The sequence below is a fragment of the Diadema antillarum genome, unplaced genomic scaffold (genome assembly GCF_040938485.1).
Source record: "Diadema antillarum isolate AM-2024a unplaced genomic scaffold, OU_Dant_1.0 seq00001089_RagTag, whole genome shotgun sequence".
NCBI classification, from domain to species: Eukaryota; Metazoa; Echinodermata; class Echinoidea; order Diadematoida; family Diadematidae; genus Diadema; species Diadema antillarum.
Window position 1 is genome coordinate 142402 of NW_027271908.1, and position 139684 is coordinate 282085.

Consider the following 139684-nt stretch of genomic DNA (forward strand, 5'->3'; position numbering starts at 1 on the left):
TTATTGGTTTTGCGAGATCTGAAACCATCATTTAAATGTATATATGGGACTAGGGATGCTGAAATTCACTTAACTGTAAATTACAGTGGGTTCCTTACATTTCTTTTCTCAAAGTTTTGCTAAAGGGTAAAAGATAAATACATTTAGATACTCCAGAAGTCATGTGATATTTCTTCAATTACAAAAGGGTGAAATGACCTGCGGAATTACTACGGACAAATGTAACGTACGGTTATTACTAACCATTGTTTTTGGGGTCTAGCTAATAAATTATCGGTCGAACTGCTAAAAATATTTGCGTGAACATTTGTCATGATGCAATAATTGAAACTAATGCAACACTTTGTTTGAAGTACCTTGAATTTTTGAACACTTTTTGTTACAAGACACTGATTTTTTTGTCATGTCTTTTTTTTAGGTAACGTTACTAACCTGCCCTTTTAGTTGCCATAGCAATTCTGATATTTATTGGATTGTATTCATTCTTTTCTATATCATAAACATGGGAAGGATGAACATGTTTTTAACAAGTTTTTGACTAGAAAGGAATAAATGGGGATTTAGTAGTAAAAATAAATATCTAAATTTGTTTAAATGTAACGTTACTAACCGCGGAATTGCACATATGCTACCCACAATAAGGCACCGCGCACGTTTGGGAAGGGAACTATCTCTCGCACTATATGCATATGTATATATAATATATATATATATTATAGATGTATATATATATATATATATATATATATATACATTTATATACATATACATCCAAAAATTAGTTTTGAGAAAATCCCTCTCACCCACAACCAGTCAGAGTGAAAGATTAACAAAATTTGGCTAAATATTGCATTTCAATTTTAACTTCAATTATCAGCAACTTTATTTAACAAGAATCTACAAGTTTTGCCTTTTATTTCTTATTTTTCGTTTTTCCTTATTTTGTTGATCAGATAAGAAAAAAAATGTCCTTTTTTCATAAATCATATGAAATATACATTATTTACGTCACAAAATAAACATTTAATAGCATTCAATGATAGCAATAATAACCGGCCGTCTGATCCCTTTTCGGACTATATTCTCTAGCACACGTTAACATCAATAACTGTAGAATCGTATACACAGAAAACGAGTTTTTAGGTAAAAAAAATATCCCTTATATTATTCTGCACTCAATGTTTTACCCTTTCAATTCTTACCTATAGTACAGTGTACCCTGTTTTTTTGGTACTACTATTGTCAGTATGTTTGGATCTCTTTCCTTTCATTCAAATTGTATGTATGTGCTATTTATAATGTTTGAGATGAAGTAAAAGTAAACGAACTTTCACTTTAACGTAAATTGCATTGGAATCTATAATACAATGAGAAGAGAAAAGTGAATATAGGTAGACAAGAAATTATAGTGTGAAGGGGTATATAGGAATCAGCGTGATGTTGGTCGGGCGGTCGGTCGGGCGGTCGGTTGCAAAATCTTGCGTCGCGAACTCCTACAGTTTTGAAGCAATTTAATTAAAATTTGAAGTTAATGATGATATTGAGGTATAGATATGCAAGACTTTTTTTGTGTGTTTGTCGGACAATGCGTTGCCATGGCAACCATAATTTAACCAAAACCTTGTGGATTGAATAACTTCCAAAGTATTTGAGCAATCAATTTCCAAATTGGTATCTATGATGATCTATAGGTGTAGTTATGCAAGACACTTTTTGTGTTTGTACTTGACAAAGCGTTGCCATGGTAACCGCATGTTTTTTTTTCGAAATCTTGTGGAGTGAACAACTTCCAAAGTTTTGAAGCAATTGAAATCAAATTTGATTAGGCATTATGACCTTGAGGCATAGATGTGAAACACATAATTTTTGTGTTTGTCGGACAAAGCGTTGCCATGGTAACCATAATTTTACCAAAACCTTGTGGATTGAATAACTTCCCCATCATTCAAGCAATTAAGGTCAAATTTAGTATGTCTGATGATCGGGAGGTGTAGTTATGCAAGACACCAATGTGTTAATATAAGAAAAATGTGTTGCCATGGTAACCACTCATTTTTGTATGAAATTGAACCGTTTAGTCTATGAAAGTGAAATTTTGTGTGTATGATGCTCTTTAAGTGTAGTTTTGCAAAATGTCCTTTGTATTTGTATCGGACAATGCGTTGCCATGGTAACCGCGTGTTTTTTTTAATCCTGTGAAGTGAACTTCTTCCACAGTTTTCAAATGAAACCAAATATGGTAGGCATTATGGCCCTATTCACAATGAATATTCACAATATTCGCACTGTCATCCCTGAAGAAGAGGAAGGTTCCTCGAAAATTCGGATTATTCATTAAATCAAGATTGGCTATCAATGCATTCCCTGCATTCCTCTGTTGTGACTTATTTCTAGTACTGCCAATACGCGGAACAACTACAATATATATATATATATATATATATATATATATATATATATATATATACATAAAACAACAACAACAACCAACAGGACGAACCTTACACACTACCTCTTGAAGCTGCATATTGCTTAGGCCCTAGTTGAGTTGGTCTGTTGGTCCTCAGTGATCAGTGATACTGGGCACTGGTTTGATTATGTACTTGCTGAGAGCACCAATGAATACCAAATTAAACGTAAGTGTACTTGTTTTAAGTAGAATAAAGCCAGCTCGATCAGTCTCACTCAGATGATGTCATCCTGAAAAATGTGAATCTGGAAGATTTTACTTTTTTAAGGGGGGGGGGGCAGGTGGAGCTTGGCAGGGTTTACAAAATTGACAGATTTTTCAAAATGCGTTATTCTTAATAATCGTATCCATTTTAATGACTAAAATAATAAAATGTAATTTTTATTGACAGGGTTCAACTCGTGCATTATAGGTCCTCTATAATATGATTGTTGTCCTTTTGTCACTTCTGGATGAATCTGACCAAAAAAAAAAAAAATGAATTTTGCTGTCATTATCTAAAATTAGCCAACAGTTATTGCTAGCTATCTAACATAGAGAAGCAGAGCAATCCTTTGATCACTTTTACATTTAAAGGACAAGTTCACCTTCATAAACATAAGGATTGAGAAAATGCAACAATATTAGTAAAACACATCAGTGAAAGTTTGAGGAAAATTGGACAATCGATGCAAAAGTTATGAATTTTTTTAATTTTTGTGTTAGAACAGCTGGATGAGGAGACTACTACAGCTTGTGAGTCATATGCGTACAACAGTATAAAGAAAATGTAAAAGAAAATTCAACATATTTTCACTTTTTTCGCATAATAAAAGAGCACTTGACTTGCTTTCTAAAGGCAGGGGGAATAATATTACCCATAACATTTGTCGGTAACGAGTCAGGGGAATGTGTACTTTTTTCAAAAGATGGAATTTTGTGAAATTCTCTTTATATTTTCCTTATATTGTTGTACGCATGTGACATCTAAGTTATTCATACACTGCAGTAGTCTTCTCATCCAGCGGGTACTACACAAAAACGTCAAAAATTCATAACTTTTGAACGGATTGTCTGATTTTCCTCAAACTTTCAATGATGTGTTCTACTAATATTGCTACATTCTCTCAATCCTTATGTTTATGAAGGTGAACTTGTCCTTTAAATTTTATACAATTGATTGGATATTATTATGTAAGCTTGGTCAAAATACCTCTTCACGTCGGATGAAACTCCTTGCTGTTTCGTTCAGTCTTGCCCGCTGTATGTGGACTTCTGTTACCCTCTTTCATCCAGGGGAGACATGAGGCAACGCCTGCAGTGCTAAATATAGCTCTTCGTTGTGTCTGAACCACATTTAAAAAAGACGAGAAACTAATTCAGGGTTTAAAAAGAGACCTCCAGATGATTTTCAGATTTTTACATTTGAACAACTATAAAAAAATCGGAGCTTAGGTATTTGTTCCATGTTCATCGTGTCACTGCCGGCCAGCAGGGACAGCCTGGTGGTAGTGTCTGCCCGGAAAGCAGTAGATGACAGGTTCGAGTCCCACTATAGTTCCTTTTTTCCGACATGTTTGTTAATTTATACAGATCAGCAGTTGCGATCTAAACAGATTTAATTTGTAGAGGGAGACAAAGTGAAGAAATTCGCATCTGAACCTTCACCACTGGCGTAGCCGGGGGGGGGGGGGGGGGGGCGATGGGGCGATCGCCCCCCCCCCCTAAGATTTGGACCGGGGATTTGGGAGGCGGAAAAAAAATGCGTGTATACTGTATGCATGCACATGAAGCGGGTCTCCTTTGCAACCTTTCATCAAATAAGATATTTTTTTTTAATATTTCACTCAAAGTGTGCACCAGATCGTTGAATTTCAATTCAAAATATGCAAAAATTATGAATAATTCTGAGTGCACAAGACTTATCACTTATATTCCGAAAACTCAGGGTTTCCTCATGTATAAGGGGAATTTCCCCTTTTAATTGACCCTTTCCTCCCTCAGCCCCCCCCCCCATCAGTCTTTTTTGTGTGTGTGTGTGTGTGTGTGATTTCCCAAATGTTGATTCCATCAAATATGCGTAGACGAGATATCTCAATTTCAACCTTAAAAAGGCAAAAGCTCCAAGGGTGGGGAAAGGTGGGGATAACACTCGCCCACGCCTTCTCCCTGCTCGCCCGCCCCTCCCCCCCCCCCCCCTTCTGCCATGCATAGAAGTAGACTGTGGCTATACCCAGATCGCTTTATTTCAATTCTAAAAACGCAAAAGCTCCGGGAGCGGGAGGAGGAATCCCCCTTCCCCTATAAGCTCTACCTCACTAGACTTTATACATACACACAGATGGTGCACATTCGGAATAAGAGCTTAATTCCGTGATTTTATCACTTCGATGAAAAAGTATTGCACCAAAAATTTGCGACAGATCGCTGAATGTCAGGTCTGAAAACGCAAAATCACCTTCGTGTGGGAGGGGATATGCCCCTATCTACACCCTCGTGTGCATGCTTTTTCTGTTTGACTGCTGAACAGACAGTGTTCATGATATTCAGTGTAAGAATTAATACAAGAAGATTATTTAAATGATACCATTTTATAGGCAAATTGTTCAATAATAATGTACACTAAAATATACTGCAACTTTAATTAAGTGGGACTGTTTCAACTCGTTAAAACACGCAAAAACATGCATCAAATTGCACAATTGCAACATCAAAATACAAAAAGTTCTCACCGTGGGAGGGTGGACATCCCCTACCACACCCTCCCCTCCCCCTCGCTCGCTCCGCTCGCTCGGGTTCAGTCGCGTTCATGATATTCAGTGAAAAGAAAATACAAGAAGTGTATTTAAATTGTACCATACTATAGGCAAATTGTTCAATGATAATCTACATCAAAATATACTGCTACCTTAAACAAGGGGGACTGTTTCACGTCGATAAAACGCGCAAAAACATGCATCAAATTGCACCATTTGCAGCATCAAAATGCAAAAAGTTCTCATCGTGGGAGGGGGGACACCCCCCTCCCACACCCTCCCCTCCCCCTTCACTCGTTCCGCTCGCTCGGGTTCAGTGGCGTTCATGATATTCAGTGAAAAGAATTAATACAAGAAGTGTATTTTACTTATACCGTTTTATAGGCAAATTGTTCAATAATAATCTACATCAAAATAAACTGCTACCTTAAACAAGTGGGACTGTTTCACGTCGATAAAACGCGCAAAAAAATGCATCAAATTGCACCATTTGCAACATCAAAATGCAAAAAGTTCTTACGTGGGAGGGGGGACACCCCCTCCCACACCCTCCCCTCCCCCTTCGCTCGCTCCGCTCTCTCGGGTTCAGTCGCGTTCATGATATTCAGTGAAAAGAATTAATACAAGAAGCATATAACATTTTATAGGCAAATTGTTCAATGATAATCTACATCAAAATATACTGCTACCTTAAACAGGTGGGACTGTTTCACGTCGATAAAACGCGCAAAAACATGCATCAAATTGCACCATTTACAACATCAAAATGCAAAAAGTTCTCCCCCCCCCCTCGCTCGTTCCGCTCGCTCGGGCTCGGTCGCTTCGCTCCCTCGCAGACTAACCGCCCCCCCCTAAGATGAAATCCTGGCTACGCCGTTGACCTTCACCCCTCTGAATAATATCTTTCTTTCTTTCTTTCCACTGTAAATTAGTTACACTAAGGACAGAGTTTCAGAATTAGTGATGATTGAGGTAAAGGATATAAGAATATTTTTAAAATGTAGAACAAATTGCAATGAACAAGGATGATGAAATGACAGAGGGTGCGTTTATCAACTCCTTTTCTCGGCAGAAACAGGTTATCCAAACAGCTTTCAAGGAATTTTTAGGAGTTGATAAACGCAAAGCTGTTTTGAAAGCCCTTTAGGAAAGCCTTTACGAAAGGGTGCGTTTATCAACTCTCCTTTCTCGGCAGAAACAGGTTATCCAAACAGCTTTCAAGGAAATTTTACGAGTTGATAAACGAAAAGCTGTTTTGAAAGCAGTTTCGGAAAGCCTTTTCGAAAGCCTCAAATTTGTGGCTATCCGAATAGGTTTCCTAAACAGGTTTTCAGAAACCTGTTTGTAAAAGCCTTTTGGAAGTTGATAAACGCAAAGCTGTTTTAAAACGGCTTTGTAGTCTTGTACTTCAGTACTTGTACTTCTCCTCGGGTCGAATAGCGCAATGCAGCTTTGCAGTGACAGGCCAGTTAAAAAATCGTGTTCGCGAAGAGAGTTGATAAACGCAACTATTTTGAAAGCAGTTTCTAAGGGGCTATGGAAAGGGCTATCGAAAGCCGTTTAAACAGGGGAAAGTTGATAAACGCAGCCAAAGTCTCATGCCGCCACTCAGAAATATTTGAAGTATGTGCTAAACTGGAGCAACCTCACAGATGGGAAGACAATTTATTCATGTGGCATTGCATCATGACTCGTCACTCTCAAAGGAAGATATGTCTTTATGATGGTAATTGCTTTTCGCCGTCCCTTCTTAGAAAACAAGCGGCACATTAATAGTACAGGCAGTCAGGGCTTTGAAAAAGGGCTGTGGAAAGGGCTGTGGAAAGGGCTTTCGAAAGGGCTATAGAAAGGGCTATCGAAAGCCGTTTAAACAGGGGAAAGTTGATAAACGCATCCAATGTGAGCCAGGCGACCAGATGATTGGCATGCTGTCCACAAAAATGTGAACCCAAATTGGCGAATGTCCCTCACTGAAAATCTCTGAAGGGATATTCCCTCATCTGACAATTAGCACGGCATGATACTTTATTTGCATGATTATTTTACGCACTGACGCGCCATTCTGGAATCGAGTCAGCACAGTGAAATGCCCACAAATCCTAAAAAGACCCAAAAAGAAAAACAACCTTCCTGGTGTTTGTGTCGATTTATAAGAGCTATTATTCTGTACATTTGCCAACCAGTATTATTTGTGAAATTATTATTTTATTATTTTAATCTTTGGATTAGAAGTATATTAAAAGAGGATAGACAGTAAATATGTAAGAATCTGAACGAAGATCAAAGACCACACGTCTCTGAGCAAAATTGAAAAGGTCTTTGAAAATTACTGTTTCATGAAATAAAGACATCCACTATACAAATTATGAGAACATTAAAATAAAATTAGCTCTATATGGGCGTGGTTAGTTTAATAGAAACAAGTTTTAGTAGAGCAAAGTTTGCACGGGCGTATTATAGTATTAAGAAAAGTTAAGCTTCCTGAACGATGTAGAAAATATGTATAAGAGCTTCAAATTTAAGGTTTACTGTTGATAAGAGCAAGTGTAAATGCATTACCAGGACAGAGCTTTGTTTTATAACTCGAAATAGGTCAACAGTCTATGATTATGATTCAGAAGTCACTTTAGTTTACATCTTTTTATTTTTTGTGAGAGAAGCGGAAATGTAAGAAAAACAGGTTTAGATCAGGGACATTCTCTGTACAAATAGGATCTGTTCTCAAACCAATACTAATAACTCATCATGGCGAATTGGTGCCTACGTTTGTAGCACATACGTTCCTCAATCCAAATATTAAATTATAATGCCAATATCTTGTGAAACCAAACCCATTAAGTACTGATGAGCAAAGATGTTTACGTCAGAGGCGTTATACGGGACGTTTTACATACTAGGTGTTTCAAAAAACATTTTCCACTTTTGACTCTTAATAATTCATAAACTATATATCAAATAACACTGTCATTGATATGAGTGATAGCTGAATAGTGTAAAATTTTGTTGAAGGTAGTTTAAATATGAAAGCATAAATCAGTTTCATGAAATCCATGATTAATTTCAGTTAGGTTTCAGATTTTGCTCTATTTTCAACCCTCTGTACAAAACTTTCACTTTGCACAGGGGTCAATGGGTGTGTATGGGAGTGTGTGGGTGTGTGGTTAACACCCTCACATTGGTCCTGAACAATGGCCAGGGTTTGAATGCTTCATTATTTATTCATGAGAAATTCCACCATTACGACTAGTCTTTATTCAGCCTATGGCAGTATCTGTAAAGTCAAACGCCTGCAGATACTGTCGTTGAGTGGCGAAAGTGCTCTCCCTACTTCTGAAAAAACGAAACTACAATGAATACCTTCTGTTCTAACGTAAACATGGTGACAGGAAGAAAAGAAAATCAATATAGAGTATACACTTGTGTATATATATGGAGCCTTAAATAGATATACTGTGAAACAAATCGCCCAATGAAAAATGCTGCTGAGCTCTTTACCAAAAACGATCTCATTTTATCAAAAAAGGGACAAATTTGTCAGATTATTAGTAGACAGTTGTATTAAAATAAAGAACTCTAGATTATTTATGCTTATTTATATCCCAGATTTAGTGATATGGTGAAGCAATATTTGAAAATGATTGCCAGCTGGAATGAAATGTGATTGCGAGCACATGGAAGCATGTGCTTACTTTTTCCATGTGCATGCATTTAACCCGTTACCGTGAATGAATTCAGACTAGCAGTGCCCAGGGCAATCCACATGAATTATTGATTAAGCATTCATGTGCCTGGGGCGCGAGACTGACGCCTGGTCAACAGGTGGTTCAGGCATGTCCATTGTTTAGGGCCATTGTCAGCACACACTCACATACACATCATTGGTTCCTGTGCAAAGTTCATTTTTGTGCAGAGGGTTAAAATTTGACCAAAATCTGGAACCTTACTTCAAAATCAATGTTAGATTTCATGAAACTGATTCATGTTTTCACATCCACATTACCTTCAACAATATTGTACACTATTCAGCTGTTACTCTTGTCATTTACAGTTTTATCGGATGAATAGTTTTTGCACTATTAATGATCAAAAGTGGAAAATGTTTTTTGAAACACCCAGTATTTTCAAGTACTACAATTAGGAGTAGATCTTTCATTATTACTGACATCCTTGGAGGTGTCATCTGTTTATGTAATAATGATTATCCCAACCCCGGTTCCAGCTAGCAAGCGACGCTGTCGGTACCATGCACTGGACATTGAATTGAGGACATCGAATACCAAGTGGAGAAGAAATTGAGTGTTTTTAATGCACATCACTACGTTTGCTTTGAACATGTGAAATTTGAGGCTTACACGATAAGAAATAGAGATTCAAATGTGCGCACAACTTGAAACAGCAGCACACCTTCAGTGCACACTTGCACCTTTAATTGTGCTTAATTGCACCTTTAATTAACTGCCTTTTCGAAGTTTTGCTAATTTCTGCAAACAAGTTCTCGTACAGTGGATAAGATTAGGCCTATGCAAATGAGTGAGCTAACCATGTCATAATCTCACAATTTTCCATTGATCGTGTGCAAAAAATAACGAAAATTCAATGTCTCTGCAGTTAAAATCTGAAACATGATGCTATTCCCGGTTGATTTCCTTCAAAATAGTGATCAGCTAGGCATGCCCTGATTTAAGCCTCGGGCATAATTATGTTTCAATGAAAAACTGGAAATTTCAAAATGTTTATGTACAAACGTTATGGCAAGTTGTGAGGGGATGACATTCTCACTTTGCCATTTGTAGATTCATAATGACCATTCAAAAACTCTTTCCTTAAAAGTTAGCTAAATCACAGAATTTTATAACTTTCTTACAGTTTGTTGAGCCTGTAAGATTTAATTCTTTCTTACTAACTTATATTTCGGCTGAATTTCCCCTTTAATGAAGCTTTTTCCATAAGAAGTAAGGTGAGATATTCTAGTGATATTTCTGAGGTTTGTAAGCCAAATACATGAGACAAGGAAGAATACTAACGTATGTGATGAGTTTGCTGTACTCTACTCATGTATCGCCTTTTCGTAGAAGGATTAATAATCCCCTATAATGTGACAGGTAAAATGTGATATTGTAATGTTATCATTGTCAACCTCTTGAAACAGGTTTTCAGTTCATTTTTGGTCAACAAGCAGTTGCTATACTACACCGTTGATATTCTTTTGAGCATGGTGCTGTGGCAACTGCATTACATTGTTTACCATTCATATCTGCCATATAGTATACAAAAAAAAAGAGCAGCGGAATTTGATGCTTCTAGGATGAGTAAAGGTTAATTACAGCTTTCTGAGACGACATCATAACAGTGGCCCGGGTACGGTTCCTAATAAAAATCCGGACTGGCCTGACATACACATGCAATCACAATTTTAGGCATAGTGGTCAAATCAAATTAGTATTAGTAAATTCGTGTTTACCTTTGTTTTAGATTTGGACTACATTTGAAACCAAAAATATAGCGTGTGGGCACACCTGCGTATACATCGGAAGGTAAAATACAAAGTAGTGGCCATCATAACCAAACACAATTCTTGACATATAGGCCTAGGTAAATGATTTCTCAATGAATGTGGAATGTTGAGTTACGAGCATATCTAAAAAAAAGGGAGTGTGATGTTTAATTCTAGTGATGACTTACAGCCGAACCGTCCCTAATGGAAAAGCAAATGTCTCTGATATAAACGAGGAATTCCGTAAAGTAGTCAAAATTGCAAGTATTTCATGTGATTTTGTTGTCTGTCATTCAGAAGTGTTGTAAGATCTAAATCATATAACAAGAACAGGTTTGTTGTTGATTTCTGGCGTAGAAATCGAAATTCCTCTTACAATTTGGAGGTCTGTAGTTACACTCGATTAGTATGAAAAACAATTCAAGTTAGAATTATCATTCTCAATTGGTGACAAAGATTAACATGTGTTTAATAAAAGAGTAATGTTGTTTGTTCACAAAACTCTTAATTATAGATCAAAGGACATCGTTTTAATTGCCTAAGTCTGAGGAACGCCTGAGTGAAACCTGAACGTCTGATCAAAACATGGCTTACTTTCAGCATCTGTATAGGGCTTTTGTGGTGATTTGATCAATGCAATGTAATAAATTCATTATTAGTATCTACTGGACATTAACATTTAAATAAATGAGACCCCTGTTATATGTTTTGTTCAAACGAGGTGAAAGCGCAGATAAGAATACGAAAAACTCCACTTTTTCTTTAACTTCCGTGTGTATTAGCTTTTGTAAACTTCACAGGAGGTAAACAATATTTTAGGAACAAATTAACACAGTATTCGAAAGGATGAACAAGATCAAAATATCTTCATTCGAATGTTTTTACCCTTCATTTGAATTTTCACTATATCAATGTTCATTTTATTCGGAGACACTCGCCAATATGTCACAGTTCCATTTAACCTTGAATAAAAACAACACCCTTGGAGATATCCTAGTATAATCGGGTTTGCAAGAAAGCTAACATCAATGATATTTCACTGAGATAAATTTATATCAGTGAGTCACATGTTTTGATTTTGACCCCTGATTTGTCAATTGTTCATCGTTCAACGTTTTCACCCTTGTACTATAAAAAAGTCACCAGTTTTCTTATGCCTATTTATAATTGATAGAGTCTAGGCCTACACAAGTAAAGTCCCAAGTGTTCAGGGAAATTGAAATCACCCATGATAATATGCACTGCATTACGGTACTATCTAACAAGTACAACTCAAGGCCCTAAGCCTCTAGTCTGCGTGTAGGACCTAACAGCGTGCTAAAGTAGAGTAGAAATTTCTAACGTTCGTAGCAGCCATGCATAAAAGCATTGCATTCACCAATGGTACGATCATATGGCAAGCCTTTTTTACAATTAAAGTTAATTTCTGATATCACAAATTCCATTTTGTGATATCAAAAAATCAAATTTTTGATATCAAGAATTCAATTTGTGATATCAAGAATTAAATTTGTGATATCACAAATTCCCGTAAGTGTAGCACATGAACTTAATTTGTGATATCAAGAAATCGAATTTGTGATATCACAAAATCCATTCTTGATATCACAAATTCAATTTGTGATATCAGAAATTCGAATTCTTGATATCAAAAATAGGTTTCACGTGAAAAACCAATGGTAATTCATGATATCACAAAATGATTTTTTGATATCACAAATTCGAATTTGTGATATCACGAAATAAATTTGTGATATCACTAATTTGAATTTGTGATATCAAGAATTCTTATTTGTGATATCACAAATGCGAATTTCTGATATCACAAATTCCATTTTGTGATATCACAAATTGAATTATTGATATCACAAAATCGAATTTGTGATATCAGTAATTCACAGGGAATTCGAGCGTTAGTTTTGCGCTGAAATTCAACTGTGAATTCGAGCGTTAGTTGAGCGCAAAAATACACGGGGAATTCGAGTGTTAGTTCAGTCAGTAAATCCCTGTGATTTCGAACGTTAGTTGAGCGCAGAAATACAAAGTGAATTCGAGCATTAGTTTTGCGCTGAAATTCAACTGTGAATTCGAGCGTTAGTTGAGCGCAGAAATACACAGGGATTTCGAGCGTTAGTTCAGCGCAGAAAATCGCTGTGAATTCGAGCATTAGTTTAGCGCAGAAATACAAAGTGAATTCGAGCGTTAGTTTTGCGCTGAAATTCACCTGTGAATTCGAGCGTTAGTTGAGCGCTGAAATACACAGGGATTTCGAGCGTCAGTTTAGTGCAGAAAATCGCTGTGAATTCGAGCATTAGTTTAGCGCAGAAATACAAAGGGAATTCGAGCGTTAGTTTTGCCCTGGAATTCAACTTTGAATTCGAGCGGTTTTGTTTGTTTTTATTTTAACGCAGAAATACACAGGGAATTGGAACATTACTTTTGAGCTGATGTTCAGATGGACGGTAGGCCTATACTACTGCTAGCTTTTTTTAGAACAATGTTCAAAATACCAATAACTATATATGAAAGATTTACACATCCATCATTCCCTAAATGATCGTCAAGGTATATTCGATGAATTATTGATACAAATCAATTATTTTGCAACATGTTATCATGAATTCAGTGATACTATGTTCACTTAGGGCCTACATTTAATTCATCGTTTTGGTCCTCAAATTGTCATCTATTACTACATTATTGTTAATTATGATACATTTTTCATGTGGTAATCCCCTTTACAGTAAGACTCTTCCACCAAATCGATGATAATTATGTGTGGTTGTATGTGTATGTGTGTTATAAAAGCATATACCATGTGTTTGTATTGCGGAGGACCGACCGAGGGCAATCAACCCTCTGGTCTGTGTATGCAGGGAGGTTCACCTCCCTGGTATATGTCAGCAGCGGAGAATAAGAGAGAGAGACTGTGATTCATGCGGGGTGCGTGAGGGAGTCGTAAACTGGTGTCGGCTGGTGGTCACATAAAGCAACGTGCTTTTCCTAAAGACATTTTCTCACTCCTCAAAATCAGTCCTCCAGAACAAAGGGGTGTATCCATTAAGACCAATAGTGTTGGGTATACAGTTTGCCTGCCCCAATATGTTTATGATTTTGTAAAATGATTTAAAGTGTAATCATATAAGCAAGTTTATTCAAGAACCAAAATCGGGGAGAACAAAACTGGAATGCACAAGCCCAAAAGTCTTCAGACCAGATCAAGAAGAGTGAAGATATCCAGATCTTATGAGGAGTTTATGCAGCAGTATGCATGGCAAACAAACAGTTAGAATTTGTAGTAAGAAAAAGCAGTGGTACGAAGGACTTTAGTTTTGTTAATCTGCGCAATGAGAAATCTCTCTTATTAACTCGGAGGAGTAACAGGGGGGGGGGGGGTCGGGAGAGAGTATCTTTCACATGACAGAGTAAACCTAAAGAGAAACGCAAACAAAAGTTGTAAGTCAACCAGTCTCTGCCATATCAGTGGCGAGAAATGGAGAAAAAAAAAAGAATATAATAATGACTTTGAAGTAATTGACAACATATCAATAATAGCATTTTAGATATGTTGCTAAATGATTTATTTTCATCGATTCTTTTAAAACCAATTCCTAATCACTTTAAATGAAGACGAGTTGGCAAAACTCTTCATTTAGGTTTTTTTTGTAACTATCGTTATACCTGAAATTCCATAGGAATATCTGCGCTAAACTAATGCTCAAATTCCCTGTGTATTTCTGCGCTCAACTAACGCTCGAATTCACAGTTGGATTTCAGCGCAAAACTAATGCTCGAATTCCCTGTGTATTTCTGCGCTCAACTAACGCTCGAATTCACAGTTGAATTTCAGCGCAAAACTAATGCTCGAATTCCCTGTGTATTTCTGCGCTCAACTAACGCTCGAATTCACAGTTGAATTTCAGCGCAAAACTAATGCTCGAATTCCCTGTGTATTTCTGCGCTCAACTAACGCTCGAATTCACAGTTGAATTTCAGCGCTAAACTAATGCTCGAAATCCTTGTGTATTTCTGCTCTCAACTAACGCTCGAATTCACAGCTGAATTTCAGCGCAAAACTGATGCTCGAATTCCGTGTGTATTTCTGCGCTCAACTAACGCTCAAATTCCCGTTGGTTTTCTGCACTGAACTAAAGCTCGAATTCCCTGTGTATTTCTGCCCTCAACAAACGCTAGAATTTACGGTTGAATTTCAGCGCAAAACTAATGCTCGAAATCAAATTATTTCTTTGCGAAAGATATGTGCTGAAATTCCATGTAAATTAATGATATCACAAATTCGAATTAGTGATATCACAAAATGTATTTCTTGATATCAAGAATGTGAATTCGTGATATCTCGAATTGAATTCGTGATATCACGAATTGAATTTGTGATATCACTAATTCGATTTCGTGATATCAAAAATTGGTTTTACGTGATAAACCAATGGGTATTTGTGATATCAAAAATTGAATTTGTGATATCAGAAATTCGAATTTTTGATATCACGAAAGGGAATTCGTGATATCAGAAAATCTTTTTTAAAAGTAATATGGCTTGCCACACGATCATAGACTTAACGGTTTGACGGGGAAGCCAAGGGGGGGGGGGGGGGAGCGTGGTTCCACCGTTTTTCAATTCAATTCAGTTCAATTTTATTTATTTTCATATTTCTCAATGGAGGAATGTAACATCAAAATTAAACGAAGGTAATCATAACATCTAGTTTGGATGCACAATAAATTAATGTAAACATATAAATCATGGCGGTCAATCTTTGTAGGTTTGACGCTTGGTTTATACAACATATTATTTACCTAAAATTTCATCTAAAAATTAACCATAATAAGGAAATACCCCAAGCAGGCCCTACCGTTAATTGGCCTTCTTGATATCAGCAATGAAAGGTTGTCCCATAATACGTGGAGGTTTGATAGGCCTATGTCATCTGCGCTAGGCCATTTAAATTTGCATTGGCCATTGCACACTGCAGACTGCACAGGAGAGCTTTGCTCCCCTAATAATAATGTTCCCGATGCTATCCGATCTATAATCAGGGGCGGATCCAGAAATTTTGTGTAAAAAAAAAAAGGGGGGGGCAACTAATATTTCTGGTGCTACTTCCGGGTTTCATTTCAATTTTTCTTTTTATTTCTTTTGTTTTTAACGATCCGCCACTGATAATGTACGCCGCATTTTAACGATCTATAACCAAATATCACCCTGTTCCCCCGTCCAGAAGCCTTAAAAATTCCCCGTTGTGTCCAGAAATACCCCGATACGACTGCGATTCTTAATCAGTTATATATTATTGGCAGAACACCTCGGAGAGACTCCTCAGCTGACGGGTCTTCTGCAGCAATTTATTATTTACTAAAAATGTGTTGATCTTTCCAAAGATTTTTCTTGTGTTGTCCTTGCTTTTATTGTCAGCCTTCTTCCTGTTGGACGTATCTAGATGATTTAATCTATTCTAAAAAATTATACCATTCCCATTTCCCTGGTTAGCCACATACTCCATTAAACACTTTTCACTTATATTCATTTTTGTTCAGTTTTGAGTATTATATTATTACACAAAATGCACAGAACAAGAATCATCCAAATCGCATTATCGTGTACAGTAAAAGATGGCAGATCACATCGAATATGATACTAAGGTATAATAAAAAGATTTTCATTGCATTGACAAGCAAAACATTTTTCAATGTGGAAACTAAGTGTTAACATTGGTATGTGCTTTAACTTCAATAGATTGTCCAGCTGGTCGCTACGATGTACTCGGTGGATGCCTTCAGGCCTGTAAGTCATGCTACAATGGAGGCATCTGTCACAGTAAAACTGGAGAGTGTGTTTGTCCCCCTGGTTTCATGGGAGATCAGTGTGAGCAGAGTAAGTAAAACTGCTAATATGTACTTTTTAAAACAATTATTTCGCTCATTTCATGTGTCTTCTGTCGCAAATGATTTGCTTATATAAACTCATATCATGTGGTTCGGTCTAAAGTTCAAGTGATGGACAATGACTTGGACATCGCGATCATGATAATTCAATCATTCATAGGATATTGCACTGTCATGCTTTCTACAAATTTGTGGGTTTATGTGTATATTAGCACTATTGAATAGAATGTTTCTTAACCGCTTTTTTATTCACTTATGTCGATTTTGTTTTCCGCTTGAGGTATGTTGGCTTTAATGGTGAATTGTAAGGGTACAATTAGGAACTTGTGACAAAAATATTTGGCATTTCGTAACTTTGTAATATCTCGTTACTAGATCACCTTGGTTATCACTGCTAAGTCATTACACCGTGGAATAATGAAATGTTCAGGACAAAATTTCTTTCTGTATGATTAATCTTCAAGAATCATGATCACTGCTACCATGTTTACATGCAACTTTAAGAACCTGTTACCTCCATGACAGCATGTGACTGTAAGATGTATTCATTGTTTTGTTTGTTGGTTCTGTATTGTTTCTGTAAGTCGACTAGGGTATGGAGTAGCTTATATATCTGTTAGTTAGAAAAATAGTACAGGTTTGGCAATTCTTGTCTTGTTAAAGGACAAGTTAACCTTCACATACGTGCAGATTGAGAGAATGCAGCAATATTAGTAGAACATATCTGTGAAAGTTTGAGGAAAATCAAACAATTCGTTCAAAAGTTATGAATGTTTAAGCTTCTTCACAGTCACTGCTGGATTAGAAGACTACTACAATCGAGATGTCACATTCAATTCAATTCAAATTCAATTCAAATTCAAATGTATCTATTTGGAACTTTCTGTATTTAATATACATATTACAATGAAATACAGTCATTTCTTTTTATTTTCATGAAAAGAAAACATACAGTGTGTACATCCGAACATTAATTACTGAGATATACTTGTACGTGTACCTATTGAAGAAGAGAGTAAGAGAACACGTCAATTGAGAACCACTCGGGATTTATAAGTGAATCAAATGATCTGACAGAATTACAGCGAATGTATTGGGAGTGTGGATGCAGAAGACTGTCGTCAATTAAGCATATCATCTCCATATAGCGGATTGATGAATATGAAAATCATTTACTTTTCATATTTTCAGTTTAAACAAGAGGATTGGTACGAGCTAAATAAGGTGAATGTGTACAAATTCGGACGGCTTTTTTTTCTGCAATGAAATAACAAATCAATTTGGGATCTATTACAGTTGCCCCATACAATATTACAATAATTGATATGCGGTAAAGCTAAAGAATGGTACAAAATTAATGAACGTTCTTTGTAAAATTTGGTTTCAACCTATAAAGTATACCAATCGTCTTTGAAATCGTAGAACGATATGAGGAAAACATAAAGGGAATTCCACAAGATGTAATTTTTGAGAAAAAAAAAACACATTCCCTCTACTTATCACTGACGTATGTTAAATGTAGTATTATTCCCCCTGTCTTCTGAAATAGACAAGTGAAATACTCTTTCATTATGTAAGAAAAATTAAGTATGTTGAAGTTTCTTTGTAATTTCTCGCCACATATGTGACATCACAAGCTGTAGCAGTTTCTCATCCGGCGATTAAACTTCAAAAATTCATAACTTTTGAACGGATTGTCCGATTTTCCTCACGCTCTCACTGATGTGTTCTACTAATATTCATGGGCGTCACCAGGGGGGGGTGCGTTGGGTGCGAACGCACCCCCCTTCAGATCCTTAAAAAAAAAAAAAAAAATCAGTCTGCGAGCGACCTCAACGCCGGACGCTAAATAATTATTCTTTTCTATTTTTTTTTTATATTTTGCACCAGGGACACACACACACACACACACACAAAATCGTCGGCAAAAACAGTTCGCACCCCTGGTTCTGGCAGCACTGATTTTTTACATATCTATTAGTATTCTACAGTGTTTACTATTTATCGACCGTACTGTACATCCGTACGATACGGAGCACTTATACACGTTTGCATGTACGTGTGCTACTTACAAGTATGTAGGGACTATGTACGTTACTTCTGACCAATCAATATTGCCAGCCCAAGAGCGAGCCTTAGCCTCATTAAAAAAAGAAATGAAAAAAAAAATGGAGGGGCAAGCATATCATTTTGCCCACCCCCCCTCTCCATAATTCCAGAGACGAGAAGATTGTCTTATCTTTTTTTTTGACAGAAAAACAAAAAGTTACCACCATAAAAATATTGGAGGGGCAAGCATATTTTAATTTTGCCCCCCCATAATTAATAATTCCCGAAATGAGAAGATTTTCTTGCTTTTGAAAGAAAACAAAAATGTTGCCCCCATTAAAATATTGGAGGGCAAGCGCACCATTTACCCCACCCCACATAATCATAATTCCCGCGATGAAAAGATTGTCTTGCTTTTTTGTTAGAATTCAAGAAATCTGTCCAATCATTTCACCCAAAAGCAGTGGGGTAACTACGGAGGGGGGTGCGCCCCCTCCCAATCCGCTGGTAAAAAAAAAAAAGAAGAAGACTTACCGAAATAGTAGTTCAAGTGTTAGTAAACTGCTTTTGAATGAATTTCCAAAATTTCCAAAGCGGAAAAAAAAAATAATATAGCTTCAAACGGCAGTTTTTGGACAGTAAAATGTCAAAATTTTCAAGCTCGCTCGCTCCTCTCGCTCGCATTTAGTCGTAATGTCATTTTCCTGAAGTTGCAGCCAGTAATTGCCGGCAGATGCGCCTGGTGCGCCCCCCCCCCTTGATTTCCAAAGCGAAAAAATATAGCTACAAACGGCAGTTTGGGGACTGTAAAATGTCAAAATTTTCAAGCTCGCTCGCTCCGTTCCCTTGCATCTAATCTTTATGCCATTCTTCTGATGTTGCTGCCAGTAATTGCCTGCAGTTGCGCCCGGTGCGCCCCCCCCCCTTACTTTTCCAAAGCGAAAAAATATGGCTAAGAACGGCAGTTTTGGGACTGTAAAATGTAAAATTTTCAAGCTCGCTCTCTTCGCTCGCTCGCATTTAATCGTTATGCAATTCACCTGATGTTGCTGCCAGTAATTGCCAGCAGTTCCGCCTGGTGCCCCTCCCCCCTTAATTTCCAAAGCGAAAAAATATGGCTAAGAACGGCAGTTTTGGGACTGTAAAATGTAAAATTTTCAAGCTCGCTCTCTTCGCTCGCTCGCATTTAATCGTTATGCAATTCACCTGATGTTGCTGCCAGTAATCGCCAGCAGTTCCGCCCGGTGCCCCTCCCCCCTTAATTTCCAAAGCGAAAAAATATGGCTAAGAACAGCAATTTTTGGACTGTAAAATGTAAAATTTACAAGCTCGCTCGTTCCGCTCGCTCGAATGTAATCATTATGCTCTCCTGATATTGCTGCCAGTATTTGCCCGCAGTTGCGCCCGATGCGCCATCTTAAATTCCAAAGCGAAGAAACATAGCTACAAACGGCAGTTTGTTTTTTTACTGTAAAATGTCAATATTTTCAAGCTCGCTCGCTCGCTCGCTCGCATTTAATTGTTACGCAATTCTCCTGATGTTGCTGCCAGTAATTGCTGGCAGTTGCGTCCAGTGCGCCCCCCCCCCCTCCTTTATTTCCAAAGCGAAAAGATATGGCCCCAAATGGCAGTTTTGGGACTGTAAAATGTCAAAATTTTCAAGCTTGCTCGCTCGCTCGCTCGCATTTGATTGTTATGCCATTCACCTGATGTTGCTGCCAGTAATTGCCGGCAGTTGCGCCCGGTGCCCCCCCCTTAATTTCCAAACCAAAAAAAAAAAAAAAATATGGCTACAAACGGCAGTTTTGTGACTGTAAAATGTCAAATTTTTCAAGCTCGCTTGCTCGCTCGCTCCCATTGTAATTGTTGTGCAATTCTCCTGATGTTGCTGCCAGTAATTACCGGCAGTTGCGCCCGTTGCACCCCCACCCCTCCTTTATTTCCAAAGCGAAAAAATATGGCTCCAAATGGCAGTTTTTGGACTGTAAAATGTCAAAATTTTCAAGCTCGCTCGCTCGCTCGCTCGCATTTAATTGTTATGCCATTCACCTGATGTTGCTGCCAGTAATTGCCAGCAGTTGCGCTCGGTGCGCCCCCTTTAATTTCCAAAGCAAAAAGATATGGCTACAAACGGCAGTTTTGGGACTGTAAAATGTCAAAATTTTCAAGCTCGCTCGCTCGCTCGCTCACATTTAATTGTTATGCAATTCTCCTGATGTTGCTGCCAGTAATTACCGGCAGTTGCGCCCGTTGCGCCCCCCATCCGTCCTTTATTTCCAAAGCGAAAAAATATGGCTCCAAATGGCAGTTTTTGGACTGTAAAATGTCAAAATTTCCAAGCTCGCTCTCTTCGCTCGCACGCCTTTAATTATCATGCCATTCACCTGATGTTGCTGCCAGTAATTGCCAGCAGTTGCTTCCGGTGCGCCCCCCCCCTTAATTTACAAAGCAAAAAAATATGGCTGCAAACGGCAGTTTTCGGACTGTAAAATGTCAAAATTTTCAAGCTCGCTAGCTCCGCTCGCTCGCATGTAGTCGTTATGCCATTCTCCTGATATCGCTGCCAGTAATTTGTCGTTTCACACCGTCATTCCATAATCCATTTATAGGGGGTACAACCCCCTCCGGCACTTCCACACCCTTGCTCGCTCCCTCGCATACTAACCCCCCCCCCCCCCCCACCTCACCCACCCCCACCCCCACCCACCCCCAAGATGAAATCCTAGCTACGCCGGTGCCCTTTCCCCGCTTGGTTTCCCTCAAAAACAGTAAAAGTCTAGGGATTGAGAGCTTCCTATATTCCAAATGTCTGTCCAAAAAATCTCGTAAACATTAAGTGTCAAAACGCACCCCCCTTGAAAAAAAGCTGGTGACGCCCCTGATATTGCTGCATTCTCTCAATCCACATGTGAGGTGAACTTGTCCTTTAATATACAGTGTGTGGAGGTAATCGTTTTGGGCGTAATTGTGAGTATCGCTGCAAAGATAACATCGACGACCAGACAGCATGCAGTGGTCTTCAGGTGTGTGTTCCAGACCCCTATGGGTGCTCGTGTACGCCTGGATACAAAGGCATTCATTGTACAGAAGGTGAGGCTAATTCTAACTACACGAAATGAGTGGCTTTGCAGATGTCAGCAATGATTTCTCACACATAGGTCAAGCGACTATAGTCAATCAAAGCCTTAAAAAGAAATTGGTGGTGATAATCCATATTTGTACTGCTTAGAATATATAGCTGATCAATTCAGTGCTTATTTATGTCGATGTAGGGTATTTTGTCAATCAGTTGCAATGAAAACATCTCGACGAAAGAACTTCATAATTTGAATTAGAATATATAGCTCTTAAAAAAATTGTTCCACGTTGCTTTCATTTCTAAACCACAATAGAATGTTTTTCGATTGGTCAGTGTGGATATTTTCCAGTTTCGCATTACATTAAGGGGAAGCTAAAATTCAATCAACATGAATTCAATACAACCGTCGTCTGACTTTAGAGAGACAGGACCTATATCTCTTCCACACTGTTAGGCAACAAAGCTTAGTAGTTTGTACGCAGTCTCTTGTGCACAAAGAATATCATGACATGTTCAGAGTATATTAAATTAAATTAAGTCTTTCCAGGAAGAAATGAAAACATATACAAAAACTACCACTTACATCCTACCACTGCCATTTGGTGTAGTTCAAAATAACAATCACACTGAATATTATAGTACTAATATGTGAACAAATGCACATAAACTTTTCTTTTAAAAAACTGGTATATTTTCACCTGGTCATGATGATTCGGTACTATGAATGATGACTTATTTCCCTGCTTCCAATTGAATGAATGTGATGGATTTCCAATGCTCTACACTGGCAGCGCAAGAAGTTGGGAGAGCTATATTTCTTCGCGGAGTTATCACGTGATTGTTTTGTGGAGTAAAGAAGCTGACTCTTCATTTTTACGTCCTGTCTTTTCGTAACTTCAGTTATTTGTTTGATATCACAATTAAGAACCGCACACTGATACAAAGATGTACAGATTTTTGTAGTTTACCTCTGAGGAAGGAATATTAATCAAGAAAGGAGTTAAATTCAATGCCCTGCATTATACGTAAAGCATGTCATTGGAAGCAGTTGCGGGGGTGCTTGAAGATAACATAAGTTTAAATGTGTGTTTTCTGCAAATGTATGTGTGGCATGATATCGACACATGGTTAAGGGGTGTGATGTAAAATATCTCTTTGATAATTATCCTTTGAACTGGGTGCACCTTGTCGTAAAATTAGAGTGTGGTACCAATGAGTTTGGAGCCAGCTGTACCCAAACCTGTCACTGCGTGTCGGGCGAATGTGATCCATATACTGGAGCTTGCACAGGGAGTTCAACTGAGTGTCGGCCAGGCTGGACAGGCTCAAACTGTCAGGGTGAGGATTGCTGTTTATGTAGAAGTCCATTTCCTAAAAAGGATATCAGGATATGATGCCTTGTAGTAATGGGTGATCGACTTACCATCATAAAATATAATTGCTCCCTCTCAAAAGAAGACATCCAGGTTAATGTACGATATCAGTAGTTTACTGACGGAGAGTTGATTGCATAAACACACCCTTTACTCAGTAATATGATGTTTAATGTCCATGTGTGCCAGTGTAAGACCTAATCTAGTATCAAAGGTACTCTTACGTTAGTTTTAGGTTTGTGCCCTACCCATTTTTTTAATGTTCCTATTTTTTTTTTTTGGGGGGGGGGGGAGGGAGGAGAGCAAGAATTGTGACACCAACAATGCCCCTAAATTTGTGTCATTCTTACACAGCCATAACTTCTGTTTCATTTAGTTAATGATGAAATTAATTTTGATATGCGTCACATAAAACAAGGCTTATGTGTTGCTTGAAGTTTTGCATGGTGAAGTAAATGAGACAGAAAGGTTTGCGATGACACCATGTGTATAGAGTCCTAGAAAGAGGAGAATTGAAGAGGGAAGCGACATATGGGGGGTTGTAAGGAGGGCAAAAAGTGAAGAGTGGGGGACAGTAATGGGCTGGAAGTTGAAGGTGCACTCTTGAAGACGGTAGAGAAGGGAACAGGGAGAGTGGTAAGGAAGAGTAGAGTGAGAATCAAGTAAGATGTTCGGACATCGTTTAGGAGGAGAAATGTGAAATAGAAGGGAAGAGGAAGAGGGAGGAGTTGAAGATTGGAATATCATGGAGATATGAGAGAGAAGTGAAGATTCATTACCACTCTCTCTGTTCCCTTCTCTAGCGTCTCCACTAATGCAACTTCAACTTTCAGCCCACTACTGTCCTCAACACTTTACTTTTCGCCCTCCTTAGAACCCCCATTGTATATCGCCTCCCTCTTCAATTCTCCTCTTTCTAGGCTCTTCTTCTGCGAAGCAACGATCTGGTTAGGGACTACATACACATGGTGTCAAACTTTATAACAGATACGTAAGACACTACCAAGGACCCACCGGTATAAATGCATACAAATATGTATATACATAAACATGTTTATTTATCTATTTATTTTTTAATCTATATATCTACTTATCTATTCATCTATCTATCTATCTATCTATCTATCTATCTATTATAGCTAGTATAATTATTATAGCTAGTATTGAGTATAGCTTGTATGTTTCCTAACCAATCTACCTCCTTCCGTTCTTTTTTAACTCCTGATTTTTCCCATTGTTTCTCTTCTTCACCAACATGAAGAATGCACCGTGGGAAAATACGGCACGTACTGTGCAGGTAGACTGTTGCATTGTGCATTTTCCAGCTTCATGAATTTTCCATCTGCTTTCTACTCAAATGATGACTGATTACACAAGCTTTATGACTCATTCCAAGCAACGTGTGGGCATTGCTATAATTGCTAAGTTTAAAGAACTAGAAAACAAGGATATTGATAGATTCAAGACGGTTTACTATACACCATGTCTTTTCATAGTCCATTTTCTACTCCTGTACAGAGGATTTCTCAATTGACTATTTTCCAGTTTATTGTGTCATAGAGTAAGAATAACTTCTGACAGCTTAGTAAAGTTAAAGGTATAATAGCCTGAAAAAGGCCTCCCGGGTATATTGGCAATGAAATCATAATTGGGCATTCTCATTGAGTTGAATCGTTGTTGATGATAAAACTAGATTTGAACTCGTTCCGAATTTGAGACAGCATTGTGCGAATCTGTTGCTTTTCAGCTACATCCATTGAATAGTGAGCCATATTTAACAGTTGACACCACGGCTCGTTTAACTATAGAGCATTTCCGTGTGTGATAGGTATTTCAAGCTCTATTGAGATAAAGGCCCATATTTTAGCTTAAGAGGAAATCTTTAAAAAATCATCTAGCAAACGTACGTTGAAGTTTGTTACTTGTAGAACTGGGGATAGTAACCTTGGTACCAATAAAAGAAAGTGCACATTTTCGCTTTCATGTTCCTAAAAACGCGCGGAAATTTTCACCAAATTTAGCAAGTGATGGAATGACAAATTGTCATGGACACCATGCCCACAATGGATGTCCCCGGAAACCACATAAAGCCCAATATTTTCTGAAGTTTATAAAGCACTAAAAGAATACGCCTTAAAAAATCTTTCTGTAGAACCAGAAATGACAGTCAATTTCTTTGAGTATATGCATTAGTAGGTATACCTTCAATTTTATGGTAGACCCCGTAGTGCCCCCATTGAGGCTAGGAGCGAATTGGGCTGAGTTTTCACATTTTAATCTTAGTTTTTAAAACGCATGGTCACATATTCTACAGACTTGGCAGGTATTTCTCCAGTGTGATAACAAGATGCTTCATTTGTTCGGTTTATTTACTTGTTTTTCTTGTTGGATGAATACATACCCATTGCAGTCTACAAGGGGCAGATAGCAATGACCCACTGAGTCTATTGTTTTAAAGAGGAATTTTATACACAGTAGGACCTAATGATTCTTGCCCTTCGCTGCCACCATTTCTTCAGGGACTGTAACAGTCAACTACGAGAAGCCGAATCAAGGGCAGCCAGCAAGTGTGACCTGTTCCTTATCTGGAAGCAGGTTTCTGTCATTAGCAGACCCCATTGTTAAGCTACAGAGAAAGCACAGTAATGAGTCTTTCCATGAGAGAGACATCGAGCTGGCGGACCGTGCAAGACTTTACTCAGATGGGTACACTGCAGTCTTTATCGTGTCAGATGTCCAAGATGAGGAAAAATTCCGATGTATGATGTCAGACGTCACCACTTTCATGAGCCATGAAGTCATAGAAGGATTCTATGGTTTGTATTCCGAATGTATGAATGTTTTTAAGTAAATGAATACATCATTCGTTATCTGATTTACACTTCTGAGTTTCAAGATGACAATCGTAATATATGCCATCTTATTAAAGTAATTCATGTTTATTAGCACTATCTTAGAATCTTGACATGCGTATCATGCATAATTATGGTTGCTCTGTATTTCAGTCAAAAAAGACAATTTTTTTTTTTCAGATCGAGTTTCATTTTCACAACGGCAATGAAGGTATCAAATAACCAGATTTATATTTCTCACAGAACTTCTGTCTTCTTTAGCTTTATTTATAGGTCTTTGTTCTGCAACTTTTATTGTGTTAAAATCTCATAATTTTGCGTCGAAAGTGAAGGAATTTTACTAATAAAGGTAAAGGTGGAAATATCTTGATGTCTTTACATTTATATGTCATCCCGCAAGTTTTACCACAATTGCCGAGTCCCCCCATCGTGGATGTGGCAACTAACAACTCGGTAACCCTCGCCTGGGATGCCTGGAATGAAGAGACAGATGTTGGTGATCCTCCACTGTCTGGATACCAGGTGTACTACAAAGAGAAGAACATTCCTGGGGACTTTATTCGGCTTGAGATGAGAACAGATAGGCTGGCGCCCTCAGAAACTATCACAAATTTGACACCAGACACAGACTTCATTTTTGCTGTCTCAGCTGAGAGACCAGGTGTCGGTGGCATCGGCGATAAGATGGAGGTAGAAGGCAGGACACTCTGCTCCCGTGAGTCTCTAAGACAGGATATATGGACCATATTGTGTTTTTCTTCACCAAGTTGTCATATTTTGTGGTGTGCATAAAATAATAACAATAATAATAATAGCCAATATTTGTATAGCGCTTTTTCTAAACAGACACAAAGCGCTTCAACAATTGTAACAAAATACAAAAAATCAACAGTATTTACAAATCAAAACAGAAAAAGTACAAAGCAAAACAAATAAACAATGACTTCACACTTGTCAGATCACTAGCAGTGGAGGCCTTACTTCTGGAACAAATAAGTTTTCAACAGTTTTTTTAAATTGATCGGTGTTAACTGCTGATTGGACATTTGTAGGGAGACTGTTCCAGGATTGTGCCATGTCCCTTGATTGAAAAGCCATGAATAAGCGTATAATCGCGTAAATCCCTGATATATTCACAACGTGCCTTTCGCTGAAACCCACTTATAAAGTCAACATCTCAGCGTGCGGGTTATCATGCGTACATCATATTCACTCTACTCAAAGAAAACTGATTTTTTTTTTCTTGTAGTGATTATTCACTCTTGTAATGTACGGATAACAAAGTTCTGATTTCCCTCCACATTTCCCTTTCTTATGTCATGATAATATATGTTTTCTTTCAAACCTGATACTTGCATACATGTATTTTCTATTCAGTTTCATTGTATTGTCTATATCATTGTATGTATAACACTTAGTCCATGAAATGGAAATATAAAGGAGCACTATGTCTACAATGCCTATCATACAATGGCATGTGCTCATGTCTATCAGATGATTTTATTCTGAATAGATGAATGTTTTCTCCTGTGAATGTACATCAAAGCTTATGCATACCTGACTTTTTGAGTTATCGATTTTGTAATCATACTAGGGGCATAACGTCAACAATACATGTTGCCTCATAATACTCAAAATGCCCCCATAGTTCTATACCTCCTCATAGTACCCAAACTACTCTGTAGTATAAAAAGCGCCTCATTGTAATAACCTATAATAGGGCTATAATTTTACCCTCAGTTGGTATGTCGGCAGGACGTATGTTACACGTGTAATGTCAACGCTTGACTTACATGGCGCGAGAGGTAACTGTAGTCCTTACAATGCAATCACGTTTGAAATGACAGGGCCTAATATGTTAATTTTTTTTTTCATATGGGATCATGATCGACCAAGATAATTTTCAGTTGATATTATTCGGTATTTAAAACAGACATATTGTGATCTAAACTTCACGCAATGGCCCTCCGAGTAAGCTCCTTGAGTCATTGCGTTGAGACGTCTCGAGTAGGGCAGTATAAGCAAAAGTTTCTGCCTACAAGCAGCTGATTATAAATACATGCGCACAACCAAGAAAATAAAATGAAATGAAATAAAAGATTTTGCTTTTTTCACCGATCCAGAATGTATTGAAGGGCCTACATTTCCATTCGTACGACAACAACAAACACAACAACAACAACAACAACAACAATTAAAGAAGTTAATTATAAGAATACAGGGCAAGATTTAGCAGGATATCCTTGTGTTATCTTGGTTTTGTAAAAACATATTTGGGATGACATTACAGAAACATAATCTGATAATCTGTTAACATTTTTCCTTGCCTTCATCAAGAATAAAATGTCGTATATATTTGAATTTTTTCAGCTCCATCAGAAGGGCCTTCTTCAGTGGAAGCTACGAATGGAAGTAGGGCAGGACAGATAAAAGTCACATGGCAGGTGAGAACAAATTAGATGTTTAGATGCATGACTCATTATCCCATGTCAACCTGATAGAATCACAGATATTAGAATGTCATTAGACAGCCAAGTGTAACTGCTTTGTTTAGAGAATGACATGAAAAGTGGAGTTTCATATTCTACATATCCCGTCCAAATATAACAATTTGAAATGTTTTCTTGAGATCTACTTTCGTATACGTAACTGAGGTATTTGAATTGACCTTTTCTGTTCGCATTCCTAAGTACCTTCATGTGTGACTGATTTCTAACGTTAGAGCTGGTTTTCTCAACACTGCTATATGTGAGGGCTGGCTGTTTTTTGGAAATATACTGGGACAAATTATATATCAATTTTAAAGTTCTATAGAGTTTTGAAAACGTAAAAATACCACAGTAAAGACATGCACAACTTTAAAAAGTTTCTGCCGCAAGTATAGTTACCCATTCATTCAGACACTAATTCCTACACACTTGGACTTACATATGCAAACACTTCTATTTTTCAGTTCAATATTTAGTGCACTACATGGAACTTTTTGTGGTATCATTAGATATATTGAAATTCTGTTAAAATTCTAAACTACGACCAAGCACAGAATTATAATGAATTGTCATATCATTATGTCATATACAACTAAGACTGAATATCTGACATTTTTTACATCGAACCTTTTGTAAATGAAAAATTAAAAACCAAAGTGTTAAATTTACCTTTTCATTTTTTAGGGTCTATACATTCAAAAGAATGAAGTAAATCCACAATTTTGAAAGTTAGATTTAACACTTAATACACAAAGTTCGAGGAGTGACAACATCAAAAAAAAATGTTTGATTTAACATTTCATTTTAGAGTATATGTAACTCACTGTGAAATCAGCACAGGATACAAGCGAAGAGAAGTTTTAATTTGCAACTTTCTTGTGAAAACTGGACATTTGTGTAGAATCCAATAAATGGATCCAACTGTCGAAGTGGGTTCACTGGAATAAGGATTTACTATGCCATCGCTGGTATGGCGTCGGCCGATATGCCTGAGATGTACGAAGATGTCCCATTTGAGTCTCCCTCCAACCACACCCTCACTGGCCTCAAGCCATCTTCACAGTACACCATCAACGTGGTGGCACGGAACCAGGATTCAGAGAGTTCAAGGGGTCAAAGTGTGGTTGCTTTCACCCCAGAACAAGGTGAGTGTGTAATTTTTGTGTCTAATCTTATTAATTTCTCTATCGAGTGTATGATGTACTATAGTATAGGAAGGTTACTTCTGCATTAGAGGAATGATGAAAGTTTGATTCCAGAAAAAAAAAATCACGTTCATCCAGGATTACTCCAAAGCCAAGTTATAAGTTATATCTATAAAAAACGTCACCCCTCACAACATATAGTTTAAGGTCCATCGACCTGATTTGTCTACTTTTGAAGATACATTGAGAGTATTTGTTAAGAATAATTTGATTTTCATTGTCCATCTATTATGTCCTTTAAACCCCTTTGCTCCTCTGGCCTTCAAATAATGGTAATTGCTGGACGTATTTGAAATTAAGAAATTTCAGCAGAGTGGTGAAAACAATTATTCTACTTTACCCCTTGGACTTTTAAAAAGGAATATCTTTGACGGTCATATTGTACAAACTACTCTCCCAAATGGTACATTAACTTTGTCCAAAGTTGGAGTTAGCTCCCGTTAGTTTTTTTTTTAATTAGAATCTGAAATAGGAAAGGTTAACATAGTAAGATTGTAACACATTTCCTATTGATGTGTGCTGGAAAGCGTGTAGCTGATCCCTGGTAACTGATATAAATTTTCTTCTTTCCAAAAATTTTCCCCTTCAGATCCTGCTTTTGGTAGATCAATCGTGGCTGTGATTGCAGGGAGCCTTATTGCCACAGTTGTCCTCATAATCGTTTCTCTCGTATTCAACATTGCACGGTAAGGAATAAACAATTTTGTTATATTTTGCCATCTTAATTTCTTGAGTCCATTTCGTCGTATCAAACAGAACTAACAACAAAAACATTATTGCTTTTAATTTTCCCAAAAACATCTAGCGTGTTAATATTGACTGATAATGATGGAGCTGCCAAACCAATGTAAATACAATCATTGCATTAAAAAAAAAAAATCAATTTTGATAAAGTGTTTCATGGTGCAGGGCGGAGATTTCTGGTTTCGAAAATGGTGGGAGATGCATATTTCCGATGCCATTACGATAACACAAACGCATCCTGACAGTGTAAGACATGTCAAAGGAAACTGCATTTATTTTTGAATTATAGTATTTCAATATTCATTATCTTTTTGAGTAGGACTCTAGTGTGTGTTGGTGTTTTTTATACTCGAGCTTTGCATTATCATACTTCCATCCTGTTCTGTCTAGCATAGTATACCGCAACAGTTTTATGTAAGGCACCTATTTACATATAAAAACTCTCCTTCTGCTTTTGGTTTGGTGTGACCGAAACTACACGAGCTTTGAATAATCATACTGCCAATTCTGAACTTAAAACATACGAGGAGGCCCTGATGTAAAACATTATGGTGCAACATCGTAATGCTTACGCAGCACGTATCCAGAACTCTTATACATGTAGTGATTTTGGTTGTAACCCCAACGAGGCCAAAGTATTAAAAAATCTTGAACAACTGGCATATATGTCCATGAATATGGTTGAATAAAGATCAATTAAAGATCACTTTGCATCATCGTGAAAATTATGTCGCAATTGCATGAACTGTAGGCGCTACATAAAAATGTGCTGGCATAACAACATAACCTAATGAAGCCGAAATTTCTTCTGTCTATGAGACTATAACTATTAAGAGACCTGATAAACTTGATCATGTATGGTATGCTTTTTTATCTATTCCACTTGAAACAGGAGGAGGAAAAAAGACAGGTTTCCAGGAGTTTTTACTTATAATGTGGGGAGTGAATTAATCACCAGCAGTCCACCGCATGCCAGCAGATCAGGTGAGTAACTATTTTTAAGATAAACCCATCTTGATTGACAATAATAATATTGTGTTTTATCAAAATACTACCGTAATTACTGGTCAGCGATTGGTCACAATGTAATCACGTGACTAATGCAGCGAGGATGGATATCATTTTATTGCGAGGAGTGATGTCATGTCATTATATATATATATATATATATATATATATATATATATATATTGCAGACTATGATTGGCTGCGTACGGAGTTAGATTGAAATTGCGTGTTCTCATGTACATGCATACATCGTGTTATCTGTATCAGCAAACATATTGTCCATTGCAGTAATATGACAGGTGACAGTCCCTTGAAAGTTATTTTGCCCTCCAGACAAAGCACTCCATCAGCGGTTACCTTTACAAGAGAATAGAAATCTGAAGGGAGTGGTGTAAGTCCTGTAAAATGTGATATTGCACCTCCGAATTGGCAGTATCTCTGTGATATTGTCGATTTCCCCATGTATCAGACTGGATTTTCCAGTTTAACTCGGCTTAACAGCTATGCAAGTCTTTCTGCACAGTGTTGCACACTAGTAACCGTATGTATGTAAGTATGTATGTATATGTGCATATACATAATGTACACGCAAGTTTACATACCAATTCCCTTTTTACCAATGTCCCACACAATCCGGTGCAGTCCGGGGCAATCAGTGCGGTATTTAATTTTTCCAAACAATTGAACTATTGTCGCTCAAGCACACACAGTCGAAAGTCATAGCTTCTTAGTTAAGATAGTTAAGATTTAAACCTTATGATCATCCTCTATTGATAAGAATGTATTTGTATTGGTAATGCCACGTAATTTCACGAGCTAAATCTATATGCATGAAGTCTTATTAAGAATGCCGTATATTCTCTCTGTTCATTAGACTATAGTATTATCTTTACGGAAAACAATATAAATTTAATATTTAAATTCTACCAAACTCTCCCTTATACGAAAACAGCATGATGCCCCATCTCATCGAGTTACATAAATGCTCCATACCCCCTCCCCATCACATTTTCGATGAGCATTCTCACTACTGCACTCTGTTGAAAGAGGTTGGGGCAAAATATCGCGTGTGGAAGTACTTTTATTTCTTGCAGGACCCATCGCTGCAGAAAGCCTAGAGGAGTATGTGCGGTGTAAAAAAGCGATGCAGAAAGATGGCTTTTTGTTCGATTTTCGGGTATGTTTGATCTTGAGATATTTTCGCTTTGACGTATTTCCTTTCCTATTTTTGCACCTGGCGAATGAAGGAACACCCCATAGGCCTACCGTCTTTGCATAGGCCAGGTCATGAATGTATTAACTGGAAGATGTAGTTCGAATTCAGGATAGTTTCATATGCAAACAATAATATTCATTTTACAAAATAATGTACAGGCCTATAACAAAGCACTTCATTTTCATAAAAGTGAAAAGACGATTAAAAAGTCACGCGTGTCAGGGAATCGATATTATCTAATTTGGCCTATTAAGGTCAATTTCTTTCAAGAGTTACAGTTACATTTTAAGTAGATATATCAATAGCCCCGCTTAAAGAACTATCTAGTGCTCTTAAAAAGTAGGCATTTGTATTGCGCAATTTTATATCATAATCATTACATGTACCAAATTTTATATGAATTGCATATAAAGTGTGTTGGGGGGGGGGGGGGGGGGGATCTCAATCGCGGGGCTATTCCTTAAGTTAGAGGCCAAATCCTATTTCTTCTTAAGAAATGAACAATTAAGTGCTTTTCTTACAAGCTGTTAACAATATGATTTATTGAATTAATACTTTGTATCATTATTACATTTTGTTGGTTGGAAATAATGCACAATTGTATTGAATGTAACTACGCAGCATTTTCCTGAAGACAATGAAAACCTTAACCCTATTAAGCCCAAGCTATTTTGACCCCTCGCAGGCCCAAGGGGGGGCACATTGTGCCCCCCCTATATAACTTTTTTAGTATTTGATGTATCATCGTCATATTTGGCACGTGGGTAGAGTAACTCATACTCTACATGACCGTACATTTGAATTTTCACAAGGTCACCCATGGAGGGCGCTATTTACAAAAATATAAAGAAATACATAGGAAATATGCTAAAAACATGATTTTTCGGTATAATTTCTTTATCCCCATTATATATGTCTTATTATAGACCAATCATTTTCATATTTGCCACAAATGATAAGCAAGTGGAATTTTATTATTTGTTATGTTTGAAATTTCTCAAGGTCACCACATGGGGGCACTATTCATATCAACATATTGATACATTATGAGACCTGAGATGAAATGTTTGGGATGGGTACATGTATAGTTATGACATTTCATATTTGCATAATAGTGGAATTTTGAGATTGCAAATTGATAATATGATAAACTAATGATATTAGAGGCATAACTTGGGTGAAGGAATCAAAATAACTCAAAATATAGGGGCTCTCTGTAGAAAATATCATTGTTTTCAATTATCTCTATTATATCTATTGTTTTATGCCTCTGTCACATAAAAACAAAGGAAATAATAAGAAAAACTTTCCAGGACCATAATTACTTCAAATGTTGCTTCTTCAACAAATTTCAGCCAAGAAACACCCATTTCATACACTGTAATGCTGTTAAATGAAATGGGAACAGAAAAAAGATGCAAAATCTGCACTGACATGGTTGTCAGTTTATGGTTGCCATGGCAACCAGCAACATCAAATATAGCTAAATTATATATCAAAATGTTCGCAATAAGATTTTAGGAAAAGTCACCAAATTTGGTTGAAATCGGATCAAGGACGAAGGAGTGGCAAACGAAAATCTGGTAGGGGGGCACAATGTGCCCCCCCCCCTTGGGCTTTATAGGGTTAATAAAGAAAAGGATGACCTTATAAACGCTGAATTTATTTAAGGCTATACGAATACCCATACTGATTTCCACAGAAAAAACAACTCAATGTTCATATATGTTTGTGCATATATTATATATATATATATATACATATATGTATTTGTGTATTGTTTTTTTTTTACTTGTAATTGCCAATACCAAAAGGTGTTAATTTTCTAAAACAGGTTCTAGCTAAACCCGTGTTTACAAAATCATCTTGAGACATTCCTTGTCTTCTCTCAAACTGTGTAGCATTTTGTAATCTACATATAGCCTTTCTCAAGCTTCATTGTTGTCACAAATATATATACTGTAACTTGAACAGAGTTTATAATTGACGTGTCCTTCTGTTTATGAGGTATACTTATTGGAAATTGTATCATAATTTCAGCTGCTGCCTGTGGATGAGCCGATTCCACAGACTGTTTCGTCAAAGCCTGAGAATAAGACTAAAAATCGCTTCAAGAACATTTTGGCCTGTGAGTGATCCATAAATCTCTCTGTAAACTAGAATTTAGGGTTATTAATGAAAATCATGCAGTTTTTTCCTTTTAGGGCTCTGGTGGAGAATATTCAGTGGTAGGAATGAATTTAGACAAACACACACACACACAAAAATAACTACAAAAGGAAAAGAAGTTTCTTTGCTAATAGCTTACATTTTTTTCAAGACTAGATTTTGATAAGCAATAAAAAATATATCACATTAGATGAAATTTGATTCATCTTTCAACTGTTTAGGTGAATAAGGGACACATATGTACATCAGTGAACACAGTCATACAAGAACATGCTCCAGTGTGCAATAGAGAAAGAGAAAATGAAAAATTGCTCCCTGAAAGTCTAATTCATTGAAATTCAGTCATATTGCATATATTTCATCCAATCTACTTAGATCCATTTCAGATTTTGCTCAGTAGGAGCTCAAAAATATCTCTCCTCCATACTTAAACATGTTGACAAATGTTATGCATGACTGAGCATGAACTTTAATGCGAACAATGACAAATTGCACTTTTTCAAAGTTTGCATGTTATTGTGTAGAACAATGCATCTCTCTCTACATGGATGAGATCTGTCAATGAAAGTGATCAATCATCAGGCCAGTCTGCTTGACTGCAGGTTTGTGTTTCGTGTTTTTTTTCTAACCTTTTATGGTTCATAACCTTCAACATGGCCGCGTTGTCGACAACTTAACTTGGTTCGTCCCATAAAGGCCAAACCATTAAAGGGATGGTACAGTATTGGTGGAGATGAGAATTTGGCTATTAACTTTTTGCAAGATACCAAGAAAACACTTATGATATAGTACAGAGCATACCATTTTAAGAGGAATTCAAAATTTATTTAATGAAAATCGGGTTTGGAATGACTGAAACATCCAAAAACAGAGTAAAACAAAGCGATCGTAAGAAAGTGTGGGTCCCACACTTTATTAGAATCGCTCTTTTTTGGATATCTCAGCCATTTCAAAACCAATTTTCATCAAATAAACGTTGAATTCCTCATAGAATTACATGCTCTTTCATATTTCATAAGAGGTTTCTCATTATCTCACCAAAAAATGTTAGAAACCTGAAATAAGGTCTGAACCAAAACTGTACGATCCCTTTAACCATTTCTATTTTTACATGGTTTGTTGCTGCGAGCTTTATTGTGTTGAATATGAACAGAGAAAAAATGGACTGTGTGGGTTGGTCTCTGTCGGAGAGACCAAGTTATCGGACAGGGTGGCCACGTTAAAGGTTATGGACCATAAAATGTTAGGAGAAACACTAAGCACAAACCCTAAACACAAACCTGCAGTCGTACAGGCTGGCCTATTTGGCCACATTCATTGACAGATCAGATATTATCCATACAATGAGACATGCATCGTTCCTCCACAATAACAAGCAAACATGGAAAATGTACAATTTGTCATTGTTGTCTTTAAAGTTCATATGCTCAGTAATACAAAACATTTGTGAGCAAAATTAGCTGACAAGTATGAAATCGTAGCCCTCCAAAGTTGGATTACCTGTTCTTTTGATACACACTGTATTTTATTCGATTCTGTTGCAGTGTTGAATTTAAAATCTGAACTTGAATAAGTGTTTACTTTCTTTTTTGCCGAGTGTAAATGGATAACACTGTCTGCGAATGTAATACAGGCACCAATGATGCTGAGAGAGCAAAAGATCAATAAACGTTTTTCAATTCAATTGAATTCAATTCAACTCAATTCAATTCAATTCAACTTTACTTTCATTTTCATTAAGATAAACAGGGAAAATTATACACAATGCAATAGCAGAACATACTTGTAATAATTAAAAAAACACACGTAAATTAACAAAACACATATGATCATGAACGACAAGATAATCGTAATTTCAGGTATATATATATATATATATATATATATATAATGATGGGAATGGAAATGGAGGGTTTGTGAAGATTTAGGAAGAGATTTATGTTTCTACCCCTTTTCTTTCTACTCTATCTGTGACTGCATCAGATGATCACTCTCGGGTCATCCTGGAAACCGTACGGGATGATCCTCACTCAGATTATTACAACGCCAATTTCATACGTGTAAGAAAGAAGAACTTTCTTGAGTGATATCAACTTTTCTATTTATTTATTTATTTTTTTAGGGGGTGTATCGTAATGCAATACACGTCTCATAGGATGTTGAAATTGATTGTTCTCGTATACCATCTGCGTAGGTAAATCAGGTTTTGAGATTTTAAGGTAATAGCTGGTTTCCTGTTTCACGAGTTTCGTGCAAAGAGAAGACTCATCTCTTTTTATTTCAAAGCTACAAACGATTCCGTGCAAAAAATATAATGTACTAACATAGTATCCATCTTTAAAGCATAAGTAGTCACTGAGGAAAACTTTACATAGTTTATGTGACATCACTAAATTACTCTCTTTATATGTCCGTAGATATTATAAAAGTCAGGAAAAGGGCAAATAGACTGATGTGGCCCCCAAGAATAAAGAATTTTGATATTTGTATAAGCATCTGGTTTTCTTAATCATTCTTTTCCCGTGTTTCATTTTCTGTCATGCTCTGAAGTTCGAAACTTTGGAGACTTTTATGGACTACACATTGCTATGTTGCTTTGAACTGACCTAATGTGTTTAAAATGCCTGATTCCTGTAGATTTGTAATATGAAGTGGAAGAAAGTTGGCGTATACATCACAAGAAACTTTTTGTAACAGCCTGATGCTTTGATGGAAATATATCAAATATGTAATTAATGCATTTAGGCCGTACTTATATACAGTCGACAGTTACAATCTTACATCAATGTACATTGACTACTTAGCATGAAGCCAAATTCATCTGTGAATGAAAGAAAATCTCGGTTTCCTGGAAAAGTGGTTTCAAAACTGCTGGAAAGTAGAATACATTGGGAACTCAAATTAATGTAATTGTTATTATTGTTATTATTATTATCATTATTATTATTATTATTATTATCATTATCATTATTATTATTATTGTCATTATTATAACTATTATTCATGAGCGATGGTATGAACATTTTAATTCTATGATTGATAGTAATTATTCATATGTAATGTCATATCATTTTAAGAAATGCCAACTTTTATTCGTGTTTGCAATATTTTGTTATGCCAGAAATGATGCAGGTTTCATTTTAAAAAATGATCAATTTGTATTAGTTTACACATGTATATTGCAGAAAGGGTGAAATATTGTTTTCTTCCAACTCAAATATGCCTTTTCAGCCTTCAGTTCAGCTTTTCTTGACCTGACGCTTGATAAAGGGTAAAATGTCAAGGACAAATAGTGTTTATGTCTATTGAATCATATTAAGGACTAAATGTTTTTAAAAAATGAACAAAGTCGATCTAAATATTTTGACGCATATCTTAATATTTTGAAATTGTGTCAATTATATTTGTCATATCAGAACCACAAAGGAGAGAAGATGTTTATTGCCTCACAAGGTAAGCAGGTTCAAGCACTCACTTAATTGAGGCTGTGACTTTGTTTGACTCTGATAACATGTTTGAGCGTGTGAGTGTGTATGCTTGTTTATTCGCTTGCATGCTCGCTTGTACTTTTGTATGGCCAGCGTGAGACACCTTCAATGATAGACGTAGGAACCGGGTAAGTCAACCAAACATATGCAAAAATTAGAACGAAACTCACCGTCAAAATATAGGACTTGAAAAAGACAACGGGCAATTAAATGTCCCTGTTATTTTACACCAACTTGGAACATCGTGAAGATGTATATACGTATATATATATATATATATATATATATATATATATGAGTGTGTGTGTGTGTGTGTGCGTATGTGTGTACATATTTATAATCATGTACATTATAGTGACGAAACACATATATCATTCAATTTCAATTTCAAATCCAATTTATTTTCATATTTCTTGATGAAAAAATACATCAAATATAACAAAATTTGATAATACATGATACCCAGCTGGGAGGCATAATAGAATATTGCAAACATATAGAAAATAGTGGTCGATCTATGAAAGGTGGAATCTGAGAATAAATGGTAAAGAAATATAATGGAACATATACTTAGAAGCAAGCTTGTTGAGCGTAGGTCCCATGCTCTGACTTATGACTTTGTCTTTTTTTTTTCTCCAGCCCCCAATAGTGCTAGCATTCAAGACTTCTGGCGCATGATCTGGCAATATAGAGTGAACATTGTCGTAATGATTAACAACACAATCGAGGCTGGAAAGGTAATAACTAAGCATTGTTGATACTGTAAGTTAATGAAATTACACATCAAGGTGTATCATATGCAACTTAAAGGAACGTCAAAAAGAATCATTACACTTCAAAACTAAAAAAGAGTAGAATAAAAAAAGTTGACAGAGGATTAGATGTTCATTAATATATTCAATCTCAATCACATGTAAGTTATTAATTCATAATTCTGGATACTGAGTGTTAAAAACAAACTTGCTGAAACAAGCACTCACACTTGAATGGTTCTTTCACATGTCTGTGGTGATGGTAGTGCGTCAAATTAATATCCATGTATCATGCATGCACGGCGGAACATAATGATACCATACCATACAATACGATACCATAATTGCAATACAACATAATACAATTATTATATCATTTGTATAGCGCCCTTCAAAACTATAAGTTCCTTGACAGCGCTTTACATCACATCTTCATCTACAGAGTGAAAAAAACAACAGCTTACACTCAGAAAATAGCAATTTGCTTTAAGGGCATCATACACGTTTTGAAAGAGTGTTTCATCCTTTAATAATCATTTGATATTTCTTTGTTCTTTTTGATTATTTGATTTTATTTATTTTTTGCTCAGTATGTCTTTACGAATCGATGAGCAGGAAGCATTATTTGCAAGAGTGCAAAAATAAACTCGAGCAAAAGTATGAAGTGAGAACTGGGGCCTGTTTCATAGAGATTGATTTTACGCTCGATTGATTGAGCGTAACTCGTTGAATCGAGCTTAAGTTCAATATTGAGCTTAAGTCCTTTTTCATAAAGACAGGCTTGATTTTAAAGAAAAATCAAGCGTAACTTTCAGGAGATTGAGCGTTACTTGCGATCAATCGCAAAGTTGTTTATGAAACGCAATTTGTGATTGATCGCAACTTACGCTCAATCTTTATGAAACAGGCCCCAAAATTGAATGTGAGATGCATGGCATATGCTTTTTTCAGAAGCAACGTTTCACACACACAGATTTCCAAATATACTTGTAACGATGTTTCGAATTAGAAATTAAGCCATTTACAATTATCCAACAAGGCGACAAATGAATTCCATTTGCACTTTTTGAGAACTTTGCTGGTTCAGAACACCTTCATTTACGATGGAACAAGGTATTGGAACTCCCTTCATATCAACAATATAATAACAACTAAAACTTTGAATTCTTTGAAGAATACATTAAAATTATTTTTCTTGAAATCTTATAATATGCAATTGGGTTCGTTTCATCCTCTCAATCAGGTCATCATTTCTTTCAACTTAAAAGAAAATACACATAGATCATTCTTTTTTTTTTTTACAAAAATAGTCTGTCAAACACGAGTCCTCCTCAGATGCTCCTGTTATTGTACCGTATACATAATTGTGTCTATTCTCTCCTTCTTTTATGTCCGCTCTTCTGCATTCTTTCCGGTGTATGTATACAATTCTTTGCAATATAGTCAATCCAGGTTGCATTTTATCATTTTACCAGTTTGCTTATGTCCACAATGACAGGTGTTGCAGTTTCATTTTTTTTTCTTCTTTTTTCCCCTTTTCCTTCCTAATTTGATCTCATATCAGTTGCCTTTTGATTTTGTTTTATATCTGTTTGTAGTTTCATTAATTCATTATTCGTTTTCTTACATTCTAAGGGTCCCATATTATTGTCGGGCTAGCTTTGCTTTATAGTGGGACCCTCCATTTCCATTATCATCTTTACGCATACATATGTATATGCATTAAAAAAAATATAGTTAAGCTTTCTGCATTTTGTTACTCATTATCACATGTATTTTGTTAATTTTCGCCTTTGCAATTATTAGAAATATATTCTGCTTATACACTGTATATGATTTTGTCTGTTTATTTGATGGAAATGAAAATAAATCTGAACTTTGAACTTTGAACTTCGTTTAAACTTATTGCTTTGCGGGGAATTCAAACTTGTAGGATCGCTGCACAGTGTACTGGCCAGAAAAGATGAGTAGCAGCATCCAGTTTGAACAGATGGTTGTGACTCTCAGGACAATTGTGGAGAGATCAGGCTCCATTCACAGGGTCATGGATGTACAGCAGGTGCGTCATAACGTAACGGCAGGCTTGTCGGGGCAGGTATATAGTGTGATGGCAAACATTTTTGTGAGGATCTACATACATATGAGTGGCCACAAAAATGCAAATTCGACACATTTGGAGACTTAACTGACGATATTCCTACCATTAATTATGACGAAGCTATTGTGTTGTGTGCACAGAATACAGTGTAGTGCCAAAAACAGAAAATTTGCCATCATATTTTTTTTTTCACCAGAATTAAGTCATGTGAACTACTTGAAACATGCCATCTTTACGGTGATCGGAAGACTGATGGTTGAGAAATGAGTTTGCAAGAAAAACCATTGAAACTAAGATCTTAATTCAGAACTTGTGTTCCGCTTGGTCCTTCCCATTTATGACGTCATCCAGTAGGCTTACGGTTCCCTCCATGTTGAAGAGGATTGCGGTCATGAGTTCGCTTTGTGGACTCCTAAGCCGCATACCAGCATCCGTGTACTCCTAGACACCTTCCATGAAGTTGGTGATAAATGACATTTGGATTTTGTCATCGTTCAGCCAGTGTTACTCGTCTTGTATAAATAGCTTCATATCTAATCGAAAAAACAAACAATCAATCAAACATTGAATGGTAGAACAATATGGCACAAAATAAAAATATGCCTATAAAGAGAAACTTGAAAGTTGTGATATAAGCAAGAGGGTAACTGCTTTCTTGGCTAACTTGTGTAAATCAACACACCTGCATGCTGATAACAATGATGCATTTCCTTCTGTAAAGACTCGGCGTATTGATGTCTGAAAAAAGGCTACTTCACATAAAAGGGCAGGGTGCTACACACTTAAGCATACGAAGGATCAATCGAATTATCGGCATCGTAAAATCAAGAAAACCTTATTTCAATAGCAACAGTTACACAACTAAAATATTTTATCAACCATTCATTCTGTCTTTTGCATTTAAAAAAGAATACAAGATTAAATTAGTTTCAAGATTATCTTATAAATTCAGCAAGACATTGACAAGGAACAAATTGATGTAATCGTTACACAGGAAAGCGTAGGAAATGTGTGGAATTATGCGCGTATGTTAACTTTGATTACATAATGCGCTGCGAATTTCGATAAAGCTCATGTAACTTGTAATTTGGTGCCAGCTGTGATCTGCTACTCTTGGTATAACGAAACATTTGATTGTCATAATTTTCATGCCACTCATAGGTAGACCGGAATGAAGTCTTGAAGGTTCACCAGTTTCACTTCCTGGCTTGGGAAAATCTGAAATCTCCCGAGCACCCCACCACTCTCCTAACTTTCACCCGTGCTGTCAAGCAAGCTCACCAGAAATATGAGGGAGGTCCAAGTGGATCAGCACCGATCCTTGTGCACTGCAGGTTAGTGAGACAATCACCCAAAGCCTCATGAAGTGCAGACATCTGATGATAACAAGAAAATCTCCACCACGCACATTTGCGCTGATAAGAATGATAAACAATAATTCTATAGCCAATGTGCTGTTAGCATAGCAATATATACTTCCGACTATTTGTGAAAATATGTCTCGCACAATTGTACATCATATTCGCAATGCACGGAAGCGAAATGTATATTGCATCTTGCAAACGTCTGTGTATTGCAGGCCTGTAGCTAGGACTTTTCGCGGGGGGGGGGGGGGGAGAGACAGGCAAAATATGTTGGATCTGGGGGAGAGAGCGAGGAAGGGCAGGAAGGGTGTTTTAATATCGACAGATCACGGGAGGGTTCGGGAGAGGGAATGTATTCCCACTCCCAAAGGTAACTTTAATTGCATTTTCAGAGGTTTTATGCAGTGATATGGTGAACACATTTGGTGGAATGTTTTTATTTTTTTTCTGCCCCCAAAGAAGAAAAGACGGTACATTCTCGATCTATTTCAATTGCAAAAGAAAGAAAGAAAGAAAGAAAGAAAGAAAGAAACAAACAAACAAACATAATTCTAACAATGTTTCATGATTGATTTCTCATTTACTAATCATATCATTTTAAAATCTGACATTTAACGAGAGAGCATGAAGAGGGAGGCCGTGGAACGGGAACACGAGAGAGTTTTATGCATTTTCAGATTCGAAATTAAGCAATGTGATGCACACTTAGGGTGAAGTATCATAAAATATTTCAGTCGGAATTGTAAGACGACGTGTTGGTTCAATTCAATTCAATTCAATTCAATTCAATTCAATTCAATTCAATTCAATTCAACTTTATTTTCACTTCCATTATTTCAGTTGGTTATTTCAGTTCCAAAGAATGTTTAAACATATCAAGCGGTCACGCCAATGGGATTAAGCCCTGAGACCCCTGTCCAGTCACGTTCCCGTATTGTACAATTTGACTGAAATGAGTTCTAAACGATCCATAGTATGAAATAAAGAAAACAGGCTGTGGGTACTCTTTATGAGCAGGGCTGATGAATCGTGATAATTTAGAGTGCTGGAGGCGCGTGAGCCGAGAAAATACATTCTAAAAAGGCTGATTTCTCCCATGCATGAATTCATGCAAGCCTACAAAGTACAAAGCATCCCAGCTTCAATACGAATGAAGGTTTCAGAGTCAACAATATCGGATAAGGCAAAAGGAAAGCCATTCCCTTTCATTTGAAGCACATGATTTAATAGTATGTTCAAAAATGCTCCTGTCTTCCCGTAAATGTCACGTAGCAAATTTCTAATCAGCATCAATGATCAAGCGCCACATATACACATCCAACACTTTCTCCTTGCTCCAGCACTTGTACAAGTCTGAATGTGACCAATCAGCAGTCCCGACTAAAACAAAGCAGTTTGGGTGTGCAATAAATGTGTGTTCATTTGCCAGAAAATGGGGGAAAAAGAATGATGTTCATAGATAAAGTCACAGGGTAACAGTTGGAGTAGGTCTACGTTCAACGTTTTTATCTGTTGTGCAGCCAGCCATTTCCACAACATTAAATGAAAATCATTCCAAATAATATGAGTGAAAATGGACACGTAATACTGGCTTCATGACGTGAAATATTTCAAACAATGCTATTGCGATTTCTGTACGTGGTACTTTAAAAAGCTGTGATAGTCTTGTGAGAATTTCATCGTTTGCATTGCATATCTTCAGCTAGTTTTTTGCGCAGAGACCTCATTTAAAAAACGTAAAGATTTTGATTTTCAGGTCATTTCATTCAATCCGTGAAACGGGGGCTTCCTATCTTTTGAAGATGGTATTGTAATCATAACATTTGTTTTGAATTGCTTGCCATGGTGACTGTGTAGTGCTGGAGTTGGTAGGACAGGGACATTCATCACCCTTTACTGCATGCTGGACCAGCTCCAAGAGGAAGGCAGAGTCAACATCTTTGACTTCATTAAACAGATGAGGGAGGACCGACCAAAGATGGTTCAAACTGTTGTGAGTATTCTAGGCACTCTACACATATCTTGAACATCTCCCGCAGTTTCCATTAGTAATTTGCCTTTACAACGCATATAAGATTTCAGAGCTCAAAGGAAATTGAAAACCAATCACGTGGTTATGAAGAATGTCAGTCATTACCATTCATCTGTCAGGCACTAACCTTATTGTACTTGATAAGCTTATCCATTAGCATTCAGTAATCCATCTAACTTGACCTATATAGTTGTCGATTAGCAAGCCAACATCACAGCTAAAGTGATGCCGTTCAGTCCCTGAAGACAGCTGTGTTGAGACAAAAGGAACTAATAGGAGAAGGTACTCTGTTTCTTGAAATCGCGATAGTTTCTATAGACATCTGTGCCAATCAGCGAAAAGGTACTCCAGCGTGTGTGTCTTCCTCTTTGTCAATCACCGAACAGAGCACATTAAGGATTTAATACAGAGTAAAAAATGAACTTTTTCTTATAGGTGCAGAATGCATGTCTGTTCAGTGCATCTTTTGTATCTTTTTATCATTTTGAAGATGTGTAAGACTACTGATAAAGAGAGCAATGAAAAAAAAAAACAATACAGGAATTCTTTATTCTATTCTAATCTCGTGTCATCTGCTTCAGGACCAGTACATATTCCTCCACACCGCCCTTGTAGAAGCCTATCTGAGTGGGAACACAGAGATCCCCGTCAGAGAGTATCGGGACCATTTGATGTGGCTCCATCAAAGGGATGCACTGACAAACAAACTCAACATTGAACTGGAGTTTGAGGTATTGCAGTTACAATTTGCATCCATTATCATAAAAAAAGAACGATGAGGAAGAATCCTAGTTATTCTTCTGTATTCTCAAAACAAAACGACTCTCTGAGCTTGTTTTTTTTTCCAAAAAGCTAAATGTGTTGGCATTCATAAACCATATGCGTCACTGTGTTTATAGAATATAATGGATTCCTCATAAAATAATGTAGATATAGTTATGATGGAAATATCATGAAAAATAGGTTGCAGGAAAATGCCTTATTTAACTGCGAAGAGCATGGTGTATAACACGGTGAAGTGGTCCGCTCCATGCAAGTTAATGCAACTGGACCCCATCGATGGAAGACCAGCTATAGAGTGCAGCGGAATAAGGGTTATCCAGCGATCTCATCAGACGGAAAATGAAAACAAACATCCGAATAAACAGATGTCTTTAATAAACAGATACGTCATTTGGTGATATACAAAAACAGTTTGAATGTTCATGTACTTGTACAGAATTTCCTAAATTTTTACCTTTTCTTTGTTGCTATTTCTTATAATGTGCGAATTTTGATTCGTGGAGCATTTCATCATTCTCTCTTCTTCTCTATTTTTCGTCCATTTCTTTTTTTTTACTGCCTTGTCCCTCAAACTGGTAATCATCACAAATTCTTATCCAGGAATTCCGTGAAGGCACCCCCTTCATTTAGTTTGTTTTTATTGTATTTTTGTTTTAAAAAACGGGTGACGCCACTGTTATCATGTTGTATATTGTGATCTTTTGCCATCTCTAATGTCCAGAGGCTGATCAAACTCATCCAAAAGTCCAGCAATCACGATCAACAGAATTTGAGGTCTGCGATGGAAGACTGCAACAGCGATGTCCTGCCGGGTGCTGTTTGTTGTTCCGAAGGTTCGTTTTTCCGAAGGTTCGTTATTCCAAAGGTTCGTTACTCCGAAGGTTCGTTAATCCGAAATACACAAATTCCATATACCTAGAGTTCGTTAATCCGAACATTTGTGGCGTCATCCTGAAGGTACTTTAATCCAAAAATGAATTATAGGATTCGCTATTCCGAAGGCTAGCTCGTTTATCTGAAAATGAAATAGGGGCCGTAACGAACCTTCGGAATAGCGTCGTACCTCATTTCATTTCGGATTAACGAATCTTCGGAATAACGAGTCTTTGGAATAACGAACCTTCGGAATAACGAACTGTAATCGTCCTACCAAGAATGTCAATCAAATTCATGAACGGTTCAAGGGAATGAAAAGCTTATAATACAGGAAATAATAGGGTAATTTCATGAAGCAAATTGTATATACGCAATACCAAGCTTGAGGAGATAAATACATTAATTTTCTTCTCTTCATCTCTCTCTTTCTTTCCCTTCTCTTTATTGCGTATAAGTGTGCACGCACGCATGTCTGTGTATACGCGCGTGCATAGAATGTGTGTGTGTGTGTGTGTGTTTGTGCTAAAAGCTTCTTTTTGAGGGATCTACCTCCAATATGATACTCTAGACTATCAAATTTCAATGCATTTAGTAATCTAATATGCAAGTTGAGCCTGTATGCACGTAATTTTCACATCTTGTTATTGTTCATTGATCTGTATGAATATTACAAATGTATATTGTGTGGAAAATTGATAAATGAAATGAAGTGAAATGAGATAAAATGTGAATATCTTCATTTACAAATACACATATCTTGGACAGTTGCACGATAGCACGGCTTGACTTATCAACCATCTTATGTCCAGTTACATACAAACTTCATCTGATCTAACATTTGCAGTGGAGGGGAACAGTCTTGAGACAATGTGGTATGTGGAAATCAAAGACTGCATCAAAGCAACATTCCTCAATGTAAGTAGTTCACGTCATCAGATCAGATGGCTATTTCTTGGACAGCAAACATCTTCATGTGAACTGTGTTTCATGTAAACTCATGGGCTTCTTACTCTGGGAATCTACACCATACAAGCAATGCTTTTATGTACATTCTTCATATATTTTACATGTTTAATTGTCTTTTTTATGTTTATGGTTTATTTGTTTCAGCGTGGAATATGGAACAATAAAACAAACAGAACAAACGAAACTCTCTCTTCTCTCTGTCTTCTTGAAACGGTTTAATACGCCATAAGTTAACTGTGATATCTAAATTTGCTCCATGAATTATTTGAAAGATAGCATACCTGCACGTATAAATCAGAAATCATTTTATTACCACTTCACGCCAATATGTTTTTCTTTTTCCAGCTTTATGAAAAAAAAAGTACTTAACTTACCTTTTTGGTAAGTATGAATGGAATTATGCTACCCGTAAAGGGAAAATCCAGTCCAAATACAAGTTAGTCTGCTAAGAAAGAGTAAAATATTACGAGTTTAACAGTATAAATTTGGTGGAAATCAGATGAAAAATAAAGAGGTTTTGACATTTTGCTATTTTGGGCGAAACATTTCTTGAACAGTCAATATGAATATGCAAATGGCAAAGTGACCATGTCATTCCCTCACAACTTACCGTATAGTTTGTACATAAAATTGTGAAATTTCCAGTTTTTCATTCAAACGCAATTATGCCCAAGGCTCAAATCCTCGTATATCTCACTGATCACTATTCTGAAGGTATTCACCAGGAATAACGTCATGTTTCAGACTTCAATGACAGAAACGTTGAATTTTCATCATTTTTTTTTGTACATGATCAATGGAAAATTGTGAGGGTATGACATGGTTAGGTCACTCATTTGCATATTAATATTCACTGTACAATAACTGATGTGCAGAAATCAGCAAAATGTCATAACATCCTTTTTTTAATCCAATTTCAGCCAAATTTTTACCGTTGAACTCGTAACATTTTACTCTTCCTTTATCAGACTAACTTATATTTGGACTGGATTTCCTCTTTAACATTATGTCAGTATCAACAGGAAGAAATGCATACCTTTCATAGAGTTTTCTCTCTATCTTTTTTTTTACTGTTGTCCATGCGTCACTTCAGTAACTGTTGTAGACTTCTCAACCTAAGATGGCCGCCCTGAAAGTTTATAAAATCAACACTTTGGAATGAATTGTCCAATTCTTATCAAACTTTAATGATGTACTTCAGGGATATTGCAGCATTTACTAAATTCCCTTTGATTAATATTTTTGTTTCAGTTACCATAAGATTGCTAAGACAGCATCAGGGCACAGATTGATAGTGTTAATGTTAATTGCTTAAAGATCTATGAGAAAGCCAAATGTGAAGTGAATCAATCAAGGTATACAAATCACATTTTGTTGTTATACTTTTCCTATGATGTAGCAGATATAGGTGTGTGCTTTATCTTTATGAAGAGTTTGCAGTTTGGCATTTGTACTAGAATGTGTATCTCTTGATTTCAGTTTATTTCCACGTTTCATGTCCTCGTATGTGCTTTTTACCCTTCTCTTTGCCAGCTCTACATTGTATTGTAGTGCTACCTTTGTACTATATATGATTTGTTTATACAGTGAAAAGTATTTCTTTTCATTTGTAAAAAAGAAAGAAAGAAAGAAAGAAAGATATATTGATTTCTCGATTGTGTTTGTGTTTGGAATGTCCAATTTGGTTCCCTCTTGATGACCCGATACAATTATTCTTGATATTTGTGGTTTGTTGTGAAAATGTCAGTGATAAAAATATCTCAGGTAAAAATGCATATTTACCATTTCCAAACAGTTGCAAATCTTAAGATATTAATATATTTTACTGGACATAGTATTACATAGAAACACATATTGTTTTATTAAAGGCTGGCATAGAAAAATGGAGGAGCTTGCGTAAAAAAAAGAGAACTTGTGATAATGCAGAGAACAAAATAGAGTGTTGATTATGTTCATCTAAACAATAATATAATTTGTGATGAGACACCGGATTGATTTTTAGAAAGATCTTAAAAGTAGGAAAACGTAGATGGATTGTTTCTATTCTATGGAAATCTTTCATTTCAAATTCATTATCTGTACTTACGTTTTTTTACAATATTCTTTTTCCTATGTTTATTCATATAATCGTTAATCAATCTTCACGTATTGCGCATATCATATTTGGCAAAGTCAAGTTTCTATACTATTAATTTTTCTTTGAACGCAATATCTAAGCTTGATACTTTTATACACTGTATATTTCCTGTGTGATTGTTTTCATTGTTTAGCTTTAAAAACACATAACAATAAAACAATTCTTGTTTTTGCGATTAACTGAACGCAATAACGACTTCGTAACCCTCGGGAGATTTGCATTTCGCATGCACTTATGCGGGTTTATTCTACCTAATGAATGATGGAAACATAAATATCTGACAAATTAAAAATTTTATTGTGACGAATATCATAAGGTACATTTATATCTTGCAAAATATACGCTTGACACCCAACAATTTCTACCAAGACTCTTAAATCCGGACCTTGTTTGGAGGTGTGAACTTACGTTTTCGTTCATGATTTTGTATTTGTTTTGATTTCTATACGGGAAAAAAAAATTAACGCAAATTATTGAATATGGTCAGGTATATCTTCAATTACAATGCCACGGTCATTTAAGGGGCAGAGCGTTGTGTAACACGAGTCCGTTTTTAAATAAATGGTGAGAAATGTGAAGAAAGAGGAAATTTGTGGGTGTTCATTACATATTTGAATCAATACTGAAATCAGCAGTTTGTCTTTAACATCAACATCATAGCAACATTATGTGTAGTCACATGATGCTGTGTAGACCAATCCTTGAGTAGGACTTCATTAATGAAGAATGATTTGTGTATCAACTCATCTTTTTTTCTGTAGTTTTCACTGCCCTGTCTCTTTCTTATTTGTATGTGGCAGGGTCATATCACCCTATTGTCTGGAATTATATCCTCTTCCTTACACCTTATATGTAGGCCCTACCTATTTGTAATCAATTGATGTTATGTCTTTAATATCTGCATAATTCATAAATTCATCTCGTTCGCTTTCTCTGTCTTTTCTGAAGATTGTTCTTTTTCTCTGTTTTTTCTTTTTGTCTTGACTGTATACTCATCGATTTGAAATCTCATGTTTCCTTTTTCTGAAGTTTTTTGTAATGTATTTCTTTCCTGTGATTTGTAATGACATTGTCATCTTTTTTCTCTTTTCTTTGATCATTGATTTGTTATGCCCTCTCTGCCTTCGGTGCCATGACATTTGCTCTTGCGACAATTGTTGCCATGAATATTCGCGCGCTCAACACAAATTCTACCCATTAACCCTCATCCTGACCCTCACTTTAAATTAAACCTTAAACCATGTCATAACACTAGCCCTCACCATAAGTACATCGATAAAATAGGATTGGAGAAAGTGTGTAACATTTCATCTATCACCCTCTCCGCCAGACGTTCATGAGGAAAGATGCATTTGTGGCAACACAGACACCTCTCCCATACACAAGAGGAGACATCTGGAGGTTTATCTACGACTGGAAGTGTCCCGTCATTATCATGCTCAATCAGATGGACGAGAGTGACGAGGTATGTTATTTTGTCCCAAATGATATGAACTCCATTAATTGAACGATGAAAAAGAATATGACTTGACTGAATTGATACACTTACACAAGTACAATCATCAGTATTGATAACATGAAAAAATATATGAGACCAGTCAGTAGTTGTCTAGTGGACTGGGTTGGTTTCGATTCTCACTTATATGCGTAAAGAGAATATAGCCAACAACAAATTGATCTTTATCCAAGGTAGTCTTTACAGTGCTGACACTATTCAACAAGAAAGCCCTGTTATTGTTACTTTTGCGTTGCCAGGTACCCAATTATACTAGTATATGTTTACATCTGGTCGTGAGGGACATGGTGGGTAAAAACATCCTGTGCAAAGATGTATAGTACTGGACAGGATTCCGAACTTGGGTTTTCAAATTAAAAGTCAGGAGTCACATCCAATGTACCTTATTAAAAGCCCTTAAGTTACTTTTTGATGAAGCCTACTGATCTGACCAATCCTCTCCGCTCAAAGAAGTGATTTACAATTTGTTTTTATCCGTGTCTAATAATAACGATGAACTTTTGGTATAGATTGTATGACAAAAAAGAAAATCTTTTGTCCCATTCCATAATGCAATTACCTAATACTATAATCCATATTTCTTTCTTATGGCTTATTACCGAATAACAATAACATTTGCCAATTGCCATTTTTGGCCCAGGTAATGACTCGAAGACACTTGGAAGCAAAATCACACTCGCCTTAAAACAAACCCCAACAAAACCACTGTAACTTCATTATTCTCCGTATCTATTTTCTTTGTAAAGCAGAAACAATATATAAATGTATAGGCTTTAATAGCCGTAAAGGCTTTAATAGCTGTAATGGTGAACTCACAAACTTTTTCTTTCACTCAACCAGACTTGTGTCCAGTACTGGCCCGATCAGGATTGTGCAAATTTTGGCCCTCTCTGTGTCACCATTACCTCAGGTGAGGTCAGCCAACAAGACTACGCGGTCAGAGAGTTTCGTGTGAAAGGAGAGAAGGAGGTGAGTTGGGGCTTTAGAACATCAGGGTACCGTTTTATCAAAAGATATGATAGATTAGGAATTTCCTTACTACACAGACTGTCATAGACTTATCATGGAAGGAATAATCAATTATTACTCTTCATAAAACAGGGCCCAGGTAATGTCATAATGTGGAACATAACTCATTAGCTTGATTCTGACGTGCCAATCAATTCAAATCAATTGCTGTGTTTGTGTGAAAGAGAGAGGTAAATCATCTCAATCCTTAAATATGTCCACAGAATTTTCAGCCAGTTTCAACTAGGTTATAATGCAAAAATGTCAGGTGTAATTTAGAGTGAAGATGGGTAACTGTTGTAAAATGAGATATCAAACATGCCATCAACTAAATTTAGGATGTTTGGGCACTTCAGCATTGAAATAAGGTTGTGCAAAAGCCTAAAATAAAATCTGCCAAGACCAACACGGATAGAGAAAAACTTCATGTGAGTTACAATTGAAATTAAGTTGTCAAAAACACGAACATAAAGCAGCTTTTTTTTTTTCAATGCCATCAAATCCACGCTGCGATGCAAATTTAACGTGCATGTGTAGACTCCAAAGAATATCCAACACCAGTACTAAGAGATAAAGATTTTGGTGTATTTTTGTCACATGCAGTGAAGATCAGTCTTCTTTGATTCAACCCTTATAGTCACACTATCAATCTTTATGGTCTAAACCTGTCCTTCGGATAGCAAAGATAGGATAAAAAATAGCCGTCCCGTGCATGAGAGTAACAACCCACGCTTTTCGTTCATTCATACAAAGAGTAGGGTCCATAACCAGTTCAAGTGGTCCCCCAAGAAATCACAACTGAATCAGCTGTATCTGCACTATGTTATCATTCTGTTTGATTAAATATGACAACAACGCCAAATAGCACCATTCTTATCTAAATACGCATCTATTTATTATGAAGGGGGGTAGGGATTCAACTGCACACAAATGACGAGTGGACTCTGGTGCTGCAAGGTGACTTGACGTTTATTGGCACGACGTACTTCAGCCGATCAAAGCAAGTCAAAAACAGTGCAAACGATCAAACAGTCCCTGCATACAGACCAGAAAAATCAAAACACGGTTAACATCATGGATAGGAACAATCCAACATTTTTCCATCGACAACTTGTTCAGGATGGCAATATCAACTAATAAACAATTGTATCATATCAATGCTCAAAGAACTTCTCTGTCAAATATCTATCTCGGAGCTAGACTGATCTCACATCCCTCGCCTTTCACAATAGGAATATGAAATTACATGTTTCTCATCTGCATAGTGTATAGGATGGCTAGAATATCATGCATCAACGTGAAACATATTCTTAGGAGTTCTATATCATCAGCGTATCTGAGTTCAAGTCGTCTAAACTCTTTCAACTGCTATCGCAATACCTGCACAGATCATATCAAAGAAGAAACTGCAAAATCTTCTTGGAACAGTGAAACATGCCAAAACAGTCAATGGATAGACCACTCAATCTCTCTCATTTACTGTTGACCTTCACTCTGTTGTCGATAGACTAGACTACAGTATACAGTTGTGTTTCTTTTGAATACAATAGAAAAAGAGTAGGCAAGCCAATTACTGCTAAAATGCCTGTCACTGCACATATAGTCATTTCCAAATAGTAACATTGTTCTCAGTTACTAGAACAAAACATGTCAGCATATTACATACCATACACATTCCTTACTTTAATAGAGTTTGATCCTGAGTGGTAGCTATGTGCACTTGTAATCACTTGCTCCGCACAAACAGTGAGCATAACATTGAATTAGACTATCAAAGTGTTCCACTTATTTACTGACTAGTCATCGACAGCCAACTGAGCGTAGTTGTGTTATATGACATGAATGTGCACACAAAGAATACAGTATACAATAGTTGCTATCCTTGTTTGAACTCGCCGATCCAATACTCAGTCCATCTAGAGTACAAGTTGTACGTACAGGTAGGAGACAACCTCTAGGTCCTTCGCTCAATTATCACTGCTTATGCTGTGACAATAAACATAACAAATGCAATGAATTATACTTGAGGTATATACACACATGTCAGTGCATAGGGCTATTTTTCAACTTCAGCCCTTAAAGATAATATACAGTTTAGGTACCTCAAAAGTTTCCCTGAATTTCCTTGTCTTAGTTTGTCTTTCAGGTTAAAGTACCTTTCATATAACTAACACTGTGAGACTTACTCGCCCCAAAGTGTTCTCATGTCTTAGTAATCATGCAATAATAGTTTCGTACCAGAGCCGCCGCCGTTCGACGGCGCGGCGAGGTAGTACACGTATTGTACGAAACCTGCATGATAACTGCGACCCGGGCAGCGTGCAGCCCCATACAAAACACGTGTACGCATAGCTAACTGCGACCAGCAGCCCCATACGCATAGCGTAATGGGGCTTCGCATTGTAGCATTCAGGATCATGACAAATTTAGTATCGCGGGTAAATATTAACTTAAAATACACAAATTTCTTCAATTTGAAGACTTACCAATTAAGTTAAAGTATTGAAAACAGGCTTCGGACAACGTTGAGTTCTGCCAATAGTCCCTTTCTGTTCAAATTGATGACTGAATGTGACTCGGCCGAGAGGACCCTGGGAGAGCTACATACACTGAATACTACGGCCAGCGCGTGCGCACACATCACATGCGCACAAATTTCAAATCCATGAACGGATAAGATGTTTGTGTGCGCATGCGCTGGCCGTAGTATTCAGTGTATGTAGCTCTCCCAAGGTCCACTCGACCGAGTCGCATTCAGTCATCAATTCGAACAGAAAGGGACTATTGGCAGAACCAAACGTTGCCCGAAACCTGTTGTCAATACTTCAACTTAATTGGTAAGTCTTCAAATTGAAGAAATTTTGGAATTTTAAGTTGGTATTTACCCGCGATACTAAATCTGTCATGATCCTGAATGTCACAATGCGAAGCCCCATTACGCTTTGCGTATGGGGCTGCTGGTCGCAGTTAATTGCATGATTACTGAGACATGAGAGCACTTTGGGGCGAGTAAGTCTCACAGTGTCAGTCATATGAAAGGTACTTAAACCTGAAACACAAACATTCAGAGAAACTTTTGAGGTACCAAAACTTTATATCATCTTTAAATTTCCTCTCTATATGTCAATATAGAACACATATACAGGCATCTACTACTAGACAAAGCCAGAAACATAGTTACATCAAACTATAGCAATCTAGAACATTGACTTGAATCTGCTCTAGTCTACACTGCATCTTCTGACACAGCCTGTATCTCCTTGACTGAGTGACAGCTCTAAAGCTCTAGTGAATTATGCCTGAGAAAGCACACCATTACTTTTTGAACCATTCATCTTTGTGTTTGATTACCACTTGCTAGTAGCATTAATTTTCCATCATCACCTTTTACCCAACTTACCCTGGTAATTACAGCAAAAGAGCATACTATACATCCAAGCAGTCAGAATACTAGGTCTACCACATAATCTGACCTGATGCACATGAAATCATGCTTAATTTGCACTCTTTGCCTATGCAGTAATTCTATTTACATACTTTCCTTGTCTTTCACACATGGTATGTGATTTAAAACATAACTGTGAATGTGCATCCAGCATTAGTGCAGGCCTGGCACACACACACACACACACACACACACACACTCCTATCATATAAATACACAAGCTAAGGTACTGCGTGTGTAGAGCAAAGTGTTTCCAAGGTAGGCACAGTTAAACTTTCACGTGTGCATAAGTTTGGAGAGGTTTGCAAAATGCTCCCAAAATTATGTATTGCCTGTCATAACATCATGAAACACATCATAACCTAGAGTTTATTACATTCATGAACACTTACTCATATCAGTGACATGAGATCTCTTTCTTGTGAAGGTGGAATTCGCCTCAAACGGAGATCATGATGAGCATGCTCTCCATGCTATTTTCATGCCAAATAGCATGAAAATTGCGTAAGTAATTCCTATTTATAAGAAAGGGGAGAAGGATGATGTCAATAACTATATGATAGACCCATATCTTTATTATCTTCTATTTCTAAGATTCTCGAAAGAATAGTTTACATCGGGACTGGACGTTTTCTTAAAACCTGCGACATATTTTCAAACTTTCAATTTGGATTCAAGGAAAAATCACAGCACAACACACGAACTACTCGCCCTCATCGACAAAGTCACGCACGCACTCAACACATTTTCACACACAGTAGGTATCTTCTTGGACTTCTCCAAGGTCTTTGACACGATTAACCATGGAATACTTCTCGCCAAATTATCTCATTATGGCATACGTGGAAAGGCCTTGGAGTGGTTCACGAGTTACCTATCAAATAGATCCCAATTTGTACATGTCAACGGCTTTGGCTCTTAAAACAAAACAATTACATGTGGTGTTCCACAAGGGAGCTTACTAGGCCCATTGTTATTCATTATTTATATCAATGATTTTCATAGATCCTCGGAGATACTATCATTCATATTATTCGCGGATGACTCTAACCTTTTCTTTTCCCACCCTGACCCAAATATCTTAACAAGAACAGTAAACGAATAATTGAAAAAGGTTATACAATGGATATACGCAAATAAATTGTCATTAAACATTTACAAAAAATGTTTTTTTTTGTAACTCTATAGAAAGCCTCCCAGGCAATATAACATTAACTCCCCTAGAAGAAGTTTCTTCCTTCAAATTTCTTGGTATTTGTGTTGATAACAAGCTTTCATGAAGGAACCATATTGATAACATAATTATGTAAAACTATTTCACGTAACATTAGCGTAATGAAGAGATTGAAATATTATCTTCCTTCATCTGCATTATTAACTCTTTATTCTAGCTTGATACTACCTTATTTAAACTACGGGATCCTTGCTTGGGGTAATACATATCAGATATTACTTGATAAACTTTTTTATTGCAAAAGAAAGCGCTTAGAATTGTTTTCTCTAGGACTAGAAATGGGTGAGCGTATGCATCAATGCTTTACGATACACAAGTATAGTGTGTCCTAGGATCAATAGCACTACATTCTGGTTTGCTTGATATTATACCGTTCAATATACGTCTATTGCACCGCCATTAAGAGTGAGCGTGGGATAGCTCATTCTTGTGAGTGTACTGTGACCCGCATTCATCTGATCAGATGACAAGGATCTATACATGTGTTGTATAATGGAGGCTATGTGTTACAGGTGGTGAATCAAATGTTATAATTTTTTTTTTGTTTCCCTCAACAATAGGTGTTGGTAGTGAAACAATACCAGGTCTTTGGATGGTCAGCAAGGAAGGCAAGACCGTTATTCATCAAACCACTTCTAGCTGTGATGGATGCTGCAAATGAATCAATGAAGAAATCACGTTCCTCCGGACCAATTCTTTTGCACTGCATGTAAGTCAACACATTATATGCAATGGCAATTATACCATTATGTATAGTGTGAGCTGTTTTCAGATAGGACACTTTTATCATCATAGTTTGCAGACAAGGTTTATGTGACAAAGTTAAGTGAACCTCATTCATTTCATGTCATGAACATACATGTCAAACAAAGACTTAAGAGTGGCATGATTGAGTAACTAAAGGATAACATGTAATGTAATGTAATGTCCTCTGCATCAGACTCCTGTCTGATTAACCTCGATCTCTCTATGTGTGATAAACTGCCAAGAATCTGATTTCATTGTGAAAAGTCTCGTTCGTTTTAATTTTCAAACCTATTTCATTTCTATTCGTTTCTTTCTATTGTATCAAACATTGAACATCCTTCCACTGAGTTAGCTTTGGTTCTGATAGTTCGAATATTTCTCACTTGAATGATTTTATCTTCAAGAACTGCACTTTCTTTTCTGAATCAAGCATAAGGACTACCAAAATCGTGACATGCTGTGTTGGGTTTGATCTAAGTGTGTAATACAAGAACTGTGTTCCTTTTCTTCATCTGCTTAACTGGGGTCACTGTTTTCTCTGTCTATGTCTGTATGGCTACCCTGAGAACAAACCTAGCGACTTAAAGGACATTCATAAAATGCCAGACCACTCTCATTAATACAGACTTAGTAATTTGCCAAGTTTGTGATGTTATACTTTGCCTACAGATGGTTCTCCTCACATGACACTTGACAGTCCTGTTCACAAGCTAATCTTGCAATGTAGTTTGAGTTTATAAGCAGTATCAGATGTGTGTAATATTCATGAAAAAGAGTTTTGCAAAGCTTTATACATGCCAAGTATTATTTGAATGACAAGTTACTATAAAATCTAATCCTTCTACAATAAAAGTACCAATTTTGTAGGTGACGTGATAACTATAATGGTGTCTGTAAAGTTTTAAGTATTTAGAAAAAGGGATTACATCAAGTCTGCCAATATATTGTTAATGATATTTCAAGATAATGGTTTTGAGGGCGTTTGAAAATCAGTCAAGCACGTTATCTCCTCCCATGGACTATCACTATCAGGAATGGCATCGGACGTTGTGGTGTGTTTGCAACTGTCTACTCCACAGCAGAGAAAATGATTTCTGATGGTACGATTGACGTCTTCCAGGCAGTGATGATGCTGGGAGAAAACAGAGGCAACATGGTGGAAAGTCTTGTAAGTACTTGATGTCAGTTGATGTCGTGTCTGTATTATCACACCATCTCCCAGACAGTATTTTATGATCAGCAGCCTCACTTACACTACATTGGTCAATGATTAGCGACTGACTAGTCTAACCAAGGAGGAACTATATAGTACCTCCTTGATCAAACTCGACTGACCAACTAATTTACTGGTCCATCTCCACTGAATATCCAGTAATTTTGTTGATCTTCATCGGTCACTTAGTCAATCTCCATACACTGTCCAGTCAATCCCCTCCGCCCCCTCGCAATCCTGTACTTAAACTCCCCTTACTATGTGATCAATCTCTGTTGAGCACCTGGTTGGCCGACGCTGAACACCTGGTGTGCAATCCTGCTCTCTAAATTCCTTGGATTGCAAATCAATCTATAAGATTGTGGTGAGGGACAAATCCAAAATTAGACTTAGAAATTGGATGGACTTCTAAATCTCTCAGACTGAGATTCTTAATTTAGTTTTGGATTTGTCCCTCATTTCTACCTAGAAAGGAATTTAGAGAGTGTCGATCGCATGATCAACCACTTTCCTCTGACCACATGGTAGACTCTTACATACTAATGATGCCTCTTTGTCTTAATTGTGAGTCATGTTTTCTTTTGTACTGAATTCATAGATGTGACTATCAGGACAAAAATTAATGATTTTCTTGTTAATGTTCACTCATGCTCTCAGATACACTTATCTTGTTCACATATTATTAAGTTCAGGTATACTTGTCTCAGTTATTGCTAAGTTGTCTTAACAGTAAAGATAAATTAGTATTTTCCTTCCTGACGAAAGGGGAGGCAACCTAAAATTTGGAATTTTAATAAATACAGATTGGCAATAATGCATTTCTCTATCGTGTCATTCCTACTATGATATAAGCAGCAATAGGCTTAAACTCCTAAACATGGTGGGATGGTGAAAGGTGACTTACGCATTGAAAATAAATCTATGTTGTCGATACGTATATTACTTAGTATATGTATATTATATATACATATATATATTTTTTTTTCATGTGTATGTATATCTTTATTTTCATACGTGTATATATATATATATATATATATATATATATAAACATACGTGTGTGTTTACTTGCAGTTCATGTGTAGACCCACAAATTCTTTGTTTTTTAAATCGGGTATTAACTAAGTCTCAATCGCAAAAAAAAATATTTGACGTCATGTGAGATGAACATTAGAAATTCAAAATGTATGAACATTGCAGCATTTGTTTTGACAATACTCTTCATCAGGAAAGTGTTGGAGATTCTTTTAACGAGAATAGGCTTTAATTACTGTGTCAAAATGAAAACGACGATGTAAAATAGTATGGATTATGCCCTGATTGAAAAGAAAAATGTGTGAACGTGATATTTGCCATGTCAACAAAGCAGGTACCAAACTGTACATGCGGCTGTAGATTATATGATTTCAAAAAATGTTCATTGTGACAGAATGAATTAAAACCTTGTTTTTAACAGGAGCAATATATGCTGTGCTATGACGCCTTGGCTGAACACATGAAGAAGTTTGAGAAATACCGATGAATACTTCCATCTGGACCTCTAATTGCTTACAAGGATCTCACCCAACAGATCACTGAAATGGTTTGAATTTCTTGTGTTCTTGAATCCCGTGAAAATAATCCTTCAAGTATGAATGACAACACAAGTTTTGAAGGAATTTCCATTATAAATGTTGCATTGGAAAAAGAACAACACAATGTGGCAAGTGTGGAAAGCAAAAGTTGTATTAACGTAGTAGTGTAGTCGTTTTTAACTTAAAACGGTATTGTATGGTTGTATTTCAGAGTATGGTTCAAAATATGATTGTCATGATTGTGAAGGCTTCAAATGTTTGAAAATAGGAGATAGTGAGTAACACAAACTTTAAATTGAACGAATGGTTGTGATTTAAGAAAGTCAGCAAGGTATTGACAAAGGCAAAAATATAACAGTGAAATAGATTTCTGTGTGTTTCGTAGAAATTAAACAGATATATTATCTTAGGTTCTTGAAACTTGATGAATTCATCGTGAACACAGAGAGGATCTGAGAATTTTTAGACATCACTGAAAATTTCTATTAATTCGTTTCTCTTTTCAAAAGTTTGAGAGAAGCAAGTCTTCCCATGTGAATAGCTGATGTTCACCCTTGTACGCACTTAGACATTTATGTACTTGTAAATTCCCATTTTTCACATGGTTCGAACTTGTTTAATTTTAGCTAGGACATCTCTATAATTATGTACCCTGAAGAGGTAAATGGGGTCGTTAATGCATTGGCTTATTTTTGTTCCATGCCCTGGGCACGTATGATAAAAAATAAAACAGTAGATTATTGAGATATCAGCTTGTAAATATTTAGGTCTATATGCAGAAAAAAGGCGGAGCCATGCATGTCAAACTTTAGCTCAACATTTCGTAGGTTTACATCAAATTTTTGGATTGTTTTTTTCTTTATTTGAACAGTTTGTTGAATGCATACTTCCAAAATTTGTATCGCTTCTATTGAAATGATTATCATTTCATTACTGTAATTCATTGAAATAAGAAATGAATACTGAATGTATAGGTACGTGTACAGTCATTATATTATGTTGCGGATATTCTGATGGTCGACCACACAGCACCCCAGCAGTCTTTTGACACACATGTGTATGTTTGATCAATACACATACTATGTCAGTTTTCTTCTCGTAATGAAAATCACACGATTTCATTGGTTTAACCAGTTTCTGTTCCCTGACGTCCCGGTGCCATTTTATACTTCATTGGCAGCTAGAGATTTTGATGTATATCGTAAAGTACAATCCCTGACCCCTGGTCATGTGCAAAATCACCTACTTCTTGCAAAATATCTGGTGCATATTTTACATTAGCTTGGAATGGATTTGCGTAAGGAAATCACTTTACATTATCCTGGTAACAAAATAATAATACAACTGCCTATACGTGTCTTGTTATGTCAACCTTTAATTAAGGGAAGCAATGGCGTTCTCAGAATTTTACATGGTTTTCTGATAATTGTATGATAGTCGACCACACAAGACCCCAGCAGTCTTTTTAAACACATGTGTGTGTTTGATCAATACACATATTTGTGTCATGGTTTTCTTTTCTTATTCCAAATCACACGATTTCATAGGTCTAACCAGTTTCTATTCCCTGACGTCCTGGTGCCAACTCCATTTCATATATACTTCATTGGCAGTTAGAGATTTCAATGTTCTTCGTAAAGTACAATCCTTGACCCCTGGTCATGTGCAAAATCACGTAATTCTTGCAAAATATCTGGTGCATATATTTGCATTAGCTTGAAATGGATTTGCGTTAAAAAAAATCACTTTACATTGTCCTGGTAACAAAAAAAAATGATATAAATGCCTATAGGTATCTTATTATGTCAACCTTTAATTGAGGGAAGCAAAGGCGTTCTCAGAATTTTACACGGTTTTCTGTTATTGTGTGTTTAAGTAGACTAAAGAGTGCATATTGGTTGCGTAGAGGAATGATATGAATATAAAAGGGCAAAGATACATATCCATTTCTACAAGTTAATGTCACCCATCACACCATTAAAGTTCATCATACAAACAATCGTTCACACACATTTGCAAGGGTGGCTGCAAGTGGTTCAGGAGCTGTGGTATGAAACATCAACTAATTGCAGCGAAAAGCAGCTGCTGTAGAACAATACCTTGGAGATGCACTGACAGGCTGTTACAGTGAGACTTGCCGTCATATTACCATAATGATTTTAGAGCTTGTGGCATCTTAATGACATTTGTACAAAGGATTGAGGCAAATGTTGTGAATAGCGGTATACATCTTGTTCAGCTAGTTGTAGTGTACGAGATACCAGTCACAAAAATATACAAGCTGCTCTTGAATTTGTAATGCACTTTTGGCAGCATATTTTTGCAATATCTCACTAGTTCATTTGTAACGGTGTTCCTATAACTATCTTGCGTATTTTTACGTAGTGTGATGTTCTTTTGTTGCTGCATGCAGGGCGCCTATGGAAAGCAGTTTGATTAAATTTAACAAATGACACCAGAATAACTTTTCTTTCTTTGTTGGCTGTGCATGTGTGGAGTCGAGAAGTGTTGTAGATCAAGTATCCTGATTATGATTTTATTTTGTTACCTATAGGGAATTGATTTCAAGTACGTGTAGATTATCTGTCGCTAGTTCCCGACAAAAGTAGGTTCTTATTTGTTTGTGATTTGTATGTTTATTTTGTTTTGAGGGAGGACTCTTTCTCTAACAGCTGCTGCTGGTATTGACAGCCGTAACAATGATAATGATAAAAATAATGACAATAGATATAATGATGACAAAAAATGATATTGATGATTTAAAGACGCTAGTATTTGATAATAATTCTAATGAGACTCATTTTATATGCTGATTATCATAACTGTTAATATCATTTTACTGTCATTGTGTGGGATTTGCAAAGGTATTTATTTCGAATCGCTTAAATGGAACGGTGTGTGTGTTCATGCCTGTATGTAACTAAAAGTGTGTGTTTGTCTATGCGTGTGCCTGTGTTTTATGTCATCTGTATACTTACGTGTGTGTGTTTGTGTTTGTGATTGTGTGTCTGTGTGCCTTAAAGAGAGAGAGAGAGAGAGAGAGAGAGAATGACATCAATATACATGCATATACATACTAGGTGTTTAAAAAAAACATTTCCCACTTTTGATCATTAATAGTTCAAAAACTCTTCATCCGATAAAACTGTCATTGATATGAGTAATAGCTGAATAGTGTACAATTTTGTTGGAGGTGATTTGAATGTGAAAGCACAAATCAGTTTCATTAAATCTAAGATTGATTCTGAAGTAATGTTTCAGATTTTGGTCAATTTTAACCCTCTATAAAAAAACTGAACTTTGCACAGGAACCGATGATGCGTTTGTGAGTGTGTGCTGACAATGGCCCTGAACAATGGACATGCCTGAACCACCCGTTGACTAGGCGTTAGTCTCGCGCTCCCAGCCACATGAATGCTTAATCAATAATTCATGTGGATTGCCCTGGGTATTGCTAGTCTGAATTCATACACGGTAAAGGGTAAAATGTATGCACATGGAAAAAGTAAGCACATGTTTCCATGTGCTTGCAAACACCACATTTCATTCCAGCTGGCAATCATTTCCAAATTTTGCTTCACATATCACTAAATTTGGGATATAAATAAGCATAAATGATCAAAAGTTCTTCATTTTAATGCAACTGTCTACTAATAGTCTGACAAATTTGTCGCTTTTCAGCAGAGTTCAGCAGCATTTTCATTGGGGGGGCAATTGTATACTCTAATTGATTTTCTTTGCCTCCTGTCACCATGTAATTTCGTTTTTCAGAAGTAGGGAGAGCACTGTCGCGACTCAACGACAGTATCGGCAGGCGTTTGGCCAATACCCCTCACGAAGGAGCATCAGAAACATCCTCAACAAATTTACATAACATGGGACTATTTTGAGAAGGTGGAAAAATTATTCGGGTCGCAACAGGACAGCGCGGAACGATTTTAGATGAAGGCAGAGTATCCTTTTTTAGGGATATGGCATATCAATTGGGTGATATTTTCATAAAGCTCAGTTAGGAGAATCCTTAAGCAGGATATTCATGCAAGGCCCTATCATCTTCAGGTCCTCCATCATCTAACACCAGATGATTTGCTTAGAAGGGTTGCATTATGCCGTCAGCTTTTAGCGTTTGTTACTCCTGGTAATCTGCCTCATTTCACCATGTCTGATGAAAGTCGATTCCATCTGGATGGGCATATTGCGACCCATAATGCCATCATCTGGGCAAAACCTGACAACAAGCCACAACACCATCATACTCAGACAATGTTAAATCCTCCCTCAGTAGTTGTGTGGTGTGCAATATCTGCCTCTATGCTGATAGGTCCATTTTTCTTTAACGGGAATGTCAATGGAGAAACATATCCTGCTTACATTATATTCATCCTTAATATTGCCTTATCTGAATTACGGTATCTCGCGTGGGGAAATACATATAAAACACTTTTAGATAAATTACTTTGGTAACAAAAGAAATCACCCCGTATTATATGTCACACTGCATTTTTGTCCCATACTGACCCGCTATTTTTTGAGCATAAAATATTGAAAATTAGTGATTCGTATCTGTTTAATTTAGAACAATTTATGTAAAATTATAATAAAAACAATCTTCCAAATATATTTGAAACAATGTTTCAATGAAATCAATCCGTTCACAATTATCCAACAAGGCGATCGAATGATTTCCATCTGCCATTTCTGAGAATTTTGTTGGCTCAGAACACATTCATCTACGATGGGCCAAAGTATTGGAATTCACTTCATAACAATATTACAACGGCTCAATCTTTGAACTCCTTCAAGAATGAATTAAAATTATATTTATTGAAATCTTACAACATCCAACCGAGTAAGGTTCGTTTTACCGTTTCAGTTAAGTCATCATTTCTTTGATCATTATACAATTATGAATTCATTTTTTTTAAACACAAGTACTCCTTACATGTTCCTGTTAGTGTTCCGTATATACCGATGTGTCTATTCTCTCCTTCTCCTGCATTCTTACCGGTATAATTACGTATAAAAAAGAAATTGCACTAAATTCAATCTAGGTTGTATTTTATCATTAATTGTACACCATGGAATCCAGCTTGCTTGCGTCCACGATGGCACGTGCTGTAGTTCTTTTTTCCCTTTTTTCTTTTCTTTTTTTTCCTTCCCAATTATTTTGATTTCATATCAGTTGACATCGTTTCGTTTTATTTTGTTATTTTGTTTTGTATCGCTGTCTTGCGTATTTTCTGTGGGTCCCATATCGTACAAGCTTTGCTTCTTAGTGGGACCCTCCATTTCCATCCCCATCCTTAGTTAACTTGTATTATACGCTTTATGTATATTTTAACAAAGATATAATTGCGTTTTTTTTCATCTTCTACTCATTTTCATATGTACTTTATTAAATCACATTCTGCAATCATTTAACATATCCTGTACATATGCATCATATATAATTTCTTTGTTTATTTGATGGAAGTGAAAATAAATTTGAATCTTGAATCTTGAATCTCCAAATGCTGAAAGACCAATTTCTCCCAGAACTCCAAGCTTTGATGGGAGAAGATATCGCACATGCTGTTTTTATGCAAAATGGAGCAGCACCACACCGTACTCGCGCAGTTAGGGCTTGGTTGCAGGAGACATTCCCGGAGAGAAACGTTGGTCTTCAGCTCCGTAGAGAATGGTCCCCAAGAAGTCCAGACCTCACAGTCTGTGACTTCTTTTTTGTGGGGATATCTATAGGAGTTGGTGTATGTTCGACGGCCATTCCAGGACCTTGATGAATTGTGTCAAGCAATTGTTGTTGGTTTTGTTATGGGCTTAGAGGGTGTCCTGACTCCACGCAGAAGCCTTCCTCTGCCTTCAGGCATTTCGCCACAGACTTCAAAAGTGTATTGATATTGGACAAGTGGAGAGTGGGAGGTTTTAAATGTTAGTGCACTTAAGCCAGTTCATAGTAAATTTATTTTTACCATTTTAAATTTTGTTTCAGTTCCATACTAGCGTTATAAAGCCAAGATAGGAAAATATAGTTACGCCTACTATACCGTAAACTGTAAATTCTTTAGATAGGAAAATGTAAATACACAGTCAACTGCCAATTCTTGGAATTAATACCAAGATGGGAAAATGTAAACACAGTTAGATTATTTCTTAATTCATAATACTGAAATAGGAAAGAGTAGATACGATCAAGTTGTTTAACTGTCATTTCTTTATTTAAAAAAAAGATAATAAACAAAACAATTTTCACTTTATTTCATTATCTAATTTCGAAAACAGCAAATAGCCTGAGAATATTGTGGTTATCTTGCGAATGCCAGTGAGTTTAAATAGGACTATTTCATTAAAAAAATCATTGATTTCATTTAATGCCTTTTTTCCAGTGCCACATACTGGGACGACATCATCATCGTCTTTGCCAATATCAACATTGGCGTTATTATCATGATCATCATCATCATCACTGTCACTGTCATGATTATCATTATCATTTAAGCAGCAGCACCATTATCATCACCGTCATTAATTTTCATCATGAACATCATTGTTATAATTATCATTATTATCGTTATCATCATAATCATCGCAATCATTGACATCATCATTATCACTGTCATTGTCATTATCATCATCATCATCATCATCATCATCAAGGACAACATGAATATATCCCTTGAATGACTTAAATCACTTCGCGATACTCTGTGTTTTCATTGCTCCAAAATCTATTAGAATGACATCTCAGTGAAGTGACTTTACACAGATACTGCCAGAGGCTGAATAAAGACTAGTTGTGATGGTGGAATTTCTCGTGAATAAATTATATATATATATATATATATATATATATATATATATATATATACATACATACAAGATATTCAACATTAAGCAGTATATAAGCCTAAATGTCATTTTATATTCTAGCAAAATCCAATAGTGTTATTCATGAGAATTGATAAGATTAGAGTTGGAATAATTTCCTTTGTGTGTTTCGGTTTTTATAGGTCAATTCATGAGGCCAATGGTCAAGGTTAATAAACTTCATCAACTGCTAATGAAGGACCTTGTACTTACAATGGGACAGTGGATGTGTGTGATGTGTATGAGTGGAATCACTAGTTCTTTTATTCGCTTGTCGAATGCATATGCTTGAATTATTGCAGCTAGGTTTGTTCCAACAGAAGGAAGATCATCAAAGACTGTGAATGCTGGAGATGTGGATGTGACAGTGGACTTCTCATCAGTGATGCCTTGCAGAGACATTGGAGACACAATGGAACGATCAATCCAACTGATCTCATGTATAGATCCACTGGAGCAGCATCGAGTTATACCATTGTGGGAGAAGTCACACCAGCAGATGGTGGGGTGTATGAACTACACTTGAAAGGCGAGAGAGGGTTGGGTAGAGCTGGCTTGTTGCGACTCATTGTGAGAGGTAGGCTGATCATGACTGCATTTACAGATTTATGAGTTTTGGCCGACTAACCCAATTGATTGCTGAACTTTTGAAATCAATATTCTGTAAGACACTATATCGTATTCATCATCGCACAGTGGAGTGTAGAGGATAGAGTGCAATAGAGGAAGCCGGGGAAAAACAAGGTAAGCATGATATCCTCTTTATAGATGATGTTTTGATAAGGCAATTATTGAAAAAAAAATAAAAAAGCAGAAGAACCTCTGCCTGATTACACAATAATAATAATAATAGTTATAATGATAATAATCATTATTATGATAATAATGATAACACAGTGCTTATAAATCACTACCGTATTGTCCCTGTCTCCTTTAAAGGGGAAATCCAGTCCAAAAACCTAGTCTGATAATAAAGAGTAATATCTTTCGAGTTCAACCTGTCAACGGTGGAAAATTTAACTGAAATTAGATGAAAAGGAGGTTATGAGATTTTGCCTATTTTTGAAAAACAGTTCTTGTACAGTGGATATGAATATGCAAATTAGTGGGCTTACCATGTCATAACCTCACAATTTTGCAAATTTTGTCCTGATCAGGGTGACCTTTGACCATATAAAAGGTGGAACAGTGGGGGCAGCAGTATCAAGATGTAAATATGTCTAGATTTTACTATTATGTTTACATACCAAATTTTAAAAAAGAAAGAAACACAGCCAGGATTGTACACACAAGCAGACCCTGAAATATTCATCGCTTCGTGTATAAAGACGGAACAAGCGAGGGTGTACCACCAAAAACAATAGGCATCTTCATTTCACAATAATGCAACCTTTTTGCCAAATCTGGAAAAATTTTGGCTAAATTTGAAGAAAATGTGATAAGAAATGTGGCTGATACAGCGCACACAAGAAATGTGACATGGCATCCAAGTCGGAATACTGAGGGTGCCGTCACTACAAACTGTTGTGTCACTCACGTAGAATGACCACCCATACACCTGCTTAGCAAGTCTGAATAAAATCCCTTTAGTGATTGCATAAATAAGCACTTTTGCATATTTTGACATGATCAGGGTGACCCTTGACCCTGAAAAAGGTGGAACAGTGAGGGCAGCATTATCAATAGGTACAAGTGTATAAATTTGACTATGCTACATGTACATTCTAAATTTGAAAAAAAAAAATAGGTCAAGAAACAAGGCCAGTGTTGCACACACAAGCAGACCCTGTTAAATTTACCTTTTCATGTATAAAGACCAAACAAGCGAAGGCGCTATCACCAAAAACAATATTAGGCGTCTTCGTTTTATCATAATACACCTTCCTGCCAAAGTTGAAGATGATCTAAGAAGAACTCTACTACTCTAGCCAGTAGAGCACTCACAAGAAAATCTCTGCGGCGGACGCGGCGGCGCGGCGGTGCAGCGAGGCCAAATCCATGAAATCCTCCGAACACTGTTCGGGAGATACAAATATAATGACTTTACATTATTATGCTTACAGTCTGTTAGTCTGATAGTTCGTAATTCGAAAATGGAATGAGGTTCACGAATTCCGGAGGCGGGTTCATAATACTGAAAATGAAATAAGGTTCGTTATTCCGAGCGTTCCTTCATTCGGAAATGAATAATGGTTCGTTTATCAGAAAAAGAAATAAGGTTCGTTGTCCAAAAAAAAAAAATCACAGGTTCATTACACCGCAAGTTCTTTACTCCGAAAAAGTGAAATAACGTTAGTGATTCTGAAAATAAAGTCAAACCCCTCTAGTGACAAAAAAGGTGTTGTAATAAAAAATATAAAATGCTACGATATTGCGCAATGAAAATTTAATGAAACTATGCACATCCACACACCCACACACACAGGTCTACACGCGGACAGACATGTTTACAAACACACAAGCACACACGAAACCCTATACACACACTTATATTGGCTAGTCGGGATACAAAAGTAATTAATAAGTGTAATAATGATGGAAAAAGAAGTATTTTCGTCTCCTTCACAGTATGCTCCCTCCTCTTCTACATCACAATGAGGATGAGTAGAAACAATGATCTTCAGAAGCCACTCAAAGGCAGAAGAAAGAAAGTCACACATGTCTGCAGTAGATCATCTTCTTTGAAAGAATCCTGCTTACCCCCTGGTCATGAGAGCTCAGACCCCCCTTCCAACTCTCATAACTACTCGACAGAAACTGCGAACCCCCCGTCCCTCCGGGTTTCGCCACAGATCATCTATTAAAGGTCGATTAAGGGTCGATCCTGTTTACCTTTGGGAGTAGTGACTTAAAGAATTAATGTTCCAGATATCACTTTTAATGCTGTTTAAGTGAATTGTATCACAAAACATCCTACCATATATGTAGATTATATCTTTTGCGATAAAGTCTAAAATATAAGGACATACATGTATTACTACTTTCCTCATTTAACCGTAAGTGTAGACGGTTTTAATAGTCTGGAAACATTTCTATTTCAACTTAATTGTTCATTAACAATACTGAATATCGATTACACTGGTTCAAATGTTTGCATTGGTTGTTTATACCTAAGTCACATTTTAGAATTATCTTAAAGAACTAATGCTGGGTTTCTGTTTCATCTGCAAATCGTAAATTATGCCTTTCACGAACGATATTTCACTTCGGATTAACGATATATTGAAATATGAGAATTAATGAAATATGAAATATAAATGTCCTACTATAAATCAGCACTTGATACCCACTGTTGAGCTGGTTTGTTGTAATGAAGTCGCTTTCGGTTCCACATTCCTGATTGTTTGGTTCTTGGAAAGAGGAGTCCCGAGCTGTCTTCTGCGCATCGTTGCTGCCATCGTTTATTGTTAATGTTATCATTTTGACGCTGGGAAAATAAACGAGGGTGCCCCTTAAAAATCTTTAGCACTACCCCCCCCCCCCCCAAAAAAAAAAAAGCAACAACAAACAAACAAACAAACAAACAAAACAAAACAAAACAAAAAAACAAAACAAAACAAAACAAAACAAAACAAAGCATATAGCAAGCAGAATATGAAAGGAGTCATTACATCTCCATTTGAACACTTCTAAAATAGCTTTTATAACATCGCTTTTAAAACCTGTCATTACGAAAAAAGGAGCAAAGATTTCTGTATCAATCAAGTTTGGAGTAAATCTTCTCTGTTTGAATTTCACAAAGTTTCCAAATTTTTTGTTTTGTTTTGTTTTTTGGCTAAGACAGGCGCAGTGAAATTAGGAGTGTATTTTTCATGGGGGGGGAGTTACGTGAATGTGATTACATTGCAAAATACCTCATGTAATTTTGTTATCATATCTTCATGAAACATTGAGGTGTAAGTTACACACCCCTACCATAATATTTCTTTTAGCTTGAATTATGTTTGTTGAATGGGACTACTTCATCTGTGATAAACATAATGTACTCCAATCAACATAATTATAGGCCTATATATGATTATATTAATATTTCCTATAATTCGATAATAGTATATTACTTTAGAACCTGCTTTCCAATAAAATGTACTACATTTCAATTTTCATAAAATCAGTAATCTTGTCCAACACCATTGCCAGTATGTTTCGTTTCTGTTGCGCTTTTTTTTTCCATTCCTAGTTCATGCAGATACGAGTAAATAGGAAGTCACGCGATAAACCATGTCCTTGGTGCTACGTCCTTGAATCCTCTCGTATCCATTTCTTTGAATCATTCACGAGGCTTCGACCAGAAAATGTTACCACTGTTTATACTTGACTTAAGTCGTTAACTTCCTGGACTTGCGCATCGAGATATGATACAATTATTGCCGCAATAATTCCTCTGGAATCTCAATAAAGAATTAAAGTTCTCGCCGAATTCCTAATGAAATGACTCATATTCTTCGTCCCTCCTGACTATCCGAGGCAAGCGAAGGGCGTTGTTCAACCCTTGAAATCTTGTCATTAATATATACAGGCTGCCTATATATATATATATATATATATATATATATATATATATATATTTATTTATTTATATATATATATATATATATTTATTTATTTATGATTTACATAATTATGTTACAAAGGTCATGAACGTTTTGTGATGTAGTGATTAAATGACAATATTGTTGCTTTTAAACATCTGTTTTCTAAATAGACGCTACAATGACACATCTTTGGAATGTTCGGCGTAGTTCTTGGTGCTGAATGAAATTAAAATTGTGGTGACACACTAATTTTCCGTAACTACAGACAGGCGCGTTGAAATTTATTGTAGTTCCATTTTTTTTTTTTTTTTTGGGGGGGGGGGGATAGTGTGCGACAGATTAGGGAATTAATTTCGATGCCAAAATAAGCCATCGAAAGTTTAACATACTTGAGCCAATAATGAAATCGATTTGTAAGATTCCTTTACTATTTCTATTGAGCTCAAATTATGTATGTTGAATGAGACTACTCCATCTGTGATAAATACACACGATATATAAAAAAGCACAAAATAATATTATGAACAAAACATCATTTTGATATTTCCAATGAATTCGTTATACCATGTATTTGGAGTGCCTGCCTACTTTCCCAACAAGCATGCCATACATTTTTATTCTTTCAAAATCTGTATCTTGTTAAACACCATTGCTTTGAATTCGGTTGTCCTTATGCACATGCAGATTAGAACAGAGAAAATGAGGTCAACTGATACAGCATACCTTCAGCGCTACTGTTCCTCAAGCCTCATCGTAGCTTTTTGTATGAGTACTTTAAATCATTTACAAGGCTTCCACCAGAGGATGTCATCACTTTCACTTTTGATATTGATTCTTGATGAAAGTGGATAACTTACGGATGTTCCGCTTCGGAACAGATGTTATTGCCGGGTTTTTTTTCTCTCCCCTGAACTCTCAATAAAAGTTCTCGCGGATTCAGACAGAACTAAATTCTGCTGCAAAGAACACAGTGTCACACAGTGTGAAACACGTTATAGTAAATTTACATTGAATGCTACGTGAAACTAGGGGAGGATTCTTCGAAATAATTTCGACTTCAACGATTTGAAAGAACTATATCAATTCCTTATTAACATATACCATGTCATCATTCTGCCTCGCATGACTGAGTGGTGAAACGCCTATTACAACAATGTTCTTTCTGCACTTTCCCGACTTTTCTTTGAGGGTTTGGTCATATTCAGCGATTGTTGCTATGATTGCAATTTTGTGTGCAGCAGACGTACACGGTAAGGAAGACAACTATCTTGCACAAATTTATAACCAATACTGATAATGTTGCCGCGGTGTTGTTTTTATGGTTTTGATGGTATACATCAATTAGCATTGGTAAAAGAGAAGGGATTGATATGTGATGATTTTGATGGTGCTGGATGAAGCTTGGATTTGAGTGATGATGATCTAATGAGTGGCTAATGGGTTTAGTAGTAATGGCTGACAAACGATGGGATTGATAATATTGATAATGAATGATGATTTCGGGAATTCACTAATACTGACTAGATGATAGTGGTATATTGAATATTATCACTGTATACCACCACTGTTAATCATCACTAAAAACATCTTCAATTTGGCAGATAATGTGATTTATATAGAAGCTTGATGCTTGATGTTTGATGATGGTAATGATCCAGATGACCCTGCTGGAAAGAACACAGTGTTTCACAGTGTGGAAACTCACTGTGAAACACAATATAAACGCATTGTGAACATAATGTGGATTATTTTCACATTGTTAAATCGAGCGTTTTAACATTGTGGACACATTGTGAATCATCAATTCACTGTGTGAAGCAAAACATTATTATGGGAATTCTCTGTGAAAAGCCACACCGTAGTGTAAAATCATCTTCATACTGTTAAATTCTAGCGTTTTCACATGGTCGACTATGTGAACACATTGTGAGCACACTGTGGGACACTGTGTTTTTTTCAACAGGGGAGGTATGAAGTAGTAACAAAGATTTAAATTGATGGTGATATATAATGAAAGATGTTCATTGACAAATGGTGGTGGTGTGATGATGTTTATGAATGATGATTTAGATGATAAACACAGAGTGAAATGAGGACAGTTATGATTTATTTATTTATTTATTCACAACATCTTTTAACAGGGACATTCCGTTCAGTTCTGCTGACAGCCAGCAGACCTGCTTTTCAAGGAAGCCCTGTATACGATAATACAATGCATACATAAACTTTCAGGTAAAAACAAACAGTATGTGACCTACACAAAAACAAACAAACAAACAAACGATACCAGTGTATAATATGGCTTGGCGGTTACACAGTTATGTGAAGAGTTGATAGTTTGTAAAATCTGAACTGAATGCTGTAATATAATACCAATGTCTCTTGCACAGTAAACTGTGTAAATGTAGACCACTTCAGAGGACTGCCGCTGTCATATAGTGATCTTACTGCGAGTTGTAACGTATAGAGTATGCAAGAGCTTGGTGCAAGTTTTGTACTTGTTATTTTTCCCGAATTTAATATGATTAAATATATTGCTAATTTTTCTGTGTAGACACACTAAGCTGACCCGTTTCTACTTTCGGAAAGATGTTTTCAACTGCGTGTGGGAAATGTTTGAGTAAGTTGGCTGTTGGAGTGGATGCCCGTTCATTCAGTCTAAACTGGGATTCAACACTGGCTTATTTTTCTCTATACCTTGACATGGTTGAGAAAGCTATTGAAAATATCATGTATTCAGCGAAAAAGAAAAATCCACGAAAGCTTTTGGCCTTGCCTACTGAAATGCTAAATATCATTGTTTGCATTTTTTCAACGCAAGCACTGACATGACTGAAGAACCGAGACTTTTCATTGGTGTGCTGTCTTTCGAAGGCGATGATCGGAACAATACAGTTGCAAACCACATTCTCAGTGGCGTATTATAGCTATAATGACTCCTCAGACTCGAGTATGTTTTGGAAGCTGCTGAAGTACGTTCGCTCGTCAGTATCGGGTGAAAGTGACAAGTTGGTCCAGAGAAAGGTCCAACCCTCCCAAATAGTAAATTGATATCTTCTTGATATCCCCCTTAAAGCAACGTTTACACTTTGGCGAGTTGGAGTCGCGAGTCGTGCGCGAGCTGTGCAAGCTCCAACTCGCGTTAACTCGCACAAACTCGCGCGAAATGTATTTTTTTTCCTGGAATTTGCATGAATGATATAAGACTCAACGGCGAGTTCACTACGCTCACTGTACGAGACATACCGAGCTTAGTATGAGTTGCAGTGACCTTTATACGACTAAAAGCGAGCTTTAAACGAGTTGTCAAGATTTTATTACGAGTAATAAGAGTTTTATACGATCGAGGGGCGGGAAATGCACATTTTTGGCGCTCAAAGATGGATGCCAGAAGCATTTTCGCTCTGCTTGAAGAAGAAGAGACCCTGATCTTCTGCACGATTGGTGCGACCCTGTTGTCAAGGAGGCGCCGCAGAAAAAGAGATGCTCAAGAGAGGACCAAAATGCTTCAAAGGAGGTTTTGGACAAGACCCTGGTTGTTAAGGAGGCCAAAGTACGGACACTATGAGACGCTGATGGCGGAGTTAGCTGGTGAAGACCTGGACGGTCTTGCGGGGGGAGATGACAAGGCGAAAGAAGACCTTCGTAGATCTCTGACCTCATCTGCTCGCTGGAGGAGCTACAACATAATAAAAGGATACCAGTCACTTCAATACTCATAAGGGTACATCGTTTATATTTCACCATGATACACAAAACTATAAGTTATTGAGCAGTTAACCAGGAATTATACGGTATCACGAAATTATCTCGAGAGTACTGAAACAAAAAAAAAAAAATCACAGTCAACCAAAATGTTCTGCACACGTAATAAAACATATTTTGAGATCTTGAGATTAATGACAGTAATGTAACACTTTACTATTCCTTTTCTTTAATACAGAACAATGTTCATTATCATAATGTTTAATCACCTATTAATGTATCCCAGAAAAACCCCAAGAACTGAATAATTTTAGTAATAATTTTGTGCGTTATTTTAATTCATGTTAGTGTATGGGACAATGCCTGATCAAAATTTTTGTTCACTGCAACACTTAGTGCTCAAAGCTTGTTTTAATATCGAGTGTTAAAATGTACTTGCGAACCTTTATTCCTTAACATCTGCCATATTAATTCAAACATAATTGTGTAGGTGGATATATACTGTACAAAACTACAATATCAGCGAAATTGAAAACAGTTTGAAATTCACATGTTAAAAGTAAGTAACTCCTTTATAACATTAAGATTAAATATTTTCAATTACTCGGATACAACTGGTTGACGAAAATGTAAATTTAAAGAAATGCCTATCGTGAAAGCATGCATATAATTTTACTTTGACGGAGTTAACTCAAACAAATAAGGTTTCTGTATGGTCGAGATGAAATGTCCAAATCGCAATTTACGTGTTTAACCTCTTGTTTTGATGTTAGAGGTAATACATGTATTTATCATTATGTTCAGTTAAAAAAATGAGCTGCATGTCAAAGTGCTTTCAGAATATATGTTTGGATGTAAAAGTTAACATTAAACATAATTATGCTTCACAGTAAGCATTCTCTCCTTCCAGAGTGAAAACCTAAAACTTCACCTCATGGACAACTGTACTGGAATTATTATTCTAGCAGATGATAATTACAATTTCATTAAAAAAAATCTGGGCTGCATGTCCTTACATGTTTTCAGAATATATGTTGGGATGTAAAAGTTAACCTATGAAAAAAATTATGCTTCACAGGAATCATTTAGTGCTTCAAAAGGTGAAAACCTAAAACTTCACCCCACTGTTCTGGAATTATTATTGTAGCAGATAATGATAAAAAAATATAAACATCTTGGTAGTGAATGTGTGTCGTTCGTTATTTTCATATTCTTGGTTGTTTTAATCAATCTGAACATAGTTAGACAGGCCATGCAGCTCATTTTAAGAATATTTTTAAAAATCGATCAACCACAATGTTGCAGTGGCCTTAATATACGTGTTGAGTATCCTTTTCACCGGTTTTATATCATGGCGTTATCATGATAAACACACGAACGGAGTTTTACCCTCTACAATGTGGTGGATTAGTCATTTTGTTATTCGTGCATGTACTTGTATTAAAAATAACTGTTCATAAAATACATGTATTACTCGATCCGTACTGTCTTTTCTATACAACAATTCACATTCACCTTTTCCAGCAGTTCTCTGTCCTTGGCTTCTTCAGAGGCCACCTTGGGGGTTGTACACCTCCCTTTCATTTTGCCCTTGCCCTTGCCAACAATTGATAAGTTGGTGTAAGAGGAACCAGCTTCATTGTCTGCTGGGGGTCATCAGCTTCTTGGGTGGTCTGGTCATTCTCACTGCTGTCATCATGCCCATCAGTCTCAGTATCCTGGTCGGGGGAAGAGTATTTAATTCGTCTTCTCTTGGTTGGGATGCTACTTGTCCCTTAGAGGTCTGCAAAAAATAGATAAATCACTCGATCAACATCTTTTACAAGAAAGACGCACGATGGCGATTTCTATATTTTGTTTAAATGTAGCTTATTACAGATCTTGATAAAATCAAATGCATATTTACCCTTCCCAATGTTCTCCCTTTCATCCTCACAATATGTCCCTCCAGGACGCGGAATGTATTGAGAATCCACTGATCTCTCTCACTGTAAGGTGTGTCTCTGGTCCCCTTTCCAGACTTTGGGTTCGCCAGACGGCTGTACTGTGTCCTCATAGACTTGAGGAAATTGTTCAGCTGTTCAACTGGAAAAAAAAATCGAACACTGGGAATTTAGATCACAGTACAGTTTTTATTGAGACCTAATTTCAGGTTTCTAACATTTTTTGGTGAGATAGTAAGAAACCTCTTATGAAATATGAAAGAGCATGTAATTCTATGAGGAATTCAACATTTATTTGATGAAAATTGGTTTTGAAATGGCTGAGATATCCAAAAAAGAGCGATTCTAATAAAGTGTGGGACCCACACTTTCTTACGATCGCTTTGTTTTACTTTGTTTTTGGATGTTTCAGTCATTCCAAACCCGATTTTCATCAAATAAACTTTGAATTCCTCTTAAAATGGTATGCTCTGTACTATATCATAAGTGTTTTCTTGGTATCTCGCAAAAAGTCAAAAGCCCAATTCTTATCTCCACCAATACTGTACCATCCCTTTAATGGTAAGAAACAAAACTTTATTAAATTATTGTTTCTCATACAGTGAAGTATATAACTAGCTAACGGGATAAACGAAATGTGGGGGTCAAAATTTTCAGGACTTAATATTATGCATGTCATGTTGTCAGTTGTTTGCAGGATTTTCGATAATTATGGCAATCATAATCATAGTAGTAATCATGGCAATGAATTCAACAAAATAATATTTACCGAAACTCCGTTTTGCCGCCAGAGGGCCCCCCCCCTTAAATAATAGATATTAATATTCGTCTTCACTTACCGGAGCACACCTTCTTGGCCTTCTCTTCGATTAGCCTTGTCTTCTTTGCAGTATCCTTGTACGACTTTAGTCGCCTGTTATACAGACAATCGTGATCTCTGTACCACTCTGCTTATTCTACTTCTTGCTCTTCAGTGAATGTGTATGCAGTGAGGTGTTCTTCGTCTCTTCGGGGTGGACTTCTTGTTTGGGGTGGACTTCTTTGTTCTTTTTTTTTTCGTCTTCCCTGGGGTGCCAGACGGAGAACCTTGCGAGTGGAGAAAAATGGGTTCATTTTCCTCCCCAACCAGTTCAACAGGCGAGGCCTGATGCTCAGTAGTTTGAGCTTGGACCAGGTTTAGCTTTGTGTCTTGTTCTTTTGCCTGTCTCTGCTCGTCATTGATCTCCTCTTCCGTCTCCATTCTCTCTTCCTGCACTTCTTCTACTTCTACCCTTGTTTGAATGACATTATTCTTTCGGTGTTTAACTACCTGAATGGCCACAACTCTTGGATCTCTCGGGTCGGGGCATATTCCTCTCCTATTTTTGCTAGTTGTAATAATGACAATGGCCGTTTTAAAAGTACGTGTACATGCGTGGGTCAGTTAAAATGTGCTCTCGTTTTAAAACATATATGGAAAAATATAGAACACTGGATATTTATTATTCAGCTGGCATGTCAATATGCACTTGCAACGCAATCTGACTAAACTCATACGAAACTCGCTGTAACTCGGGGTGCTCGATCTGAACTCGCGCTAATCTCGCGGGCACCTCTCCTTCACTCGTAATACGATCGCAGTGCTCGTATTTCGCTCTAGTAAACTCGGAATGCACTCGCGTATACTCAAATATGGCGAGTTATTACGAGTTATTACGAGTTTATCTCGAGCTTCTTTCGAGTTATTGCGAGTACCGCGAGTATATAACGAGTCTAGCTGAGTTCAGCACGAGTTACAGCGAGTTAGCAAAAATTTTGAACATGTTCAAAAATTTTGGGACTGCTCACGACTTCAAGGAGAGTTGTCCCGAGCTTGAACGAGCTTCGCCGAGCCATGCCGAGTTGTCGCGAGTTATCCCGAGTTACATGGTGAGCTTCACGCGAGTTATCGCGAGTGCCTCATTTTGGCAACTCGCCTTAACTCGCCGTGGCTCGCCATGTCAACTCGCCAAAGTGTAAACGCTGCTTTAAAAAGTAAAACAGGGTTCCCACTTTAATAGCCGAGTTACAGTGCCGAGCTTTGGCGAGTTGTGGCGAGTTGCCTCAAGGGGCACTCGCGCTAACTCGCGTAAAGCTCTTCATGTAACTCGGGATAACTCGCGACAACTCGCGTAACTCGTGGTCAATCTGCAAAACTCCCCGTCAATTCGCGAGTGGTTCAAAAATTTTTGAACATGTTCAAAATTTTCCGTAACTCGAAGTAACTCGTGCTGAACTCTTTTAAACTCGTAATATACTCGTACTATTCGTAACAAACTCTCAATACTCGGACGAAGCTCTATTGTGCTATTTTGTCTTTTATCCATATTTCTCCATGATGTATGTGAGCATGAATGAAAAGTACTTTTATGTATAAGTAGTAGCTTATTCTTTATTAAAAATCACACCCGTCACACGGACGGCCGGCCTAAAAAGGCCTATGAGTGAAACATATACATCAAACATTATAAGTAATACAAAATATATAAATGTATCATGTAAGACATACAGACAATAAAAAATATAACAGAACAAAAGAGAGAATATGGTGGGCTAAATAATACATAAAAGAGATCAGAGTGGGAATATAATGAATTGTTACGGCACGTTAAAATAAGGTTGGCAAAACTGCCTACTTGACAGCACAGTGACTCTGATGACATTAAAACAAAGGAATTGTTGGTTAATGTGTATGTGTATGTGTATGTGTCCCCCTCTCTTTTTCATTTTTTTTTCTGCCTAATAACACTTGTGTATAGTAGGCCTCACATGTAAAGTCAACATCTCATATGAAATTGACAAAATGAATAGTTCACCTTTTTACTAATGTAACGTTACAAAATTCTTATATGCATTGGTTGACCTGTACAAGTCGACGAATTGCATACGTTAAAATGATTTTCGTTTGCAAGCTAACTAAGAATAAAACAGAAAGACCAGAGTTGTGGTTCAAATATCTGCAGCGCTGAAGAAGTCCTACGCCTGCAGAATGGGGGTATGACACACATTTACACTTGAAGCATACATGTATATACTAGTACATACACATACAGCTTGTACAAGTAAACACTTGTGTGTTTGTGTGTGTGTGTGTGTGTGTTTTTTTTTTTTAGTTTACTTGTCAAGTTACTAGAAGGAAATACACTTTAGATGCATGATCAGCTGTTTCTGTCTGTTAAAAATCCTGCTGTCATACAGGAGTATGGGGGAAATTAATTTATGTTTCTTCTCCATGAACACCAGCACACTAGCAGCGGTGATGATGATTTATAGCGACCAATTGGATCGCTTGCCGGGAGAGTTTATGGCTTAATATATAAATTGCCACTTTTCTCTCGATTTTTAAATGCATTCATTTTCTATTCGCCGCCCTTCCACTACAACGCACAATTCGTATGAAGTTTGAGTTTTAATTTGGGTTTCTTACCAACGGATTATGCAAATGCTTTACAAATCTGTTGCCATATGAGTTTCGTTCTGTAATCTTTTTTTTTAATCTCTAAAGTGATTTTTATTCCTTCTCTATGCCATATCACTGATTATCTTTATTTGAAAAACAATTTAGCCTCTTTTCTATTTTAGGGTTTGTTTTCTATCATTTCTTAATTCCTTGATGTTGTCTTAGTCATTATTACGATTTATATTTTCCTATCTTCTCATTATGGTATTAACAGAGTCAGAGTAGTTCCAATGTATACTGGTCAGAAATGAATGTCACAAAAGGAAACATTAAGCAACCCCTTTCTCCCTTTGCAGGTCAGTCACCCTTCATATCAACAATCAGCCAATACTTTACGAGTGCAGAGAGTGGAAACTCGTTCTTTACCTGTTTTCGAAGTGCACCGGATCTCGATGCCACTGTTTCCACTGGTCGCTATGTCTACACAATGAATGGTCTACACTGGAACCCCGATCCTCCTGATCCACAGATCCGTTCTCTTAATAGTGATCCCATAATACAGTTTCATCAAACATTTCTGTCAGATATCACTAATAACGAGGCATTTGGTGCATTTTATTGTTCAGCCACCAAAGATAGACAGTCCACTGTGGTGCCGGCAATATTTCTGAGGTCTAATGGTAAGTATGAAGAAGTCATATTGTAGCCCTAATATTGACAAATGATGTCATAATCATAATCATACACTAACAAATCACATCTTGTTCAAGGGTATATTCATTCACGTTTTACAGACAGGTCTGGCTGCGAACACTCTTTACAAAAGGGCAAGATTTTCTGTTTTTGTAGTGAATATCCAGAAAAATCCCAAAAGCAATACAAGAAGAAAGAGTGCAATCCACAATTATCTTTTGATTTACGTCAAAATATTATAAAACAAATGAATTACAGTTTAGCTTGGATCAGAAAGCCCGCAAACACAGACGCAGAATGACATGTGTACAGTTGGAGCAAAAGAAGTGTTTTGGAGTAATGGGTCACTGAATAAAGGACACATAGCATTTTCTGTTTGTCTGGAGCATGTATGCATTGTTTCACTGAGCAACATACGTAACAATGTGAGGATGGACATCACTCAAGCAAGCGGCACTGGACGTGTTCATCTTTTGTAAAGAAAAGAAAAAGTTTAACTCTTGCTGAAGTTTGTCGAAGTACATATTTTATGGTGGGAAACTGTCTGAAACACTTTCAGGTTTTCTGCACAGCAAACTATATTGCAAATTTAATAGGCAGCATAATCATAAGCAATGTACCGTGTATTAATGTACACAGCAAAAGTATGGTTCCAGAGGCAGAACTTAATGATATGATTTCATTTCATTTCATTTCATTTCATTTCATTTCATTTCATTTTCATTTTCATTTTCATTGCCCGATCAAGCATACTTGTGCACACGCTGTAGGGACCTGCCGTCACGCTCTCTGAATTCATCATGAGCAATTCCGCACTCTATTAAGTTCGTCTCCTTCTCTCTGCCTCTCTCTCTCACTTCCTACCCATCAATCAGATTAGATTCGGAGGTCAAGGTCAAATGTCACCAAACTGTGGTGTTAATAGGCATTTTAGCTGTAACATGATATCAGCTAGAGGAATATTAAATGACTTTCGTTAGAAAGGAACAGCGTAAATGAAAATGCAAATTTTTTTCCGCCACTCTATTTCTCTCCTCCCTCCTCCTCTCTGCCTCTCTTTCACTTTCTACCCATCAATCAGATTAGATTTGGACTAAGAGGTCAAGGTCAAAGGTCACCAAACTGTGGCTAGGTATAGGAATATTAAGTGACTTTGTTAGAAAGGAACAGTGTAAATGAAAGTGAATTTTCCCCCACTCTATTTCGTCTCCTCCCCCTCCTTCTCTCTGCCTCTCCCTCACTTTCTACCCATCAATCAGATTAGATTTGGAGGTCAAGGTCAAAGGTCACCAAACTGTGGATGTAGTTTACATTTCAGCTGTCACATCAGCTAGGAATATTAAGTGACTTTCGTTAGAAAGGAGCAGTGTAATTGAAAATGAAGTTTTCATAAAAGAGTAAAATACCAATTCTAACCCCTCCATCGGCTAGGAATGTCCAGTGGTGCTGAAGCATCCTAAGCATATTATGTAAGTTGATGGAAAGGGGAGACAGGGAACTATTATGGACATGTTAACAACGGTTAAGGTGAGTTGCAAAGGTCAACGTCAAAGGTTTGTGTGCTTTGGTTAAAAATATGATTTTTATGTCAAAACATAAGCTAAAACTATCCAATGACTATTGACTAGGGATAAAAAATGAATAAATTACGTGAAAATTACAAGGAATATACATAATATATATATATATATATATATATTCAAGGTTAGAGGTCACAAAAATCAAGCAGTATATACCCCTTAATGTCATTTTCAGTCATAAAACATTCTAGGGGCCATTCTCCGAAAAAAAAGTGTGCAATTACACTTGTACAAATGACAAAAATTCAACATAAAAGATTTCATTCATGTGTTATCAATTCAGAGTTTGATCCCTTAGGAATACAAAACAATCAACGGGTGATTTTTGAAAGCTCATATTCTTTCTATAGAAACATGTCCAAACGCAGAGTCCTTTTTTTACATGGTAGTCCATATATCAGCTACGAAACCAGAGGTAGTATCTTAGAAAATCGTTGATTGTCTGCGTATTTCTCGCTTAAAAATGGCAATGCTTATGTAAAACTTAAAGCTTAAACATAAATAAACATCATGGAGACATTTTGGAGTCAGACGTGATCTAATGTGAAATGAAAATAATCCTGATTTATAAAGTGAAGGCTAAATAAAAAGCAAGAAAATACATACATTTCGACCAAAAATGTTACCCTAATTTAACATTGTACCTGCATTTGTATTATATCAACAATCTCATTGATTATGTATGAAAAATCATGAATATGTATTACACTTCTCATAAATAGCAAATGCCAGGATAACATGTCTGCCATATTAAATAAATTCTGGATCGGAAGAAGAACGATGTGTGGTAACGTATCTCACACATCAAAAGTTCCGATAGCATACGTTTCAGACCCAGCACCAATCATGCCAATAAATTCATTTGAACTTGTAAGAACATCACAATCTGTAGTGATTATTTTCGTTAAAACACCGCACTTCTAAACGTAAAGAATGATTTCGTCATAGCTAGAATATTAGATAACCCTTCGATAAATCATTGAGAAATACGTGAAATACGAGAACCAAACAGACATAAATCCACAGTACTTTTTTTTCTGATATAGTTCCGAAATTTTGTAATTACATGAAAGAAGGTAAAAATGAAGTTGGAAAAGATTTCTATGAGCATGATACGCACGAATTCAATTTTGCGTTGTTCCCGTCTGTAATATATTAGGTCTCACGAATCGAAAAAATGGTTACGCGTCTGACAAAGCAGTTATATTTATTGACACATTTTACATCAAACCCAGATCACATGATCATGTGATTAAAAAAACCTGATGCAAAACGTTAGACATCAAATCCTACAGTCATTTTCAGAGCATTGTGCAACCAAGGAAGTGCTCTTGACTTCAACCATAATACTGAGCGCATATTATGTAGATAAGATGCAAAATTAAAATGAACAAAGGTATAGGGCATTCATGTAGCCTCGTTTGCTGTGAAGTTGACAACATAACGTGGGTACCAGACTTTAGCCCTTAAAAATCCTAAGTTGATTTTTACAGACAAAAATTAATTGTGTTATAAGACGCTGAAACATTTTGTAAATGCCATAATTCTAAGGGATAATATAGTTCTGGTTTAGATGAGGATTCAGTTTTTAACCTTTTGCAAGATGACTGAAATTCACTTATACTTGCGAAAAGTTTATATGATGAAAATCGGTTTAGAAATGGCTGAGATATCCATAATAAAGTAAAAGGAAAACGTTCAAATAAAAGTAGATCGGCCATATCACATCCTGTCAGGGCCTCTTTCTTTTACATTATTTTGGATATCTCGGCCACTTTAAAACCGATTGTTCATTAAATAAACTTTTAATTCCTTTTAAAACTGCATGTTTTCTTATCAAGTCGAATAGAGCACGATGTCAACCGGTTAAATCCGCGCACAAAAGCGCGTCGCGGTTAACTTTGCTGCACGATACATTTTATTGGTAACGTATCTGATATCAGCTCATCGTATAAACAGTAGGTTTCCACGGCTTCGGATCAGTGTAATTTTTTTTTTTTGTAACAAAAGATTCCATAATAAATCATGGTTCCATGTATGCGTGAAGTTGACTTTAACACATTAAATTACAGTGCTATGCGGCATTACTTTGATCTTCTCTTAAGAGTCTCAAAGAGGGTAACGTGTCTGACGGCGATTTGGCGACATAATTTTAATGATCTCCTAGAGAAATATCAAAACATCATATTGCTATGTAATATTATTTTTCATTCAGGCACTTGAGGGGCAATGGAATGAAGCACAAAAGATTGATTTAAATGATTCGTTAATTAGTAAGAACTTGTTATATGAGCACGTCCTCTTCTGGCGACATAGGGCTTTAGGGTTACATCAAATTTTGGATCGTATTTCTAATACTATCCCGGGGGTCCCAATAGCTTTAGTGATATTTATTTCACAGGTCTAACCCCTCGGATGAATTCAACTAAAAATGTTGATTTCTGAGGATCAAAATACATGTATAGATTTAAACTGTACGAACATGCTGGCAACACGAAAATCGCAGTGTTGCACACTTTTTATGTAGATAACAAAATCCAATAGTGTTATCCATTATAATGGATAACAAGTAGAAATGGAATAATTTCCTGTGTGTGTTTTGGTTTAAAAGTCAATCCACGAGGCCAATGGTCAAGGTTAATGAACTTATAACCAACCTGTTAATGAAGGGCATTCTACTTACAATGGAAAAGTGAATGTGTGTGAAAATGGATGCATTCCTGTATCAATGGAATCACTAGTTCTTTTATTCATTTGTCGAATGCATATGCTTGAATTATTGCAGCTAGGTTTGTTCCAGCAGAAGGAAGATTCTCAAAGACTGTGAATGCTGGAGATGTGAATGTGACAGTGGACTTCTCACCAGTGCCACCCATCAGTGATAACATGGAAAGATATTGGAGACACAATGGGTCGATCCATCCCTATGATATCCTGTATAGGTCTACTGGAGCAGGAGCAAGTTATACCATTGTGGGAGAAGTCACACCAGCAGATGGAGGGGTGTATGAACTACACATGCGAGGCGAGAGAAGTTTGGCTAGAGCTGGCTTGTTGCGACTCATTGTGAGAGGTAGGCTGATCATGACTACATTTACAGATGTATATGAGTGTTGGCCGACTAACCCAATTGATTACTGGATTTTTAAAATTAATATCTGTAAGACACTCGCATTAATCATTGCACAGTATACGGTATGTAAGACAAAGCCGGGCGGGGGTACATAAGCATGATATAATATTCTTTATACATGATGTTACGTTAAGGCAATTGTTGAAATAAAAATTGAAAAAAAAAAAGAAAAGAGAAGAGTCTCTGGCTGATTACACAAGTCCTAATCCCAATAAAATTTTCCTTGTGCCAAAAGGAAAACAAGAAATCTTCCCATATGGGAATGATACGATATGAAAGGGTTGACAATGTGTTGTATCTTCAATAGAGTGTCCAGCTGGTCGCCACGATGTACTTGGTGGATGTCTTCAGGCCTGTCAGTCATGCTACAATGGAGGCATCTGTCACAGTAAGACGGGAGAGTGTGTTTGTCCCCCTGGTTTCATGGGAGGTCAGTGTGAGCAGAGTAAGTAAATACGCTAAAATGTTTACTGACATTGCTGGGGCCTTTCATCTTTCCTTCTGAAAAAAAAATGATGAGTAGGCCTGTCACTTTTATTTCACTTGGTCTGGTTGTAGTCATGCACAACACAGTCCTATTTAGGAATATTTCAGTAGTATGATATCTACAACATTTCGTGCAGTCCTGTGAGGTGAGGTTTGTATAGACTTACGTGTATTGACTAAAAGTTGGTTGACTGATTGATTAATTTGATTGATTTATTTTGTCCTATATTCTGCTTAATATAGGCCTACTGTAATGAGAAAGTATCAAAGTACACAAGTATTACATGTGACAAGAAAAGATGGGTATTACGTAACTTTGTGCATGATATCCCATTGCTAAAAGAACTAGATGTGCCGATCGTTAAAAATACGGTGAATCACCTTATCTCAGAAGTCGGGGACTCGTATTAGCAACATGATAACTGCTGGAAAACAAATTGTACACTATGTCATATGCATACACATAATAAACTGATCAACAACACAGAAGGCCACCAGCATATTCAATTCAATTCAATTCATTTATTTTCATTCTTCTTCTTTTTTTCTTTCAACAAAAACATAACACAAGATAAATCAGGTAGTACATCATAAACAAAAACATTTGCCTTTGCAATAAACAAATGATATCGATAAACATAAGAGCGCATACTGGCAAATAAAATAATAATACAAAGTCATGCTTCAGTTGAAAAAAAAGGGAAGAAAGAATAGAGAGGTCCACTAAAAAGCAAAGCTTGTAGATTGTGAACCACTCACAAAACTTATGAATTACTATAAACACTTGTGACAAAATATGATATGCGACAGGACGGGACAAAACAGAAGAAACACAACAACATGAAACAACTTTCCAGAATAGGAGAAAAGTATGGAAGGAAAGAAAGAAAGAGAGAATGAGAGAATGCCTACACGCTGAACAAGGGAAATGGAACAGGGGATGGTAGAGAATGTGCTTCATAGAGTTGGTGCTGCATGCAGCTGAGCAAGGATTGTAATGGCTACTTCTTTACGTAATAATGAATTCGGTGATTGAATGATATGGTAAGCTGAACATCAACAATGATGGTGGCCTCACAAGAAAGAAACAAATTTTCACTCTTATGCTCAACAATCACCTAATATATGCACCTCTCGCAGGTTTGATGAGTAATTGAGTGTTGCGATCATGGTATAGCTGTGTAGAGAATAATACCTTTTAGTTGAAGTGGACTTGAATTAATAGGGTAAAAATCAATTAAAATGAAATTCTCGTCAAAATAAGATTAAACAAAAAGAGTAAGAGAGAATTAATTTCACAACACAGTGTCATTACGTAGTTACATAAGAAACTTACTGTTCCATTACTTTGAAGAAAAAAAATCATGAAAATTATTTCTAGTACAAACAAGTTTAATGCCCTGAGACTGTCACCATTGCTCAGTCACAACATCCGAATAATGCGATTCGTAAGACGTGTACATAATATATATATATATATATATATATATATATATATATGAAGAGTTTGTTTGCAAAAACCGATAAGTCCATATTTGCCAAATGGAGATATTTGCGATTAAAGGTCAAGAAAAATAAAGAGAATGATAAGAAATATTTTGCTTCTCTTGACCATAACTTCAAAAATGTACCTGTATATGTAGTGACCAATATATCATTTAAAAGGTATTATTTTGTACTTCATGACAGAGATTGTATTTCAAAATCTTCAAAAATGGACTTATCGGTTTTTGCAAACAAACTCTTCATATATATATATATATATATATACAGTACAATACAATATACATACAATCACAAGCAAGCATACATATGCGTATGTGTGTATGTGCGTACATGTTCGTTTTATGTACATGTGTGTACGCACATGTTTAGTCATACGTGTTTTCAAGTGCTTATAATATGTATGCTTGTTTGTGATTGTATGTACAATTGTATGTATGTTATATTATGTAAGACTGACGCATATACACTCCCATCAGTAATGTTATGTTCTACCGTCTCTGCCTCTATGACTGTCGTTATTATTTTCATTATTGTCCTGTTCATCATTATTTTTTTGTTTATAATATCCATGTTCTGTATTTTGTCTGATTTGTCCTCAGTCTTGAAAAGGGCAGGGCCCGAAAGCTCGAGAAGTAAAATCAAATTGTGAGGCTTCAAAAGCTACGTCTACCGCCTCTTCTCCTCTTCTTTACTCTCGTTATATATATATATATATATATATATATATATACTAATGTTTGTAATTAATCCGATAAAGGTCAGTTGTAATGATTTGTCTACAGGTCAATTGGAAATGACAATGACACCATAGTATCAAGTTTTAAGATTATGTATCTTTCTTGCCATTTGTGTAACAGTATGGAACACTCATTGCTCTGTTGGTTCTGTGTTTATGGAAGCCTACATGAAGATACAGTAGGTGATCTCTTGATAAAAAATAGGACAAAACAGGTTTGGTAATGCTGGCTTTGTTTTGTATACACATGCAGTGTGTGGAGGTAATCGTTTTGGGCGTGGTTGTGAGTATCGCTGCAACTATGACATCGATGACCAGACAGAATGCAGTGGTCTTCAGGTGTGTGTTCCAGATCCCTATGGGTGCTCTTGTATGCCTGGATACAAAGGCATACATTGTACGGAAGGTGAGGCTAATTCAGATTTTTTTTACAACAATAGACAGGTGGTCTTAACTATTTGCAGTTAATTACAAACGTGTTAGAATGATTTAGTACATATTACACAGCCGAGGCAAATGGTTAGTCGCCTGCCTTTAATCTGAGAAGAGAGAAGTACTTTGGGAATAGCACTATAGTTCAACACGTTTGTACACGTGTCTTGGAAATCGAAAGTGTTGTAATCAAAATGCTCTAAAGAATGTGGTCCTAGACATACACAAAAACAAACACACACACACACACACAATATATATATATACTGTAGGCATAATACGTTATGCATATAATGTGTATTTATATGTATGCACGTGGTATATTCTATGTGTAAACATATATATATATATATATATATATATATATATATATTATATATATATATATATATATATATATATTATATATATATATACATACATACTCTTTTTATGCACATATCTGTTAAATGATACATTAACTGATTGATAAGTTATATTACCACAACAACGATATAGATGAACTTTTCAGAGAATGAGACGTCTTTTTGCGACATTTCAATTATTAGTTGTGGGTTCATGAAAGCAAACCATGGGAAAAGAGAGTACAAGGTATGCAATACTTTGAATATGACATATAATATGTTAACAATTCAAACTCTGATCTCTGATACATTCAGAAGTGAAATTGAAGGAGTTATTTAATTATGCAAATAAAGCTCAAGAAAGTCAGCGGTGTACCATTGTCTTTGAATTATAGAGTGTGGTATCAATGAGTTTGGAGCCAGCTGTACTCAAACCTGTCACTGTGTGTCGGGCGAATGTGATCCATTTACCGGAGCTTGCACAGGGAGTTCAACGGGGTGTCAGCCAGACTGGACAGGCCCAAACTGTCAGGGTGAGGATTGCTATTTTATTATGTAGAAGTATTTTTCCTAAAACGCTTACGCTTTGTATTACTTGATGATTTTTGTTCTTCTTGTAAAAAGACTACAATTCCAACATGAATGGGATACAACGTACAAGTACACTGTAATGTGGTGTATCTGAGGAATTATGAGTGCTAAATTTTATTATATTATCATTGTTATTAATTCAAAAATGAGGAGTACTGAGGTTTGCAAGCTTCAGGTTTATGGCTTACATTGAAAAATGAAATAGTCCCTAATACGTAATCTTTTGTTTATTTTATTTTCTTCTACAAATCTCCGAAGATGCCAGGAAAATTCCACTATCAAGAGTTGGACCTATTCAGTATTACTGAGCTCTATATGTTCTGATCCTACGATTAAAGTATATCCGACCCGTAAACGTATTTTGCTCTAGTATCCGACAATGCATTAATTATGAATACTTTACAATAGTATATCTCTATCTTTACTACCTTTGTATAGTCTTGCATCCTTTTAACTTGTGTCATCTTATTCTCTCGTGTCATCAACTGAAGAATGCATCGTGGGAAAATATGGGCCAGATTGTGCAGGTAGACTAGTATATTGTGTATCTTTCAATTCATTTGAAATTTTTCAGATTTCATGGTTTCAATGATTTGTATAATTTTGTTAGCAATTTTGTCATTATCATTTATATTTACTTGATTAACGACTGAATAACAAATTGGGTGTGTTCCTTTTACATATCAAACCAATTTTGAGTCATTTCTTGAATGCCAAGATGAACAGGGCTAGATGTAGAAGGCACAATTGGATAACAGGGTATATGCCACACCAATTCTTTCGATTGTACATTTTTTCTTCATTATAATTCTGTAGAAAGATTTTTTTACTTGACTATTGCCACGGAAGAACAACCTCGATTCTATTTTTTTAAGGAAGAAGATTAACCTCAGCTGATAGCTCAGGAGCACCTATCCAAATGGAATCAAAGTATACATGCATGATGATATGTAATCATGATTTGATGTTCTTCCTGATGTCGAATCCTTGTCCATCACACAACGAGATAAGAAGTCCCTTCAGATTTGTTACATCAATGTGTAATGTTGTTGTGAAGGATTAAAAAAAAAGAAACAAAACAAGAGAATGGCAAAGCGATCCATTTTGACCAGTTGCCACCGTACACTTGTTGAATGGATATATTCCTATTTGATAAATCCAGTTTTGTTTTGTTTTGTTTTGTTTTTGGTATATGTACAAGAAATATACATTTCTTGCCCTCTTCCACACCACTTTAATTCAGAGACTGTAACAGTCAACTACAGGAAACCAAACCAAGGGCAGCTAGTAATGGTGAGCTGTTCCATCAGTGGAAGCAGTTTTCTGTCAACTGCAGACCCCATTGTGAAGCTTCAGAGAAAGGTCAGCAATTATGAGCCGTTCCATGAGACTGGCATCACTCTGTTTACCTATGCAATTACCACAAATGGGTACACTGCCGACTTTATCGTATCAGATGTCCAAGATGGGGAAAAATTCCGATGTATGATGTCAGACGTGGTCACTTCCATGAGCCAAGAAATAGCAGAAGAAGGATTTTATGGTCAGTATTCTAAATGTAAGAATGTTTACGATACGTTAATCATGAATTAATGATCTGAAATATGCTCACGAGTTGGGAGACGACAAATCATCTCTCAGAATTTCTGTATGTTAGATATAATCCTCATATGCAGTTGCTGTTCTGTAGAAAAAATTTTCCATTTACAGTGTCACGTGTCACATTTCACCACTACAACGGATGAGGAATTGAACATTCGGTTTTATGGTTGTATCTCAATAGTTACTTAATATGTCTTATACTTAATTTGCCTGTATAGCAATTTAGAGGAACTAAACAACAAGCTGACAACGTACTATCATGTTTTTACATTTCTGATGACACTATGCTAGTGTTACCACAATTGCCAAGTCACCCCGTTGTGGATACAGCCACCAGCAGCTCGGTAACCCTCGCCTGGGATGCCTGGAATGAAGAGACAGATGTTGGTGATCCTCCACTGTTTGGATACCAGGTGTACTACAAAGCGAAGAGCAGCCCTGGTGACTTCATTCGGCTTGAGATGAGAAGAGATAGGCTGGCGCCGTCAGAAACTATGACTAATTTGATACCAGACACAGACTACCTTTTCGCTGTCTCAGCTGAGAGACCAGGTGTCGGTGGAATCGGGAATAAAATGGAGGTAGAAGGCAGGACACTATGCTCCCGTAAGTCAAATCAAGAATTCTGGAGAACCATGCACGGAGTAGATTTGTAGCAATATCCCCAAAGTTCAAATGCCACTCTATTTCGGGAAAAATCGTCATTTTCCAGCCATGCAATCATTCAGGCATGCCAACTGGTAGTGAAGAGGTATATATATGTAAGTATATATATCTATATATTTATATATATACACGTGTGTATATAGATACGTATGTATATATATATATATATATATATATATATATATATAATATGTAAATATGTATAAACATATATATCAGAGGGAGAGAAAAAAAGAGCCAAAACCCCCCAAAATCTGCTACTGTGATTATTGCCACATATGACTAGGAGAAGGACTTATCCACATTATATGTGTACTCCTAAACCAAAACCGAAAGAACAATGTGAATTTATTGAAAGCAGCAGCATTATTAGAATACATCAGCTAAAGTTGAAAGGGAAATAGGAAAATCACAAAAGTTATGATTCTTTTTTAAATTTTCGGTGTTGTAATGACGGGAAAAACAGACTACTTCAATTTTTTACATCATTGTGTGGACTACAGTAAAGAAAATATAAAGAAAATTCAACCTTCTTTCACTTTTTTAGCTTAATGAAAGAGCACTTGACTAACCTCTGTAAGAAAGCAGGGGGAATGATATTACCCGTAATAACATATGTCAGCAACAAGTTAATAGAATGTGTATTTTCATTAATTTTTTTTTGAATTATTCTTTTATTTCCTCTATATTGTTGCCCACACATGACGTCATAAACTCTAGTGGTCTCCTTATCCGTTCATTACAACATCAAAACTTTCAAGATGTATAACTTTTGCATCAATTGTCCAATTTTCCTCGAACTTTCACTGATGTGTTCTACTAATGTTCCTTCTTGCACTCAATCCACATTTATCTTTGGGTTTTGTTCTCTTTAATCTCTTAATATTTAGACAAAAAAGCATGATTCGCCAAAGGCCGTCAGTGTAAGACATAATGCATGACTTCCTTCTGGTCACAACATGCCGATTGATTGTGACTTTGCTACGAAATTCAGACAAAAAAATATTTAAAGTGTGTCTACAATGACTCTCACCGTAAATTTCCTTCAGGTCCATCAGAAGGGCCTTCCTCAGTTGAAGCCATGGCTGGAAAAAGAGCAGGACAGATAACAGTCACGTGGCAGGTGAGAAAAAAAAATGAGGATATATTTTTGCGGGGAATTCGATGTGGTATACTCGAGATTTAGATAGAATGTTGGCTGAACGGGTATTGTGTCGAGAGTTAATTAAAGAATAAAAGACTAGTTATTAATTCACACATAACAGACCCACTATATACCAAGATAGTGATACAACACGGAGTACAAGTGAAAGAGCGTATTTCGAGGGGAATTGCTGCTTTACTGGAAGAAGATAGCAATGATCGACATGAGTTGTTAGAGGTAGAAATTCTGCTGACTTTGCTGTTGCACAATCTGACAAATCCCTTCAATATATCCCTTGTTTCGTCAAGAGCTATCGATATGTAGGGCCTGTACATTGTTAGATTATGACTACTACACACATGGACTATGGATGAAGGTCTTTTATTGATCCCATCATCACCGCCGCCATCTGAATTATGTGTATTTTGATGAGTGCACGCAAATGTCTGGTTATTGACGATTGCGTAATCATGCACCGTCACTGACAAAAGAACCGTTTCCGTCATTTTGGTCTTGACCGAGGTTCCTTTTAAGACTCGGCTGCCTTTGAGTAAACACCAACAATAGGGAGCCGCAAATCTGAAAAATTCGGTGTCACAAAATTGGTTATTTCTGAAATGGACATTGTTACCGCGTATGTAACGTTGTAATGGTGAGACATACATGCGGTCTACTGTATACTGTCCATGTTTACTTTGTAACAATGTACGAAAAATGAGAAAAAAAAAATCACAAATCACAATCAACCTGACAAAATAGTTGCTTCTTCTAGTAAATTACATGCATTTCGCTAATGAAGTCTCCCGAGAGACAATTTCACAATATCATGCAACAGCACATATCTGTTTTCTTGATTTAAGAGAAGTGTATCGTCTGCGCATGTTGTTTTAAGATTTTTCAAAGCGCCGTCTTGTTTTTATCCAAGGTGGCTGTTGGCGGACATTATGAGTTCAAAGCTGGAAAGCATTTTTTATATGCTGTTGCGACACAATTGACAGAAATAGGCTGCGTTTATCAACTTTCCCCTGTTTAACGGCTTTCGAAAACCCTTTCCAAAGCCCTTTCCAAAACCCTTTCCAAAGCCCTTTCCAAAGCCCTTTCCATAGCCCTTTCCAAAGCCCTTTCCAAAGCCCTGTGCTATTAATGTGCCGCTTGTTTTCCGAAGCCCCTTTTACACGTTCACGGGTTGCTACACGGATGACCACGGATCGTCATCCGTGGTGTTCCGGCATGCAAAATATCGATTTTCCTCTCAACACCGGTGTGAATACGATCCCAACTGGGTGTCTACACGGACAAGTACGGAGGCTACACGGACAAGTACGGTGCCTACACGGACAGACAAGGAATGAACGCGGACTACAGCGGAAAAGATACGAAGCTAACACGGATATCAAGGAAGAGCACGGATGCAACTGGGTCCCTTCGCGGTCCTTACACGGATATCCCCAAAATATTGACATATGACTTTTGCTTTTGCTCTTGATACTTTATCATTCTCGGGCGGCATGCCTCCAGAGCTAAGTATAACAAGCACACCAGAAAATCTGCAGCGGCCTACACTCTTTTCTATTTGTCGACACCATAGGGGCAAATTTCTTTGTTTCAAACTCTCATTTTTCTGGAAAATCATGACATAAACAAAGCAAAACAAGCAAAACTAATCAAAACACACAAAAAAAAAAGAGCAAGGAGGTGTGTGTGGGTCATTTAAGCTTCTCAGACGACCACTGTACGAACAGTATGAGGGGTTGATGGCTGCACTGATGGGGGAAGATGTGAGCAAATTTCATTGACTTTACGAGCTTGTATTGGAAAAATACACGAATTTTTCATCCCGGATGGAGCCAAGGCTAATACGGACGTCCCGATGTCTTTACGGATTGTCCCGGAATGAGTACGGAGGCAACACGGAGTAGCCGGTGCCTACAAGGAAGGAACACGGAGGCAACACGGAGTAGCCGGTGCCTACAAGGAAGGAACACGGAGGCAACACGGAGTAGACGGTGCCAACAAGGAAGAGTTCGTATTGATTTTCATCCGTGATGTCCGGGATGAAAAATTCAGCGAGCTTAATTTTTTTCCGCGGATATGACGGATGATCAAGGATGATGCCGGATGACTTCGCGGAGTCAACACGGTCATGCCGGAAACAGTACGGATGATCCCGGATCGACGATCCGTGGTCATCCGTGATGCGATCCGGGAACGTGTAAAAGGGGCTTTACGGCGAAAAGCAATTACATGTACCATCATAAAGACATATCTTCCTTTGAGAGTGACGAGTCATGATGCAATGCCACATGAATCAATTGTCTTCCTATCTGTGAGACAGCTCCAGTTTAGCACATGCTTCAAATATTTCTGAGTGGCAGCATGAGACTTAAGGCTGCGTTTATTAACTTTCCCCTGTTTAAACGGCTTTCAAAAGCCCTTTCTAAAGCCCTTTAGAAACGGCTTCCAAAATAGTTGCGTTTATCAACTCTCTTCGCGAACACGATAACTGGCCTGTCATGCCTGTCACTGCACAGCTGCATTGCGCAATTCGACCCGAGGAGAAGAGGTCATATAAGGCGTGCATTGTTCGTAACTGCAGTACAATACTAAAAGCCGTTTCAAAACAGCTTTGTGTTTTTCAACTTCAAAAGGCTGTTCCAAACAGGTCTCTGAAAACCTGTTTAGGAAACCTGTTTCGAAAGCCACAAATTTGCGGCTTTTGAAAAGGCTTTCCGAAAGGGCTTTCAAAACAGCTTTGCGTTTATCAACTCGTAAAAATTCCTTGAAAGCTGTTTGGAAAACCTGTTTCTGCCGAGAAAAGGAGAGTTGATAAACGCACCCTTTCGAAAAGGCTTTCCGAAAGGGCTTTCAAAACAGCTTTGCGTTTATCAACTCGTAAAAAGTCCTTTAAAGCTGTTTGGAAAACCTGTTTCTGCCGAGAAAAGGAGTTGATAAACGCACCCATAGATGCATACATTCGCTAAAGAGTGATAATGTCATTTGGTGTAGTACGTCCATAGGATAACATTCCTTTTACAGTTCAATAATAAATGAGAATAATTTCATTTCACAATACGTCTGAAGTTAACCGTATATGCTCTGACATCTGTTAACGGGTTAAAAAAGCAAGTGGAGGCTAAACACAGGATGGGCTATACACGTAATTTGTAAATTTATATGATATGTATATGGCTCCAAAAGCCACTTATCATGGAAAAAAAAATAACTTGAACATTTCTCATGAAAACTTGGCCGTGGTGTAGAACCCGACAAATGGATCCAACTGTCGGAGTGGATTCACTGGAATAAGAATCTACTATGCCGTCAGTGTAGGGTCTTCGTCTGTACGGAAGCGAGCAGCTGATATGCCCGAGACGTACGAAGATGTACCATTTGCGTCTCCACCCAACCACACCCTAACTGGCCTTCAACCATCCTCACAGTACACCATCAATGTGGTAGCACGGAACCGGGATTCAGAGAGTCCAAGGGGTCAAAGTGTGGTTGCCCTCACCCCAGAACAGGGTCAGTGTGTCTTCGTTAGTATAACTTTTATTTGGGGATGACGTTGGTTCCCACCTCAGGAGGAAAATGAATTTGTGCACTGCCAATATGCTAAAAGTTGGAGTCCAGCAAAAATTCGGGTCAAAATATTTATCTCAAGTGAACCTTTAGGCAAGTCAAGATAGGAAATCCCCTCAGGCATTGTAAATGCCATGTTTCTTCAAAAATCCCAAGGAAATAAAAGTAAGGATTTGTGGAATACACACTTTTTATCCTATTGATGGTTGATTTCAGTGTGTAGCAGTGTCGTTTGAAATTTCTAACCTGCGGATGTACCAATAAATTGGTGAAGGAAGGCGCATGTATGGGTACAAATCATCAACGATGTTGGTTACATACATGATAGTCAGACATAACCTAAAAAGCTCAGGTTGGTCAATGAAACTGAGGAGAAAGCCACCATTTCAACAAATAAAGTCCAACGACATGACCGGTTTATTATATGAGGACACATTAATAGTACGTATACAGCTGGATTTGTATTATGCGTCTGTTGAGTCCTTTTCAAATTAGTTTGTCTGCCTAGTGGGAATATAAGATTTTATGTTTTTGAAGCTTTAATGTTGGTCTGAGCAAGGACACCTGCGATCATATGCTTTTAATTGTTTGAGTATATTTTCTTTCAAGATCTTATCGTTCAAGCAAAACTCCCCCTATGATGTATTTGTCTTTGAAGATATAGCTAGCTCTAGATTACTTTGTTTTACACTCTAAAATGAAGGCAGTTTATACTTCTCTTTATAATGTATTTCCATGGAAAGCTCACAACTGTTATGAATAATCTTCTTTTTTCCCCCTCAGATTCTGTTCCTTGCTGGAAAATCATGGCTGCGACTGCAGGAGCCTTTTTTGTCATCATGGTTCCTCTTGTGATAATCATTTGTCTCATTTCGTACATGCCAATAAAGAAGGACTGAATAATGTATATTGTCATCTTCTTGGAAAGATGACAAGTTGTCTCAGTGTTAACCTTTATTTGCAAAATATTGCTGATGTTACATCAGCAGTGGTAACTGCAATTATTGTATCAAGTCTCAATCACAATCAAATTTTTCATTGTATCTTATTTCAGTACATTTTTCCTTTTTTTCCCTTTACTGGAGGTTCTACTGGACATTTGTTTTGCCTTGGCATCTATACATTTCAAGAATGCTGATTTTGTTTTCAGTTTCAACCCTAAATTGGCTTGGGTAAATTGGGAATTCTAAAGATTTTTGGTTGGTACACGTATGGATTTGCAAAGGAAAAAAGAGGGTTGTGATTTTTATGCCTCTGCGAAAATCCCAAATTCTACAACATTGACATTAGATAACCAATTTGCCGAAGATATTGATATTTACAAAAGTTACATTTCACGTAAGATTAGGCGTTTTCACATCAGCCCGATGTTCTGACTTAGGAAATTAACCCGATCACGAAAGAGCGCGCTATTTGATAATGTGAAAACATATTAGCGCGCTAATTGTATCGCTTTGATCGAGAACATTTCTCGACTCCAACTCGGAAATTTCCGAAAGAGCGGGATGATTAATGCGAACTAGCGCTCTATTCGATAATGTTCGGGCAGATGTGAATAGGAAATGAAATAGCGCAAATTTGCGATTGCGAAAAATATCTCGAGCTTATACATTTTTATCGGGCTGATGTGAAAACGCCTAATGTTCAACAGTCTGCTTCATCTCACCTAACTGTCAATCCATCTAATTATGTAGGTTATATTAATAATTTAATTTACTGCATGAGTAAAAGAAGTATCAGTAAATATCCATTAGTTTCGCCCTAATGCCGGACCGGTGTTTTCCTTAGCCACTCTAAGGCCTTGACATAAGTGACTATGACAGTCCTTATAAACTCAGCACTGTTGTACATGTGGGAAGGCCATGGTTCAGAAGTTATTTGATGAAAAGAAAACGATTCTTTTTATCTTTAACAATGTAAATCTTCTTTGAACTCAACTGCATGTAGGGTTCCAGAGGGACCGTTACTGTTCATTATAATCATCTTTTTTTTTTCCAAATTCCTTCAATACTCTGTCTTTTATGTAATTTGCTGATGTCTTTTTCTCTCATTTAAATCTTAGTGCATTAGTTTCGAGAACTGCTGTGCCAAAGGAAAAAAAAATCAGCCTAACTTCAAAATTTCATAACCCCCTTACTTTTTTTTTCTTCAAAATTTGATCAAATTTTCACTGTTGTACTTGTAGAATATTATTCTTCCTTTTCAAAGTAACCTTTATCTGGTTCTGAACTTCCTTTATGAAATGTTTGATGTATCCACAATTCAACTGTCTTTACTTACAAATATAATAAAAGAGTTTTTGTTTTTTTACTTACCTATTTTAAAGAGCATGAGTAATATTACCCTTTATATGTCCGTAACAAATTGATGGAATTTATACTTTTTATAAAAATTGAAATTTTGTGGAATTATCATATTTGCTTAATATTGTTGTCCAAAAACAGGTCGTGAAATGTATTATCTTCCTTATCCAGCGATGACGGCACCGACACTTTGACGATGCATGACTTTAGAATCGATTGTCCGATTTCCCTCAAACTTTCAATGATGCTTTCTATTACTCTACTAGTACATCTATAGCAACTTTGACCCAATTTCCATTTATATATGGGCTTTGGTTTCCTTTAAAAGTCTGCTATTCTTTTTTTATGTGGTGATTTTGTTAAACCTTAATCCCGTCAAGTTCTGTGTTCAGTCAGTAATTTCATGACCGACTTGGCAAACTTTACCTCATGCTATATGGATATTGAAGATGACTATGCAATATGGTACAAGTATGTAAAGCTCTAAAATATGTAGTAAAAAGCATGTAAAGCACTAAAAATAACATTGAACCCCCTAGGCGTATTATTTATAATGATAAGTATAGTGAAGATCAAGCTGATGTGGCAGAGGTATTCAATGAATACTTTGTAAGCATAGGACCTAATGTTGCCAGCAGTATTCCACACTCAAACACTGACTTTTATTACTTTTTAAAAGACCAGAATCAGCAGTCTCTTTTTTTTTTTCGAACCAGTCATTGAAGAAGAAATCAAAGATATCGTGCAAAATTTGAACAATAAGAAAAGCTCTGGATGTGACGGAATCACCAATTTCCTCCTTAAAAACATCATTAATGAAGTAGTTACACCACTAACACACATTTTCAATTTATCGTTATCTACTGGCAAAGTTCCACGAAAAATGAAAATAGCTAAAGTTGTACCAATTTTTAAAAAAGGACAAAAAGATCTGTGATAAATTATCGCCCTATTTCTTTGTTAACTTCATTTTCAAAACTTCTTGAAAGGTTGGTATACACGCGCACACACAAATTTCTCGAAAAGTGTGAAGTCTTTTGTAACTCCCAGTTTGGTTTTAGGAAAAACCATAGTACGACCCATGCCTTACTCACTTTTATCCATAAAGTTGCTCATGCTATAGATGATGTCTCCCACACTATTGGAGTTTTTCTTGATTTTTCAAAGGCCTTCGACACAATTGACCATGATATTTTGATTTACAAGCTACGACATTATGGTGTACGTGGGAAGGCTTTGGACTGGTTTCGAGATTATTTATAACACAGAAAACAATTTGTGAGTATAAATGGTTGTGAATCTCACTTAAAGTTAATTTCATGTGGTGTTCCACAGGGCTCCTTACTAGGCCCACTATTGTTCATTTTGTACATTAACGATCTTCCTAGTATGTTTCCTCGCCAATTCTTTCCTTTATATGTTTTGCTGACGACTCCAATCTGTTTTTTACACACAGAGATCCTTATAATCTTGTTAACACAATGAATAGAGAACTTAAATCTTGTGCAATCTTGGATATACGCCAACAAATTGTCACTTAATATCGATAAAACTCATTGTATGCTTTTTAGCAACAGTCTTAAAACCCTTCCTTGTAACATTAAGTTTAATGAAACTGAATTAAATCAAGTTAGTAGTATAAAGTTTCTAGGGCTTTTTATTGACAGTGATTTGTCTTGGAAATCCCACGTCAGTTATTTAAGTAATATTCTTTCCAAAAATACGGGTGTTCTTAATAAACTGAAGAATGTTTTTCCAAGTCAAATCCTGCTTAATCTTTATTCTACTTTGATTACTCCGTACCTTAATTATGGTATTCTTCTTTAGGGGAATGCACATCAAAAATCTTCTTGACATACTGTTCCGTGTTCAAAAACGCGCCATCAGAAATATCAACCATGTTGGATATTTGTTCCTCACGAATGATTTATTTTTCAAGAATAAGACACTGAAAACATCAGATTTATTTAGTTAAAACGTCGGCATATTTATGTATAAATTTTCTGCCAAGGAGTTACCGGATGTTTTCACTCGCATGTTCAGGAAAAATTATTTGATTCATAATTATCCTACCCACTAAAAAAGTAACGCATTTCACCTCCCACGTACTCGAACAATTTTCGCAAAAAAAAAACACGATAATGTATACGGGCCCTAGATATTGGAATGACCTCTCCCCCGAAATAGCAAGCTGCCCGTCTTTATATTCCTTTAAACGCAAATTAAAAGAGTCTTTATTGAGTGCATATCTTGCAGAATCTGAATAATTGACCGGCGACAACGGTTTCAGGCAAAAGTCGGGCATTTTGAAAATTAATTTTTTCACTGAATCACATTGCCCATTTCCTAAGCTTTGCATTGATATTAGACACTTGCATTCTTCGGCACCATAAGTGGGCATGGAAAGCGAAATAAAATGCACTTTTTAAGTTGTTTAATAGTCTGACAAAATTGCGAGAAAACGGGCTTTGAAGATTCACCTCTTTCTCAAAGACAATCTCCGAGCGGCGATGCGAGGTGAGAATCACCCATCCGTACAATGGTGCCAATCGATGTTAAGCTCCGCCTCTAGCAACCACATCGCCTTCTGATTGGCTCACTGAGAGAGTCAAATTTTCCGGGCATCCTTCCACCAGTACACCTATCTTCATCATTTGCACCCTTGATTCTGCCCACAAATGTTCGCTACATACATATTTAAAAAAAAAAAGATAAATAAAATGAATATGTGTGGCGCTCCGACGAAATGAGTCATAAGTCGCACGGGGAGTTTTCCCGTAATGAGCCGAAAATGAAGGGGAAGCACTGCTCTGGTCGAAATTTTTTTTATTACGGATTTTGATTCCTTGATGTTTTATCTGTTTGTACAGAAAATTTCAGCGTGTAAGAATGAGTACAAGTGTCCCAAATCACAGTTTTTCTGAGACAATTTTTTTCGGTTACATTTTTTTCGAACTCTCGCCTTTGCGTTGCGTTTCGCACCTATTGTTCTTGCCCGATCGAGACTCCGCCTCCGTTGCTAGGGTGTATGCTAATGAGGCATTGCTCTTGACCCCACTGAAGACAAAACAAAGCATGATGCGCGCGGCGGCGTCGGCGGCCAAGCGGCGAGGGCTTTAGAATATTACGCAATAATAGTGAGCTGACCAAGGCTATCGATTGCATGACCAGCGAGTTTCGTTTGATACATGCCCTCCATTTCATGAAGTGGTGATTGATGTGACGCACAAATCGCGCTGAAAAAAATAATTCCATCGAACGATCACGCAAAATTTATGATACTTTATCTATGAGCTAATACAATGATCATATATCGAACTTGAAACCTCTTTATGCGAGTGTGTACTTTTACAACGGTTTTTAATTGGCCTCATTAATGAATTCATTCAAATAATCATAACTTTTTTTTCCCTGGTATGTGACTTGCTGTTTAAAGTTCATCTCTGGAGATATAGTAGGGCCTAAGTTGTCAATTAAATGTATTATCGTTTTTATAAAGTCGACAATTCGTGTGATAATGCGCCAAATGTATGTAATGCGTACTATTATTTCCCTGGTTAATAAAACGTATTGCCCTATTTCTTATGATGGTTTGGGCCGTGACGGCATGGAGAGAAATCGGAAGACAAACATTATTAATGCCCAAATATGTCGTGTTCCCTTTTGAGGATATTCTGACTCTTGTCATCTGTGTATTTTTTAGAAGTAGGACCTAATTGAGAAAGGGACAGAAAGCTGTGTCGCTACTCAAAAGTGTGTTTTTTCCTTTTGTTTTGTTTTTTTGATAAGAATGTGTGTAATGATAGCTGTTTGTCGTGTATTGCGTGTAGCTGACATGTGAGAGGTCAAGTCTGCAAAGAATTTGGCTAATAGCTTTGCGAAGTAGCAGCGCTAATTGCCCATTGAATTGCGTATTCTGAGGAATTTCGAATGAAAGAACTCGGACGACACTGTTCACGCCTTGTATCCGAATAAACCCCGCATCAACGAAGCCTTAAACAATGAAAGGTAAACTTCCTGCTATCAAGGGGTGGATAATCACGCAACCAGTATTCTTTCGTCGCCATTGATAGCAGAATCAGTGACGGAATGGAGTAACAGTGTTGGAGGATCGGCATTATGTCTGCTAATTTGCAAAAGAATTTTTCAGTCCCCTTTTGTCTTCAGAACCACAGTCAGGGACGCTAACTTACTCTATCTCCTACAAGCTGTCGTTACTATCTTAAAACGTGAATTTTATGAAAGGTTAAAAGTGATCGCGGAATCAGTTCTTCTGCGTGACACATGCAGGCTTTTATAATAGCATACCAAGCTTAAATCGTTTACCTGTATAGAAAGGACAGGGATACACACTTATCGCAATCATCCGGATTTGAGAGTGATACACCGTCTACTACTTTTCTTCATCTTTCCCCCAACAAAGACCATGGTAATTCAAAACAGACAAACAAACAAACTAACTAACTAACAAACCAGCAGTTGCATTATATCAGAACGTATACAAATTTTTGTGTTTCATGTATGTATCATCTCTTGATGTATAGTAGCGTATCCGGGCACTTACCCCCTGGGCAACTACCCTCCTGATAACTACCACCCGGATAATTACCCCCAGGTCTATTCCCCCTTAGGGCAACAACCCCCCAGACAACTACCCTCCTAGGGCAATCACCCTCCAGGGCCATTACCCCCTAGGACAACTACCACCCGGTCATCTACCCTCCTAGGGCAACTACCCCCAAGGGCAATTACCCTTAGGTCATCTACCCCCCGGATAACTACCCCCTGGGTAACTACCCCCTGGATGACTACCCCCCGGATAGCTACCCCCCAGATAACTACCACCCGGATAACTACCCCCTGGATAACTACCCCCGGAGAACTACCCCCTGGGTAACTACCCCCGGATAACTACCCCCAGGATAACTACCACCCGGATAACTACCCCCCGGAGAACTACCCCCGGAGAACTACCACCCGGATTACTACCCCCCCCCCCCCATAACCATACCCCGACCCCCACCCCCGCCCTCTCCTGATACCTACTGGACAACCCTCCCTCCCCGCCCCCCGAAAGAAGTACCACCCTTTGTAATTTTTCCATAAGTTCATAACACCATATCAGAAGATGCACCTTTCTCTTACACTGTCATCATTTACTCTTTTGGCTTGTCATTTTCTACCGTTATAACACATTAGAAGATAAACATAAGAAAAGGAGAGTTGATTTCACTGCAATTCATATTTCCTTAACATTAGCGAGGGACCCTTCGACATAAAGCCATAATTTCTGATAGGATCCGGGCACGGTTTTATGAAGTCAGTCCTGACAAGCTGTCAGTTCCACACAATTACCAATCGTTGTAGGTCGATCAAAGCAGGTCCATGGTAACAAGTCGGTGACTCGAGCTTATCAATCAAGCAGAACCCATGGTTTTATTGAAATTATTAGAGACTAACAAGATGTCATAACTGGCAACTTTTATCAAACGGTGCCCTAATCTGTCATAAGAGTAAGATTACAGCTTGTTTTACATACAAGTAAAATTGTGCTAGTTTTCAAGTTAAATGTTCTCGACACTTCAAGGGGAAATCCAGTTCATATATAAGTTAGTCTGATTAGAAAGAGTAAAATATTACGAGTTTAACGGTATTTCTTTTTTTTTTTTACAAAACACCCCTAGTTGTTAACGAAGTCTTTTGTCCTGCACCCTCTTTTTTAATAGATCTATAGAGAGTTGTAGTTGACAGAATCCTTTTTACATTATATGGCTGCTCTGTTTTATCCCGGCCATTTCAAGAGTATTTTTTTTTTCACAAAAACTTGAATCCTTCTTGGAATAACATGCTCTTTAATATTTCGTAAGGGATTTCTAATTTTCTCACCCAAAAGATATTTAAAACCTGAAGTTAGGTCTCGACCAAAACCAGACGATATGTAGTGAAAAAATGTTTTTTTTTTCAATTCAAATAGCAAACGTTGTTCGAAAATAACAATAAGAAACGTAATTTTCTGGGGGAGAGTTATTGTAAGAGGGGTGACTGTTTGGAGCCTAATTTTAATAAGGAGTAATTGTCAAGGGAGGTAATGCTCTGCGGTGATCATACCAAGGAGGTGACAATCTCTTCCCACATTCTTGATATACTAGTTGTTAATGCCCAATGATGCAGTAGGGCAATTCTGAAATGAGCGTTAACGGTATAACAGTAAAATAGTTACAAAATTGATGAAACAATGCAAAGAGAGAAAATTAAGACAGAGACGAAGAACACAAATAAAGATACAGTGCACTCCCATTACAACGAACACGGTTATAACGAAATTTCGTTATAACGAAGCAAAACTTCTGGTCCCCAAATTATCGCCATTAAAGTCTATGGTACACAATTCGCTTATAACGAAGACCGTTATAACAAAATTTTCGTTATCACGAAGTATTTTCTGAGCACCACTGACAAAGAAAAATAAAGGAAATGTGCTCCGTTTTAACGAAATGCGGATCGCATTCGAAAATGCGTAGCGGAACAAGCATTTTTAAAGCGTCTCTGCATGAGCGAACGCATCATTGAATGTTCACTCCGTGTATCACGCACAGTTTCCGAGGGGAACTTGCATTATTGTAATACAATAATCTGAATTCAGATAAGGTTAGTTTCATTGTTCCGAAGTCCTTTAATACAAAACACAGATTCTGATACAACTAAATGTCCGTAATAGTTCGGAAATGAAATATTAAGCACATTTTGGCGTTATTCCATAACAAAGGTTCGTTAATCCGATAATAAAATATGGTCGTTATTCTCATTCTTATACGGTTCGTTAGTCCGAACATGATAGGAATTCAAAACGTTCGTTAATCGGAACATTACAAAAATATCGTTAATGCATGGTGAAAAAAGGAGAGTACACCAACAAAACTTAAGAACTGCAATCCTTATAATCGTCTTAAGATAAATAAATCTTCGAAATAACTAACCTTTCTCATTTTTTTTTTCATTAACAAAATTTCTTCGGAATAACGAACCTTATTTCATTTTCGGATGAAAAAGCCTTCGGAACAAAGGACTTTCTGAATAGTGAACCTTTCTCACTTTTTGATTTATAAACCTTCAAAATGACGAACCTCATTTCATTTTCAGATCAACGAACCTTCGGAAAATGAACAATATATTATTTTGATCTAAATCATGAACTTTCGGAATAATGATTCTTCAGAAATGCGAACCTTCAGATAAACAAACCATCGGAATCCCGGGAATGGCAAAACTTCGGAATAAGGAGCCTTCGGAGTAGCGTACTTTTATAGTAAGAAAAGAACTTTTGGAATAGCGAACTGTAACCAAATCCTACACCGTCATTTTCTCCACATGTGTGACAACACAAACAACTTTATGCTCTTTTTAAAATGTAATATTTAAACGAAATTAAAAAGGTATTCTCCCATCTCACATAGCTTTCCAGCGTATGATGAGGATTCAACAAACAAAATTTTTTATGCGTGGTTTCCTTCTTTTCCTTATACATTGCATATTATATTTGTTCGGTTATAATGAAATTTCGTTAAAACGAAAAAAAAAAAAAAAAAAACAAAAAACTGCCGGTCCTGAGCATTTCGTTTTAACGGGAGTGCATTGCACATGAACACACACGAGATAAATCCCTTGTAATGAGAGAAAGAGGAAAGGTGAGTAATGAATGACAGGAATAGACTACCTTCACGGTGGACAGAGAAAAGCGAGAGGGAAGAGGAAGATGATGGGTCAAAACCAGGGCACGTGAGGCATGAGATATAAGCTCCTCAAAATAAAGAAGTGTTACATGGAGTTGTTGTAAACCATTGTGGCTAAAAAAATATTGCAAAAAGTATAACTCATTCTGAAGTGTAACATTTCTTCAAAATGTCTTTAATTCAATGGTAAAGGCATTCAAACTTAAAGGGACTGTACAGTACTGGTTGAGGTGGGGATTCATGTTTTGAACATTCTTCGGTGAGATAGTGAGAAACATCTCATGAAATATGAAAGAGCATGTAATTTTTAAAAGGATTCAACGTTTATTTGATGAAAATTGGTGTTCAAATGGCTGATATCCAAAAAAAGTGATAATAATAAAAGGCGACATGCCCCACCTTTATTAGGATCTCTTTGTTTCACCTTGTTTTTGGATATCTCAGCCATTTCAAAACCGATTTTCATCAAATAAACTTTTGATACCCCTTAGAATTGCATGATCTTTGACATCTCATAGAGTGCTTTCTGAATATCTCGCAAAACGTTAAAAGCAAAATTCTCACCTCGACCAGAACTGTACATACCCTTTAAAACTTCTTTTATACTATACTATCAAGAGAAATCCGAAATTTCGGAACAGTAAAAGAAAATACAGATTTAGCGAAAATAGTTTTGGTGAAAGGCATTGACATTTACTGGATTACCGGGTAGGATATGAAGGGACAGCTTCGTGTTTTATGAACATAGAGTCAGAATAGTAGAGCAGATAAGCCGAAAAATTGTGCAAAATTTGACTAAAGCATGAAACTTTCACCAGTGTTAGTACATGTTACGAGATTCATTTTAAGATCGGGAGGTAAGTCTGAATTGACCTCTGATGACCTCCAAAGGTCAATGACCTCAAAATTTGATAAAAATTGATATTTTGCGTCATTGATTAATGTTAAATATGGTAATGATGTACTAAAACTCATTTTCGTTACAGTGAAATTGTCTTCATGTTCCATAGAACCCTGACAGGTTTCTACCTTTGACCTCTGATGACCTCCAGAGGTCAATGACCTCAAAATTTGATAGAAAATGACATTTTGCGTCATTGATTAATGTTGAATATGGTAATGATGTACTAAAAACTCATTTTTGTTACATTGGAATTGTCTTCATGTTCCATAGATCCTTGACAGGTTTCTACCTTTGACCTCTAATGACCTCCAGAGGTCAATTATTGACCTCAAATTATCAGAATTTTGATATTTGGTGCAATTGGTTGATGATAAACATAACGCTGTCCTAAAAATTAATTTGTGTTACAACTGAATCTTTTTCCTATTCCTCAGATCAAGGGAAATTATTTACGCGTCTCTGCCTTTCTGAGGACTGTGACAGGTCAATGACCTCAAAATATCAAAATATTGATATTTGATGTATATTCAATGGTTAACTGTTTACCTGGTGTGCAATCATGCATTATGCTATTAGCATATACTCCATTGTATAAGAAGTGTCTTCTCATTCCACAGAACATTGGTCATTACCCTGAGTATATCCAACTTTGACCTCTAAGGACAATGTGAGGTCAGACTTTTAGAATATCACTAAAAATTTGTGTAGGATTGCAAATATTGATGTTTGGCTTCATTGGTTTAATCCTAAATGTTTAATCATGTACAAATCACGCCTTGACGTTATAATCAAAGTATGTATGCACATTCCAATTTAAAGCATTGGTTCATAGTAACAGGTCTGAGGAATGTGAGCGGTCAATTATTTCAGAAATGAAGCTTACGTGTCTTCAGTGATGGCAGTGACCTCAAATATAATATTTGTTTGGGTAAGTTATGCAGACTATAGCTTGCATGAAATTATATGCAACATTATCCAATTTACACTGGACAAAATTTGTACGCTTAAACATGGAAGGTGGGGAGAGGAGTACCATATTTTGGGTTGATGCTTAATAGTTTGTGAACAGGCATATGGCAAAGTCCCTTGAACTGGATGAAAGGGTGACAGATGCTAACCAGAAAACAACAGGCCCACCTCATCAGCGATGTACGTCACGAGTCAAACAACCCGACTCGTACAGCCCATGAGTTACGCAGCCCACGAGTCATACATCCCGTGACCTAAACACTAGATAAACAAGGTCAATGAGCTCGGCATCAAATATAATAGGCCCACAAGCTGTGCGGTCCGCGAGCTCGACACTCGAGGAAAACAAAGCCCACGAGATTAATATATGTATTACATCAGAAAGCTTAATCTATTCAGTGTAGGTCTTGTGGACCTCCCCCTCCCCCCCCCCCCCCCTCCATGTGTCGGATTCGTATGGGCCTGGTTTGCCTAAGTGTCAAGCTCATGGGCAATGCTACCTAGTTTCCAGCTGGCGGGCCTGTGTTGGTCAGTGTCAAGCTCGTGGGCTGTATGGTTCCGGTGAATGACTCATGGTCCAGGAGCATACAGTGACGTCATGGACCATTTGGAAGGCGACATACTGTGAGGCATAACATGCATTCCACATGAAGCAACCCTGTGTCTTGCAACTTGCTATTGTCATCCAATTAAGTTTGGGTCATTACGTCAGGCAATTTTGGGCATTTTTTCAATGACCTGTTTAGGAACCTCAATTCCAAATAGGAGTGGAACTACTATTTACTCTAATTGTCTTCTTTATGCTCGATACTCCTTAACACTTGGGCCTGGCCAAGAGTTGTGCCCCCATGCCCAAATATTGGTTGTTTCCAATATGCCGCCATCCGGTTTGCATCATATGTGTGAATCAGGGTACGCTGGCAGCGGGTAATATCACCTGCATGATCCGGTTAAGACTCTCTGCCAGCAAGTGGTGATTCAGTGTAACCTGCTGAAATTGGTCTAGATCTATACCCTCGATCTCTTTTAAGACAGGGCAGCATCTGCGTCTTCAGTGAAGCACGCGATCGGCACACAGATCTCCTCCACGACTAAACTGGATAGACATCCTGTAGTCAGACCAGCGTTCTTATAGGTCCACAGCCACTGTATGCGATCATCAGAGTCTTCCAATGGCAATATCTAAACAGTTTGGGTGAAGGCAAGCTTTTGTCTCTATGATGAGTGCATTGCACATAGAGTACAGGATGCACGAGCTGATAAGAAAGCTTCTTTTTGAATCGCGGGATATTCTACACTCCTTTCTCAGGCAGAGGTTCTGAATTATCAGGTCGTGCTCAGTCTGCACACAGTGAGCTGAACACCATATCAAGTATACGTGTGTAATGATTGTGTGTAATGATATGGGAAAAATGCATGGAAAAATCAAAATACATGTTTATGTATTTTACGTGGAATCAGTTCCTGTCTGTTGTCTTAATTGGAAGAAATGCATCAATCTTGCATGTTGTTGTCCATCACGAGTATAATATATGGAACGTGTTGATCAAAGTTTTTGTGATGTCGGAAAATGCGAGGCTGTATTGCAGGTGGCCTATTGAAGGTGGCCTTCAATTTGTTTTTCAGAGTATATTGGCATGTTTAACAGACTGTAACTCACAAATATGCCTCTTGAAATGTTTTGAAAAACTTCTGCTTGCTTTTACATGAGCGGATGATTATCAGTTGTTTTTTCTGCTTTTTCATTTTGTGTGAAACAAAGTATTGTTTCTCTTCAAAAGATAGCGTGCCAATTAATCTGCACTTACTGTTAGTGCTCTATCGGCCCTATAAGACATTCAAACCCACCTTCAGCCTAGACATCCGTAGACGTTGTGGTGTCGAGCGGGATCTGAACATCTCCCATGAAGCGAGACTTCTCTTTTCTTTTCTTTTCCCCACTAACAATGTGAAACAAAGATATCCGTAGGCATTGTAGTATGTAGTCGTGGTAGAGCGAGACTTCTCTTTTCTTTTCTTTTCCCCACTAACAAACAAGTTTTCAATAGCAGGAAACATAATAGAGGTATTCGCACATACTGTTTACATTTCCCATCACATGCATTTTAGCGTGCCAATTAATCTGCACTTACTGTTAGTGCTCTATCGGCCCTATAAGACACTCAAACCCACCTTCAGCCTAGACATCCGTAGACGTTGTGGTGTCGAGCGGGATCTGAACATCTCTCATGAAGCGAGACTTCTCTTGTCTTTTCTTTTCCCCACTAACAATGTGAAACAAAGATATCCGTAGGCATTGTAGTATGTAGTCGTGGTAGAGCGAGACTTCTCTTTTCTTTTCTTTTCCCCACTAACAAACAAGTTTAGCAAGAAACATAATAGAGGTATTCGCACATACTGTTTACATTTCCCATCACATGCATTTTAGCGTGCCAATTAATCTGCACTTACTGTTAGTGCTCTATCGGCCCTATAAGACATTCAAACCCACCTTCAGCCTAGACATCCGTAGACGTTGTGGTGTCGAGCGGGATCTGAACATCTCTCATGAAGCGAGACTTCTCTTGTCTTTTCTTTTCCCCACTAACAATGTGAAACAAAGATATCCGTAGGCATTGTAGTATGTAGTCGTGGTAGAGCGAGACTTCTCTTTTCTTTTCTTTTCCCCACTAACAAACAAGTTTAGCAGGAAACATAATAGAGGTATTCGCACATACTGTTTACATTTCCCATCACATGCATTTTAGCGTGCCAATTAATCTGCACTTACTGTTAGTGCTCTATCGGCCCTATAAGACATTCAAACCCACCTTCAGCCTAGACATCCGTAGACGTTGTGGTGTCGAGCGGGATCTGAACATCTCTCATGAAGCGAGACTTCTCTTTTCTTTTCTTTTCCCCACTAACAATGTGAAACAAAGATATCCGTAGGCATTGTAGTATGTAGTCGTGGTAGAGCGAGACTTCTCTTTTCTTTTCTTTTCCCCACTAACAAACAAGTATAGCAGGAAACATAATAGAGGCATTCGCACATACTGTTTACATTTCCCATCACATGCATTTTAACATCGGAATTTTCATGTACACATTTTGCCTGGAAAAGAATTACCAAGAACTTTTCAACACAATACATGTTCAAAAGAAGCCATTTGGTTCATATATAATTTACTCGACAGAGTGACTTATAGGGGCCTACTTATCACTGTCCACGTACTCGAACAGTTTTCGCTAAATATACAAGCGGATGTTCACAAGACTGCAAAGAGTAGAATGATTTGCCCCTTAACATGTCAGACTACTACATCTCTTGAAATATCTTCAAACGTAAATTAAAGTCATTCCTCTTAAATGATTACTCTCGGTCGACGAATGAGGTCCTCGTCTGCATGTCATTGTCGATCTCGTCAGTGTGACTGCATGGGCCGTCCGTTGAGCGGTCTGCCGTCACGCTGTCAGTAGGCCTATTCTCTTCGTCACCATCACTCTCCACTTTGTATCAGTCTGACAGGGCGCTTCAACATCTCCGATGACACCAGTTGACTATTTGGAGTTTGTAATTGCACTCCAAATTGGCGTAAACCAAAGTTTTGTGCTATCGTGACTCCTAGTTTTTCCTAATGTCCTGCTGCTCGCCGGTTCAGTCATGACAGTCAGATCCTCATCACATTCACAGCGTAGGTCGATGGTGCATTCGGCGTCGATAAAGATTAGTTGGTTGACTTGGAGGGGGGGGGGGGCATGATGTACCAAGAAAGGGGAACTCCTGACTTTATCTCTGTGGTCTCCAACTATTCTCAAAGTTCCTCAAAATTCCAAAATACTCTGCAGCCTTTGCTTCACTACATAGTGTGAAGCCGCTCCCACTGTGCTTGCCACTCTAACTGATTTCTCGGCTGAGACATGTTTTTTTATAACTAATTTACTAACAAACTTCCTTTCCCTAAAGCATTTCATTGGCTCAATCTTACATTGGGGTGTGGCGTTCACTGGAAATTAATTTCTTACCGGTCAAATGTTCAATTTGCTCCTCCTATTCGTTTCTGTGAAAACTCAATTTTCTATGATTCATCTCAATTTCTGATTAACTCGCCCACTGTCTTTTAGTTTCTTCATTCACTTGTTCTCTGTAACCACTGGTAAAGACTTTATTGTTTCTTGGATATCAAAATGATAAACCAAATGAATATTAGTGTCCTTATGGCAACCAACGTCATCGTTGTTCTGGGTCATTATCCCTGAATTTGTCTTTGGAGTTCCTGTTTGACCCACTCCACTAAACAATAAATGCTAAAATAGAGGGATAAATTCTGGCAGGAGGGCCACCTTCCAGCTCAGAGGGTCATTTATGTTTGGGGATCAGAGGGCAAAAACAAGTCATCACGTCATTCCCCGTAATTTGGCGCGGGGCTTTGGGGATGGAGAGTGCTGACCACTAGCGGGGAAAGTAGCCAACATCAAACTCATAAATTCCTATGACCATAGACTTTTCTTGGAAGAGGTGGTTTTGACACACACACACAAAAGAAAGGAAATAGCTGGAAGGAACATAAACGGTTTCATAAGGGCTTTTTACACTTGTAAATTTTTGCTTAGTCCCGTACCAAAGGTGGGGCTAAGGGGGGGGGGGGGGGGGGGGGGGGGGCTTAGCCCCACCGCTTGTACGGGACTATCCTTAGCCCACTGTTTACACTCGTTTTTGCCAAAGTGGGCTAGCCCCACCGATAATCCCGTACTATCTGGCCCTGCAAAATAGCAGGGTTAGCACCGCAATTGCGGTGCCAAGCAAGTGAGTGTAAACAGAACGAAAAAATAATCCGGGGCTAAGCAACGGAGACGAAGTCCGACCCCCACTGACCAATCAGAAACGAGGTAATCAAGTGCTGCCGGTGCGTGCGTGTACGTGTACAGTGCACAGCGTAATCATGAATATTAATGTGGTTTGGAAAGTCCGGGGCTAAGAAATACGAGTGTAAAAAGGTCAGTTTTCTCCTTAGCCCCGGACAAGAGATAGTACGGGACTGATTGGCCAGTGTAAAAAGCTGAAACAATTGATACGGGACTAACGATAGTCCTGGGTCAGAGAAAGTCCGGGTTAAGAAACACAAGTGTAAAAAGGGCTAGGAAAAGGACTGCAGTGTTGTTTTCCTTTACTCTCTATCCTATTCTATTCTATTCTATTCTATTTTATTCTTTATTATAAACACGTGCTAGTAGCCATCTGGGCTACAATTGTGTTTGTTTTGTACATCCTCTAAAGGTCACCAGAGGTCAGAGGTAGAGCCTTATCTGTGCTTTTTGGAATATGAAGACAATTTCTTGTAAAACAGGTATATGCTTGTTTTGTACATCTTAACCGTGTTTATCATTAACTAATGACACTACAGATCAATATTATGATATTTTGAGGTCATTGACCTCTAAAAGGTCACCAGAGGTCAGAGTTAGAAACCTGTCTTTGCTCTTTGGAATATGAAGACAGTTTCATTGCAAAACAGATATGCTTGTTTTGCACATCTTAACCATGTTTATCATTAACTAATAACATCACAGATCAATATTATGGTATTTTAAGGTCATTGACCTCTAAAGGTCATCAGAGGTCAAAGGTAGAAACCTGTCAATGCCCTGTGGAATCAGAAGATTTGTAGTACAAATGCATATTTAGTGCAGCGTAACCAAGATCTAAGCCTGTCATTCACAAATGCCTCCAAACATCAATATTCTGATATTTAAAGTTCATTGACCGCTGGAGGTCATCAGAGGTCAAATCAGACTTACCTCCCGATCTTAAAATGAATCTTATGGTATGTACTAACACTGGTGAAAGTTTCATACTTTAGTCAAATTTTGCACAATTCTCGTGATTTTGAGGGCTTAACCGCTCTACTAGAATACAGAGGGAGAAATTAAGCTTGTACATAAATCGTCCTAAATGCAAACGATACAAATCGTAAATCCTTAAGATGTTGTTTTCATAAGATGATGTCTCAGTATGGCATCTCCGTGATTCCTGGCAAATAATACAAAGAACTTCGTTTTCTGTAGTAATGATATCCTTTTTATTAAAAGTAAGAGTCGGGGTGGGGGTGGGGGCAGTGACCCGGGAGGTAGTTACCCAGGGAGTAATTGACGTGGTGCACTGTCCTGGGGGTAATTTTCCTCTTGATAGTTATAGGGGAGGGGAAGTTGTAGGCCTACTTATCCGGGGTAATCATCCATGGGGAGTTATCGGAGGGGGTAGTTATCGGGTGGAAGTTATCTGGGGTCTAGTTATCGGAGGAGGGGGTAATTAATCTGGGGATAATTATCCTGGTGGTAATTATCGGGGGGGGGGGGTAGTTATCCGGAGGGTAATTATCCGGGGGGTAATAATCCGGGGGGGGGGTAGTTATCCGAGGGGTAGGGGGGTAGTTATCCTGGGGGTAGTTACCCAGGGGGTAGTTCTCCTGGGGGTAGTTACCCAGGGGGTAGTTTTCCAGGGGGTAGCTATCCAGGGGGTAGTTTTCCGGGGGGTAATTATCCAGGGGGTAGTTATCCGCGGGGGTAGTTATCCAGGGGTAGTTATCCGAGGGGTAGTTATCCAGGGGGTAGATTTCCTAAGGGGGAATTGCCCTGGGGTGATTGCCCTAGGAGGGTAGTTGTCTTGGGGGTAGTTGTCCCAGGGGGTAATTACCCTGGAGGGTAATTGCCCTTGGAGGGTAGTTGTCCGGGGGGTAGTTGCCCTAGGGGGGAATTGTCCTGGGGGGTAATTATCCGGGTGGTAGTTATCCGGAGGGTGGTTTTTCAGGGGGTGCTGTTCCTAGACCCGTATAGTAGGCATTTGTTGTCGTTTTTACAGCGTTTCCTAATAAATGCCTATAGCGAAAACCCAACACAACTTTTATCAAGGAGGGAAGGGAACTTAAATTTAAATATAACATAGTTTACAGAAATCAGACATGTAAATATGGCAATCATATACATCCGCACGGCCGATTGTAATCTCTTACTTTTATTATCAAACGTGATCGCCTGCATTTACGTGCTTTTTTTTTCTAATTTCTTGAACTTTCCCTCATTCTCTCTTTTTTAAAAACAATTGCTCGAAACATTTGAAAATCGTAACACAGTCTGCTATCACAACATAATATTCCATTTGATTTGTCACTTATTGTTGGTCGGGTGACGCCAAATGTTGGAATCTCGAGCGATGATACACGGCATTTTGTTTGTTGGTTTTCGTCTCATCGCTCAAAAGAATTTTGCCTACGATTACAGAAGTATCATCTACAAGACATAACTGATGGTTTACAGAAGTGATCATCAATTCAGTAAGGATTAGTCAAGTCATGAATTCACTTTACCCATCATGTCTAATCGAACCACGACATTGTTTGGGTAACCGTGCCTTTTTTTTCTCATAGTTCAAACTAATTCTTGACATAATCAAAACAAATAATTCTTTATATAATTTCTCAAAATACTCGAAAGATGGCCTAGGTCAAAACTTTCTACAAAGATTGCGTACGGCAATCTTTACTAGCCTAAACAAGTTTTCTAGAGCTATCAGTTCCCCCTATGACGATGACTTCGATTGCGTTTTGAACTTGCATCGAACTACTTTCAAAACAGCTATTACCTTTATAGTTCAATTAATAAACCAGTCTTTTGAATTCATAACCAACATTCGTAATCGTAACCATACAGTAACATAATACTGCATGTCAATAAAAGTTGGAAAATGTAAATGCTATGTCAGTAGCGCAGAATAAATGAGTAACGATTATCTTCATACATTCTTATTCCTAAGTGATGTCGCTGCGAAAATGGTTTGACGACTGCTTCAAGCAAATAAAATAAAAAGGAATGGGATTTACTTCTAATGATAGTGCCACGCCGTACAATGCATTTCACTGTATTTGGTAACGTTTCGTTACGTTTCTGTGCGCTTTACGTACGGAAAATAAAAGGCAGATTGATGCTATTAATAGTCCAGGCGCAGGGACCCAGAAAAAATGACTTCGTTCAACCCACCCCGCAGAAAAGGTTTGACTGCATAGGGTGGTCGGTTGGACTCTCTGGAACACCCCTAGGTAGTATGTGATTCGAAATTGTGGTATCAATAAAATTTTACAGGCCATTTTAGTTGCGACAAGACCTTATTGTTCGAAAAAGAGTCTGCGCACGCCAAGACTACTACACGCACCACTAGCACTGCTACAGGCGCCAGTGCCAGTGGTGAGTGTAGTAGTCTTAGCGCACGCAGACTTTTTCCTCGGCAAACAAGGGTTTTTGCCAGCAAACTCACTAGCTGAGGTCAGTGTAGTTTAGTTTCTAGCCGTTTTTATTTCGTGTATATTTTTTCCGAGTTGCAGCAAGCCGAGTGAGGTTGTATACCTAGTGATTGTGACCCCAAACCGTTCGGGCGTCGCAATCACCGTCGCAAAACACCGTAAACCATATGTATATATGTTGCTAGAGATGTCAGCAAAACAATGGGATACATTGTAAGTTAAAATATTGTGCATGGTTACCATGGTAACCAGATGTATACAGGTGATTGATAATCCAAAAAATGCCTCCAACTGCTGCAAACTTTGGTATTTTTTGTTCAGTTTTTTTTTGTAGATAGGTGAATTAAAAACAAATATTTCTATTGATTATTGTTCAAAAAAGTTTTTTCCTGTTGCCATGGCAACCAGTAATATCCAGTCAGGATTCAGCTGTCAATACTTAAGAACTAATGCCCATATTTTCAAAAAGCTCAATAAGCATGTCATTCTGCATAATTGTACCATTTACCGTACTTTTAACACATATTTGACTTCAAATTACAGGCAAATGTTGTTTCCAGCAATGTATGGACACAAAATTCCCTTCAAAATCTCTGTTAATACAGAGAGCAAAGCCGACGATATTCTGATATTAGCTTTTTAGAGTATATATTTACAGAGAAATTGTTATTCGAAACAACCTTGGAAAAGAGCAGAAGAAAGCAATTGATTGTTCTTGTTCTTAAAGGAAATTTATTCAAGAATGCAGATAATTCCTTTCTAAACAAGGAATATACATGTACACTGCATTATCCATCAATGGAATTAAAAGCGTACTTTTCGTTGGTAAGCTATATATATTTGGACAACTTGTGGTGATATTTCATAATCAAGTTCGAATTACCAATTCTTTGTTAAATATGAATTCAATTTTTCATTTCTTGTTAAGCCTGTTACTAGAGCTCACAGTGTGATGGATTGACTTTCAGTACTTCGTTATATATATATATATATATATATATATATATATATATATACATATATATATATATATATATATATATACAAGTATTTTAGCTTTATTTTCAACAAGTTTATTTGTGGATCGAGGTATTTGTGAATCAGGGTATTTTAAGGACGTCTCAGGGTCAGACAATTCAGACAACTTTCTGTCTCAAATATACCATCAGCATACAATGTTTGTACCACACCAGTGTGCGATTAAAGTGAAAAAAAAAAATCTCGAGTGTAAATACTTTGTCGTGCTTTTCGGGGACTGTAAGTGCACGAAATTTGAATCATTCTGTTTGTTATAGGTTATATCTAAAGTGTAGATACATTTTTTGGTGCTTTTCGTGGACTGTAAGTGCACGAAATTTGATTCATTCTGTCGATATAGGGTATCATTATTTGGACAACTTATGGTGATATTTCATAACCAAGTTCGAATCGTCAGTTCTTTGTTAGATATGAATTTCTTGTTATGCCTGTTACTAGAGCTCACAGTGTGACTGACTTTCAGTACTTTGTTATACATTACAGTACAAGTTTTGTAACTTTTTTGTTCAACAATTTTATTTGTGGATCAGGGTATTTTAAGGACATTTCGGGCTCAGATAACTTTCTATTTTCCACAGTCATTTATAAGTTTGCCACAACAAAGTAGGATAAAGTGAAAAAAAATATCTGGAATCCAGACACGTTTGTTTATTTTGCCTTACGTGCTCATGATCACCCATTGTAGGTCGGGTCTTAACCCTATAAAGCCCAAGCTATTTTGACCCCTTCCAGGCCCAAGGGGGGGGGGGGGGGGGGGGGGGGGCGGCACATTGTGCCCCCTACATAACTTCTTTATTATATGATGTATGACCGTCATATTTGGCACATGGGTAGAGCAACTCATGCTCTACATGACCCAACATTTCTCAAGGTTACCCACTGAGGGCACTATTTCCCAAAATATAAAAAATACATAGAGAATATGCTAAAATCATGTTTTTTCTTTCTATTTCTTTATCCCCAGTAAATATGTTGTTATTTTATATTAATCATTTTCATATTTACTACAAAGGAAGAGCAAGTCAACGTTCACTATCTGTTATGGTTGAAATTTCTCAAGGTCAACATGTGGGGGCGTAATTCATTACAATATAAAGAAATATATGAAACCTATTACGTATTGCTTGGAATGGGTGCATATATTGGTATCACATTTCACATTTTCAAAATACTGAAATTTTAAGTTTACAGATTGATATTATGATAAACAAATGATATTCCAGGCAAAGCTTGTGTGAAGATAACACAAAATAAAAAGGTAATCTTTGAAAAATGCTGTATTTTCGATTATTTCTATTATATCTATTGTTTGATGCCTACATTATATAGAAAATAAAGGAAATAATAAGAAGACCATTTCAGGGTAATTCTCAACCATAATTACTTCACATTTCTTTCCTTTAGCAAACTATAGTCAAGAAAACCCCAATTTCATCCATAATTATATTGTTAACTGAAATTGAAACAGAAAATCATACAAAATCTGACTAACATGGTTGTCAGTTTACGGTTGCCATAGCAAACAGGAATATCGGACATACCTAAATTATATATCAAAATTTTTGTAATAAGATTTTAGGAAAAGCCACCAAATTTGGTTGAAATCGGGTAAAGGGTTTAGGAGCGGCAAATGAAGATATGGTAGGGGGCACAATGTGCCCCCCGGGCTTTATAGGGTTAAACTACCCACCTCAACACTACAAAGTTAACCTGGATAAAACGGATAGGACCCCTAAGATTTTCCCTCATTATCTCCTTAATAGCATTAATTCATTACTGCACGTTTTAATACAAATTTACATGTCATGACTTTTCATTTTATTTTTTTATTTTTAACCCTAGCTTACCAACGAAAAAGTACGCTTTTAATTCCATTGATGGATAATGCAGTGTACGTGTATATTCCTTCTTTAGAAAGGAACTTATCTGCATTCTTGAATAAATTTCCTTTAAGAACAAGAACAATCATTTGCTTTCTTCTGCTCTTTTCCAAGGTTGTTTCGAATAACCATTTCTCTGTAAATATATACTCTAAAAAGCTAATATCAGAATATCGTCGGCTTTGCTCTCTGTATTAACAGAGATTTTGGAGGGAATTTTGTGTCCATACATTGCTGGAAACAACATTTGCCTGTAATTTGAAGTCAAATATGTGTTAAAAGTACGGTAAATGGTACAATTATGCAGAATGACATGCTTATTGAGCTTTTTGAAATCATGGGCATTAGTTCTTAAGTATTGACAGCTGAATCCTGATTGGATATTACTGGTTGCCATGGCAACAGGAAAAAACTTTTTTGAACAATAATCAATAGAAATGTTTGTTTTTAATTCACCTATCTACAAAAAAAAAAACTGAACAAAAAATACCAAAGTTTGCAGCAGTTGGAGGCATTTTTTGGATTATCAATCACCTGTATACATCTGGTTACCATGGTAACCATGCACAATATTTTAACTTACAATGTATCCCATTGTTTTGCTGACATCTCTAGCAATATATATATATGGTTTTACGGTGTTTTGAGGAATTATTCATGAAATAACTGCAAAAAACTGTGATTATGTTGTAATTTTCAGTGCCAGCCGCAACCGACCCCAGTCTAGTTTCTAGTCGTTTTTATTTCGTTTTCATCTCTCCGAGTTGCAGCTTGCGCATGTGTAGAAGCCCACTTTATTGTGCTAAGCCGAGCGAAGGCGCATACCAAGTGATTGCGACGCCCGAACGGTTTGGGGTCACACTCACTGGGTATGCAACCTCACTCGGCTTGCTGCAACTCGGAAAAAATATACACAAAATAAAAACGGCTAGAAACTAAACTACAATGACCTCAGCTAGTGAGTTTGCTGGCAAAAACCCTTGTTTGCCGAGGAAAAAGTCTGCGTGCGCTAAGACTACTACACGCACCACTGGCACTTGCGCCTGTAGCAGTGCTAGTGGGGCGTGTAGTAGTCTTGGCGTTCGCAGACTCTTTTTCGAACAATAAGGTCTTGTCGCAACTAAAATGGCCTGTAAAATTTTATTGATACCACAATTTCGACTCACATACTACCTGGGGGTGTTCCTGGAGGTCCCATCTACCACTCTGTGTGGTCAAACCTTTTCTGCGGGGTGGGTTGAACGAACTCCTTAATTAAGGCCCGTACAGGAATTAGCGCCTTGACTATAACATGCTAACACACAACGCATTCAAACATGTTTTTTTTCTTTAAATAAAAATACACAGTGTACAATATAATGCTTTAGTATACGTTTTGAAACTTTGAATTTGCGAGTCCTTTATAAAGTTATAAGCAGGGTTATTACATTATCAAGCAAAAATTAAAGTATTTAGGGATTCGGATTTGCGCAGAAGACTAACAGTGCTATATATGGCGATCGTTCGCAACAGAGACAATCCTCTTCATTAGATATACAATGTAATTCTGTCTTCATGAATTGAAAGAGAAACGAAAAGAAGTCAACTTTTTAACTTCATTTAGCTTTCTCACCAACTGAACTTAATTTGATCTGCCATGCATGACATCGCTGTGTGTTCTATTAATTCTATTGAATTATTTGATCGGCGTGCTTGTTTTTTATGCAGAATATCACAAGTAAGTTTAATTCATTGAAGTTCATAATGTTTGTACATATGGCGTGTTCGTTGTTTTGTATTTTCATTTTCATAATATATCATTTGTCCATTATCTGATTCTGACCACGAAAATATGGCGACTGTTCAAATGCGGAGCATGTACTGGAAAAATGTAATGTCTCCTGCCAGTATAGACAAACTAAATTCTAGTCTATCCCCGCTTTAAATGGAAATGAAAAAATGACGAAGTTCGTCTTTCAGTAGATTTCAACTGTTTTGTATAGTGCCTGATTCATGTAATGGACACAATTCTTCAGCACATAAGCAATCACACAACTTTCGGGAATAGATGTATGTCTTAATGATTGTATCTCATGGAAGAAAACTCGTCTCCTTGCCTGAATTTTAGCTTCTTCCTGTTCAAGCCTGAAAGAAATAGTTGAACATCAATCGCAATCACTATATAAGAGAGGCACATCGTTAAAAGTAAGCACAGGAGTACTGAGACATACTACGAAATAAAAACGGGCCTTTTATCACTATTGACAACGCATGACATTGAAATGTGTTTTTTTATCCTTGGGGGAGGGGGGGGGGGGGTTAATACAATGGATTATTCTGAAGGTTCGTTAATCACACAAGGAAACATGGTTCGCTATTAGCTTAGGTTCGTTAACAAGAAAATTAAATGCGGTTCCTTTCCGGTGGTTCCTTTACCCGAAAGTTATTTATTTATTTATTTATTGAAACATATTTATACAGGATAAAAACGATCAGCTAAAAGCTGTTTTACATCGAAGTCCTGTGTAAAAACAATGCATTTTCCTGCACAGGGGATACATGTATATACTATAAAAGAGAGACCATCAAAAAGCGAAGAAAAAAAAAATCATTTTCAACAGATTTAGAACAAAAAGGACTGCCGGACTGGGATACAAATGCACAATTCGTTAAAAAAAATATGAAAAATGCTAAGTTGTGGAGTATATTCTGCCCACTATTCACACCAAACAGAATCAATACACACAAGACTGAAACACGCAGTTTTCAGCAACCCCATTTATACAACACCAGACACTCGGTCAAGCCTACAGTTCACACACGGCACACTCACTTACACACGCGCACACACACACATACACACACACACACAATTACACACGCACACCATCAACAGACACACCACACACAAAACTCACTCGAGCACACACTCGCACCACATGCAGTGATACAACACAAGATGACATATCACAGGCAAATACTCACACAAACAATGCACACATACAATACACATTCTAGAAACACAACGTAATATACAGTACATTAATACGACACTGGCGATGGCATTATACATGTACATAAACGTGTCAATAAAAAAAAAAATGCGATACAACAACCTCCATTTCTATGTATAGGCCTACTGAAATACAGAGATGAAAATGTGTGGTAGGTGACTGGTAAAAAGTGACAGCCCGGCAGTTCAAAATAACCATTATAACAATTAATCAATCAATCATTGAAAATATAAAATCATACTTAATGAAATATCCGAGGAATCCCCGTGCAGGAAAAGCTCACAAAATTCAAATAAAGGAAAAAAAAGTTTACAATCTGCATTGGATATACAAATACACGACATTAGGCAAAATAAAAATGTAGTGACGGCTGTATACATAGATTTCAAGGCATTGAATAACTAAGAACTGCTATTTCACAATATATGTCTTAAAAAAGGTACGTTTGTAAAACCTTTTAAAAGTCAAAAGAGTTGGTGCATTTTGCAATTCAGTGGAAAGAGAATTCCAGGCAATGGAGCCCTAGTATCTGAAAGATTGTTTAAACATTTCATTGTTTGGCTTCGGTAATACTACATTTAACGAATTTGCATTTCTTGTGTTTAGGCCATGTCTATCAAAATACATTTCTACTTCATTGCAAAGCCTGACTGGTGCTGTACCGTGAATGCATTGATACATGAGCATACAAAGAAAATAGTCACGTCGGGTTTCTAGGCTCTGCCATTTCAATTGGTTAAACAATTCAGTCACGCTTATATCACCATATCCAAATTGTTTGGAAACTACACGGGCAGCTCTTTTTTGAATGCGTCGTATAGATTCGCGATTTTTTGCGGAGCAGTTTCCCCACACAGAACAAGCATAGTCAAAACATGGTTGAATGGTAGACTTGTATAGGATGTTAAGTAACCGAGTGTCAAGGGTGCTACTAAGTCGTCGTAAAGAAAACACTTTATATGCTAAGCTTTTACACAGCTGTTTTACATGATTATCCCAAGTCAAATGACTGTCTATGTTAACACCCAAATATTTTACACAATCGACTTGTTTAAGTCTGATTCCATTAAGATTCACATTCAAATCCTTCAAATTAGGTTTAAAACGTGAGGATACAACCATTACATTTGTTTTATCAGCATTAATTTTCAATTTGTTATTTCTATACCAGCTATATATTTCATCAATGCAGGCTTGAAGCTTTATTTCAACATCATTCACATTTTGCCCATAGCTGTAGATTGCAACGTCATCAGCGTATATATTACAGATACCTGAATTAACACTCTGAGTGATATCATTGATAAAGAGCAAAAAGAGTATGGGTCCAAGAACTCCACCTTGAGGGATTCCTATTGTTACTTTGTTTGGCTTTGATAGCTTTCCATTCAAACATACTGCTTGTTTCCTTCCTTTCAGGTAACTCTCAAACCAGCATAATTCAGTGCCATAAACTCCATGATATTGCAATTTCAAAAGTAATAATTCATGTGAAATTGCATCAAAACATTTGGATATATCTAGGAAACACACTGCCACTACTTCACGGGCATTTAGAGCTTCAAGCCAGTCATCAATTATTCTGTGCAAGCACGTAACAGTTGAATGATATTGTAAGAATGCTGACTGTTCAACAGTAATCAATTCATGATGAAGTAAATAAGAAATGAACTGCTTTTGGACAAATTTTTCAAGAATTTTTGCAACGTGAGAGACAACCGAAATCGGTCTGTAATTTGACAAAACTTCTTTATCTCCATTCCCTTTGTAGATAGGGGTGACACGGGAGAATTTCCAATCTTCAAATACAAGTCCAGTCTTTAACGAACCATTGAAAATACCAGTCAAAGTTTTAGATATATATAATGCGGCAATATTCAAAAGTTTACTATCTATATCTAAAATATCTAAATTACTGTCTTTGGGCAGTTCACGTAAAATCTTTAGAACATCATCCTCTTGTATATCAGAGAATCTAAATTCGTAAAGACATTTCGGGTTTTTCCAACATAATGATGCATTATCAAAAGAATTAAAAATTTTCTGCCCAACATTTACAAAAAAATCATTCAATTTATCAGGACTTATTTCATTATGAACACTATTAAGATACTTCGAATTACCCGTGGCTCTATGTAATTCCTTCCAAAGTTTCTTAGGGTTGTTTTTATACTTTTCAGAAACTGATGCTAAATACACTTTCTTTGATTTACGAATTGCATCAGTGACAATGTTTCTTTGTTTCCGATATTCATTCAAAGAAGTAGCACATGTAGCCTTGCGTTTAAGGTAATCTCTCTTATACATCATACCTATAATTTCTGATGTTATCCATGGATTATATTTATTCTTTATTCGAATATGTTTAATTGGTGCATGTTTATCACATATTTTCAGAAATGCATTTATCCAATTTTGCCAAATATCATCACAAATAATTTGAGATGAGAAACCTTGATGATTTGTCAAAACATCACAGTTACATATATCATTGACAAAATCATCACAGTTAAATTCACTGTAATCTCTGAAACGGGCCAATTTATGGCCTGAGTTTCTAGCCGAACACTTAACACACGTGAAAATCATGTAATGATCACTTAGCGAGATCTGTGCAACATCAGTTATAATATGGCTCTCGGGTATTGTAGTAAGTATAAGGTCAATACACGTAGAAGAGGAGGCGGTAACGCGTGTTGGCTTGTGGACAAGCTGATGTAAAGAGAAAAGACATTCTAATGCATGAATTGGTGAGTTATTTCCACCACTATAATCAACATTAAAATCACCCAGAATAATAAATTCCTTGTTATCCATTAATAATTTCTCAAACATACTGGTACATATCTAAAAAAACTCATTTCCAGCATTAGGGGGACGGTATATACAACTTACCAATAAATTCATTTTCTTACATTTCAGTTCGATTAATACTGACTCAATATCATATTCCTCAATAAAATCACTTTTATCGGTTGTAGTTAAAGAACTTCTCACATATAAACAAACACCGCCTCCTCTTTTACACACACGATCCTTTCTTATAATATCATAACCCTCTATCAGAATCTCATGATCTCCAATTTGTTCATGGAGCCACGTTTCAGAAATGCACAAAATATCAAAATTAAATGTAATCAAAATATACCGAATTTCATCTATTTTAGGCAGGAGGCGACAGACATTAATATGTGCTACTTTCAATCCGGTAAAATTTTCCAGTTGAGTACTAATCAAATAATTTGCTTTAATCTCACGACTTATACTGGGGAGCGAGTTGACATTGGGGTGACGTATTTTCAGCCCACATAAATCTGTATTTGGAATGTGACCATCTACTAGGTGTTCATATACTTGTCCATCAGAGTTCAGTGGTTGGGGTTCAGCAGCCTTTTGGCGGTCTCCAGACTGTCCATCCAATCGCGAGGGAATACCCTCCCTTTCGGTCTCCGACGGAATTTCTGATGATGGTGCTGCCAAAAACTCGGCGATGACTCATCGGTGATACGCGTTGTGTTTCCGCGAATGTGTGCTATGTAGTTTATAGCGAGAGCACGAATGCCGAAGCCATTTAGATGTACGCCATCTACCGACAGGTGTGAGCGAGGGTCGATGTTGCTGTTGTCGATGAATGACCAGCCGTGCTTATTAGCTAGAAGTTTGAGACCTCTGTTTACATCTTCCACTTTGCTCAATTCCTTTGTTGTTTCATTTGCGCGATGTATGATCGATGAGAGTGTGATGGCACAAGCACTAGTTTCCTCGACTATCTGGTCAGCCAGAGATGCTAATTTGACAATCACCTCGTTGTCATCGTCATGGGGTAGATTATTCGTCCCCAGATGGAGGAGTATTTCATCAGGCTGATGTTGATTGGCCGCTGCACATGTTGCCTCAAATGCATCCTCTATCCGCGCACCAGGGAGGGATTTGCTAGCAACTCGTCGTCGCTTTGATAATCTCGAAGGTACTATCTTTTTTGTCATTGAGTCACCAATGATTAGAAGAGAGGCTCCTTCTGAAGTCACAGATTGGGGTGTGATTAGCGAGGCATGTTGTACTTTGTGTTTGTCACGGTAAGCTCTCAGTTGTTCGTCAGCACTAGGATATTGGGCAGATGTTTGATGCTTGACACAGTGTATATGCTATCATTGGTAATATGTTTCGGGAGCTTACAACGGAAGTCTTCAGTTCCGGGTTTTCCATAGAAAGTGTTAGTTTTCAAAGAATGTTTGCGTTTTGATTTCGCCATGGTATTTCACAGTGGGATAATATCAATGATGATATCAAAGATGAGATGGTACGGGTAGTCTCATACAATAAGCCAACCTCACCTCGCCAACGGGAAACTCACCCCTGGGTGTTCTTGACGATGCTTTGCTGCAACATAACGTAGTGAAGCATATGGGACTAAGCTGATGAGCACTTCAGTCACATCCAGATCTCGATTTACAACGACCGTGTTTTCCCAGCAAATTTCACATTGATGCGTTTTGATTATTGGTCCTTTTGGTTCCACCATGCACCATTGTTCCTTTCGTGGTTGTATCTCCAGTTTTGAATTTTGATTCTTGCGAGAAATTGGGTGCATTTGCAGGAGGATCGTGTGGTCACTATACACACAGAGAAATTACGGTTCTAATTTGCACCCTAGAGGGTGCATATCGTTGTAACACCAGCGGCTCCATTTAGGGTTCTATTTTGGGGGGTGCTTATTTAGCACCCTATATTTAACACCATATATGGTGCATATTTGCACCCCTCCATTGGGTTCCCTTTCTGCACCCAATAGGGTTCATATCGTTGTAACACCAGCGGCTCCATTTAGGGTTCTATTTTTTGGGGTGCTTATTTAGCACCCTATGTTTAACACCATATATGGTGCATATTTGCACCCCTCCATTGGGTTCCCTTTCTGCACCCCATAAGGTGAACAAAAATTCAGGTGCAAATTTGCACCCTTTCTGGTTCATATCGTTGTAACACCAGCGGCTCCATTTAGGGTTCTATTTTTGGGGGTTCTTATTTAGCACCCTATATTCAACACCCTATAAGGTGCAAATATGGACCTCTATACAGGGTTCCCCTTCTGCACCTCATACCTGCACCCATTATGGTTCATATTGTTATTGTTGTAATTTTGCACCCTATGGGGTGATAAAGTCACCGCAATATAGGATACAATACAATTTGCACACGTCTCTATATAGGGTTACCTTTCTGCACCCCATATGGTGAAAATTATAACCTTTTTTTTTAACCAAAATAATTATATACTGGATGCCTTCACTGACTTCACAAACAATTACCTAAGGTAACACTCCAGACATGAAGCAAAATAGCATGCATAGATTTACACACAGTTTCTCAGTCAATTAAATCCACAATCTTTCGAAAACTGAAGTCAGAGACTTCAATTCAACAACAAATAGAACATAAACATGATGAATACAGTGCATACTTACATATAAATTATTAACATTTTAATATATGTCTCATGGAAGAGGGACAAGTCAACAGCGATTTTCTTTTTCATGGTTTACTTTAAAGTGAACATCAAATATACATTGTATTTCTACAAATTCTAATACGAGATGCATATTTTGTCATAAAAAGGGCAATGTAAATCAAAAATGTATGAAATTTGGTCAGTACATTGAATAAGAAAAAAAAATCATTCTTTCCATCAAATGATTACTTTTTCTTCTTTTAAAGGAAGTTACCACATTGACAAAAAACACTAATTCTTTTTATTTACAAAATCCCAGAAGCTTAATGCAGAGTAATAGTAAACTATGTGACAAATGTCTTTCACATTGTCCTTCTACTTCTAGAATGGATCATAGATATGTACCTTGAATTTACCGGTACATCTTACGTTAATCAAAAGCACCTTTATGACGCTCTTAGACATAAACAGCAATATGTCAACTCTGATTTCTCGTACACAAGTTATTGCCAAAACAACGAAGGGTATGGCAAAGTTCTGTCATATACATGTATAGTTGAAACTCACGACTTGTACTGACATATTCCATCCAATTCCAAGCTTGAGAGCTTGCGAATGTGCCCCATTATACAATTAGTATACTTCACATTTTGTTTTTCATATACGATTACACCAATGATAAGAAAGGTGGAAAAAAAAGAATTAAAAAATGAAGAATGCACATCTAAATTTGGTTACTTTTTTATGCACACAGCTAAAGATATGTCCCAGTTATAAATCTCGGGCAGAATAGCACATCTGAAAACACTTTTCATTGCATCAAATTAACATTAACAATTCCACAGAAAATGTTCCCTCAGAAAGGGGAAAATAAGGTTAACCAATCAGTGTTATGACAAACTGGACATAAAGAGGAAGGAATATGTCTTGTGAGACAAGTTTAAAAACAATTTTTTTTTTGGATACATTGTTTTTTTTTTTTCAAGCGATGGAAACAAGAAGCACATTGTACTCAGTAGACCATAAATATAATTACACAATGTATGCAGTTTATCCCCAACATTCAAAATATTGTAAAGAGCAGTCAATTTTTCACATTTACAAAGCAGGTATTGGTATTGGCACCATCACAAGCATAATGATCAGGAGCAAAATATATCATTATTACTATTATTATTATTATTATCATCATTATTATCATTATTACTATTACCATCAATATTTTACAGAGACTTGTGATCATGCCTGAGAAATACCTCAAGTGTTGATGTTACAGTCTCACAACTCTTCCAATCATTATAACACGTAATTTTCACCAAACCTTACACAAATATATCAGCACTTTATACAACCTACTTAAAGAAAGCTTAAAATTATAATCAGAGTTAGAGGGCAACTCCACCTTCATATAGACCTACTGTACATGTGGATTGAGTGAATGCGCAGCAATAACCCAGTCCGGATATAGCTCATGTGCACATAGGTACAAATGACCTTTCATTTTTCTCAGTTGGTTAGGCACTTCACTCAATTCAAAGTGACATAAATGCAGCAGCTTGCCCACCATAGCCATTTATGGAACTCATATTCAAACAAAGAATGAACCTAACCAATGTAGATGAAGTGACCAGTATGGTTCGTCAATCAACACTTAGGGAATCATCTATTTTATTAAGTGCTGTTTTGAATATGTTAACAAACTTTTAATGTGTGTTAACATTGCCAAATACCAGGCTTGCTGTCAAGTGGATGTACTGGCAGGCACCATTTATAAGGATTCCATGAATAATCCTAGCATTACAGATGCTTATCTCAGTGAAATTAAAAAACCAACCTGTCTCTCGGTACAAATAACCTTTTTCTGCATATGCTCAAACTGGTACCCTGAACTGGCTTATACTATTAGAACACATCAGTAAAAAATTGAAAAGCGGACATTCAGTTCAAAAGTTAATAATCTTTAAATTATTTGTGCAGTCGCAGCAGAGTGAGAAAAGTACTACAGTTTATGATGTCACATGTGTAGAACAATTCAAGGAAAACCTAAAGAGAATTTTTTTTTCTTTTAGGAAAAACATGCACATTTCCTCGACAAGTCACTGGTGTATGTAAGGACAATGATAATAGTTTCTGCCTTCTTAAAGAGTGAAGTCCATTGTTCTTTTATATGCAAAAAAAAAGTAGATACGATATGTTGAGTTTTCTCAGGTTTTGGAACAAACTCTATTTTTCAATCCTTATATACATAAAGGGTTAGTGAGAAAAACCTGCTTTTGTCAAGTGTCACAAAGCTACTCCCCTTATGACATTGCATTGCCAGAGATTGGCCAAAATTGACATACATTGTGTTGCTGTCTACTACAAAAACCAGCAGGCGACTTATTTTTTTTTTGTACCCTACTTAAACAATCAATTCAAAGTGTGCATGTGTTGTTGAAGCACTGAGGCTATCGATGGTGAAGAAATATCTAAACTATGAACAGTACAAACTAACCCAATCTAGTATGAAATATAATGGAAAGCATACTTTGAGTATTTCATATCCATTAGCAGATTCATATTTTCATCCATAATCCACACTCCCCCCCCCCCTAAAAAAAGATAAAAGTGAATAGAAGTCAAGTTCTCTTTAGGTTGTGTTTAAATTTGTAATTTGCAAGTTTGTTCTCTTGTATTTTTCTATTATATATTTCTTCAGAGTATTCTTGTAAATATTCAAGGCCAGTGCATTCTATTAAAGGGAATAACCTGACAACAGTTTAGAAGACAGAATAAATAGTTATCGTTATCTATGAAATTAGACATTTTCACATATATTTTGCAAAAAAAAAAATGCTAATCTTCATTTCATGGAGTGGCTTCATGCTCACCTTCGGCTAAAAACAGGGAGGTGATTACTTTCTGGATTAAAATGGAAAGATGTTTCTAGAGCCGTGGTGTTAAGCAATTCTAGTGGGGGGGGGGGGGGGGGGGGGTGGATTCAATGTGACCCGTCTCAAATTTTATATGGTTTAAACATACATGACATATAGGAGTCTCATTATTATGCCTCCGCCCTGAATGGTGCCGGAGGCATATGTTTTCAAGTTGCCTGTCTGTCTCCCGGTCTGTACGGATGTATCTACGGACAAATTGATGGGCTTTCATCAAACCTGGTTCAGGGATACTACATGATGCTGATGATCTTATTGGCTTTTGGACTATATCTGCTAAAAGTCAAAGAAAAAATTTGAAAATAACTTTTTTGCTACTTCTCTAGTCAGGGAAATCGGTGTACTCGTGTGTACTGGTTGGTTGGCGCATTCAGTTGGGTACAGCAAGGTTTCATCCTCTGCTTTCACAGGAAAGCCGCCTCCCAACTTCTTGTTCTCGTAGTCAAGGTATATCTGCTCCTCTGCTTCAGCAACCTGCAGCTTGGTCTTCATAGCTAATCTCATCTTACGCTGCATAAGTCGAAACTCCTCAAGCTCTAGTTTTTGATGCGTTTCTATAGCTGCCAAATAGTATGCCCTTCTGGCCATCACTCTCAGAAGAACTGGCATGGCTTCCACACTGACTCAACGAGGAACCAGGATTGACATCCTGAACATCTTCCATCTCCAGCTCTGGCATCCTATATGGCTCACCAGTCTCTCGAGGTTGACCTGCATCACTCATCCTGAAGACCATTATTGAACTTGATGCATAGTGAACTCGATAAATAATCAATCAAACACAGGTCCCTTTGGCCCAGTATGAGACCAAGCTAACACCATGCATCAGCATGGATCAGCACGGTTCAACCTGTAATTGAATAGAACAAAGTTCAACATACAATCAATATTGGAATATCTACCTGCTAATTGGTATGGGATCAAGTAGTTGTACTTCTGAAGTGATTTACCGTTTACATACCTTGTTTGTGTGGCTTATTTTATGTCATGTCTAGCACATGCAACTTCTCCAGTGGATATCATCTAAATTCACATATCGTGTATCATTGCTTATGCTCTGTGACTATGGCATTGCTAATTTATAACACACATTCTATTTTCATTGACAGACAACAAGGAGTCAAGGCCAACCTAAATTTTCTGACTTCAATCTTCATACATGTCTTAAATTCTCCTAAATGAACCAGGAACACTATTTTTCTTCATTAGGCACATCATACATGCCTACATCGTTCTTTCCGTCAACTTCACAGAAACCAATATCCAAACTGAGCCTCAACTCGGCTCAAACGTAATAATTCCCATTAACGAAAATGATGCGACTATATCCGGTCACCTACTTACGTACCGTACGTACCTTGGTAACTGCGTCCAGCAGGCCCATACGCACAGCGTAATTACGCTATGCGTATGGGGCTGCTGGTCGTAGTTAGTACCTTGGTAGAGGATTTCCGTGTTACCGTGCACTTTCATTGACTTATTCGCTATGCGTTACTGTACGCGATCGCACTTCTGACATGTTAGTACACATAGTACCTCGATACAACTCTTTCGCATCAATTTCACCACTCAGCATTCTATGAGCATAATTCACACATATCATAATCGATTACTGTGAAATATTTTCAACGGAATTACAGTACAATTATCTACTCACAACGTTTGGCTCATCAAAAAGATTAATTCATCATCCCAACCTCACGGTCGTCTGTCCATTCAAAAGGGGAACGTCAGTAGTATGCACGTACGTATACCGCGCGACCTACGGCGTGGCGCGCGCATGCGATTTTAGCTTTGCCATTGACCAAGTGCTCAACGGTCCACGCGTGCACGCATAATACGTGTACTTGTACTCGTTTGCTTTCTCTCTATGATAACGTCATTGAAATGATTATTCTTGATCCCGGTGCGAGAAGAAAAAACAAATGTTTAATTCAAGTAGTAATTTTTTTAGTACAGTATTACTGATGACACTGTTACTCTTTAACAACGTGTAGTTATATTTTCAAATAAAAATATACGATAATATCCCAAAATAGTGTGGCATTTTAAGCAAACACCTTTCAACAACCACATGTCAGCTTTCGGGAAAGACTATGGAATGGTTCCAAATTAGAACCCTTAAGACTTGGCTCCCTTTAGGGTTCGGATTTGCACCCCTACATCCATCCCGAACCCTATAAGGTGCCACTTAGTTAGATTTGCTCGAAGGGTGCAAATAAGAACCCTAATAGAACCCTAATTTCTCTGTGTGTAGCTATACAAACGGCAGTTTTTAGACTCATGTAATCAAGCAATCATTTTTTCTAATAAGGTTTGTGAATATAAAACGAAGTGAAGAAGGCCTAAGTATTAATTCCGAATATTTGTCAGTATTATTATCTATACTCCAAACTCCAACTGCAAAAGTGATGTAAAAAAAAATCAGCTTAAGCTACAAGATAATGTTTTTTTTATATGCTATGGTATTACAGAAGTGACTGAGAATAAGAAGTATATTTATGATACAATCATTGTAAACCCAACGTGAAGCTGTCAAGCCTACATCAACCTTTGCTTCTGATATACGTATAATATGTGCAGCATTGGCAAGCGTGATAAGCGATGATTACTATGCACGCAACGCCTATAAAGGAAATGTGCCTAATATGGCGGGAATTCAGAATGTTACGGCTGTATAAAGCTGCAGCAGAACAGACGCGAAAGCAGTCTTTGATGCTCTGCAACATTACGACCATGTGCGTAATTTGAGGGTTTTTAGTACACGCAAAGAACACGATCTCAAAAGACGACTATCGTTAATTAACGTCATTGACTTTTTCTACCGATGCTGTCTTTTGAACCCCGCCTACAATAGGTTCTCAGGTTCTATTTAGGTATTGGTACTTGCTAAACGCATCCTCTTTAGTTTCCATTGACAACAACATGGGAGGAGAATGGAAGCGATGAACGCCCTCGCTAAAAGACGCTTCTCGTAAGACGCATTGCGTGCCCGCTTACAATAGGTTCTCAGGCTCTATTTAGGTATTGGTAGTTGCTAAACGCATCCTCTTAAGTTTCCATTGACAACAACATGGGAGGAGAATGGAAGCGATCAACGCCCTCGCTAAAAGACGCTTCTCGTAAGACGCATTGCGTGCCTTTTTTCTTTCTACTGTTTCCTATTGTTTGTGAGTTAAAAACTTGCGGCAAACCACAACGCAGCCGACACGCAACGCGTACCGACTCATTCATGCGGCGGCAGCGGCACGGACACAAACGCGCCGAAGTTTACATTCGGGCTGCCGTATTGGTCAGATTTGTTAATGATAGACCTGTCCTGCGATTGGTTAATTATCTTACATACCCAAGCTATCGCCTTATACGGTAGTACGTGCGATGGAGCGTAAACGCCGTCGCTAAGCGGGACTGTTGTATTGTTTCGTCCCGTGAAAGAAACAGGTTGTGAGCTTGAACATAGCCTGAACTTTGAGAACGATTTTCTCCGTTATTTAGAAAATGGACTGACGTCATGAACATAGTTGATATTCGTTTTAATGATCTATAGGGATGTCGAAATGAGTTGTATTACATATCAGTGTAAAGCTTAGAGTCTGTAGAATTCACATATAGGCATAACTACGATTTCATTTTTTGCGACTTTTGACTCATTCCGACGGAGCGCATCACATATATATATTTGGATTTGGATTATATCGGAATATTGTTCTCCACACGCTCAGGCATGACGGTCGCCACCATCTTTCTCGAGTTACCTAGGGCGCACGCCTGAGAAGCCTGCGAAACGCACTTCGCCGGGTTGGTAAGACAGAACCGAGGGTGGCAACGTGGCCGTTTTGACTGAGCGAGGAAAACAATAAAATTTTTATAATTAAAATAAAAAATATGGTTGGAAATAAAACAAATATGGAATTTGAATTTGTTAAGAAATACTGATAATTAATTTATAGGGAAATATATATATGATATAGTCTGGCAAAAATAGTCTAAATTATGACTGATTGCCATTAAACCTAAAACAACAACAACAACAACAACCTAGCAGCTCAGCGTATGGAGCCAAAAAACAATGCGGTTCGTTCGGGTTTGTTTTACCATTACGTCTTTCAAGATGGCGGATACGATAATTGCACGTATGGTGTACATGTGTATGGTGCACGCATTACGCAATGGCATCCACACGCCATGACCATGCGCATGTAACAGGAGCAGGTGGCGCATCCACACATTTACAAATCGCGTTTTCATTGTTGTTGATTTGATTTTATCATTGCCGACCCTTTTGAAGACAGATAAATGACAGTACTGGCAAAGGTCACGCTTCCTGTTTGTTTTGCTTTTACAAGCCGTGCATATGTTGCCTTGTTTGGTGGTGTTAATTATATTAAAACAAACAAACAAACACGACTCGTTAGTTTCGTGCGATCTTGATGTGTAGTATTTGGATATAACTGGTTTCATGTGACCTCTCCTTTCCTCTCATCTCCCTTTCCATGAGTCAGTCTGCTGTCATGATTTTTACTACATGTACAAGTAGACTATTGTTCTTTTTTTCTTTTCACACGATTACGTACATGATATTTGTTTCACTTCCGTTGTCGAACATTGCGGTAGAATAGTTTGAATAGAAAGGCAAACGAAGAGCACGCACTACAGCGTATAAACCACTATAGCAAGAACAACGGAGCATGTAATCACATGCACGCGTGGACAAAGCATTCCCCAAACGCTGCAACTGGTGTCTCCGAAAGCCGAATTATGTAAATGTGCGTGAAGGCACCAGCCAATCGCATGCGAGACCTTGCGCCGTAGCAACGCTGGGGATATTGGCGCGGCGTTCCAAAGAAGCTCGAAACTGACGAGTGCGATCCAACATAGGGTGATTAAAATTCCATTTTCGATAGGAAAAACGTAGTCTTATGCTACGAAACTTAGTGTAGATGTAGAAAATATATCAAAGATTCGTTTTCCGCAAAAAACCCAAATCGACAAAAATAATGGTAAAGATCTTTGTACCCCGCCTAGGAGGAAATTTGCTATTGCGACTTTTGCCTGAAACCGTTGTCGCGGGTCACAATTGTCTTATGTAATATTGTGGTATGTTATTGTCCGATCAAACATTCTTGTCAACACGCTGCAGATTCCATTTTGGGTCTTGCTGTCAGGCTCTCCGAATTCATCATTATCAATTCCACATTCTACTTCGCTTCCCTCTCTTCCTCTTTCCCCCTTTCTCTCTCTAACTTTCTATACAGAGCTTGACGGCAGGCACCAAATGGCTTGATAGTTGTACATGTTACTTCTTGTGTCTCACTGATCATATCCTGGCGATAGCTTTAATGCAACAACAGTTTATAGTGTATATACCAAAGTAGGCTTTATGATTATGCAAATCATGTTGTACTCCTGAAACCAATGATAGCTCGGTAACAGTAATAGTTCACATTATTTTTTTTTCTTATTTGGCACCCTTACATCATCTGGTCTTATCTACTATCCGTTCTCCGTTTCTTTTTCACAAACACTGATTACTCGGGGCTTACAGCCAAACAAGCTTGCTTTCATGTAGGTCCCGTCATACTTTTCTTTCATCAATCCATCTCGATTTCGAATTTGACCAGTTATTTCATATAATTACTGTGTTATCACCATGTATATTGTTTGTGTTTTGCACATTGTTTACAAGGTGAAAGAACTTGTTTGACTTCTGTTATAATGTCCATAAATGAGAAGTATGGAAATAAAATGAATTAAATTGAATTGAATTGAATGCTGATGCTAATAGTCCGTAAACATTATTCTTCATTGAAAGTCTAAATTGGTAGCACACTTCTATCACCATGATTGAAAACAAAGTTATATAATTTAGCAAATTCAGTCGTGAAGGTCGAGGTGTAATGGTATACAAATGATGCACAGGATAGAGTGTGTTAGTGTAGGCGTGGTGCACTCGAGGGTATTTACAATTGTGAAACATGCACGAGGCGAAGCCGAGTGCATGTTGCACTACATTGTAAATACCCGAGAGTGAGATACGCCTCCACTAACGCCACGAAATAATCCTGTGCATCATTTGTTTTGTAAAATGGGTCGAAAATTCGAAAACTAACATCATTTTTCAGCGTTTTTCACGTACCTTTGTGGGTCAAGACGTCCGAAGATGTTCGTCCTAAACATTTACGCACGTCGCACTCGCGGAAGTCCCGCACATACAGTATATAAGTATAATGGGGGGGGGGGGGCTGGGTTTCCGGACACTTATGTTCCCGCATGAAAACTTACTTATTTTACATAGAATATGCACCCTTTACCTTAAAGACTTGATATAGACTCCTCATATAGGCCTACTAGACAACATACTCTGAAAACGGCGTGAGAATTAACCTGCTAAATCGTTGGATTTGCTCTTCAAAGTGACTCCATGTACGCGTCCGGTCCCATAACGCTTGGTCTACTGTACTGTACAAAGTGTACGTATAGTAGAGTATACGTACGTGTACGCCACACATGTTATGCACAAGGGAAGACAGGCCGGCCGGCCGGCAGCCCGAACTAGAAATTGTTTACAGGATTGACAGCGCGTATGCATGCAATTCATCGAAGGAGCCGCCGCGCGCACAGACGATCGGCAATCTACCATAGGATTATAGGCAGTGCAATTGTACTGAAGTAAAGGAAGGAGGTGTGTCTCATTTCAGCGCTTCCTATTGGCTACATTCTTGAACCCATTTTGTAAAACCAGATATACAAATTTAGAAGATTCAGCCTACAGATTTTACACGAAATGCCATTGCGGTTTAGTATTATTACCGACAAAATTTTGAAGCTGAGCCGATTTTGAATCTCGCCGCCTCTCCTTCCTGACCAACGAAATTGAAGAAGACACATGATGTAGCCTTACTCTTTATTTACCATACATGTACGGGGTCAAAAAGAAAAGGTCGAGAAAGCGAAGAATTATCTACTCTGAACTTCCGCATATCGTCATACGCAGTTGTTGATGCTTTGAATGAATTTCATGGTCGATCGCAAGTGAAAGTTCTGAACGAAACTGAGCTGGATGAAGAAATCACAATAGCCCTATGTCATTTCTATATAGACATTGATAGAGGCGTTAATATTTTCATCAATATCTGTGACCGTTGGAATATCTGCATTGAACACAACGTTGTAACAGGGGAGGATTCTTCGTAATAATTTCAGCTATACCCGCGTGTCACAAGCCCTTTGCTAGGTGGAAGAACCATCAATTGCGTATACCATTTCTTCATTGTGCCACGCATATCATTGCATGTTATGTGGTGAAACCCTCTGGCCTATTGCAATGTTGCGTCGGAACTTTCCCGACTTCTCTGCGATGGAGTGTTCACATCCCGCGATTGTTGCCATGATTGCAGTTTTGTGTGCAGTAATAGTACACGGTAAGAGAATCATATATAATTATAGCATAAATTTGTTAACAACACTGATAATGCTGCCGCAGAGATGTCTTATAGTTATGATGGAATACAGCAATTATCAAAATAGAAGTGAAGGATAGTGATGATTTTGAGGATGTATGCTGAATTAAGCATGCATTTGAGTGATAATGATAGGGACTGGTTCCTGATTATAGTACTAATGGTAATTGGCAAATGGTGTATTGATGATGAATGGTGATTTTGGGAATACACGTATATGCATGAGTACTGATTGTAGTGGTATATGAAATATCATTGCTGTTGTATACCACCTGAAGTTTGATGTCTGACGATCGTGATGATGAGATTGGTGACAAGAGAGACGATGGACGTTGTGATTTTGATGGATGGTGATCTGTGACGAATGATGCTAGTAGTTGCCATTGACAAATGGTGGCGGGGTTATGGTAAATGATAGTGATGATGATTTAAAACGAGTTAGGCTTATGTAGGTTTTCCCAGCCAATTTCATACTTTTGTCATTCAAGTTCCTATTCCGAGCATTCGATTTCACGCATTCTACGCTCGCATCACTGAATCAGCAATCAAATTACTAGTAAAAACTCTGGTCATTCGAATTCACTACCGGAGAATTCAAATTTAAAGGGACACAGTCCTCACGAAATTAAAAAAAATATGTTGTTGTTGGTACCTCCAATGAACTACTTTCACCAAAAACAAACTTTAAAATCACCAAATAAGCTCGTACATTTTGGTTGAAAAAGTGTGACTCTGCATGGTGAATATGCTAATGAGCAAGTCTTGGCGGAGAGTCATA

The 139684-nt window shown here is 37.3% G+C and overlaps 3 protein-coding genes across 3 annotated transcripts; all 3 read left to right on the forward strand.

Annotated features, from left to right (window-relative positions):
* The first annotated feature begins 15463 nt into the window (after window positions 1-15463).
* Window positions 15464-59968, forward strand: LOC139743496 (receptor-type tyrosine-protein phosphatase epsilon-like). Its single transcript, XM_071653978.1, has 27 exons — window positions 15464-15479; window positions 16455-16592; window positions 21590-21742; window positions 22932-23069; window positions 24366-24401; window positions 25624-25920; window positions 26357-26671; window positions 28327-28400; window positions 29347-29590; window positions 30240-30336; window positions 31287-31378; window positions 32497-32579; window positions 34659-34746; window positions 36771-36847; window positions 38204-38240; window positions 38915-39012; window positions 40961-41086; window positions 42287-42459; window positions 44347-44482; window positions 45103-45252; window positions 46026-46137; window positions 47025-47095; window positions 50614-50748; window positions 51640-51768; window positions 57047-57195; window positions 58266-58401; window positions 59903-59968. The coding sequence occupies exons 1-27, from the start codon at window positions 15464-15466 to the stop codon at window positions 59966-59968; spliced, it is 3366 nt and encodes a 1121-aa protein (XP_071510079.1).
* A 12581-nt stretch (window positions 59969-72549) lies between these two features.
* LOC139743497 (angiopoietin-1 receptor-like) lies at window positions 72550-91372 on the forward strand (the record flags this gene model as incomplete). The annotated part of the gene is made up of 8 exons (XM_071653979.1): window positions 72550-72666; window positions 80839-81162; window positions 85541-85828; window positions 86196-86333; window positions 88870-89022; window positions 89788-89925; window positions 90475-90510; window positions 91227-91372. Coding segments are annotated over exons 1-8 (1320 nt in total), but the record flags the coding sequence as incomplete, so codon positions are not given.
* A 28-nt stretch (window positions 91373-91400) lies between these two features.
* LOC139743498 (receptor-type tyrosine-protein phosphatase mu-like) lies at window positions 91401-97829 on the forward strand. The gene is made up of 5 exons (XM_071653980.1): window positions 91401-91526; window positions 91877-92191; window positions 93301-93374; window positions 96656-96931; window positions 97758-97829. The coding sequence occupies exons 1-5, from the start codon at window positions 91469-91471 to the stop codon at window positions 97827-97829; spliced, it is 795 nt and encodes a 264-aa protein (XP_071510081.1). The 5' UTR covers window positions 91401-91468.
* The last annotated feature ends 41855 nt before the right edge of the window (window positions 97830-139684 follow it).

Coding starts and splice junctions, on each gene's coding strand:
- LOC139743496 (XM_071653978.1), top strand. Junction 26,672..28,326: donor AGGCAGGACACTCTGCTCCC/GTGAGTCTCTAA, acceptor GAATTTTTTCAG/CTCCATCAGAAGGGCCTTCT. Junction 38,241..38,914: donor GATGTTTATTGCCTCACAAG/GTAAGCAGGTTC, acceptor TTTTTTCTCCAG/CCCCCAATAGTGCTAGCATT.
- LOC139743498 (XM_071653980.1), top strand. CDS start 91,469: ATGATGTCAGACGTGGTCACTTCCATGAGCCAAGAAATAGCAGAAGAA. Junction 91,527..91,876: donor AGCAGAAGAAGGATTTTATG/GTCAGTATTCTA, acceptor ACACTATGCTAG/TGTTACCACAATTGCCAAGT. Junction 93,375..96,655: donor AGATAACAGTCACGTGGCAG/GTGAGAAAAAAA, acceptor GCCGTGGTGTAG/AACCCGACAAATGGATCCAA.